General features: G+C 47.4%; 1 protein-coding gene across 3 annotated transcripts; it reads right to left on the bottom strand.

The window, feature by feature from the left end:
* Positions 1-3,775: 3,775 nt before the first annotated feature.
* N (neurogenic locus Notch protein) lies at positions 3,776-90,822 on the bottom strand. Of its 3 annotated transcripts, none has more exons than XM_075879270.1 (20): positions 90,436-90,822; positions 59,706-59,787; positions 34,964-35,241; positions 33,818-34,013; positions 33,593-33,726; positions 32,820-33,515; positions 24,028-24,255; positions 22,592-22,939; positions 21,478-22,209; positions 21,069-21,297; positions 17,910-18,111; positions 17,284-17,437; positions 16,037-17,140; positions 15,780-15,918; positions 15,487-15,646; positions 13,958-14,121; positions 13,489-13,872; positions 11,781-12,043; positions 8,338-8,639; positions 3,776-8,074 (listed from the first exon to the last, which is right to left on the bottom strand). In XM_075879270.1, exons 1-20 carry the CDS (start codon positions 90,512-90,514, stop codon positions 6,671-6,673), a joined length of 7,278 nt encoding a protein of 2,425 aa, XP_075735385.1. In that variant the 5' UTR covers positions 90,515-90,822; the 3' UTR covers positions 3,776-6,670. The 3 variants fall into 3 exon arrangements, with proteins under 3 accessions (XP_075735385.1, XP_037269809.2, XP_075735386.1); XM_037413912.2 differs by having other exon boundaries at positions 3,776-8,077; XM_075879271.1 differs by lacking the exons at positions 32,820-33,515; positions 33,593-33,726; positions 33,818-34,013; ... (1 more) ...; positions 59,706-59,787; positions 90,436-90,822 and adding an exon at positions 24,975-25,190 and having other exon boundaries at positions 3,776-8,077.
* Between the last annotated feature and the right edge of the window lie 53,357 nt (positions 90,823-144,179).

Below are 144,179 nucleotides of genomic sequence, written 5' to 3' on the forward strand. Positions count from 1 at the left end.
TGAAGTTTATAAATTGCTTTGTACAAGCATTTACACAAAATTACACATAAGAAACAGTGTACGGAAAAGCCACTGAATATGCATTGTACTTGTAGTGCAAGTATACTGGGGATGGTAGATAACAATGTGCAACTATTTTGATCAAAAACTTGCTATGCCAGGTATTATGCATGATGCATAGATTGCTGCTGACAGGACCTATTGGACAGAAGCTGCGCTTTGACTCGTACAAGAATTCACAGAAAAATGAAATAACTGAAAGAAGACTAACCAGCCTCACTATGTCAATCGGCATGTCAGTTTCATGACAGCGAACAGTGAAGCACTAAGAGACTGCATCTGCGACAATTTAATGTTCATTTTCTCTCTTTGTCTCTCTCTTTTATGCTGCATCAGAAGATGCGTCAATTCAGAAAGAACCACGCAGAGTACCTTCAAATAATGGGCTGGTAGGGGAACTGAACCAGCATTGAGCACTTTGAAAAAAACCTGACTGGGTTGGTGAAAAACTGGCCAGGCACATTTCATTATTTTTTTACATTTCATACTGTCACTTTTCGTTTTAATTACATAGCCCTGTACCATTCTGTAATTGCTAAAAATGGGTTACATATGTACCATTCATGTTTGTGGCCCTTTCAGAACAGCGGTATCCAAATGGAAAATTTACTTATGAACAACTTATGGGCACCTTGATGATAGTATAACTGATGAACTATCATGGGCTCAGGGACATATTAGCTCTGCTGTTATCGAATCTAGGACTGTCAGAAGATATGGCTGCAGCTGCATTCAAGACAATCAAGACAAGAACATTGCGATATAAATGAGCATTTTATCAACCTTTTTAGCCTCAACACATATATATTCCTTCTTTTCAAGAACTATTACCAAATGGAACGTTCAACTACTGAATTATTCTCTCTTCTCTAATGCTCGACTGGTGATACTTATGTTCATATTGTACTAAATTTGTCTTGTTTTCTGCAGTTCATAAATTTTTCTTTTATGCTCATAAACTCATCTCTTAGGAAGTTGAGAAGATTTTCGTGCATGTTCATTGTTATGTACAGTTGTGTAACCAACCTTGTTTTTGATGGATCTTTCCGGCAACTATTCTTTGTACTGGAATGAAGTGCTGAGCGCTTTATTCGAGTGTTATGAAACCTCATTGTTAAAATAGCACCTTCCGTCACACACATATTAGCGTTGCAGTCATCATCTGCCTTCAGTGGACAGAAAGAATGCTGCCACCCTACTACCCTTTCTGTTATGTTGTGCCGGTAAATAGGTACGTATTCTTGCTCACTAGACACTTCATAGCAATCATATTTTAATGTTCCTCCAAATCCCAATTTCACTCTATGTTGCTAGCTGATATGTCATAATCATCATTGCCAGAATAAGCCATTATTCGATGTCAATCGTAGTATGAAGGCCTCTTCCAATGATTTTCTACTTAATTTGTTTTTCGCATGCCAATTTGATTTTATTCCGTAAAATATGCTCATGTGTATGTGCAATGAAGTTGCCACATCTGTCTGGAGGTATGGAATCAAACCCCAGTTCTAAGGAGGGTGCCAGCCAAAAATATCTCCATCCTTGTATCTAAGGATATTATTTTGTCAGGGGGGTCTGGCAGATATTTTCGGGAGTGTTTACAGGTGCATGTACAATACAAAATAAAATTTCAGGGGGAGAACTGAACACCCCTAACCACCCTTGCTGTGCTTACATTCTCTGCGATAGCTTTCCTATCAGCTGAATTGGGTGCTTGCCATGCTGAGCTGGTAAATTTGCTCACTTTGTAAGAACTAACCAACAGTAACAGGAACAAAAATAATTCAATTTGGTTATCCATCTTACTACCATTGAGTCTATCAGCATAACTTTTGACAAACCCTAAAATTTTGCAGAATCTTGAAAGAATTATTAACGAAGTCATAAAAGATCAAGCGTCTACTTAAATGACCCATCCAAAATGTGGGCACAGTCTGCATCACATTCTATCTAGAACTTCGGAACTTAGTTTGTCTGATTGAAATATCTCCCATGCTTACATAATAGGTCAGTGCAGTACAAAAAGAAAAGAAAAAAGATTGAACAATATAATTTCTCAGCATTTTAAATCCATGACACAAGTTTATAATTAAAAAAAATTTTTTTACACAACACATCAATTGCACGAAGGACTTGAATTTATGAAGGCTAGCAGGCAACAATTGAAGCTGCACTTCAATAAAATTCTACATTAACAGGAAGTACTTTTCATACTGTCATGTTGCATGCCAAGTCCATAAATTATTTGTAATTAATTATAAGCCCATATAGTAACTAGCACATCCTGTAAGGCCATAAAATGTGCCATTTGTTTACATTTTATTTTTTAAATATTAAACTCGTTTTTAACAATCTGCCAGCATAGCTGCAAGATTTTTTTTTTATTTCACTGCTTCTGGCTTGTACAAATTATTTTCTTAATACTGACAATTCATAATGAACTAATTTTAGTATATAGATTCTACATACAGCAGTCTATCAGTAAAAGGAAATTTAATAATCGAAACTGCTGCCTAAACAGGTGCTGACACAAAAGTTTTCAGTTGTTTTCCTGTGACAGAGAAAAGGTCAAGCCTTTGAAAGCCTAGAAAATGTACTGCTAACCGAAAGTTCACCCTAAATTTAAATGAAACAATTGCCTCCAGCATAATTGGTTTTATACTTGGATTCTCCACCCTTGTTCGTCCTTCAGTAAACAGAACTCTTGTTAAACAGAACACATTTTCTTGGTTTTTTCAGGTTCCGTTTAAGACAAGTCTGCTGTACTAAAATTTTATGAAGACTTTGTTAAGTCGCCACAAATTGCTGTTCTTCACCTTGATACCAATGGCTTGTAGCACTGGATTGAATGCTTCCTTTCTCATCTTTTCCAATTTTATTTGCAGAGTTCAGTTTTATTTCACTTTACCATGGCAAACTAACTTAGTAAATAAAAAGATATATGTAAAGTCTTCAGTGTACTTAAAAGAGCACTGATACAAGTATTTTGCACTTTTTTCTTTTTTTTTTTGCGATAGGTAGATTATGATTCCCTTATCACGGCTGGAAACTTCATTTGCACGTGTGTGCAATGGTCATTTATTTAGGGACGTACTTAGAGTTGCCAGCCGCAGTATCGTTTTCAAAGGGCTCCGAGCCGGGCAGTAGTAGTTCCATTTGCAAGGTAAACACAACTGGCCACATGGCCGCCCTAAATTGTGACATGGGCGCCGCACCAAAGTCGCAGACACGGAAAGAAAAATCGTTGGTAGCACAAGCACAAGGTGCGTGCCAAGCAAACAGCTAACACAAACTTCTGACACAAGTTTGCTTACACTCCTGCCGCATTAATATCAGTTAATATCAGTGTTTGGAGGGGCTTCCCACCTCACTCAGTTGCACGGCATATACTTGAAAATTGATTTTAAATATGTTCTAGGCTATATTTGCCCTTAATATTTCATAGATGTTTATATCTCTAGAAAAATAAGTTTCTCTCATTATCTTGCCTTCGAAATTTTGTGTCAGTGCTTCTTTATTGATCACGTGTTCATAACTCCAGATCGAAGAAATGTTTCATGTTGTGCTCGGTTGTTCTTGCCATGCCATGCCATGTCAGGGTTTCTTTTCAGGTAGTTCACATCTACAAAGCTTTTGCACCTGCAGTATATAGACAACAGCTGGTGGTGAATTGAGATCACCTCAGTTAGAAAAGCTAAGCAGCAATGACATGATATATTCAAAGAACTGTCTTTATTGTGCATGTTTCTGTTGAACAATATGAAAATGACCAACCAGAAATCTTTATGAACACAAATTTTTTTTTTCTGGCATTGGCAATGAAGGGAATTGGGCATACGCATTATTTGGCAGGATTGCATGTACATGCACTGCTAAGTTTCCACCTTGTTCTGAATGCTCTTGCACTCTTGGACTTTGTACATATGTATACATCTTATATATATAATATATATATATATATATATATTTGCATAGTCCCACATCACATATTGTACAGTGCATTCGATGTTCCTCATGCCCAGCCTGCTTTTCACACTGCGGAAAAACACTTTCAGCATTTTCAATGAGTGGTAACAAACTCTCTGGATTAGAATGAGCTTTACGATGAGCCAAATGCATACAATAAGGCAGAGGCACTGCAAGGAAAAAAAACTATTTACAAGTACACATAAGACTACATTATTTGCCGAGTTTCCTGCTGCATCCTAAAAATAAGTGCAGCCTCTCACAAGCCTACAGAGCAATCAGCGTTGCCAGTTAGTAGTGAGAATTGTAGCGTCAAGAGTGCAAAATCTTTTGGCCCCATCTTGTGAAATAACTATGCGGCACTGATAAACAAAATTGGAGTACTTAATCTGACAAAACTGTAGTATACCGGCAGGTCTCCGGGATTGAGCAAGATTCAGCACATGCAGAAGATACTTAAAAGGCTGGAAGAGACATTTCTTTTTTTAACAATTCTCGGTACGTTTAAGTGTCTGCTACACTTGTGTGTGCGCTGACCAGGGTGAGCTGTTAAAAGTTTGAATACTGATTCACTGCTTATTGTTAGTCACAAAGAGTAGCTGAAATGCTGTAACCAGTTATTATCACAATCTTATTTACAAATAATAACAATAAAACGAAAAAAAAAACCTAAGCTACACTTTTGTCAATACAGCACATTCTTACAATCTTGAGTAACTGTGAGCAAATTGGCATATGCTTGCCAGAGCAAGTACAATATGAATGTATGTAAAACCAATGTTTACTTAAAAGTATGCTTAATACTTTTTGTCCTAAAGTCTCCAGTTGAAATCTGCAATGTCACAGATGGGTTTTATTTTAACACGATAGCTGCCACTTCACAAAATGCAGAGCTTTTATTTTTTTCTGACTTTTAGATTTTCCAGAGTTTGATTATGTGACAGCACTGGACTTAGATAACAGAGCTGAAGTTGTTAAAAAAAGAACTATACATAAGGGGAAAAAAACGCCTAGCCATTTGAACCTAGATTATGTTTTGAAACCAACTGTCATCTGATGGACAATTATCTGCTACTTTGCCAATGGTCAGTGTACTCATATCTGTTAATAAAGTGAAGAATATAGATGGGTGTACCAAATGCATTACAGCTGAATTAAAATAACAAAAACGACATAGCTGTGACTTCGGCAGTCAGAAGTGTGCCTGATTATCATGCTCTGGAAAGCAAAGATGAATGTTCCTAGAAGCCATGCTCAGTGAAAAGTAGAAGCTTTAAAGGGACCACAAGAATCCACCACTATTAGCCACGGTACTCTTTTCTATTTAGGTATTGTACAAAAGCAGCACTTTTGAACATTCTTTGCACAGACTATTGTGTACAACATTAAAAGACAGTGCCAAACCTGTCTGAGAGTTGAAGCAAATCTTGAGTAGTTCAGTAGTAGTTCAAGAGACAAGCAGATGTGAAATGAGAGCACACAGCATGCAACATGGGAAATTCCTTCAGAAAGGGCTTAATATTGGCCACCACCACGAGCTACATATAACTCATTTTAAGGACTTTTTGTTCAATCATCAGTAATGTAAAAAATATTGATAGAACTGAAGAATTGGGAGGATTTTTCAAGGTTTCTGCATAATAAAAAATTAACAATATTGATGGGGTGAGCTTATGAGGCATTATAAGACCAGCATTGCTTTATACATGGGTAAAGGTAACTTTAACGAGTGTTTTTCTTTCTTTTTTTTCTACGAGGAAAGGAAATGTTTGCTCAAACAAGGATACTGCAATGTATCTGTGGAATGACAGAGAAAGCAAAGTGACTTATATCCGAGTATTGTTAATAAAGCAGCAGGCTAGAGGAATAGAGCAGCAAGGGAGCGTTAAAAGTTGTAGCAATCTCATAAGAAGGGTGATTAAAAGAGTTTGGCTGTTTAGTGAGCTAAAGTTAAATTGGCAAGAATGTCAGAAAGGTCAACTCTGGTGGCAAAATATTATTGATGAGCCCTGAAAGACTAAGAAGCTGGTGTAAAAGTAGATGACTGGTAGGACAAACTCTAGTAAAGCATGGACAGGCCTTTTAAAGATGAAACAGTTGGGCAAAGCATCAGAACAGATTTATCATAAATAATGCTTTATGCTGCTAGACAGAAACCTGCCTATGAGCTTTACTCCTAAGCAATAATCCATTGGTATAAAAATAACATTCTGGTCTCAAATTGAGCCGTTTCATGGAACACTTAGAACTTGAGTGCATGATCGCAACACATATGTTGGAGGCTGACTATATTAAAATGTACTGGGACAGAGCTACCTCATGTCCATGGCACTCGCTGCCTGAAGCCTGCTTTTGACTTTTATTAAATCAATCACCAAGCAAGAGCATTCCTCCAACATATGGAGTGACACCACTGGGCATTTCTATACATAGCGAATCTATAAACCTACAAAAATAAAAAAATAAAACATGTGTACATAAAATCTTTGTGAGTGTCTACATGTAGTCCATCACAAAGATAATCAGCGAATCAGTCTTTCACTGAAGAGCACAACACACACTGTTCTTGGGAAGCTCAGTAGAGTAGTCCACCTCCCAGAATATATATATATATTGTTTCTTTCAGTCTGCACTGCACAATGGCTTAGATAAATACAGAGTCAGTGTGAGTAAGTCCTGGCTGCTGCATCGTCTGCTGCTTCGAGTCAGCTGATCCACCCAGTGCTTGTCCCAAAGGACTGGAAATGCCTTCTGACCAGTCGGACTGTGCTGAATGGGGAGAAGAACTGGACCACTGTCCTGGCGACTCTGGTGATGGCGTCAGGTAGGTCTCGCCCGGATGAAGATAGTGCTGAGGTGTGACCTCAGCCCCACTGCCATGGCTGTGCTGAGATGGAGGTGTAGGGTAGTGGTAGTAGGCGGGCTGTACTGGGTAGTCATATGTTGGGCCCCCTTGCTGCAACTTGTGCTGATGTGCAGCTCGCATGGCAGCCATATGAGTAGGCGATGTTGGAAGCGAGGGTCTCTGCTTGGCAGGTGAAGAGGCCATGCCATAGCTGCTCATACTGGAAGGAACAGAGGTCTGGCGTTGATGCTGCTGCTGCTGCTGTTGCTGCTGCTGCTGTTGCTGCTGCTGTTGCTGCTGCTGCTGTTGCTGCTGCTGCTGTTGCTTCTGCTGCTGCTGCTGCTGCTGCTGCTGCTGCTGCTGTGAAATGGCAGCAGGACCTGTGTTAGCATAGGCTTGCAGATCGTACACTCCAGCATAGACAGGCCCCACACAATCCTCATAGCACGGTGGTTGCTTAGTAAAACTTGCCACCGCCTCTTGTGGCATAAACAGGGGTCCCCCTGGTGACTCATGAGGTGAGTCAAGCGAGTGTGCAACGTCTGGTAGTGGTGGTGGATCTCTAGACTTTTTAATAGATGGTGTCCTCCTCTTCAGAATAGTAACTGCAGCAGCATCAGTTTTTGGTGATGTTGCTGACATGTCAAGCTGCTGCAGGGCACTGTTTGCACCATTCTTGACCAGTGGCTGTCGTCGCTTGCCCTTGGCAGATTTAGTAGACCCAATGACTGTTGGGCTTGACAGGAGCATTGGTGGGCTGGACAGCCCTGAAATATGGGGGCTTGGCACATACTTGTCCAACAGTTCGACGATATCAAGGTGCATGCGATCACGAGCAACATCACGTGGCCGCCTGTCCATGTGATTGGTGATGTCTCGATTAGCTGCATGGTCAAGCAATGCCTGCACCGCTTGCAAGCTTCCTTCACGTGCCGCAAGAAACAGAGGGGTCTCTTCATGCACATCTTGAGCATCACGATTGGCACCATGAGCCAAAAGCATACGCACTGAAGCAACATCATTGACAGCAGCCGCCCAGTGAAGTGGTGTACGCGAGTCAGAGTCTGCAGCATTGACATCTGCTTCTGCATTGATGAGGTCTTCGGCCATACCCTCCATAGCAAGGCGAATTGAAAGGATGAGTGGAGTCATCCCGTTGTTCATCTTGGCATTTAAATTTGTGGCACGACTTCGCAGAAGGATCTGCTGGTAAAGAAAAAGGGAAAGACAAATATATATAAGGCAAGTTTCACCAACCTTATGCCAACTACCACTTTTGAGTCTGTCTCAGTGTAACTATGTATTTCCTGTTGCCAAGCATGAGGATGACAACCACTAGTATATCTTGCTCACAAAGAGCACCATGTGACAATATAATTCACATCTGTAATAACATTTTGATCAAGTATCCTGCATTAAAAATTGGACCAAAAGAACAGAACTGTGTTGTGTCAAAAAATGGTTACCTGAAACACTCCTACAGCATCCGCTGCTATAGCTGCGTGAAGTGGTGTCCTCCCAGAGCTGTCCTGTGCATTGGCATCAGCTCCAGCATCAAGAAGTCGTTTAGCAGCATCAGCCCGGGCATAGCGAGCAGCAAGGTGCAATGATGTTTCGCCAGTCTTCTCAGTAGTGCTGCCAAGCTGGGCACCTTGCATTAGCAGGTCTTGAATCATGCTAGCAGATCCAGTGTCCTCTTCTCCGGGCTCCTCCCCAGTATCCACACCACCACCACGAAATGATGCAAGCATCAAAGGTGTCAGACCACCTGCAAGCGGCACAATTCGTGTCAACTCATCTTAAACGAAGCTCTAAATTTCATAATGTGCACACATGTCATGCAGTTATTATTATTATTATTACTGTGCAGTAATATTTGTGTGAAAAGCATGACAACAATGATTATGGGAGAGGATTAGGAGATGAATGAAATAGGTATCTTGCAGTTTTTTTTTTCCCAACATAATTACTAACACTTTAGAAATACTCTCTTGTCACTTTGGCAGTTTATCATGTAGTAATACAACTTTCATATAGAAATATTCTACAACTATCAAATCATCCACTGAGCTCAATTATGATGCCTTTCACTCTATCACAAATCTCCACTGACGCCAACAGGGATGTAGTGAATGAATGTTTGAAACATTGCACAGATTCTCGAGTGTAATTAGAAGATATTGTGAACTTTTGTGATGTATTAACCCTTGGGATGTTAACTGTTAAACACAAACTGAAAGGCTTGCAAATTTCAGATCCTGTTATACAAACATTATAGGCAAACTTTGTTCGCACTGCTAAAATATACTGAGAACCTCAAGTCTTGTCAATGATAATTAGGTATGCTTGCTCGTGACCATGTGACATAGTTTTCTTAAAAGACTCCTGACAGCAAAAGTTTTGTTTGTGACTTTTTTGCAGTGATTTGTATCTTTGTGTATGGCAATGCCGAAATTGAATCGTAAATGCTCCAACACATTGTATAATTTATGCTAACATCGTTAATTTTGTAGGATTTTGTGTCAGTGCAAAACGCCCGCCTAAATACTTTAAAAAACTAGCGCCCCAGAGAGAGACAGTGCCCGAGACTACGTGCCCTCAAGCTTTGGTTACGCTGAACGCCCTGTTTTCAAATAATGGGACCTGCGAGTGGTAAAGGTCCTCGCTTCTGTGGCATATACAGAATTCACGACGTACATAAAAATATGCATCAAAGTTGCATTTTATATAATTTAACTGCAAAAATCATAGAAAGGTCACTATTTAAAGCTGGAAAATGAAAATAATTTTCGTTTTGGTCAGCAGCTTCATAATTCAGGATTTGAAGGGTAAAATGAAACACATTTTTTTGGACCCTTCAGAACGATTCTGTTTAACAAGAGTCTACTGTACAATGTGAACCTTTTCTTGCAACACGAGTTGATAAGCTGCTCCAAGTCATATTCATGAGAGCTTCTATAACTGAAATAAAACTTAGGGTCACCTTGAGTTCTGAGTTATCAAGAGCCCCATGCATGTCTGCAACATCTAAGAGGTCAGAAACATCAACCATTCATCAACGTATGATTCACATTTTTTATGCGCCCGTGGTGTCTGTATCTTTTTGTCCATGTGTATGTTGTACACAAAAAAAGCCATGTATGTAATACATTTGATCTATTTTATAACCTCTCTATTGGTGTTTCCAGCTGAGCCAGCATTGCATGTTTATTTTACTGCATGACATGAATATTGCAATCAATGTACGCACATTTTTTCTGGAAAAATCGGAGCAAAGTTGTGGATGTCCTTATTATGCGGGGCAAATTTTATGAAAACTTTTCTGCCATAAGCGGAAAATGCAGAAATAAAAAAAAAGTTAGGTCCCTCAGCCTTTCGCTGTTTGCATACGCTGAGAGTGTTTTGAAACAGCTTCTTTGCTGCACTTCACTCATCTTTGGTGGTTGACGGCACTATCTTCAGCAAGCTGCCCCCCACCCACCCACCTACTCCGCACGCCATAAAAGCGTTTTGTGGCTATTTTTTCTCGCAATCGTCTGACCACAACTATAGGCACTATATCGCAACAGTGGTATCTGCTGTAATCTCGAGGGGCGCCCAGAAGCGTGTGCTACGACGCACTTTGCCAACTTTGCGGCTACCCTTCACAAAGACCGCAACGACGCCATTGACATTGCATCAAGTAACCAATATTGCAGAAAGCGACCACCGAAGCATTAAAACAAGCCATCGATAACAAGATTGATGACAAAATACGGCCACCACCTCGCTATCCACATGAGAAGTTACTGTAGAAAAGGTAGCCTATATCTTGCATTCCTTGAAGTACGCACGGATAACTACATAGCATGAAGAGCAAATTGTTGTGGAAATAGTCAAGATCTTTTCTGGGGGACAAGAAATTTTCTTCTAGTTTTCCAAAAACCTGTGATGCGATGGCGACGAATGGCCCTTCGCGACAGCCATGACGACAGGAAATCCTGTCGACGTTGCTCGAAAGTTGCGTGCATGTGCTTGAGCCTTAAAGTTTCGTATTTGCAGGAAGCGAGCGTCGGTTGGCACGGGCAGTTTTGTGACCTTCGCTCGCTGTGTGCGGGTCAGCTGCGATGTCTCTACAATCGCACAGTTCGTGAACACCATTATGGTGCATAGATAATTAAAAAAGACTGGGGACGTGCTGCACACAGCTAGGAGAATAATACTGTGCAGGACAGAGGGTGAAGGGAGGAGGAAGCGAGTCGAGGTGGCCGAGGGGGTCGGCATAATAATAAAAGGCAGGAGAGATCTAACAGGCTAGGAGGGGCCAGGTGTTGGTTAGCGTGACTGCAGCGGATGAAGGTAAGGGATGCATTTATTACTCAGTGGAAAAAAAAATCCAAATTTTGACGACTAAAGTTCAGGGTGTGCTTATTATGCGAGTGTGTTCGTTGTGAAAGTAAATACGGTAGTACCAATGGTAGCCTCGGCACCACAAGAAAGAAAAAAATTGTCACGTGATAAGGAAAAGAGGAAGACATGAGCTTTCCTTATCGTAGATCATCCTTTATGCTAGCTTTCAACAGCACTTTCACATATGCGTCCCATCACTGGCAGTCCACTATTTTACAATGAAAGGCACAATTAGGCTCACACATAATTATTGAGAATATGAGTCCCATAACTGGCAGTCCACTATTTTGCAACCAAAGGCACAATTAGGCTCACATATATTTACTGAGAATGTGCAGGATTGAAAAGCAATGGTCTGGAGAATACCTAAAACAGAGCTGCTCAACTACTGCTTACAAACCAATGCTGTAATGTTTTTTTCTTTTTTTTTAAGTTTTCAAAACACTTTGTTTTCTTATTCTGTTCATGAGGTTTGAGCTTAGTACTGTCTCAATAAAGAGGAGCTTTGAAGCATACACACCTGGTCCTCTTACGTCAACATTATGGTCAAGATCACTTCCTTGTGGTGGGGTGAGTGCCTGCAGCACTTCAGGCAGACGGACGTCGGCAGCATCCAAATGTTGCTGGGTCCATGGTCGTGGGTCCCGTTCATCTTCATAGTCTGAGACAACTGTATCCCCACATCCCGAGTCTGGTGAGCTGCGTGCACGCTTCGCTGGAGGTCGCTCCCCCTCATCATCACTCCATGCCTCTGGTGATCCATCACCGTTTGCTTGAGCAACTCTGCAATGTAGTGTGAATAAGTTGTGAATGTGAAAGCAGTAGCACTTCTGCAATTTACCAGTGAAAAGTTACCAACTAGTCAGTCTTACCACTAGCATCTATTAAGCAGCTACGATTAAGAGCCCAATTTCAGCCTCCTCGAGAATTCAAAGACAAGACTAACAGGCAGCTGAGCTAGCTGGAACGTATTCATTCGAAAACAGTGAGCATGCAAACACGAATACAAGAGAATCGTTGAATGAAGAAACGCGTCTAATGATTGAGGCATGGTGGCGTGTCAGTAATAGTGGTAGCACATGCGTGAACCAAACATTGATTAACTTGCAAAAAGAAGAAGTCAAATGCTTTAGCAGGTTATCTCTCACTATGACCCCAACGTGTGCTGGATAAATATACATAGACTATTGCCTGAAAATGTGCAGACAAGTTTTCATGCCTACTTTCTTTTCTACTATGTGCCTTCTCAGTTGTTAGTCAGCATTCGTGGTATCGACTTTTAGCATAAATTAGAGGACAGTTTAGCAGAATCAGTGAATACAAAAATAAATATTAACTCATAGGGAGTTTAACATGAACAGCACCGATAAGAACGCATAGAATATATGGCACAATATGTCTAAAACCAATCAGCATCTTGCATCAATCAGCATCTTGCTAGTAAACAACCTCACATGCATGAGCAGGCATACATACATGCATGCAAACACACAAGCAGCCATTTCTCTGCAGGCTTGAGGATTAAAGGGTCTGACGACCATCCAAAACGTGCAAGTGAAAAAACTGAATTATGATGACAGAATCGAGCATTCTGTGAAAAGCCACAAACATCGCGTTGCCTGGTGACAAGCCTTGGTACTGCACCATAATGAGTTTTTCTCATTGCTGTATGTAGTCTCCTGTTGTGTAAGTTTACCACATTTCACGAATAAAATGAGTAACTTTTAAAATTAAATTAGGCATGCCTACTTTACCCTATGTTTATTACAAAGTAAGGGAAGTTTACTCTGAGAAGCGGGGCTGACTTCGAGGCAACAAGTGGAACCATGTTGAATTGTGGCATATTCGCAGTGAACTGCAGCGTAAAAACCACAGCATATTAACAGGAACAGCTATCATGTTCACCTACGACTGTTTGGAGCATATATTGTGTGCACAACTTTGTGGGTGCTGTAAATCGAAACAGTCTGATAAAAAGTGTTTCACAATGTTTTTTGCATTACCACTCTATGATTAGGCAGAAGTTTAGAATAGGTAAAAATTCAATAGGTAAAATTCAATAGGTACTTCAATAGGTAAAAATTTGTGAACACGGGGCTTGAGCTCCAGTGACACCCCATGTTCCAATTTTTCATCACTCCATAATTAGACACTTTCAGTGGTAAGGTTTCTGTTGCATTAAAGAAAGCAGAAAATTGTACGTCAATTTCTTTAAACTTGTGACTTGCCTCATTTCCTGTCCATCGGGACCCTTACGTCTCGAGCGGCGTCTCTGGCCATTGCTCGTGCTCAGAAATCCCTCTGGAAACCATGTGATGCCTCGAGCACGTTTCTTCTGGGTGGTGAAGAGGACACCAATAAAAAGTCCAGCTAATAGTACACCGATAAGACCGATGACAATGTTCAGTGCACTAGTACGGCTGCCTTCGCCTCCACCACCGCCCTCCTCGCTACCAGAGCCAAGTACTTCTTGAATATGAAAAGGTGTTTCCAAGGCATGTCTGGCCTGTGCTGCTGCCAAAAATTCAGCTGCCTTGGCAGCAGACTGAAAGCATTCACTTCCCTGGGACTTGAGGCAGCGGCGATTGTCAATTTCAAGGTGCACAAGCGTTCTGAAAAACCAGATAAAACTTGGCTCAGCATTTGTGCATTAACATTCCAGTGGTGGCAGAAACATCACAGGTCATCAATGCTTACCCAGTGCGTGGTACTGGAAGGACAGAGTGGTTGGGCATCTGACCTTCAGTTGCTTTCCATGGGTAAATCATAGCCTGACCGTTAGGGTCCTTTTTGAAGAGTACATTCGTGCGCAGTGCATGCCCAATGTCACGAAGGAATGCGACAGTGTTGTTCTTGAAAACCTATAAGATGAAATGCAACTGTGTGGTAATGACCTCACTGAAGCTATGAGGATGTTTTAGAATTTTAGAACTAGTGTTCATTTTCACATTTACAGCAGTAGTGGTTGATGAGTTTTCCCCCAAAATTGAAATGATGTTATTTCGAGACTGTGCCAGTATCACCAAATGCATGAAAAAGACCTTCCTAACATAAACCTAGACAGTACACATGGGTGCACACAATCCTGGTTAATGGGAACATGTCACTACATTAACAGTGCTTTGCAGAGTTTAACTGTTAAGTCCTGGTATCACCCCAGTTTGCTACAAAATTATTAAGCATACACAAAACCCTGATGAAGCTCCACCTCAGTTGTTGCTGTGAGTGCATTGCGGTTTGATAAATATATCTGAAGAAGCCTGCTTCTTTGGTTTCACATTTTGCTCTGACAGATAGCTCATTTAACTGTCTTTTTTGAAGGAGAGATGTGAATCGGAAAACACAATTTGTTTCCAAAATTACATATTTTCATTTTTATTTGCTTTCACAAGTATAGTTTCTCTACTTTCAAGACAAAAAACTGAAGATTTCAAGTAAACTCGAAGTGCCATTAAAATCAATTTTAAAGAGCACAATGTGGCTACTAAAAGCTAGAAGAAGCTAAGTTTCTGAAGCGCCCTGGAAATTGTCACCTTACTTGCCAATGCATTTCACATGCATTGCCAAGGTATCATGATAGAAGAAATCACATTAAAAACATACCTTTTCTGCATATATGACCTTTCACTTATGCGTTTAAAATGCAATTTTCTCAAGACCCATTTTAGGGCAACTTCTTGAGTTTACACTTTATGTTTTTGGTAGTTATGATAGCCTGATCGAATTGAATTTTTGCCCACCTATTCCTTACCTTTTGAAGGATGCAAGTATATTTTTTAAATCTTGATAGCACCTGTATAATTATTGCAAACCTAAAATGAACAGTTAGTAGGGGCTGAGGATTCTAAGCATTTTCAAATTACAATTTTTATTGTCCAATAAAATGTCTTATACACACTCTCTTGACTATTATTTGCATTCTACAGTTAATGTACAGAATGAGTGAAAACTGTAAATGTTTTGTGGCACAAAAAACTTGTTCAAAACTAACTAGTATACATTACACAATGTCATGACACAAAGCTAAACAGCAAAGTGAACTATAAAACTAATTATATAATTGAAATCAGCATAAAATCCAATATATACAGCGAAAATTTTCTTGCCCTGGGCTATAGAATACTTCCAACTTTTTTTCCGAATGGCATCTCCCCTTAATATGTTATATATGTTACATGTAATTTACTATGCTACTAAATATTGTGCAATAAAAACAAGGAACAAACCTCTGGTTCAATAGAAAGCATGATGACAATGGAACCTTCAGCAAGGTATGGGGGTCCTTTTTCACAGTCTAAGCCATCCCAGTTGCATTCTTCGTTGTTGCAGCCTTGATCACAATATCCATTACCATAGTTCCTCATGCAGTAAGTGTCATAGTGTTCACTACAAAACAAACAATAATACAACACTGTCAGTCATATGTTAACTTTGCTAAGACTTCTATAAGACACAAGTATTTTAAATTTTCACTCGGGTATCCTTTGCATTGCTACTGTAGTAAACAAAGCATGCTTACTTGCAACGTTGAAGGTTTTTCTGACAATCAAAACCGTCAAAGAGGCAGTCAATATTGTTGCATTCCATGTTGCATTTACCATCCCTAAACACATCCCAGCATTTTATGGCAGCAGTGCAGTTTATCCAGGGGTTGATACCTAGTTAGTAAAAAAAAAAAATCAGTGTCAGTGCAGAAGAATCAAAGTGCACAGAAAATTTTTTTTTGTGACTCCTTGACGCTAGTGTAACAAATGGCCTCATGAAGCCTGAAATTACCTAATGAACAGTCTCCACCATCAAAGTCACAGGCATATGTGTTGCACTCTTCATCACAATGACGGTTGCCTGCCTTCTTCTCACACCGACGCATTGTGCACTGCTTCTTTTCTTCTTCAAGGGACTTCAAAAATAGGTCATAGAAGCCTTCTACAGGTGATGGCAGACTTCCTCTGTAGCCGCCATCATACTCTTCACAGCGAGGTCCTTTCCACCTGGCAGGGCAATCGCACTCTATCCTGCCACCTGCGACTTCTCTGCAAACGCCTCCATTTCGACAGGCCCCTAGTGTGCATGCACTCTTACTGAGTTCCTCTTCAATGATTTCACATAGGCTTCCAGACGTTCGATGGGGGCAGACACAGGAGTGTCCCCGACATTGACCTCCATTACGGCATGGCCACTTGTCAGTGCAGCTCTGGTTGGCACAAGTCTCACCACGGAAACCTTCTTGGCAGATGCAGATTGGTCCACGAGGTCCAGCAGCACAAATACCACCATTCAAACAAGGGTTTGATGAACATGGATCCATTTTTAGCTCACAGTGCCTACCAGCATGCCCAGGGCGACAGTCACAACGGTAATCATCAATTAGCTGGACACAGTCCAGTGTGCCCACAGGATCACACGGCTTCGAGAGACACTCATTGACGTCTCCTTCACACCGTGGTCCCACATATCCTGGCCTGCATTCACATTCATAGCCATTCACTCTATCAAGGCAAGTTCCACCATGATGGCAAGCCCCTTCAAAGCATTCATTGACGTTGTGTTCACACAAAATGCCTACTGTCCCGTGACGGCAAGAGCAGGCAAATTTGTTGACAAGGTCGTGGCAAGTGCCTCCATTGTGACATGGATTAGGGTCACAGTCATTGATATTGTATTCACAGTTGAGTCCTTGGAAACCTTCTGGACAGTCACATTTGTACTGGCCTATTAGGTTTTGGCAGGTGGCTCCATTTTGACAAGGGTTGCTAAGGCATTCATTGACTTCACGTTGGCAATAGCTGCCTTCATAGCTTTCAGGACAGATGCAGCGATGGCTGTTCCCAACATCTTCACATGTGCCGCCATGCTCACACAGGTCTGTTACTTTGATACCTGCACACAAATAGCACTTTTCAGGTCATTTCCATATTTATAAAAAAAGGGGGGATTTTGCAACAGCTGGAACAACTGCAGAGACTGATGTTTATTTAATCATTTTGTTCTTGGGTATTGCAGTTTTATAAATTCAGACCAACCTTTTTGGGATGCAGCATCTTCACATGAGACCATCGATACGTCACAAAGCAGACCAGTCCAGCCAGGTTTGCAGATGCACCGATATGTGTTATTGGACTGCTTGCAAGTAGCTCCATTGAGACAAGGTGTTTTTGCACACCAATCGACCAGCATCTGCAACATAAAAAAAAATGCGGTCAGGATTACATTGACCTGACCAACCGCTTCATTTTGTTAAAAGAAAAGAAAAAGAAGGAAGCTATTAAAACTAAAATAGCAATCTGTAGTACTATAGTGACATCTATAATAAAAGAATATATTTCCTTTGCACTACAGTAGTGCCAAAATTCGGCACTCTCCTCCAGCCAATAAAACACTTCATTATACTCTGTAAATGAGTTGGCAAAGTTTTTCATATATTAACTGCATGCCATAAAAGTGAATAATATCCAGAGTAACAAACAATTTATCTGAAGAATAACTGGCATTATTGTACACAATGTACACAAGCTCTTACTACTACAGTGTGTCACTTACACAATCAAAAACAGTCTCGGCTACTGAAAAACATTAGTCCAATATGTTGTAGCTCAGTAGTTCACGTTTAGCATGAAATTCAAGAAAACAGTGACGTGTCATCACCCACCTCACAACGAGGTCCTGTGTAGCCAAAGGGACAGTGACAGGTGTGGTATCCGATGTGATTGACACAAGTGGCTCCATGCGCACAGGGCTGGGAGTCGCATTCATTGATGTGGTACTGGCAGTTTGAGCCTGTGTAGCCTGGACTGCACTGGCAGGTATAGTTGTTCACACCATCGACACAGGTTCCACCATTCATACATGAACTGCACAAGAGAAAGCAAGGTACATAAATATTCTTGGCAGTACCATTCTTCAGGTGCAGTAAGATTTTGTCAATTTAAGCTCCGTTACAGATTACCTTTCTGAATGAATTTTTTAAAATTAATAACTAAAGTTTCACATGAACAGCACGCTAGATGAAATTGGCCTGCATGAATGCATACCCGATTGTCTAAACCCCTCATTCACATCAGCCATTTCTCTCCCCCCCCCCCCCCCCAAACCATGCTACCCTACCCTATGACAAAGTGACAATACAAAATTTTGAGCTGCAGCCCCCACTATCATAGCTTCTAAGCTTTGCTTACTCTGTCTAAATAGATCAAATTAACTTGTAGCTTGTACAGCTTTAACAAATACCATAGCTCAGACACTATTAGTACATATTACGAGCTCAATTCTGAATTTAATTTTGCAATTTCAAGCCTCTCTTCACACTGCATTATTATGTGCATGACGTTTCATCACAAAGAGCTGCACTTTGAAGCCATTTGCTCACTTGGGCAACTCCTATTGCAAGCTTGTGAATGTTTCCAGCCATCTACTTTGTATCTCAAGCAAGTGCCCCCCAACCCCAAGGGTAAAAGATAATCGAACAAGATTTGAAGGCTTCCCCCTTGCTAGATCGCCAACCAAAATTTAATATAGTGGTAGAAAATTCTCTAAGAAGAATGCACACCTGTGCTTATAATAAAATGTTTTATTGCACACGCATGTATTTACTATTTTTTACTGAAGTAATAAGTGTCATAGTGTGAAATTTTATGTGTTATCACTGGGTCAGGAAAAAAATCAGTATTAAGGATATCATAGTTGAAATCAAAAAGAAATGGGCATCCGCCAGGCACGTGCGTAGCGTGTAGGCAGGATAACCGCTCGTCATCTTAAGGGTACCTGACTGGATTCCCAGAGAAGGCAAATGCACGAGGGGGAGATAGAAACTTAGGTGGGCTGATGAGATGAAAAATTCGTATAATGTGGCAGCAGAAAGCACAAGACCGGGTTGAGTAGCAGATCATGGGAGAGGCCTTAGCCATGCAGTAGGCGTAGTCAGGCTGATCATGATGATGAAAAGGCGGAAGAGCATTCTTCAAATGTTCCGACAATATGTTACCAGTCAGAATGCAGCCCCGAGGCACCACACTGTAAAAGCACTAAGAAATCGTGCACATGTCTAAACTCTCTGAACTTATGTTCCTAGGAATCACTGCTGCGAAATTCTGTTGTGCAGAACAGGTTGAAAACATGGTGGGAGTGAAGGGGAGCGCTTGCTCGTTTATTGGTACATATTTCAAATCGTCCGACAAAGGGAAGGGGCACTTGCTCAGGCAGGTGCTCTTGCTTGGGATTTTGCGGTGCTGTACTTTTCATTAGTCTGTCATTATCTAATTGCTATTGAGTTATGTGGCAGTGCGTACAAAATATATATGGCATTATTTAATAAATTATGTTTTCAGAAATAAGTGGCATATAAGTGCTCAGCTGAAGATAGCTGATGATTTCAAAATAATAGGATGTAATGAGCCCACAACATTCAATAAATTGAACCTTCATGTAACAGGTGGGCGTAACGAACAATTGCCTTAACATATTATCCACTAAAAAAAAAAAACATGTGGGCAAAGTCTACTTTAGTCTACCAGTGCTCTCATCTGAAGCACAATACTCAATGATGTTAAATTAACAAGTATTTGGATTACTTCTGAAGCCAATGTTTCAAAATAAGCACAGACTGTCCAGGTACCCTTCATATCTAGTTGATATGTCAAAAACGAGCAGGTTCTCAATGTTGGCTTCTGAATGATGTGCATTCTCTCTCTATTTGTTTGAGATTATTTGGTTAGTCATGCTCGTGTGAAGAAGAATCAAACAAGCATTACTAAATTTTGTCAGAACATTATGTAAGCTAGAACTTCTTTTTGTTTCTCTGATCATGATTTTTTTTTTTTCAAAACCTCTTTAGCACCCCGAGCAGAGGCTAATGAAATATAATTTGATAAGCTTAAAATTATGGTATTAATATACACACACAGTAGCTGTTAAGAGTATGTTAATTAAAAGATTTTTTTTCTCTATAAGAAACCTAAATTATATATACACACACTATGGTCAGGTACCACTTATTGTAAGTACAAATGAACATTTTTGCCACACACATTTGGTTGAGGTTTATCACAACCACAAAGTGTGAATGTATGTGCCATCCTCATCCTAAACCAAGTATGTACTATCCTCAACCAAGTGCACGCAGCAAAAATGTTTGTTTGTTTACAGAACAGCTATATATTCTTGGCCCATATCTGAATTTTGCATGCAGAATACCTATGCAAATAGCACTCTATAACTGGTAGCATTATTACTAATGAAACTTAAGAGCTTTATATGTTAACTTCAGACTCATGCCCACAGAAAAATCTTTCTGCTGGAAGTAGTAGTATGTAAGCATGTGAAAAGTTTTAAATACCTAATCTAAAAGGAAAATTTGTCATTGGGCCAGCTAGTTTTATGCATACATTTTTGCATAAAATTATGAAGTGAGACTGAAGCAAGTATGCAAGCACAAAACGTGAAGTGTCTGCCCTATGTCTAAAAAGCCACTCTGTTGTTAGTCAAGCAAAACAAATATGTATTCAAAGCACTAAGAGTAAGCGAGTCTCAGTATGCATCTCTTGAACTAAATCGTGCCCTAGTCAACCTTTCTGTGAACTTGTGGCATTGAAGCTGGCATTTATCAAAGGCTGTCATGATTAATAGTGCAATTGTGGCAGAAATCAAGTGTTTTTAAAGCCTTCTTTTTCTCCTAAACAACTAAATTTATATTAAGAACAACCAACATTTGTATTTTACAGTGATGCATAAATCAGGTTTAATATAAATTGTGCTCAAAGAATTCGCACCCCATTTATACGCTCTAGTGCATATGAGAGAATTAAAGGCTTACCTTGACGTGCAGTCTTGGTCATTTGTTTGACAATTTGTGCCACTGAAGCCAGGCAGACATGCACAGGCATAGCTGTTGACGTAGTCATTGCATGTAGCACCATTGAGGCAAGGGTTGCTGGCACATTCATCGATGTCTTCTGAACAGTGCTTGCCACCAAAGCCGTCCACACAAAGGCAGTTGTACTCTCCTATTCCATCTAGACAAGTGCCTCCATTCTGGCAGGGATCTGTTCAAAGTGCAGGTAGCAAAGGTATCAAAAACTGTTAGAAAACATACTACAGTAGCCCTGTAGAAAGCCACATTAAGAACAATAATAATAATTTTTTAGCTAATCAGTATAATTTGTTTGCATAAATTGAGCTTATATTGCCATCTACAATGACAAATTTACTAGAAAACAACTCACAGGATGCACAGTCATCAGTGTTGATCAGGCAATCCCTCCCTTCATATCCTTTGGTGCAGGCACATTCGTAGGAGCCATTCGTGTTGATGCATGTGGCTTCATTGCGGCACGGTGATGACACGGCGCACTCATCAATGTCCTCATCACAAAGCCTGCCAGTAAAACCAAGCTTGCAAGAGCAGGCAAAATCTAGATAGTTTGAAGATGGCGAACACTGTGCCCCATTTCGGCACTTGTTTGGTGAACAGGGATTCAGTTCAACCTCGCATGTTGGGCCAGTGAAAGGCACTTCACACACGCAGCGGAATGTGCCCACTAAGTCAATGCAACTTCCTCCATTGCGACAAGGGTTCGGACTGCAGTCATCCAGGTTGGTTTCGCAGTTGCGCCCAGAGTAGCCTTCTATGCAGGCACATGAGTAATTATTCAGTGCATCATGGCAGCTCCCTCCGTGCTGGCATGGGTTAGACTGACACTCATCAATGTCTTGTTCACAGCGATGGCCCCCATAGCCAGGAGGGCAGTGACAGACAAAATGATTGACTTCATCTTCACAGGTACCACCATGCTGGCATGGGTTGCTTGCACATTCGTTCACATTGGACAGGCACCGAGCATCAAAGTAGCCACGAGGGCAGTTGCACTTGAAGCCGTTGATGAGATCAATGCAAACACCTCCATTTGCACAGGGGTTGCTGGCACATTCATTGATGTCTGTTTCACAATGAATACCTGAAAACAGACAAAATATCAATCATCACTCTTACTTTCTGTAGTAAGCTCTCATATGGGCATTATAAGTATATCAAGTTGGTTGTCAAAATTCTGATTCATGCATTAAGCTGCATATTTGGTTAAAATATGTTGACAAGTATGTTATTAGAAAAATTAATGCTGCACCAGTGGATGCATCTTATGTAAAGCAGAGTACAGCACAAAGTTAAACACTAAATACAAGTAGTGAGTATCAGAAAACTATAAACGAACACAAAGAATGATACTCGAAGCCATCTTGCACATAGGCATTCTTAACTTATCTTGCAGTCCTATGCTGCACACATTTATTCTTTTTCTTCTGTTAGAGAAACACATGCAATCTTTATATGGTACATACCTGTGTATCCTGGAAGGCACTCGCAAATATAAGAGTCGATTCCATCCACACATTTTGCACCATTTCGGCATGGGTTGGAAAAGCATTCGTTGACATTGAATTGGCAGTCTGGACCAGATGTACCACGACGACAACGGCACTGGTAGCCATTGACAAGGTCTTCACAAGTGCCACCATGCTGACATGGGCTGCTCAAGCACTCATTGATCTGGTTCTGACAGAGAAGGCCTGTATATCCAGGGTGGCAATTGCACGTGAAGGCGTTTGTGCCATCTATGCACTCTCCATGATGGCATGGAGAGGATTGGCAGTCATCCATATTTGTTTCACAATTACTTCCAGTAAAACCTGCAAGAAATAAATAAACCTGTCTAATAATGTTCAGATGGCTTCTATACAGTGCCTCTTTCTAGTTAATAACCAGTGCCAGTGTGCACTTCTTATAGATATTTGACATGGGTTAAGGCTGAGCACCTCTCTAAGTTCTCTTCCCAACATGGGCTGTAGTAATCTTGCATCTTAACTCATTCTATTCAGCATTTTGTGCATGCATATTTACAGTGTGATATGTTTAAGTTTAAGAATCTTTGCATGTTTGTGATATGACCAGCAGTATTATATGGCTGTTCCGAGCACTTTCAGTAATTGTGCAAAAAAATAAGCTTGACTGTGTATCTTCATTTGCACTAACATCTGTCATCACATCACTACCCTCAGTCAGTGCCACATTAGATTATGAACCTGACCACTTTATCCCTGAACACTAACAACATGTATGGGTCATGCGAGAGACAGAATATTAACTAAAGTCTAGAGTATTCAACAACCTGTATGACATTTTGAGTCTGCAGTGAACACATCTACCTAGTAGTGTAGAGTGCACTAACCTTATAAACCTTGCTTTCATCTCAATAAAAGCTCATGTAAGAAACATTCTGGACACATTTTTATGCTATCTTCACATCAAAAGGTGTATGAGTGCATGAGTTTCAGTGCTACCAGCTCAGTGCAATCACATCAACATTGTTAGACTGCTTGCTCAATAATTGCTTACCAACAATGTGATACAATCATACACACACTATAGCTCGTAGGTGTTTCTACTGTTAGTTTTTGTTGTTAAAATCACATACCACTATATCTGGCTCATGAAAGCTGCTTCACAGCCATTAAAACTGTGGCCCTTAATCTTTGCGACATGTACACATTCAGTACATGAAATAAGCAATTGCTCAATGAGGGCTCATTGCATTTGAAGACATTATAATTAATAAAAATGGCAATAACCATCTGTATCAGTCAGCATGCACCCTTTGAGCTCTGGATTAATTTTGTGGAACACTTAAAACTTGATGACAACTGACAAAAAAACAACAAAAGAAACAGTAAATTACTGCTTTTAAAGCTGAAAAGCTGGCCTAAAATAGGAAACATACCAGGTGGGCAGTGGCAGGTGTAGCTGGCGATTCCGTCATGGCATGATCCTCCATTACGACATGGAAATGAGGAACAGTCATCTTCGTTGGTCTCACATTTTTTGCCAGAGAACCCTACTGGGCACAGGCACTGAAAGCCATTAATGCGATCACTGCATATTCCTCCATTCAGGCATGGGTTCGGCAGGCACTCATCTATGTCCACTTCACAGTGCACCCCTCGGTAGCCTGCATTCAAACACAACGTGCATACATACTTATTAAAAGGAAGAGCCACACTTGCTTCGATAGTCGAGTTTTCCATTTACAGAAATACACAGTATACAGAAATACAGAGTATTCAAAGACCAATGACTGTCTGCACTAATATCGTTGCACTTTCAGTGTCAATCTTTTTCCAGATACAAATTCACATAAATAAAGTATCATATTGAACACACCGACTGCCACCTTCTACAACTTCACAATCATGTGACAATGTGGCGAGAAATTTCTGTATGGCAATTTTATTAGCATATATCCGGTGTTTTCCTAAAGCAAGTACAAGTGCAGGGGGGGGGGGGGGGGGGCTCAAAAGTGCCTAAGCCACGCTACCATAGAAATACATGGGATAGTGGCCTGGGGAATTTTGACCAGCCCTGTACATGTATGTGCTTGTCAGTCAAAAGCATCTTCTCAATGCTAGTGTGCCAGCTCTCACAGAACTAAACTAGATATATTCCTAAAAAGATGTATTTTTTGGCTAGATACAGTGTGGCCCATCGTCACAGTAAAGGGCCCACACATTTAATCTACCCCTTATACCAAAATTTTTAACTTGAAATGTTGGTGTTGTTCCATTCTCCTGCATACATAGAAACCCCTGACTAAGTATCAGTGGCGAATGCAGGCTTGAACATTTATACTGTTTGAAAGTAAGCGCATGCATCAGGCGCTGTTGGCAGCACCTTGCGACATTGTCATCAATATAACTCTTTAGAGTGGCTGCTGTGACACCTTGCGGCGTTTCGCTTGTTCCACAAGTATTGATGTTACGAAAAACACATTTGCGGTACGCCAACTACTCTGCTGACGGCACACGACGGGGGCCTATCTTCCAAGAGCTTGTTTGGTATGTCACATCACAACACCGCAGCTGAAACATCGTGTCATTATCATCTACTTTCAACGCCGCGGAAGTTCGTGTGCACGTGATAGTATGTCGCTCCGTCATCTGGGGGCGCTAGTTACTACAAATATATATATATTTTTTTCGGCGGGTGTTTTCAGGTCTTGCCAAAATTGATGAAAATTAACGACGCTACAAGTGATTATGCGCTACATTAAAATGCTTTAGATATTATTGCGTGACCATCGATGACCAGTATAAAAGTCACAAACAATAATTTGGCTGTCAGTGGTCTTTTAAAACAAGCTGTCGTCGTGTGTTTTTCAGAGAGAACCTGACGTTTGTGTTCGCGAAGGCCCAAGTAGTGTTCATAAAAAGATCACATCAACATAAGTGCGCTGCAAGAAGTGTGATTTCGTAAAATCACGCTCAATGCATTATGAGGAGCTTGACCGCTTATCATTTTTTCAAATATGACAACTCAAGTATTCGTAACGCAATGGTGCCAGTTCTTGTACGCTGAAAACACATTGAGCTTGCTCTCAAATATGAGATGAGACAAAGTGGTATATACATTTTTTTCATGGAACTACACTCTTTCATTGTTGATAATGCACTCAAATGATGGTTGTGCTTATCAATCATAAAGACAAAAGGTAGGTAAGGGTCATTTAGTGGCACCTTTTATTTGTGATAAGTATATCATTTACATTACATTTAAACACTACTGCCAGTTTGCTTGCGGTGCATTATCTTATCTTTAATTAAGAATCAGTCGGGTGTGTACTAGACACAACACTGCAAGCCCCTCTTCTGCGATCGTGTTATGAATGAAATAGCCACCATGGGAAAACAGGAAATAGGTGTCTGTATTAAAACGCGGTTCAGCCAGTGTTCCACGGCTCCACGTGTTTGAGTGGTCGGACGCTGGACTGCCCGTCTCACGCCGGGTCGCGTACGCAAGTGCCCGTATCAGCATCATCTCCATTCTCACGAAAATGCTTGCCGCTGCGGCCTCCTTGTCTTGCGCGAGACTTTCTCACTCGCTTCTTGCGAGGGAAAGGCATAGGCGGGACCGCTCCGATACCTTTGCGTTTTTTACACACGCTACCCCGTTGCGCTGGCTCAGAGTAGACCTCTCTCGCCGCAGTCGGTGTACACGCGTTGGTCGGCGCGCTCTAATCCACCTCAATCGGGAAATTATCGAGCCGGACTTGTTTGTTATGCGCTTCTTTTTCCTCAAGAGTGTCCCTCCTCTCCATCGAAGAGACACAGCAGCCGCCGCCAAGGGTCATGGGAGTGGTCTTTCCCCGGCGGGCCTTGCTCGCTCAGCCCCACTTGGGGGCTGGGAACGCCGCAGCCCAGTTGCTGCCGCTGCTCGGAGGCACACTGCCGCCGCAGCATCCATCTTCAGCATTGCGCCCAACTCTCCTCCTCCGCATCTTTTGCCCTTGCTCACGCACGTGATCACTCCGCACACCCTTACCCTCTTCTTTTTCACACAGCCGCCGCGTAACATAACCGAGGAAGCAATGGAGAGAGAGCGCCGCGGCAGAAAAAAAGGGAGAAGGCGGCCTCAGGTAGAACGGCGCCAAGCAACCACCGCGGCCCCGTCCAAAAACGAAAAACCAGTTCCGTGCCTCTCTTTCTTGGGCATCTCGCGCGCGTGCAATTTTTCTTCGAAGCTACTGCCGCGGTATTGAGTGGCTGCTCTTGGCACGCAACATTCGTACTGGCTGCTCTAACGTTCACTTTTCTCGGTGATTAAACTAGGCCGACCGCTTGTGCCGCACACACTGAACAGACCAGAAAGCTCAGCCGAGGCATAGGTCTCATAGAATGTTTTGCTACCTTTCGAAAATCAGACGGGAAATCAAGTGAAACCGATTTTTCAATGCACGTAAGGAACACAATGTAGACGGTTCTAGTTGCTGCCTCACTGAGGGCGCGCCTAAACAGTACCGACGTTTGGTGTTCAAGTAACCAACAAGATAATAAAAAAATGTACCCTCGATAGAAATGTACGTCATGATTGCTTCGACAATTGCTTGTCAGCGGTTACCTTGACTCGCTCTGCGGTGCGTTAGCTGCATCCCGTGAACACTCAGTTCAACTAAGCTGATGGTTTTTGCGCTGGCTATCACGGAATACTGACACTGAGAGGCTTCTAATGGCATATCTGGTACTTTATAGGCAGAGAAAAGTGTGCTCGAAGATCGCGCGTGTGGTCGTTCACCTCGATCGTAGCGCACCATGCCGTCATGCGGTGCCGACCACGTTGGTGCGACCAACGCAATGCAGGCCCGAGGTCATGAATTACGACGGAGCGCGGAAAACATCTGCACTGCGGTCCGTGCACGGGGGCCTCTTGCGCGAGACATCTGCGCCCGAAGGAGGAGGCTACCGCCAGTGGTGCCGGCACTTCCGGTCGGTTCTGGCAGGAATGAAAGGCCGCCCGGAGAGGAGGTGCAGATCCCTCGTCGTTTTCCCATGCCCACGGGAGCTTCGGCCAGGTGCACGGGGCCTTTTTCAAAGAGAGGCGCCGCTCGCTTTCTGTCGACTCACGATTGCGCCGCCCGCTTCCTTCGTCTTCGGGAACACTAGAGCAACCCTCCCCCCACCTTGTAGATGCACGCTCGCAGGGCCTGTAGTTTCCGGTATTTACCAGTCATAAACGCTCACATGTCGATTGCAATATATTAGAAATTTTGTTTATGCCGAAGACAGCGCTACACGGTGGTCGCGGCAGTGGAAGGCAAGCAGCTGGTCGGTGCATTGGCTGCAGCCGCTCGATAGCAGGCTAAATGCTAAGCATTGCCGAATGTTGGGCAAGCATACTTAGCGCCAACGGACGGAAGACATAAGGGCTCCCAAACATATCGGGGACTGTTGTCGGGGGATATAATTGCTGAATTTAGCGCATTGTGTTGTCACAGTCTACCTTATGTCTTCGCCCTTTGGCGCTAAATATATTTTCCGAGCTTAAAGGGGCTCAAACACTTGGACTCATTGTAGCCTGCTGAAACAGTCTCTGAAAACCTACATGCTTTTTAATTTAATGAAGAGACTCATTAAGCGAAAAAAAAACCAAGGTTGAATGATAATTTTGCTCCCATACCTCGGTACGATGTCAGTGATCTTTTTTTTTTTTCATTTGACCTGTCCTGGCGTCCTCGGAGGAATATTGACCCTCTTAGAACAAACAGTATGATGTCCTTGATTTCTGACAAAACCTAACTAGGCCCCAACAAACAGCATCGCAATAAATATGACCTCCCGGTAAGCTGGTGGATATTGCGATCCATCTTTTTCTCTTGCGCCAGTCTGGACTAGGCACGGTAGCTAAGTGCGCAAGTCAGTCCGCCTGCATCTTCAGTCGCAGCACGAACTATAGAACAAGGACCATGCACGGTGAAGGCATGTGCTTATTTTCATTGGTATATATCGGATAATCATAATTAAGCCTTACCGCTCAAGTAGGGGTGCAGCCAAGATTTCATTTCGGGAAGGGTCCAACCCCTCTACACGAATGCACGTGTGCTTCCATCTCTTTCTTTGGCTGCGCCTGTGAGCTCAAGCGATGTGCTCTTTACTGTACCTTCAATGCTGCAAACACACGAACCAATCTCCTCATAAAATTGCTGTGCGCAATTAACCTCCAGCATACGAGGTCAAGAGTTTAAAATTGCGTTCGTACTTTTGCCCCCTGCTCCGAACTCCTCCTGGTGGTTTTCATAACGCATACTGGGACCGATGGATCTGCTTATATTATTGCTACGTGCCAGTGAATGGAGACCAGTGGATATTAACCAGTGGACAGGGGCAGGTGGGAAACGGATCGCCAAGAAAAAAATAATAATTAGGGGCCGAGTTCACAAAACTTTTCTATCGTAAGTCCGTACGCACGTACACATCCGACATCGTGATTGTCTGAAATATTCTATGGCGTTTTTTTTTTAAGCGTGAGACGTTTTTGTTAATACGGGCCCGGCTGCTGAGCACGTGCAAGTTACTTGTAAGAAAATACTTTAATAAGCACGTCGATTCCTGATATATAAAATATCAGAAAATCCGGATGTTAACCTGAGCGCATTCGCGACAAAGTGGCAAAGAAGTTACTTGCACGAACGCAGCTGCACACTTGACAGCTTCTACCGCAACGCACGAGCGCTGGATTGCACGAGTTTTCCAACACTGAGTGAATAAGCTCCTGTGCTACATATGCTTTTTACACGACATTAAATACTTCAGGCAAAAAAAGCGAATCTGTGAATTGAAATAATGATTTCTGGGGTTCTCCGTGAATAAACCAGTATGATTTCCAGGCTGCGGTGATTACCTTTTACCACCTGGGATTTACCACCTGGGCAGGCGATTTCTGCATTTGACCCCCATTGAAATGCGGTCGCCGTGGATGGAAATCGAACGCGCACCCTGATGCTTAAGAAAGTGACGTCATACTTAGCGGCTAAGCCACCATGGAGGACGTATTAGCTCCAGCAAGCTGCAGCGCTTTCTTAGATATGCTGATTTCGGCGCTCAACAAGGTTGCGGTTTCAAGCACAGAAAGAGCTCAGCCGGCTGCACGACAGCGTTCGTTCGAACGAAGTGTTCTTGCGTAAGCACAACTCTGCGAGGTTGGGTCAGAACGGGCGCTCACAAAGCTGTTCGTACGCAAACGCGATTCGGGCCAGAATTCACAGCCTGTCCAAGTTTCCTTTAAGCAGGTGACAACGTGGGCAGTACAGTGGAACTGCGCTCACGTGCAGCGGCACCGCCGGAATTACAAGGTGATGATGCGCATGCGCGACTGGGCGTACGCTCCGTGGCCCGCGGTGCTTCAGCGCCAGCGAGCAAGAACTGCCCATGGCCGTACTACTATGGCGGTACCTTTCTCACGTCCTCCCTGCGCCGCAGCGTCTTCTAGTTTTCCCGATGCTCCTCGTTTTCTCACAGCGTGCGCACTCGACTTGAAAGAAGAGCTTGCATCTTTTTTTGTTTTGTTATTTTCTTTCTTTCCTTCGGCAAGTGTGTTCATACACATGCGTCGGCGCGCCGTAATCGCATTTGCGCCGCGGCTTCAGGCAGAGTGACGCGAAGTGGCGAAGGAACGATTATTTCTTCGCGTGCTCTCGACGTGGGAAGACTGCTCTGGGAACGACTCGGGAGAGAGCTCACGCTGCGGTGCGGTAGTCCGCGCTGTTTTGCTCCCAAAATTTTACTGGATCTACGACGTGCGCGTTTGTTTAGCGCGTAAGGCTTGGCCGTATCTGGCTGCGTGTCGCGCTCAGAACAGGGCGCGACGCGTGCATGCGTTCCCTTATCTTCTGAAGTCGACGATCTCTTACGCGTCTCATGATCAGAGTGTGTAAACGATTTTTGTTTCATGAAGGAAAGAGTACGGTGAGAAAATTTTTGGATTCAGCTTTATTGTACGGCGAAGTCCCTGAACAGTGCCTTGAAATTACCTTAATCACACGTTAGCTGCGCGGGACGTCTCGGACGCTTGCTTTTAGGCGTAAAGTTATGCATTTGAGTACTAATTCTGCACTTGCTGTGTGTATTGGTGTGATTCCATTGCATTACACTCCGTCGAAGAAAACTGCCAGTCCGGCCTCCCCTTATCTGCAACGTACTTCAGGCCAGTTTTTTGTAATCCAGAAGAGGGTGACACCCGTTATTTTATTTTTTGAAAGAATTATACTTCCTTAGTGTACAGGGCACGTTTCAGAAGGAAGACAGATATGATGTATATTTCTTTCAGCGATAGCAACCAGCCCAAGTAGCCATTCTTTTACCCGTTCTTACGCAGCTGATCGACTCATCCTCAAGCAGTGCGTGCTGCCTTCGGTGGCAAGCTGTCGGTAGTAGCCCTCGCACGATACTCGTCTTGAACCTTCTTCATTTACGTCCACCTAATAGACGGCGTGGCCCGTTTCCAGCTTGGCCGTCCGAGTTCGACCATTATAAGAGGTCCGATTGACAGGGCGCAGCCTCCGGTGCCTTCGCCGAATAACGGAACCTTCCCTTCCGGGCCGTTGCGTATATACAAAAACCTTTCGTGGTTTTTAGTCACTCAGCTGTGAACTTGTGCTCGCGATAGGCGAAGCCACCGTTTGGCTTTACCTATGGTGTGTGCCTATGAAATTTTCGTACGTGAGTCGCCTCGCACACTACTGCAGCTGTTGAAGCATCTATTCCGCCGTCCCCACCTTCATGATTGCCCCGCCGCGGCAGTCTAGTGGCTGAGGTGCTCGGCTACTGACCCGCAGGTCGCGGGATCAAATCCCGGCTTCGGCGGCTGCATTTTCAGAGGAGGCAAAAATGCCGTAGGCCCGTGTGCTCAGATTTGGATGCACGTTAAAGAACCCCAGGAGGTCGAACTTTCCGAAGCCCTCCACTACGGCATCTCTCATAGTCATATCGTGGTTTTGGGGCGTTAAACCCCACATATCAATAAATCAATTACCTTGATGATTGATGCGGCAGAAATAAGTAAATAAATAAATCGCAGAAATTTACATGCCGAAACCTCATGTGGTTATGATGAATATGGATAATTTCAAACCACTCAGTACTACCGATTTCTAGGCTTGCGAGAAGTTTTATTTTCAGTCATTTTCACGAATCATCCTCCTACAAAGAAAAAACGCAGACACCGAGCAAGGAGAGTAGCTAACGAGGAGTGAGGCAGATCTTTGAACCAGGGCGAATGAAAATCAACAACTACAAGCAGAAGTGCCTCCTTCCGTAAGTTATTCACATTCATGCAACTGTTTACAGCTGCAAACAGAAGAGAAAAGTACCACGAAATAATTTTGCACCAGTCCATCTTCTATACTCCAACTGCAGTTATCATTATTATTATTATTATTATTATTATTATTATTATTATTAATTATGATGTTCTATTTTCATTCTTTCCATCTTGCATTGATTTCTTTTTGTCTGTGCATTTTCGGTTTCTTTATTTAATTTCTTTTCTGAAGACAACCTGTATTGTACTGTTTATTTTTATTGTTTTATTTTGCTTGCGCCTACACAAAGACCTTATGGTTGTTCCTGGGCAGTCAGATAAATGAATAATTATTATTATTATTACTATAGACGTTCTTTTTATTATTTTTTCAACATGCACACGATATCATTTTAAAGAGAAAGCGTCCACGTTCTGCTTTCATTACCTATAAAGGAACCTCAACGTATTTTACGAAAGCAGCAGTGAACTAGCTTTTTCTGTGACTCGAGGATAGCAAACAAAGTTGTTAACAGCTTCTGTGAATGACAGTTGTTCAAGCATATATGCAAGTTTTCCTTTTATTCATAACGAGGCATAGTATTTGCTTTAGGCTACATATACGGTATCATTTTGTGTGGGCCGTCCAAAAGTGAATGATGGCAAGGGCACTGTATCCAGCATTCCATGTCTGGAAGCTGAATACATGACCCTTACCATCGTTCGCTCTTGGCCCATATAAACTACATGAGCTTTGTTTTCCATGAAAGCTAGCTGCTCGCTATATCTAATGCAAACATCAACACTGTCCAAACACCAGATGAGATGCTGACGTCGTCATAATGGCTGAGCAGGGACAAGGTCTGTTCCTGCTGAGACCGATGTAGATGACATAAGCACTCGCAGCACGAGCAACAGAGGCCACTCGCAACCCTGGGGCGTACTCACCGGGCATACAGACGCAGCGGAAGCCGCCGCGCTCGTCCAGGCAGGTGCCCTCGTTCTGGCAGGGGTTCGAGTCGCATTCATTGATGTTCACCTCACATCTGGGCCCGGCGAAACCACGGGTGCAATTGCAACGGAACGAGCCAGGCGTGTTGACGCAGAGACCCTGGTGTTCACAAGGGAAGCCCTGGGCGCACTCGTCCACGTCTTCTGTGCAGTCGACGCCCTGGAAGCCGTTGGGGCATGAACAGAGGTACGTGCCGTCGATGGGGCTTGTGTCGCAGATGGCACCCGCGTGGCACGGATTGCTGGCACACGCGTCGTCCAAATGACACAGCAGTCCCGTCTTGCCGGGGGCGCACTGGCAGTAGAAGGAGCCGACTCGGTCGTGGCATGTGGCACCGTTGAAGCACGCAGCCACAGCGCAATCGTCGATGTTTTCTGAGCAGTCCGCGCCCGTCCAGCCGTTCACACAAATGCATGAGTAGCCACCTATTGTGTTGGTACACGTGGCGCCATTCTTGCACACGCTGGGCCGCAGAGCACATTCATCCACGTCCTTGGTGCAGTACGGCCCCGTGTACGTGGGCGGGCAGTGGCACGTGTACGAGTTGACGCCGTCCAGACAGGTGGCGCCGTTCTGGCACAGGTTTCCCGGACAGTCGTCCACGTTCGTCTCGCAGTTAGTGCCTGTGAAGCCTGCGCCAGAAAAAAAAAACTTGTAAGCGAGGTCCGTATCGCGACGAGAATAGTGTTCTAATTGAGCGACTTCTTACCGGGAGGGCAGGAACACTGGTAGTTGAGCGAGTCGATGGCCCGACACGTTCCGCCATTCATGCAGGGACTGGGCTCACACGGGATATACTGAGATTCGCAAAACTGTCCTGTGTACCCGGCTTCACAAACGCAACTGCGACAAGAAAAGAAACCATGCAGAATTAAGAACCGTGCCTCCTGGAAGCTTTACACAAACGCACGTGCCGCATCATACCGAGACCTACCTGAAGGAACCCTGGGTGTTGAGGCATGTTCCATGCATACACGGTCTCGTCTGGCACTCATCCACGTCGACCGCGCACGAGGCTCCGCTGTACCCCGGAGCACAGATGCACGAATACGAGTCCTCCTTGGACTGACAGCTACCGTAATTCAGACACGGCTGCGAGGCACAGTGGTCGACCTTGTCGCAGTACTTGCCTGCATCAACGGGTAAGCCCAGATCAGATTCACTGATGTCCAGTCCACACTTAGATCAGACTCACTGATGTGCAGTACACAATTACTTGCTGTATGTAATTTCCTAAATGGCCTGACAACCGGCCAAATTGTGCCGCAAAACATTTGTTGAAGTAAAAATATCGTGAGTTATAGAATTGAGCAAGGAGTTTCCATTGTACGGTCGTTGGGGGCCAAGAGCAGACGGCCACGTCAAGCTATTACGGGGCTGCCGATATGATGATGGCAGGGAAACGAACACAGTGACTGCGCGAGATGTCTGAGCAAGAAAATTACCAGGAGACGATCGGTGTCGTCTGTCGCACAAACAGTTAAATAACGAAGGCAACCAACATAGTTTTCTTGTGGGAGCATTTACAGAGACCTCAAACCAGCACTGCTTCTAATGCTATCCAGTAGGTAAGAGCCCGATTCCGTGCGTGAGCGCGGCATAGATGTCCGTCAAAATGAATCTATGGTCGTGACAAGAGCAGCTATGTGTTTTATGGCAAACTTGTAAAAGCTCGCTCGAAGATAAACCAGCATCCCTGAAAGTTAGAAAGAAACCGTCAGTTTTTGACGCATTTATTTTAGAAAAAACTTCGTTATGTGAAATTTTAGGCGGTTCAGTTTCTTGATTGAAGACAACACTGAAACTTACAGGTACCTGACACGGAATGGAAATTTTGTTCTTATATCCACAAAATTTGGTTGTTCCTTTATGTTTAGGAGAAGATGGAAGCTTAAAAGTGATGAGAAATCTTTATACAGGTAGTCTTGCTGAAGGCAACGTCGAGACTTGAAGACTTGTATTCACAAGGTCAACGGCTGCCTCTCTTAGCAGCCCCGACGAAGGCCTTTTCTCAAAACGTTTCCTCTAGCGACATTCCCTAGTAAAGCTATTTTCTAACGACGACTTTGTCGCCACTCACCTCGGAAGCCGTTGGCGCACACGCAAGTGTAGTTCTGCAGTGTGAGCAGCTGGCACGTGGCCCCGTTGTGACAGGGCTGCGAGTCGCAGGCGTTGGGCACCTTGATCTCGCACATGGTAGCCGAATAGCCCACGGGGCATCTACACGAGAACTTGGGTCCATTTGTGACACTCATCTCCACGTTGCACGTACCGCCGTTCTGGCAGCGGAAACCCGGGCCGCCGGTGTGGCACGGATTGGCGTGCTGGCAGTACTCGCCCACGTAGAGAGGAGGACAGCTGCGAGACAAGAGAAATGTGGCATCGATTAATATCATGGGCTTCCACTAAGTTCGCTGTTTGTGCTTACAAAGAACGTGGCATGGCCAGGCAACTTCTACCGACGGCGCTACATGCCGCGAGAAACGTGACAAACAGACATGGTGCCCTTGCCATTCCCGCCCTGCACTCGGGGAGAAAAATTCGATCTGCTTATTTCACCTCGAAGCAATTAGGAAGTACCCTGACCTTCTTCTTTCCTAAATGGTATTCAGGTGGCCACGTACAGAAGGTGCAATCCGAATTGAGATTTTTGGAATGTTCTCAACTGCCCTCCTACGGATTCGACAGAAGATTATTTCTGTCGCGTTTGCAGACAATGCTCAACGCTTCCAGCGCCCCTAAGTATAGACAAGTTGTTGAGCACTGCGAATTTGTGCACGTTTCGCGGCGGCGGCGACTGGCAAGGACGAAAAGCGTAATGGGGGCTTTTCCGTTCATCGGCGACGCGATCAACAGACTCCCGCTGCATGCCTTGTCGGCTCACGAACAACGAGCCCACGGTTGTGCACCCACGGGGACCGAACCCCGCGAAAGTCACCGCCATGTCGATTCCATAAACCGCCACCACCCCAGCTTTCATGCTCGCGTTTCGCTCAGCAAGTCGGCTGCGGGACCTTGCGATGCTCGCAAAATCACAATAGATGCAGCGGGCCGGTGAGAGAGAATGTGTGGGGGGAAGGGGCCCGACAAGTTCAAAAGGCTCGGGCGGAGTTGTTCGCTTTGGTACTGGACCCCGCTTACCTCTCGCCGATGCTTCGCTTTTCCTTTTACTTATTTTGTCTGCAGCGAAGGTTCCGTCGGCGTGCACGACACTGCAGAGAGTTGCTGCATGCCAGTGAACAAAACTTATCACTATCGCGAGTTTTGCCGACTTGTCTTGTTTCTTCATTTGGCAGTGAACCTGACGGCTTTACTAACGCCATATTTCATACAAGACAAACCACAATGCGTTCATACAGCAGGTAGCAGACGTGTACAGCATTGTGGACCGTCATTTTATAGATGATTTTAACAACAGTAATAAGACTGAGGTGAATACTATTAGCGCTCACGCCGCCTGAGTTGGTACTGCAACACGACGAAACCGGTTGGTTGCTCGTGTGCCGCGACGTCGGTTGTTTCGACTATGCAATGCGAAGACGGCGCGCAACGATTGACTAATCAGCGTCTGGCTAGCGGCTAGGTAAGGACTCGTGGCGCCTACTGGGTGTCCTTTGTGCAGAGCCTAAAAATATATATATATATATATATTCGTTTCGATGATCGAGCGAGCGCTAAGTCGCCTCGGACAGGGCGGCCCCCAGCTGCCGTCGTGGCGCGTCTGCCGAGTAACGATGCGGTGTGGGGAAAGGAGGGCGGATTTCTCGTCGAGCTCACTGCGGGGGACCCCCGGCGCCACTTGCTTAATCCGGCCAGGAATCCTCGACCATCCCCGAAAATAAATGGATATTTGCCAGGGGATTAGATCAGTTCACCGGTAGCCGTGACGGGGGCTGCTGCAGCGGAGGCCAATCGACCATGTTGTTCTCGGGCGTCTTCGAGGCACGTGCGGCCCAGCACTGCCCTTTCGCGGTCTTCGTCTGAGGAGACCTCACCCCGCTGCCTCGAAAAGGCGCGGGTCGCTTGAGTGAATACGGCGAGGAAAAGGCGCTACTGTAGCAGCCCCGGTAAAGACAACTGTAGAGAAAAAACGTCTATTAGCAGCTGCCGTTCGGCCAGCCGCCACGCTCTCTCGATCCGCTGTCACTTGCAGTTATCAGCGCCATTGATTTTAGCCTTTATTAAAAAATGAAAGCGCAAATTGAAAGAAGGCCTACATTACATTATATAGGTTAAATCAAGGTACAAGTTGTGATGCGTTGATTGATTCGAGCAGTTCTTGCGGTTAAGTGTATCGGGAGATTAGAGCGCGCGTAAAATGGTGGAAGAAGCCCAGACGATTATAAGTAGTCAGAACAAGGAGCACTCGTATGATTGGTGCACCAGAATCGTTCTAAAGAGAAAACGTCAACCAATCGTAATGTAGGGCATACCATTAGCGAAGAGAGAGAGAGAGAGGCCCGACCAATGGGCGATTCACACTTACAACAAAATCTCTTTCTTTGTGTGTGCGTTTCAGAAAGAGAGAGATCCGCGATGAAAGCAACACGCGCACTTCGGTCTCTTTCTGACAAAAAGAAATCAGTATTCTAGAATTTCTGTGCAACTAAATATCAGTCTATCCTAATCCGAGCACATGTCAATAGCGAAGCCAGCCAGCCAATAGCAAGCAACAATGGCTCCTGGTTTTCAGCAGTGACTGTATACCAGCAGAGCAACAGCGCTGCTCTTAAAAATGTTCTGATTGGGCATTTATGCAACAGCTGTGAACCACTCGAATAACTCACTTCAGGTCCGGAGGACAAGGAGCAAAAGAGCTTCTTGAAATATTGATGCGCGTACAGTTGCAGTTGAAGTTGCATACGCCCTCAGGCAAGTGCGACACAATCGGTTCTTATTTTGTTTGTTTGTTTGTATCCTCTAATCCATGGCTCGTACCCACTCTGGGGGATTGGCCAAGAGAACATATAGTCTCATATGGACGATAACTGCATTATTGCTTACAACGAAAAAAAAAGGGCCGGGGGTTGTATAGTGAAGACAGTATGTTAAAAAAAAGAAAGAAACCAAAGATTTAGATAGTGAGAAAAAAGAATCAACAACAAAGTAGACACTAATAGCTACAACTTGATTTTGGGAGCCGACCAGACAGCTGGTTTTGCCAAACCCGATTAATTTGGTATGTCACGGAATTATCCAGAATTGAAAATTACTTTTTGACCCGTTTTTTTGAGTATCTGTTAACGTGGGCTTTATGTTGCAAAACGTTTAGAGTCTTGAATAAAATTACACACCGCATCGAATGCATCTTTGTGGCAATTTCCCAAAACAGAGGCACCAAAACTTAGAACATTTTCTGTGGTTAAATTTAAACCTAGCTTCGCAAATGGAATATCGGTTCTGAGACTGAGACACTTCAACCTCTTCTATGGCTAGAAGCGTCTTCTAGTCAACACTGGCACCAACACCTACGTAGCCCCTTCGCGCAGCTCGCATCATCTACACGGTACTGCGCTAGCGTCTTATCTACTGACAAAAACGGTCACTAGTAATAAGTGGATGGATGAAACGGCGGATGACCAAGAGGAAATTTTCGTGCGGATATCTTGTTGACGAAAAAGTAATGTTGGTACATTGGAATCAGTTTGTAGTTGATAAATCCACACGTGCGTTGCGTAATGCTGAACCTTTTTTCAGAAACAAGAAAGCAACGACGCTGAGCTGCACTTCAAAGCTGTTGATATCCCATGTAAGCCTCGTCGCACAGACGACGTCACTTCCACATCAATCTCCTGTGATTGCGAAAGATGCCAGCAGGTGTCTCGCTTTCTCGTAAGAAATGTCATCGAGTGTCACCACCCATTCAATTTGTTTTTGCTCGCCGAAGCTTCGACGTCAGTGTGCGTAGAGCAGGTGCGCGCAGTTGGATCTTAGGCGTCATCGCTTCTTCGTGGCCGATGCGAGAGCTTTTTTGTTTTGTTTTCTTCTTTTTTTATCTGTGCACGCGAGTGTAAGCGACTATTGATATTTCGGATATACGGTAGGTCCACAGAGTAGAAAGTTGGGCAAATTAATTGGCCAAGATGGACCACAGCGTTTCAAGCAACCATGACCGTGCCATGATTGTGGCATCTTGTTCGGTTCAAAACATTGCTGAGCTGACCGGACGACGTCGGGCGTGAAAAGGGGACAGCAGAAGGCCTGTTATCTGCGTTCCTCACAACGGCGCTGTATAAACGGGTTAGCTTAAGCGCTTGAGCGACGAAGCTGCGCATTAGCTGCACCTGTAAACTATATCCTTGCCACGTACTAAATGCCCAAGTTCATCTTTCCCTCTTTCTTTCTCTACACTATCAGCCAATGCTCAGTGTTAAATGTAGTTTATTTTCAAGAAGAAGAAATGCAAGAAGTAATGCTGTATGTTCGAAGTATAAAAGACAGGCTTAACGATATGCGCTTGCAGATGCAGCAACTGGTGTGAATGTGTATGTCTCGAAGTAGCACGCCGACATTCTTGTCCCGGAAAGAACAGCATCCCCACTTAAGGTAGCCGCCTGCCAATGCTGCGTACAAGTTGCGGGCGTTGGGGTCCCATGAATGGGGCTCTAGATTGCTGCCTATTCGGTGCGCGGACAGGGGGGAAAAATGCAACGCCGGAATCCCGCAGAGCCTGTGCACACACACTGAAACGAGGCGCTCGTCGACACCGCGCCCCCACGTAGAGCAGTGGGAGGAAGGTTGGGGTGTAGGAAAACAATTTGGGAGCAGTGCGGATGCTCGGGAAGAAACGCTTTCTAGCCGCTACCCTCGGGCGACAGCGGTCGAGGGGAGCACCCACGTCCGGGAAGTGAGTGCTCGCCGACAGAGCGAAGAGGACGGGGGAGCTGGTCGCCTTTCTTTCCTGGGGTACATCCGAACGACTCAAGAGAGTTCAGTTTCTTTCGACGAAGAAAATGCTCGGGCTTACCGCCAAGAGCTGTGCACTTTTGAAAATGACGGGAAACGAGCTGCTTCCCCGCTTACAAGAGCGCTATTCCGCCCTGGGCGATGGTACAATACATGACACAACAAAAGCTAGCCAGGCGAACTGCAAGTGCTAACGCGCTGCTTGACTACATCACATTTAATGTAAGGCATAACGAAGGCGGTGGTGCTTCGGTGTGTTGTGATGTACCCGCGTTGCCATTACAGCCAACGTACTCAATGCCATTTGAACTCTGAACCTTTCTAAGCCGACGGAAAAGGAAAAACACGCATATCTGTCGCTTCTATGTGTGTGTGTGTGTGTGTGTGTGTGTGTGTGTGTGTGTGTGTGTGTGTGTGTGTGTGTGTGTGTGTGTGTGTGTGTGTGTGTGTGTGTGAGAGGAGCGAAAACAGGTGCCCAACGGAAACAAACACCCATATACTTCTGAATTTTTCGAAACGCTGGAACACCGCTACCGCTGGCTGTCCTTGTCGCACTGTAGCTTGAGCCAGTCTTTACACCCACTTATTCGTATACGACTGACAGTGCACTAGCACTGTGCTGCTACATGAATATTTCTCGGCTACACATAAAACTTATCTTCAAAAAGGTGGCTATAAAAAAAAGCAATGAACGCGCGTGCCCAAATGCCACTCTGTGTAGAAATTCCCTTGGGAAGGCAGCTGCGTACGGCAAAGTTTCTTTCGACGCTTCCACTGCTTCATCACAAAGCATGTACTATACGTTCTGCGTCGCTCCATTTTCATCTGTAGTATACGGTCATTGCATCGGCCGCGAGACCTTTGCTGCCCTCTCATCTACCTGTCAAGCCAATGCTGTTCCCACGCATTAAGAATAATTTTCCACTGCATGCATCCTTGCTGTAAGTGGGCGCTTCAGTTCGCGTGACGTATGGTCACCTGGTCGCAATGTGCCCTCGTGACCCGCCTTGAGCGTGCGCCGATTCTCTCACGCGCCGCGCGTCCTCGGCCGAGATGCGACCAGGCGCCCGAGCCATGCGGCCAGGCTCTCAGCCTTGAAGTCGTCGAAGAAGCGACCAGTCGTCCTTGCCGGCAACGCTATCCAGTATCGCGCTCATGCAACACCATCCGGGTCCCTATTCGTTCTTGACCCCGATGATATCGAAGACGCCACCATGGAGAGACTTGCTTTCGAGCGAGGTTACCATGCTGTCGTCAAGCTGCAGATGTTTTTTCAGTGGTCTTCACAGATGAATTGTAGGTGATAGCCGAGCAAGTTCAGTGGCCTGATCTCGCCACGGCATGAGCCCGTGGCTTATTGTGCGAAAGGTGCTTGGGGACATTGCAAGAACAGCATTGCCTGGAGTGCGCAATGACCGCGCCAAGCTCTCGGCCACCGACGGCTGTCGGTCGTTAAAGAATCTCCTGCCCGAGCCTCTGGCGACCGCGCCTGCTGGGCGTGCATGCTATTCGCAGGCGGACACCTTGCCAACGCGTGCCCCACCCGAACATTCACCGCGCCGGCCAGGGCGCGGCCGTGCGTTACCCGGCCGGCGGGGGTCAAGGGATGGGTATACGAATTCACCAAGTGGCATGCCTCGCTGTGCCACTCGAGAAGCATGCTGATGGCTCACTCGAATAGTACTCCGCCTATGTGTGTAAGGCAGCGGCGACACAGTCGGTGTGCTGTCCCCCCTTGGACGTAAATTAAAGAAACCTTGGAGACCGGTTTATTTCTGAGCCACGAGTAGCGTGCGCTCAGGCGCAGGCCTGCTCTGATGGCGAGCGAGCAGAGATTTGAAAGCGCGATGCTCTCGGCGGCCTCGCACAGGGCAGACCCGAGTTATGGCTGCTGAGGCCCGTCCCAGGGCGTGCACAGCGAGGCGAGTGTGGTCTACCGGTCGGACGGGTTCTTCGCCGCAGAAGAGGAGCGACGCCCATCCAGGCATGTTTGCCGCCGCTGCCCTGCTCGCCGAGGTCGACGAATCCACGCGGCCAGCAGACTTGCCTGCTCGTTCGATTGCTTCCACGGCGGCGGCACCGTTTATTCCGGCCTGAGCTGCACGGTGCCGCCGAGGCGCGCCCAGCGATGGCCGCGTCCCTTTTCATTTTGCTCATCCCCCTTTCGCCAGTCGTCCAGAGCGCTCCTTTTTCTCCCCCCCCCCCCCCGCCTCGTCTGTGCGCGCATAATAAAACGAGCGAAGCTCCCTCCGTCACCGTCCGCCAAAAGACGCTTCGTCGTATCTGGCTGCCCTTTCTTCTGCGCCATCTGTCAGCCCTGACGGAAGGAATGCCTTCTGTCGTTGTGCGCTTTTGTTTGTTCCGTTAGGTTTCTGACTCGGTGTGTGTGCCCCGCGCACTCCGGATCCCCATTATTGTCGGCGAAGCGATGTTGCGTGCGTCGCGCCGTTGCAATTTCGCAGGCGGACACCGCTGTGGCCGCAATTTTTCAGCGCCAATTTAGAGCGTGCACGCGCGCTTGGTGCTGCAGCATTTCTCTCTCCCCTCCCCACACTCGCCATCAGGCAGCAAGTTTACTCCACCACAAAGCCCGCATCTTTTTATATCACGCGGGCAGTGAGCCCTCCTCAGCGCGATTGTAAAGCCACACTCCGATTTCTAGTCGCAGCTGGGACTGGCACAACCAATCGGCGATGAGGGCAACGGGAACGCAGAGACGGGTTGAAAAGACAACAGAAACAGTTGGAGCCGCCACTCGACATCGATGTCACTCAAACGGCTCACGCACGTCAGCGTACTGGCCGCGGGCGTTCGTTGCCCGTGCATGACCTCTTTGTGACCGCGTCGGTGCATGTCTGCTTGGGGCTCTGGTGCGGACCCTTACTTTTGTGAGCATCGCGACAACCGACGAGAAAAAAAAAAATGGCTGATGTCTCGCAGGCGACCTTCTGTGTGGGATACCTGCGTTGAACGCTTCTCGCACTCTTCTGTTTTAGGAGACAATAAGGTGGCAGCACGAAAGACAGCTACTGACAAAGCAAGCGACGAAAAGCTTGGGAACTGTGCACAGACGCAGTGCACAGTCAGGAACCTGCGCGGCCGAGCATCTCTGGAGAAGGCGAAGTGGCAAGAGAAGCGTGAGAAATTTCACGCCCTGCCGGTCAAATCGCACATTTGCAGCAGCCCTTGTCTTTGCATACCGCTGCCACGTTTGCTGCCCACAAAGAGCGAGAGAAAAAGTGTCCGAGAGGGGCATCGCGTTCGCGTTAAGTACCTTTGAAGACACCGTCCTGACTCACGACACGCACGAAGGAGGTCGCGAAGCAACTGACAAAAACACCAGCTCAGTGCCACCGAATGCCCCGCAGTCAAAACAAAGAGCGTCCCTGAACTTTCACGAACGCTGCCACCGATAAATTTCAAAGAGAGAGACAATTTCTTCGGCGAGAAACGAGTCATAAGGTGGGAGGCGACGAGAGGCAATCAGGAAGGCGGAAAGCGGGCGGCTTTCTTTGTGCTGGGGGCCCTTTTCTGCATTTTTATTTTTATTTTTTGAAGTGGGTGGAAAGTGAGCAGCGTTCGGACGGGAACGCGTGGGATGGCAGTCGAAGGGCCATTTGCGAGTCCCGAACACTCCGCTCCCACTGGTAGCGCACAAAGCGCTGGGAACAAGAGCTTGTCTTCTTGTCTTGAGTGAAGAGCAAGCATTCCCGGAGGCACATTTTGGCGTATGCCTTGCGTGCGACGTATGAAGAGCAACGTTCGACTTGAAGCGAACGCTAGCAGCGGCGTTTCGGCCATGGACAGAAGTAATATGCGACAGTCCGAAATGAAGCACCGCTACATAGAGGAACGGGTGAAACAGGAGCGTAGCTTTACGGGGGGGTCAAACGTGCGTTTGTATGTGTGCATGTACATATACGCAAGCAAAGTTTAAAAATCCCCCTCTCCCCGGCTACGCGCATGAGGTATAAGGAAGACGATGCAGGCCATCCTCAATGCTTTTGTTCTTCTTTAACGTCGTTTGTATTGGGAGCCTTGACACGGCATATGCGTCGTACCAGTAATATAAAGGCGTATATATGCCAAGGTGCATTCATCCTCATAGTTACGGGTTAGCCTTTTACAAAAAAATAAAGGTGCCCTCTCACCCTTTCTGTTAGCAAGGTACGAAGCCCATGCGAGGCTAGCAGCATCCTAATGTATGCTAGGCGACAAGAGGTCTTCGCCATAACGGCACAGGTTGTACGCTCACTTGCCGCTGGCGCAGCCATGTGTATGAAAGCTTCGAGCATCACAGGAAGCTTCATAGAGTGCACTGAATCGGGCCCGCGCACCGCGTCATGCGGCCCCGATCAGGCACTGCAATTTCGCGGCGCCGAGGCGGCATGCATCGCCAAATCCCGTCGAGCGCCATCTTGGCGCTACCGCGCTCCACTGAGCACGCATCTACCGAACGAGGAGTGGCATGGGTCAGCATCGAAAAACAGCCGAGGGGGAACGGTGGCTTGGCCGCAGGGGCAGGGCCCAGGGGAGGCGCATTCCAGCAGCACTCGCATGCCGGCGGCTAACTAACCGGGAGCCGTAAAGATGCCAGCATCCTCCAGCAAATGAACATGACCGGGAGGCCGCTGCGGGCGAAGCTAATGACAGGCCTTCGGGCGGCCGCTGCCTCCTCTTGGCCACCGGGCGGCACGGCTGTGGAGGGAGAGGGAACACATGTATAACTGGCAAGGCGGCGGCCTTGGCGCAGCTCCGGCTCGCGTCGAGCTCGCTGCTGCCCACGTCATGCACAGAGATGATGCCAGGCTCGAAGCATGCCCACCGAGTCGAGGGGGGCGGCCGTTTCGTGCTTCGCCATCCCTGGGGCGCATCTTCAGGTGTGCTTCGTCGTGCGCGGAAGAGCGCTCGGCTGATCACTTTCCGATTGCAATCTCCGGGCGCGCACGCAACGTGCAGTACGGCTCGAAAATCGACAAGATAGTCGCTGCCCCCAGATCACTCTCCGTGGTGTGCTTCGTGGTGGCGAGGCCCAACACAACCACGACTTGCTCTCGTTCCCCGTGTGCCTCTTGCAGCGTTTTCATTAAATCTCGAAATGAATCAGACGGATACTGCTAAGGCGACATACTTATGATTGACGGTCGACCTATACACGTATTAGTGAATGCATTAGCCTAGTCAGTGTAGAGGAGGTTGCATCTGAAAGTGCTTACAAACGCACTCTTCATGTCTTGCTTTTATTTTTCATTTTGAGCCTACCAGCGCATCAGTTTGACAACTTTGCGTAACTAATTTCCTTCTCGCAGCAGATTATGCGGCGAACTTGAAATATAACCTCCATTCGCTCGGCTGATAAGAACGCGAATGTGAGAAACGAAACCTCGGTCGATTTCGATGGTTTCTAGGCGTAACTATTCTTTGCGAGAGACCAGCCCCAACCTTCACTGACAGGTTCGTCATCAGGTTAGGCTCAAGGAGCGAATACGGACGGCACTGTAGGATACCGAAAACGTCCATCGAATACCGAGATTTTCTTATGGGAATTGCTCTTTTATGCAGCAGCTCCAATGCTCTGTTTGTGGTCTGTGTTGTCTTCGAACACTTTTGAGAACTGATGCGTCACAACCATAAAATGCGGCTTCGATGCGAGCTCTCCATTCCTCCGACGTTGGCATGCTAGAATAGACCATGCGTGGAAGCATGGAGCTCGGGCTGAAACGCGGGCGATGTGCGCCCACGGCTTCTGGATGCCAGAGTACTGCTCATTGGCTGCCACCGGTCAAGAGCTGCGCGTTAGGCGTGCCAGAAGAGTGGGCCGGCCGACCTCGCATTGCGAGCCAGCTAGCGCCGCCAAACGCGTGCGCGCTGGCACGCTGCTGTGTGCGAAATTATGGGCGGTGTTTCCGCTCCCGCAGGCCGAGCGTGCCAATTCTGCAATGCCGTTGAGAGCCGCAAGTAGATGTTATTTACTGCATGCATGTAACGGCGGAACATTTCTGAGCATCGCGTGCGTGCTGTCTTGAGATATACTAAGCATATGGACACGCGCTATCCGGGGCCGAATGAGCAACTCCGACGTTTTGCAAATACGTTAGAGTGCTTTCATCTCGGCTGGATGTTTCTGCAGTCTAATGGAGTGGGCGGAATTCAAGAGCACCGATGATAGCCGCTGATGCTGAGACGGCGCAGACGTCGAACCAACAATCTGCATCCGCGTGCCTAGTCGAGCTACTGGATGGACGGGCGGCTTAATGCGCTTGTGGTGGTCGTTTCTGGCTGAGTTGTCCGCACAATGACCGCAGAGCACTTGCGCGGCCGCCTCGGTGGTTCCGCAAACAAAGCGACTTCGCAGAGACGCCGCATGGGCGGAACACCGCTGAGCCGCCGGTTTCTTTTAGTTCCCATTGTCCTGGAATCCTCCCGTGGTCAGCCACGGGGACGCATTAGGCTCACCTGGGACCGCGCCTAACACGACGATCGACCAGAACGGCCGAGACAGGGTCTGCAGGAGCTTGAATCATGCCGAAGGGACCATTTGGTCGGACTCCGATGTATAACGACCCGATTTCAACCGAGGCGGTCGCTCATTGTTTCCCAGGAACTGCTCGCAGGGATGACCCCAGCAGTGGTGCATGTCGGCGCAAGGCTCAGAAGCCGGAAAGCACAAGTGCCGCTTCGCACGCGACTACTGAAATTCTCCGCGAGGCGGAGGAGGCGCGACATGTTTGCTCAACTTGCTTTGCTCTCCCGCAGCGGAGGATTGCGTAAGAAGTGTTCGCAGCGACAATGCATAGATAAACACGCGCCGCCAAAAGATTGGGGTGGCGGCCGACTTGCTCGCAGTTCGCTCGACGGCCCTCGCGCAAGCGCGCCAGAGGGCCATCAGTGACGAGGTGGCTGCTGATGCTCTACCAAACGGCGGTGCGCACTCGCACAGGGCGTGGGCAGGGAGTCGTGCAGAAGGACCGTCGCAAGCGCGACGGCGGAAGATTGGGAACGGCGGCCCACCACGAGGACACCGATCCCGTCGCCGCAACGCGTGCGAAATCCGCGCGCGCCCCAAATAGGCGTCGCCTCGGTTGGGATGCGGCGCACGTCGACGGCACCCCCGGCCGCCGAAGGGCGCGATTGCATGCAGCCACCTCGAACCGACTGAACAGCGGCGGAGATAAGACCCTCTCTCACGCTGGTGAAGAAGAAAACAGGCTGCGGCTCCTCTCGCGAGGAAGAAACTCGCTGGGGGAGACGACCGCAGCGTCCATCCCGGCCCAGGGCGCGCGTGATCGCCATGCAGAGACGGCGATGCCGGTCAGCGGGAGTGCGCCTCGCCAACCGGTCCGCGCGGCTCCATGCCGCTGGAATGCCGCGGTGCATCTGTCTTCAGTGGCAACAAAGATAGAGAGGGGTCGCCGATCAGACGAATTCGAACAGAAAGGCCGCTGACACTGCAAGTGTCTGCACTCTTCATCTTCGGAAACGGTTACACAAGCACACTGCATTTCGCTCGGCGCATTTATGGCTTGCCACAAGCTTCACTACGAATAGGAAACGGCGCGATAAGAGAACTGGCGTACACTCATCGAACTTCGTTATAACGAAACTGAGGGCAAAGTAGGCACACTTTTGTTGTACAAACACTGGACGGACACGAAACAACAGTTTCGTTATACCCGTCATTTCGATATATGCGGTGAATTCGCATCCGTGTAGACGTTGCGCAGTTTAAGGCATAGTTTTAGCGTGTGGCAGCTTGGGATAGTTGGTATGAAATGACAATACTTACAGCGCGAGAGCAGAATGACGACACAGAGACAAGAAGCGCTCGTGTCCTTCGTGTCCTTCTTGTCTCTGTGTCGTCGTTCTGTTCTCGCGCTATAACTATCGTCATAGTTTTAGCATTTGAGTCAGACCTGAATTTTGGTATGATCACTTGACAGCGGACTGTCTAACATGTATTTGGCTTACTCGGGGTGCATATATGTCATATAGCAACCTAATCCCACTATAGTTTTGATTTCTTTGTGTTCAAGATATGCTTTGGTATGACGCCGCTCCGCGTTCGCTCGCCAAAAAGTGTGTATCACAAGGGAAAAAAATAAAATACTGGAAAGCGGAGTTGTGAAGATACCTCCCGAATTTCTATTGGAGCATCCAGCGTAACAAAGATCCAGGGTGGAGAGCACGCAAGTTGACGTGCGCTACGTCAACTTGGCGGAGCGCCGTGTGAGCTTGTACTGCCATAGAAGGCGCACTTCTGCTTTCTTCGAACGGGCAATGAAGGCTGTCCAGCACATCTGAATTCGTGCCCGCCTTTCCCACAGCCCTGCCGTACGTCGATGCCTGTTCACAAACACACACACAGAGAGAAAGAAACACCTTTCTGTAGTCGAGGCCCATATGTCTGCAGGCAGCTGTCAGCAAGCGCGCTTCCGCACCAACAAGCGAGCAAGAAACACTGTCGTAAATATTATATTGTCTTTGAAACGCTTTTCTGTTCCAAGAAAAGGCTGCGGTGAATAAGCGTGTGGATAGTCAGTGAGCTAGAGGGCAGCGCATAACAAAGCACGCTTGTGCGTGCGCGTCTCTGTTGTGTAAGAGAAAGCCGTATATTTTGTGCGTAATCTTCCGTACGACGCCAGTTTTTCCTCGGATTAACCAGCAATGACAACTGATCGGCGGTGAAAGAAATGTGAACGCGCGGCATGGTCGTCAAGGGGCTACAGTTTTGAGCTTCAGGGTCCAACGCCACAAATGCTAGCGCATTCACTTTCTCATCTCTTCCATGTCGATCGGCTGGCTTGCGGAGGTCTTCGTCACCGCCGGACGTGGGCAAGCAGCCTCCTTTCCCGGAATGCTGCCCATCAGCCGGGCCACGTGACCCCGCCGTCGCTGGTCCCGTATAATTTCGTTCTCGGCGTGCGGTGCGCGGCCCCTCCTCGGAGGCTGCTGTCCCGCTGTAGCGGCGGGGGCCGCACCGAATCCGGTTCGTGACCCACCCCGGTGAACCGCGAAGGCCTGTGTGCGTCGTCGGACGGCCGCTCACGAGCGCGCGTTGTGGCCGATTACCACACGACGCGCGTGCGGTCGGCGCCTTCGAAGAAGCTCTCACGTGACCGGAAGAAAGTAACTCGCGAGCCCGGAAGTGCGAGCTTTCAAAGCCGTGCCTTATTGCACGCGACGCGTTTTCACGAGTCACGATGCCCCATAACGAGTTTTCAGCAGACGCCAGTCACGTAACGAATTTCTCAAATCTTATTCGTGTTTTTTTTTTCTTCTGGTGATTGTCCGAACGATGAAAGATGAGCATGGTGCATGTTGAAGTCCCGGTCAAGTGCTTACGACAACGTCACCGCACAAGCTCTGGTAGCTGTACGAGTGCCTTGTAAGGCAGTAGGGCCAGACATGGGATATATTTCGTTCAGCGCATCAAAGAACCCGCACCGTGGCATTGCAGCGAACCTTCATACGGCAAAGAGGTGTCATGGCCTCACAGTCGCATTCAGAAGTACTGTGTCTCGATAGCACGAGAAGGCACTTTATTTTGTACCGATATGTATAATGCGCTTCACACGAACGCTTCATCGGCCAACTCAAGCCTGCGCGGCTCTGAACAACAGCCACTTGTTCGATGCTCAGAAGTCATCCGAGATCAAAAGAACGGGTCAGGACTGTGGCTCAGGGCTGGCGAGGTCACCGCGGCGAGGCCGTCCGACCGCCGAGCGCTGTTTCGCCATGGCATCTCGATGCACACCGAGGAACCGCAAGCTGCGCGCGGCCGCGGTAGCCGGCGAGCGGAACGACCTCGCGGACCGCATGCAAATGGATGGCGCCGAGGAGCGCATCGGTGGCCGTTCCCACCGGTGGCGACGATCAGCGCCGATAGCTGCTTCCCGCCGCTGCTAATGAGACGCGCTCCGGGCAGCGCAAGATGTAAACGGGGTGAGCTGCTCATGAGAAGCAGAACCATCTTTGCTCCACTTTCCAAGCCCGCTTTTTCTTTCTTGTTATGCGCGGCATCTGCAACACGTAACGCAGCCTGATTTCGCTCAACGACGTGCACCGATTGGATCATACGCGCATCGTGTTAGAAATGCACGCCCCGTTGAACACGCTCAAGACCATGCATCGACTCAGACGCATTCCTTAGAAGCGCTACATTGCCTTTGTACGGATAGCTCTCTCGCGACGATGAGAGTTGATTGTGTGCATTTATTTATTTATTTATTTATTTATTTATTTATTTATTTATTTATTTGCAAATGTACTTCTCTCTCATTCTCTAAGGCGACAGCGCCAGCCATGTAGAACACTTGTTGACCATTTTATACCACGCGTCGAACACAAACGATGTTTTTTTCTCGCCCCGGGGGCGTAAAGTAGTTCTGCCTGTCGTTCCGTCGGCTGCCTCACCCGATGTCCTTGCGAGAGCACACCAAGCACGTGTCCTTGCACGAGAATCGGTCGAAACGGCCGTACGCACAGAGAACAGTCATCACGCCCAGCAGGACTCCCGATGGAGCAACAGCACTGGAACACAAGGCAGTTCAGATGCCTTTTTTTTTTCCCTTCCTCTTCTGCAAATGGAGGCGGAAATGTTGTAGGCCCGTGTGCTCAGATTTGGGTGCACGTTAAAGAACCCCAGGTGGTCTAAATTTCCGGAGCCCTCCACTACGGCGTCTCTCATAATCATATGGTGGTTTTGGGACGTTAAACCCCACATATAAATCATATCCTCTTCTGCAAGCAAATCGCGCAGTGCAATGCACAGGAATGGATGCAGCACTGTTTTGCGGCGGCGGCGGCTCTTTCAGTCTGCTACGCTGTTATCTATTTCTTGGTTGCCGTTTGGTTCTTCTCAATGCGTATAGCGATTCCTGTGCCTAACTGTAAGCACGTGAACCCACCTCGCGATCTGGCCTGCACGCCACATCCTCCCTTTAGTCAGTTTGTACAGCAGTGCGAGACAAAGAGGAGCCGGCTACGAGGCTGTCTTATCATCAAGGGTTACGTTCCCATACGGCAGCTGCTTTCCATGGGCGCACGGCAGATGTCGAGATGGCTCCCTTCGAAGCGCCACACACTACGTTTCTCTAGCGAACTAAATGTTTATCCCGCGCTTCGTAAGGAATATTCCGCGTATACCTATTTTTGTCCCGTTGTTTTAGGGGCGCCGTGTACGTGAGCGCCATCCTTGCTCAATGTCGACAACAAACCGCTTCGCGGGCGAGTCGGGTCACAGGACTCATTTTAAATCTCGTAGTGAATCGCAATGCACCGTGAGGACTGCGCTGCTACGCGACAAGATGGAACGGCCGATAGCCAGCAACACACGCGGTGGTTTCAAGACACGACGTTCGCTAACCGCGTCGTTGAGAGGCAAATTAGCAGTTCGATCACGTCTTCCTTCCGGCTTGAGAGCGCGCGCGGATCCGGTTGGTTTTTTCGACAAGAAGCAATGCAAGCAGCCAAGCCGCGTACGACCACTGGTGTCCCATGTCGCACTCTCCAGTTTTTCTCACGGTGCGACGACTCGGCGCAAGCGCACCTTTCTTCTTTTTTCTTCGATTGGCAGCGAGAAAGCGATTGGCTGGCGTCAGGGCGCTCCATTTCCGTTTTCCCATATCTCGGGCTTCTTCGCTGTTCCCGTGTCCCACAGGACGACGCTAATCTGTCTTCGTTCGTCGGCGCTAGTCGGTGTGCGCGCCGAATCTCCGCCTGCACCGCCCTGCATTCTATGTCGCATCTGCACGCACTGCCGCGAAGCGCGCGGTTTGCGTCTCCCATTGTCAAAACAAGATAGTGCTCTAGAAACTGAGCTGCAAAAAGAAAGAAAGAAAGAAAGAAAGAAAGAAAGAAAAAAAGCGACGAAAGCACACAGGCCAATGTAAAGAGTTAGGCCGATATAACCATCATTTTCTCCCTTTTGGTTTAGCCGGTCGTTCAAAGGCTTCGTGCTTGCATGCCAAGCCACAAGAATAACTAACAGTTACGAATAATAATTAAAAAAAAAACACTCGCGAGTTCATGATGTGGGGTCGTGCACGAGGGATACGCAGCTTGGCGAAACACAAAAAATAAAGGGGCGGCGCGCCGAATGGCCGTCCGTCCTTGTTTGCGCCTAATTGGCGCCTTCCTGCGTCGCCCCGGAACATCAGCGACGGCCGCTCTTTCTCTCCTTCATATATAGCCGTGTCACGCCGTCCCCCCCTCTTCCCATCCTGTCCGCACTGCCGACGCTCGGGTGGGCCATCCCGGTCCAGTTTGCTCGTTTCGCTCGTCTCCTCACCCTCTAGACCTTGTTTTCGCTCTTCCGTCTACTGCGTCCCCCCTCCCGTTTTCCTAACTTTGCCGGCCTCATCAACGCTGCACTACGCCGTGGTCGCAGCCCGTCGGCTTCCGCAGAGACCGAGGAGGACGCTTCATTTCCGTCACACAGACCGTACAAAAAAATAAGATCATCGTCAAGGGGCCAACGAAAGCTGTAACGCAGCGAGCGACACTGTTTGTCTCAATGAGGATGATGGGTGGTGTCATATCTGCGGAAGTGTAGGCGCGCGCTAATAAAGAAACCGCACGGTCCACTGGGGAGTGTGGCGCAAAGAGGGGCGATCTGCTGACGGCGTAAAAGCTTTTTAACGCGGCACTTGTAGGGGTAGCGAAATAATTTGTTTAATGTAGAAAGGTAACCATCTAATACTCAAACGACCTCGTTGAGGCTAGTATTCGCCAGCGTACCGTTAGTGATGCCACCAAGCCTGCGATGCGATTGTTTCGACATAGTTTCACTCCGACGTTTACTTGAGAATGTACGACGAACGCGCCACGCATCTCTTTAGGCACGCGCTATCGCCCCATCGAGCCCATGCACGGCGACGAGCCGAAGGCTAGCTACGTAACTCATCATGCGATGCATCCAAGACTGTGCGCAACCAGGCACCCACTGTAAGAGTCACCCCACATGCGCGGCGCTTTCTCAATAGCGTGGCGTCGCGGGTGGCTTTAGACCCGTGAATCGCTCGCCTCTGGACTCAGCTGTGCGGAGGAGGCCAACTTTCGAGGCGCGCGCTTCCTCGCCGCCGAGCTTCCTGGAGATGCTTCTCAAACAATGGAGACCGAAACGAAGAGAGCGCCGAAATGTGCGATCAGGGTACGGCTACCCCTCGCCGAGCAGCGCCGACCGGGCGGTGCCGTCAAGGGAGACCGGAAAAGTGGACGACAACGGCCCGGATGGAGGAAACGGGCTTTCGCAGTGGAGTCGCGCGAGAAACCCATGGTTCAGGGTACATGTCAGCTGTCGACTAGCATTAATGACGAGAAAAACAATCAGTGAGGGCCAGGGCTATTATCTATCTAATTAAGTACAATAATCTGCTGTTATTAGTAATGTATAGCGTAACCAATGGGCTACAGTACATGTAAATAAATGAATAAGTGATCTAACTTTTGTGCGTTTTCAATGCCACTACCAACTTCATCTCACGCGCTGAACCGAAAGCTTATAACTGTTGACTAATTCTCACAACGATAAAGTGTCAACCATTGTTAGAGTTACAAATTTTATTATTATAGCAGAACTCCGGGTTCTGTGAAGATTGTTCTGAACTAGCTCCGCTACAACGGATTTTTTCGTTTGCTTACTTGACTTTGCGTGAGTACTTTCTCTTTTAGCCCAATGGTCTCATAGCCGGGAAACTTGAGGCGGTAGGGATGAAGTCGCAACTGCGTGCGGATCCAAGCACTGAATACAAGCTGCGTGGAGCCCCCCATTCCCAAGGCCGAAGGCCCAAGTCAACCAAGCAAAACGGTCTTGAGTGCGAGCTGTCTGCTATTCCCTCTGCCGTCTCCTCGCATGGGACATGCTCTCTTCACAATCGCACTGTGCCCACTCGGTTCCCAAGGCCGTGACTCCGGAGGTGCGACCGCGGGAAGAGGGGAGCTTTGGCTCGACACTATAGCACGCACGCGCATTTCAAAACGCGAACAGAGGGATTCGTTTCCGAAAGCGCCGTTCCGTTTGCCGGCGACGATTGTGGTGGGGTGTACGCGTAAGGCCGAGCGGGATGCTCGAAAAACTGTCGATACCTGCGCGGAACAGTTCCTGCAGTGGGGCGACCCCCGGCGGCAAAATGAAAGGTGGTTGGGCTCAACTGGCACCGGGGTTCCCAGGGTTTCGCCTCTGTGAGCACCACGTTCTTCGTAGACAATATCACAATAGTCTACTAACGGCAGTTTCTGACTTCGCCTAAGAGAGGCCGAAGCGTCAAGCAACGCTGATTCTGCACGATTCCAGCGCGTGACGTGGACGAGAAAGTGCAATGGCGCCAGTTGAACCGTTCAAGTTCTGTATAACTTTTTCGGACGCGTATGATTTGATACGAAAAGCGCGTCGGCGGGCTCCTGCGAGGTAAAGGAGCGCAGGGATGTGCAAGTTGACCATTCCGGACGAAGAAGAATGCGAGAGTGGGCCTTCTCGGTCGCCATCGTTGCAGCAGCGAGCGCTCATCGAAGGGACGGCCATCCGTGCTTTCCGCTGGGCACCGTTGGCTCGCGGCCTGACCTCGGTCGACTCTAGCAGCGCATTTACTTTCCGCAGCGCGCGGCCGGTTCGCGGCACTAATTGGGTCAGCCTGCGCCGGTGTGTCCTTGCGCGGAACGCCAAAGACCGGACCATCGTGGCGCCTTCCCGCGATGCTCGCAGACTCGTTCCGTCGGGCCTACGTAGCAAGCGATGCTTCGGCCGCGTTGAGCTCAAATGTTACGCTCTCTTGTGGCGTGGGTAGGCCGTCTGTTCCGCGCCGCGCAGGGGGTCACGCGCGGGTCAATGTGGACTGCCCCGTCGTGTTTTCTTAACAGTGGTTGATCGCTCGCGAAATATCAGTGACGCAAGCCCATGCCTCGGTCGCGCTTCCGCCAACGCGACTCCTAATTTCTGGTCGGGGAAAACGTAGTCGCAACGTCTTCGAACATTGTCCACGATCAGGCGCAAATTTTCGCACTACGCCACATCGTAACGCGACGTAACGTAACGTAACGAACCAGAGCAGTCAGCGCATAGCGGGTGGGGTGCAACGTAAATGTGAGATTGAATATATTATGCGAAGCGCGTCAAGAGTTAGTTTATCGCGGTTGTGAGATAGATAGATAGATAGATAGATAGATCGATAGATAGATAGATAGATAGATAGATAGATAGATAGATAGATAGATAGATAGATAGATAGATAGATCTACTTGAAGACGGATAGTGAGAAGCTAAAACGGCACTCCCTTGTCAGAGAACTATACGGCACTGTGCTACTATATATATGGTACTATATAGAACTATAGTGCACTGTTCGATGCGACCGAACTAACAGCCCTAGCGTGAAAACTCTGCGCGTGTGTGAGAAAGAACAAAAAGTGATGAAAGAAGCGCTATAAACGTTTGCTAAATTAAACTTAGTTGCCTCATCTTATGTCTTATAGTAAAATAACTTGCGCACCCTGCATGCTGGCACAGAATAAGTGAGCTTCCAACTTCGCCTCCGTTTATTTTCGACACAAAACGCTGTTTCGCGTATACAAACAGAAAAAAAAAAACTAGCAGTTGTTCCGTGCACGAATACAATTGATGAGCGCAGCTCCTTGAAAATGGGACGCGGTTAAGGCACGATGAGCGCGGAGCTACAACTTCTACGCCCGACAGGATCCTGCCGTACGTGCTAGAGCGGCCGAATCTTAGCGCCGACGCTGTATCTATGTTGCATGGAGCTTCGATGGCGGTGACGGCGGGGTGACGGTTTAAGGAGCTGTGCGCGTAAAAAGATATAGCTATTGATGTCATGCTACTTGAATATGGACCCTTCCTTTTTTGTGTTTAGTAACGTTTAAAAGTGTTTAGTAACGTTTATTAAATTCTTTTTGTGAATTTTTTTTCATCAACCACAGAGTGGCCGATCCTTCCCGTGGCAAAAACACCTCCGGACAGCGTTGTCCCGCTTCATGTGTTATTGCGGCATAATCAGTCGCCCCTGGTCGACCGTTTGCTTGAGATGCGGGATTTTCCAGCAAGCAGCAATTTCGGGTACTTTAAACGTTCGAGTAATCAGCAAATATCTGCGCAACCTTGCCGAGGGAAAAAAAAGGGGGAAGGGGGAGCACTCGGAAAATGTTGCACGTCCTAATGCATGGAGATGTCGACAGTAATTTGACTGCCGCAAGGCGCTATTTACGTCTTCCGCGACGCCCCACCGCAAGCAGATAGGGGAAAAAAATAAATCTAGTCGCGGTCCTATTCTACCATGGTCGCCCATCGAACACAGCGTGGCCTTCTTTCTCGTCCCTTCACGCAAGTCGTTCGAGCGGCGGCAGCGCACTTAAACAGCGCAATTGTTGAACACGGACCGTCTCATGGGCTAGCGTACGTTCGTTTAACCAGAAGGCAATAATTACCGTGTCTTCTTCCACGTGCGAGGCGTCCCACGGAGCTTTCACGTCGAGACGCACGAAACGTGGAGCAGTTCCACGTGTGGGAGCAACCGCTGCAGTCAAAGCAGCATTACTGAAAATTACAATGCCTGATGTAGATCCAATGCCTGATGATTACAATGCCTGATGTAGATGACCGTCAGCCACGCTTGTCGAAGCGATATGGTTAATGCAGTATAAGCTGGGGCCGTCGCAAACGATAATAGCATCCAATGCTTCCAGCGCTTTCAAATGACAGAAGAAAGGAGAACAGTGCAGCGTTCTTCCCTTTCTTGTCCATCTTTGTAGATATCTCTCGAAATGAATGTTCATGTAATGTCGCGGCATCGTTCGTTTTACATAGACCCCGACTCGGTACCGCGGTGGCGTCCCGGTTTTTAAATGTTCATTGTCCAGACCCTTAGTCGGCGCTACCCTATTGGTCGCCGGTGCACAGTGTCGAGACCCGCGGATCAAATACGGTATCTGCGAAAGGCGCTGCGGCCCAGGGCACGACGGCGATCGTTGTTAACGGCATGGCGCGTTGCGCGACGTCTAATGGCGGCCGCCACGCAACCGACATTCCCCGCCTGCCAGCCGAATTTGGGGAGCAGCAGCACTGCGAGGGGAAAATAAGGGTATCCAATAAAGGGTCGCTCCCCGCCGCCAACGGTCGGCCGTGAAAGGAGGATCTCCCTCGGTCGGCAGCCGGCAGACTCCAACCGCCACCGCCGCGCAACACACCTGCCCTGTCACGTGACCGCTAACGGCATTGCGCCTCGAGCGAGTGACAGATGTTCACCGAGCGCGATGCGCCAACGCCAGCCAGTGCGTCCTTTAACCATTAAATGTCTCCCCGCTCGCTCGTATCCGCGAGGCTCGTGCGCCGGCGGCGCTTGTATCATACCAGGTGCCAGCGCGGTCCCGTCGACCGCGCTCTGTTGTATAATTCGACGCGGCTTCGGAAGGCGCCATCTCGCCAGTGCAGCCGAGAGTTTGTCCTAGAGGGAGCACGTATTTTAAACTGCCGGCCAGGGACTGCGTCACACGGGGCTCGGCGGGATAGCCGCGAATGCACGAGCAGATTTTAGATGGTATACTGTAAAGCACTCCCTCAATGAAAACTGGGGAATTGTTTGTTAGTACCTCAATTATGTTCAGTACCTACCTACCTGCCTGGTGCAGTTGCACTGATTATCGAGACGACACGACCCGTGTTGTGTATGACACCATGCTGCCGAAATCAACCAACTAACTGTTGTGCCATTAGTCAAAGGTAATAAGACCACATCAATAAATCTGCACTAACTTCAACCGCTCAGCTATGAGCTATGCGTACGCCTCGGTTGAACCCGAAACACCATGTTCCCGAGTTCCCTTACCCTTCTACAAGCCGAAGACGACACAGGAACATAATTACTTTTCCAAGTGACTTCTCATTACTGACGTGTGTTACAAACATGGCAAACACGACAACCGGGCCTTAAGGGCACATCTGCATCGCAATACAAAAATAAAAAAAAAACAAGGAACGTAGTTATCAGATGCTCATCGTTATTTGTGTACGGTTAAAAAGCATATAGATGAAAGTATTTTTTTGCAAAAAAAAGGACGGGCAATAAGTCTTGTTAAATCACTCGCAAGTATTGGTAATAATGGGTTGTTTTTTTTAAAGATGATTGAAACAGATTCTCTCTCACCGCAGCGTAAATTTTTACTATCTGCCCGCTTTCTCAACACTGCTTATCATGCGGAGACAATGTTTCAGAATGGAATGCTTTTCTTATGCAAAACATTCTTCTACCGCGCACTCGCCGAATTTCCGTAGCAACTTGTGAATTTGACGTCCTACGCCATGCGTTGTACGCTTATCCAATCTCGTTCTTTCTTTTTAATTTTTTGTATCAGCCTCTTCTTCTTGCAGCATTCTGTGCCGTGTTTGATGCATCTCGCTCAAAACTGAGACAAAAATATTATTTTTTCCGAGTTTCTACAATTCTGTGAGACATGTTGTTGGCCCCATACATCGACCACAACGCCGATTTCTGCTTAAGTAGCACTTCTAATCCTGAGAACGGCCAGGCCCTTTGACGCCGGTGACACCCATCTGTCGCGGACGCGTCGCGTTCAGTAAGTCGAGACAACCGCGGCAGTTCAGCGTGCCGTTGCGGAACCATGAAGCGGGAAGTGGTGCAACCGCTGTTTCCTATAGCCTCACCTGCGCGGCGCCGCCGCCGTAGTCAGGATTCGGTTGCTGCCCACGCCCTCTCCACGGGACGTGGCGTGTAGTACATGCACATACTTACGGGTCTGCGTTGACATCGCACCATTCCGTTTGGTTCGCAAGCGACGTAACTTAACATTGACGAAACTCTTGAGTTGCGGTATACGTGGGAGACATTCAGCGGGAGTTGCTTCAACCGAAGTTGCTAGTCTGTTGCTCACTCGGGAAATGTAGCGGCACCGGCTGTATCTACGCCATGTAAAACGTAAGGTTAGCTAAACCACAAGACAGTTGAGAGCATGAAAAATAAATAAAATACAAACAAGCAAGTGATACGTACGAACTTCGCCTCATTCATTTTTCTCGTTTGTCATTCGTTTAGTTAAGTCCTCATACACGCTCTCACTCTACTACGACTTCTTTTTTCCCCCAGCTTTCCCATACATTACCAAACTTCTCGCCCTCTGCAAGTTAGTAACACACGTCTGGATGCTGCGAGAAGCGTGCCATGTGGTACCTTCGACAAGCTGTAAACATCAACGCACAACAAAAACCAAGTCGCTGAAAGCATTCATAAGTTCACTGCCTCTTAAAATCCTAGAGCATACATGCGAAGGTTCTTTAAAAGAACTCAAAGCAACAACCAAATCTCAACGCTCTTCCTCAGGGCGTTCAGACTTCGTTACAGCTTTCGCCAACACTAGGTGGCGAGCTCATGACAAAAGCGAACGATGCGGTTGACTATTCTCCTCCCCCTCCCTTTTTTGTGTATGTCTTCGTTTCACTAACTACGTTCGGAGGAACAATGGTGTATTCGTTTTTGCTACGCATGAGTTGGAACTTAGCCCGTGACCTTTTAACTTTAATGACGCTATCAAGCACCCGAATTGTAGCCCGCGTAAGTGATCATGACGCGACCTTGGTCCTGTCATCCATATATGCAAAGTTAGCCATCGCAAAAGTTGTTTTCTTTTTTCTACTGTTTTACGCCCTTGCTGGTATCTTTAGAAAACGTCAAAACATATATGAAAGTCGCGGCTTTTTTTTGTTTTTAACTGGCATTTCCGCGTCACAGTTACCAGACAGCAGCGTAACCAGTATCGAGCCTTCTGCTACCCCGCTGGTCCCTATCGTTATTTGATGCGTATTTGATACTCAAGCAGGGCAAGCCATGCTACGCACTTCATGCCTGCGATGCTGAAACACCTTTTGCGCACACGAAACGTCTTTTGCATGTACTCACTTGCAATGAGACTCGCCGCTTGGGTTGGACGACACGCAGGAGGCTCCATTCTTGCACGGATTGGGCGAGCAGGACACGAAAGCTGCGACAGAGGAGGCACGAAAAAACAACAATGGTGTTAGTTGTCCTGCATACAACAGGAGACTAGTAACATACACTGAACAGAGAGAATTGTGGGAAGCGTAGTATGCGCACTCGAATATCGACACCCGAGAGTCCACAGACGTGTCCGACGGTCACGCGCAAAGTTGCCTCCCGCATGCTCGAATGTCAACCCCGGCCGAAAGTTGCGTAAATTTGAATAAACTTAATTATTTGCGGCTGTACGCAATACAACCGTGCTTAAGACCAGATACGTAGTCTATTTAGATCTCGTAAGGTTGAAATTTTTGTTGCTTGTTTTTCTTTTTTTTTTCCTTGTTGCGGTGTTGTAATGAGTCGGCGTCAAGGTCAAACACTCTGGAATGATACGAAATATTCTAGGGCCTTTCGGCATTGAACCGGGTATGAGGTGAGAATGCGAGACGAAAAACGAGAGAAGGAAACCACGCGTTCGTTTTGCGCATTTGCTTCAGGCATTTCGGTCCCTACCAGTGGGAGGCACAATTCGCCCGCTCGGAGACCCAGGAGTGCAAGTCGCGCGGCTAGATCAAGTCCGGAGGGTGCCTAAGGCTACTGGAGCTCTGGACTTGGGGCCTCGGCCGTAAAGACACCAACAAGCTTTTGTCCTCGAATAACGTTACACAAATAATTTGTACCGCGCCGTTACATGAAAGTTACTTTCCAGATGACAGGCGTCATTACCTTCACAGGCATGCGCCCCGGGTTCGAACAGGAAGGGGGGGGGGGGGGCTTTCTATGAACATTCGACCCTTTTAAGGTGAACCCTGCGAACGCGTATGATTAGTTTTGTCCGCGGCCCGTTGCTTTCGGTTCTCATTGTTCGCTTATAATAAAGGCAAACGATGACTTCTTCAATGCCGACGAATAATGGTATAACAAACAGTCGCAGCTGCCCGGTTCACAGTATATGTCACGAGGCGGATGATTGACGTTGTACTATGATTGTGCGTAAAAACTGTCAGCATGTGCTCCTGCGAGTATTGATTGATTTGTGAGATTTAACATCCCAAAACCACCATATGATTATCAGAGACGCCGTAGTGGAGGGCTCCGGAAATTTCGACCACCTGGGGTTCTTTAACGTGCAACCAAAGCTGAGCACACTGGCCTACAGCATTTTCGCCTCCATAGAAAATGCAGCCGGGATTCGATCCCGCGACCTGCGGGTCAGCAGCCGAGTACCTTAGCCACTAGATCACCGCAGCGTGGCAGTACTGAATATTTAATAAGAGAGTATGAATAAGCGTCGGTGGCGGCTCCTGGGCAGCTTTCGATCATGGTCCGAATAGATAAGTGATTTTCCAGAACAAAAGCTGGATGGAGGAACAAAGGTTTTGAGAAGAAAGACGGTCGTTCGCGTTAAGACATTAGATATGCGATCGCGCTTTTTTTGTTACTTTCAGGAATTATAGGCCCATATTTCAAAAGGAACCTCCTCGCCTGTTATGACCTCTCTCCGCGCACACACAGAGACGCCCATATACTGCGACTCCGCAAGGGCCCTAAAACGCTCTACTTTATGAGTACGGCCTTCAGCTCCTTTTTTCTTTCGATCGCCTGCTGCGTGCCGCGCGAGCTTGCTCCGTGCCTTAGAAGTTTTGTCGTTGCGTATTTTCGTTCTCCTCACTTCTGCATGCGAGTCACTCTCATACGAGGGGACGACGCTTATTATTGTTATTTTTTTCTCTCCTTCGTGTTGCCTCCCTGTCAAGGCTCGCTCCCTGAGTCTTGTTTCCACGAAGCAGCAACTCGGCGAGCTCGAAACAAAGTGCCAGTCACCAGGCGGGGGCACGCACTCACGGGGCTGCGTGCGACAGGGCAAGACGCGAAGACGTCCGGCTGACAGAAAGCAGGCCCCAGAGTGAAGCAGTGCCGGTGGGAGCGAGCGCCCCGGCACAGAAACGCGTCATCCCCAAGCCAGGCGTCGCCGAGGGGGAGCGCTGTTGCGTCCCACACGACAACGGGGCGTTTCGCTTTTCCGCAGGCTTCCGCTAGATTCGCTTCCACGTTGTTCTTTTCGTCATTAAATGAAGTTTAAATGAACCTTCTCCGAGCGGTTCCGTATGGACTTGACAGAAAGTGGCGATGCCGCCGGCGCATAGCAGTTCGACCCAAACTTTTTGTTTGATTTTTTAAGGAAAAAAAATAAATAATAAAATGCCACGATATAAGCACGTACGTCTGCACAGCGAACGCCGGTGTTCTCGCCCGCAAACACACGTATGCGGAGCTATGAAGTTCTTGCCTTAGCGCGACTTAGTTCGGGCACGCAGTTGTTGACATAGCTCTAGGGACAACAAAGGGACAAAGTAATAAGAGCGCTTAGCTTTCAACGATTGGTACGCGGTCTTGACACCGCTAATTAAAATCGACGCACTACGTGTCGCATCTGAAGCGTACCGTTGCCGCCACGCGCTTGTATACACGCAGGTGAGGCAAAGGCAGAGCGTCGGTCCATTGTTCGGCTTTTCGGTCGCCAGTGCATAGGAGGAGAGCCCCCCCGCCGGCGGGGCAGTCTCGTCGGTGGGCCGTCGCCGCGGTCCTCTTTCCCTCCATTCCGGTTCCTGGGCCTGCTCTGCCTCAGACCGAGCACAGGCCCGACTACTACCGGTTCCCTCTCTATGCCCGGTCTATGAAACCATCTGTTTTTTTTTTGTTCACTCTTTTTTTACTGCTGTGCGCACTCTTCGAGTATCAGCGTGACAGGCACATCAAACCACACTTCACGTGTAAAACCGCTACGTTCTGAAGAGGTTAACATTTCTAACAACAGCACAAGGAAACAAGTGCGGGGTGGTGTTTTGGTGGGCCTTCCTATTAAACACCGTGGGCGACTACCAAACGTCTTATTTGACTTATTATTCCCACCTTCTGTAATAATAATAATAATAATAATAATAATAATAATAATAATAATAATAATAATAATAATAATAATAATAATAATCTCTGGGGTTTAACGTACCAAAACCACCATATGATTATGAGAGACGCCGTAGCGCAGGGCTCCAGAAATTTCGACCATCTCGTGTTATCTAACGTGCACTAATATCCCACAGTACTCGGGCCTCTACCATTTCACCTGCATCGAAAAGTGACCGCCGCGGCCGGAATCGAACCCACGACCTTCGAGGCAGCAGCCGAGCACCCTAGCCACTGTTCCACGGAGGTGGAATTTCCCCACCTTCTTTACTTATTTCAATTCAAGATAGACAAGCGATAGTCAGTTAGAGAGCGATTGAATGAATGGCAAGAGATGGAAAACATAACCGGAAGAGGGTTAGATGGAGTGACGAAAACGGTAATTTAACAGACATAGAATGGAAACAGCTCGCACATGACAAGGTAGGGTAAATTGGTTATCGTGGGGAGAGGTCTTCGTCCAGGAGCGGACATAGAATGAGCTGAAAATGAAGATCTCTCACATCGCGAACTGTTCCCGAATTTTTGCCTCAGCTTTCTGCGTGCAAGAGACAATTTGCCAGAAAAAAAAAAAACGGTACTAGGTATGCGCGAGACGGTATATTTTCTAACCGAATAACATCGACAATAGCCCCGCCACGGTAGTCTAGTAGCTAAGGTACTCGGCTACTGACCCGCAGGTCGCGGGATCGAATCCCGGCTGCGGCGGCTGCATTTCCGATGAAGGCGAAAATGTTGTAGGCCCGCGTGCTCAGATTTGGGTGCACGTTAAAGAACCCCAGGTGGTCGAAATTTCCGGAGCCCTCCACTACGGCGTCTCTCATAATCATATGGTGGTTTTGGGACGTTAAACCCTGAAAATCAATCAAATCAACAACATCGACAATAGTCTACCAGAAAGATCCTTCAAACGCTCATCCCCGCATTTTCTTCGCACAAAAGAAACACAAAGGTACAACTTGGTCACAGCGATACCTCTGGCCCATATGTGTGTTATGATGGATGACCAACATTCGCAAGCCCACGTTCTTCCTCCTCCCTTTCTCCTGGTAGACCGGGAGAGCTTATCATGAGGCGGATATTCGAGCAGTAATTAAAACAATTCGTATCTTCGGCCACTTTCGATGGAACGTGGAGGGGCGAATACACTTAGAGTGAAAACAAAAATCTCTGAACGCGAGTGTTCGGTTGGAGAGCGTCCCTGTAGGAAAGCCCATCTTGCGAAATTTATAGAAACAGTCAATTCCAATTTGGAAACGAAACAAATTACGCGACATTCAACCATTCTAGGCCGCGTAATGTATTAGCACATGCCTTTGCGATATTCTTCGAAGCCGAACGAGCACCGAGTACTCGTAGTGTAATGTGGGAAAAAAGGACGGCGATTGACGCGATATCGGTGACTCACCGATGGACACGTTTAATTTGCCTCGCATTCTCTCTTACTCAATTTTTTTTAAGCCGGCACGAAAGCCGGCGCCCATTTGGCAGCAGGGAGTCGCGCTTTGCACAAGGTCGACAACTTGATGAGTTCGATCGGAGCTCAAGAGTGTGCGCTTACACTTTTTTTCCCACGAAACAGGACACTTTTTCTTCTTCTTACTCGTGGCGAGGGATTTCCTTCACAGCGTTCCCACGACGTGAGACTCTCGGTGCCAGCCCGTGCAACGTAGCACGTATCGCGAGATGTGCGCTTTATTCAGTTTACGGAGCACCAATGTGTCTCGGCCACGTGTCCAGGGTAGCGGTCGGAACGCGTGAAAACGAAGGGGAAAATGATGAGTGTCAATGGCAACTGCGTCTAAGAGTATCAGTCAAACTGGCAAAACAAAAATGTTAAGCTCCCTCCCCCGAGTTTTTGAAATTTTTTTGACGTGGCATACAGAGTACAAAATGGCACTCGACCCAATCTTCCTACCCGGCCCCCTCTGCAAAGAGTAATTACAGAAAAGGAGAGAGACGCGCGCACACAACAGTTCCATTATGTGGGATACTGCCAGCAACACCGCAACCAGTCACCCGATTCTCACCATACCGATTGCCGCCCGCATCGCTAATTGTTGATGATAATGATGATTCAGTCACTGGTCAAGTCGAGGTGAGAAACAATCGGAACGTTTCGGGACGGTCCCGCACGGGAACGGCGACTTGCCGCTATTTGGTCATTACTTTCAGCGCACCGACGGCGAAATGAAGCGCAGTCGCGATATGGCGCGGTTTGTCAGGCTAAACAGAAATACTTGGAAAAAGGCTGCGACAGCACATTTTATTCATAAACCGTACGTTAACAGATGCTACGCACAATTCACACTATATAGCTTGCGCACGGTCGCTGTTACTTGGAGACGCTTCACGCCCCTTCAGCATAGGAGTGCACACGAGTGGGGCAGGGGGGGGGGGGGGGGCAGCCGCCACTACCCCTAGTCACTTAAGAGGGGGGGCAAAATCTGCTCGATACACTGACCAGGGGGTAGGGCACCCTCCTAAGGGGGGGGGGGGGAAACGTAAAATCTGCCCCATACATTGTTTGCTGGGGCGATGCGATGAACCATCATTCCGCTCCCCACCCCCTCTTCAGCAAACGCAAACAGCTTTCGTGCCTTATATTAACGGGGCTCAAGTACATCGCGTAAAGCAAAGAATCTGAAGTCGGCTTAAGTTTTGCTACAGCTCAAGCATCTGGCCTGTCCTAACAATGCGCAATCCAGTTGTGTGTCAGGCTCATTAGGCGTTTAAGACTAAGCTTCCCTCTGTATGGCCAGAATGCATTGCTGCCGGAAGCACTTTCCTGCAGCTCACGTAGCGGCAAGAAACAGTGCTTCAAGATCGCCCAAAACACACAGACAGTGGCGACTACCCTGCGTCGGCGCCAGGAAACACTGAAGATGCACGCATGCAAGGACGACCGTGGGAGTGTTCCGGGCCCCTTTTGGCACAATCACCGACGCGACCGGCGTTGACCTCGATCGGGAACCAAAAGCGGCTACCAGCAGGTTAGCCCTCTCAGCAAAGTGGCCCCAGAATTGTGCACTGCCCGAATTTTACCGCGCGCTCATGCGTGCCCCAGCTTGCGCGCGCGTCAACGGGGCAGCTCCTTCCTTGGTCCGCGGATCTGCATTCTTTTGCGCCGCTCTAATCCGAACGCGACTGCTGTTCAGACTATGAGGTGCACTGGGGCGCGACTCCCCTGGTTCGATAACAAAGCGCTATATTTTTTTCTTGGGGGGGGGGGGGGGGGGGTGACCTGCGACAAGGTGCTGCCACGCAGCGTCACGCGCAACATGAGTCAACTGTGCAGGCCACCCGTTAAAGGTGCGGGATTTCACCACGCTAGCTTCAGGGTCGGGTCATTCGACGCGAGGCGTTCGCTATAATAGCTGCAATCCAGTTCAGGTGAGAACTTGACCTCATACGGTCGCAGGTATATTCGATAAAATTGTCCTACACAGAAAAGTGCTACGATGGGCGCCTTTTCCTCGTAGCTGGCATGTTTGTAGTTGAGTCCTCTGAATAAATAGCTCTCGTGCAAAGCGTCCAATCGGTTTGAACGAAGAGCTCGGTGGAAGTAAATCAAGAAGAATTTGATAGGCGCCACAATGAAATGTGACAAGTAGTTAAGAACCACGTAACGTGCGATAGAACAAAAAATAAGACGTACACGGTTAAGAGACAGGAAGGCAACATAGCGGACAAGGTAACGAACAAGGATAGGTGACATTCTCGTTGATGAGGTGAAATCTGGAACTGGGTATGTTACGTATTGCCAAGGAGAGATAACTGATGATAGGTCGGAGCGACGGAATGGAGAAAAGTCCTAGCAGAAGACGGCATATGGTTAGAAGGCATAGAGTGACGGAGTTAGGATGTCCGCCGATCTAAAATGCAATCAGATCGCACAAGAGGAGACGAAAAGTAGGGTCGTCAACCAGGCAAGCAGCAGATTTGCTGTCCTACGCTGCGGGTGCTCGATGTATAGATGAGTCAAAAGTATTTAGCGTTTTATGGAGAGCGTAAATGCATCCTTCGCATTCTTCGGAAGCCGGTGACCTTGTCCCTGCTAACCACCAGCACACAGGCGCAGTCGCCTTGCGTGTGTAAACTCATGCGTGCGTACGGGAGCTTGGGGTCTCCGCCCCACCAGCAAACCTGCTTTCTAGCCGCGCCCTGCAGGTCGACCGAGTGGACGAAGAGGCCGCAGCGAGCAATGAGGGCAACGGCACAGCACCACTGTGCAGGTGCAGGCCTGCTGGCTGCAGGGCATCGCGGGCGGCCATTTCGGCCGCCCGTAATGACGGCCGCCAATGCGAGGAGAGGAGGCGGTCGCATCTCGCTTCCTTCCCCGCCGGCTAATTTCTCACGCGGTGCAGGGGACGAGCTCATCCCGTGTGTCCTTCTGCGCGTGACATGGTTCCCATGACTGCTTCGCGGTGGCGTATCTTGCTTGCTTCTTCTCGCCCGCGCTCTGCGACCACCGGTCGGCTGTCCCTTTTCGCAGGGGCTGCAGCGCTGCGTACGCCACGCCTGCTGGTCGGTGGGATCATAGGGCTGCGACTGATCGAGGAAAGTGAGGCTGAGAAACCTCCGGAGGCCAATACCCAGGCATGTCGAAGGCATGGCGCGAAAGGCCCTTGTAAGTGTCGCTACCGGCAGCCAAACGAGCGTCGTACAACGCCTTCCAGGTTGCAACGGTGTTCCGTGCCCAGTCAGCGTCGAAACGGCCACTTCGTTGCGCCCCATAACGATGTTTTTCTTCGCGGCCTGCAAGCGATTAGGCCAATTCGCTTCTCCCATGTACTGTGTAAATGTCAGGCTACTGCGCACGTATTGTACACCACACATGCCTTCAAAAAAAGAATACGAGGGCTCCGCGCGAGCGAACACAGCTTTGGGACTGTTCATCAGTGATATAGCCTTCTTGGGAGTTTTCACAACGCTTACCAATGCGAACACAGCGACGTCATCTACCGTACTCTTGCGGTAATCATCGCGCACGCGCCATTGTGGGGCAGCGGCAGCGCTAGATGAGTTCGCAAAACCGTTCTCATTTGCCGAGTTCCTCCCCACAGTGTGAAAGATGAGGCCCCAGAGGTCGTTTGTTTACTTGGCATTTTCGTCTTGAATTTTTAAACTCTCGACGCGCGGACATTACAAAAAAACGGCTCTTTGTACCCGTAATGTCGTCATTAGTTTACAGCCTCCTTCAAACAAACGCTCCAAGCTTCGCTTAAGCGGCTACGTGAAACGCGGTGAAACAAACCGACACTGGAGTGAAAGCCTCAAAGCCGTATAATGGTCAAACATTGGCGTCAGTGCCCGCACGCTCGGTCGCGTTGAGAGCGGCGCGAAAAGATTTAAAAAAGAAAAAAGAAGCAACGAGTGAGCAGTGTGTGTGTGTGTGTGTGTGTGTGTGTGTGTGTGTGTGTGTGTGTGTGTGTGTGTGTGTGTGTGTGTGTGTGTGTGTGTGTGTGTGTGTGTGTGTGTGTGTGTGTGTGTGTGTACTTCCTAGCGAGTAAAAGGAGAAGAAGAAAGGCTCCGCCATGAAACAGCGGACGGTCAGTTTGCGCGCGGTCCACAAAGGAGGCGTGTTCGCAAAACCCGTTCTTCGGCGAGCCCGCACGGCGGGCCTGAACAGGAGACGGCGTTAAATAAGCGCGAGAATGCTCGGCGCCCGGGCGCATGCAAATTGTCGTCCCAGCATTGTGTTCCGGTGATATGACGAGCGGCGGCGACAGCGGACAAGCTGTACGCCCAGGAGTCTTCTTCCCACCCCGTCTTGGAGACAAAAGATCGCCTCATCGACTACTTCTGCTAAAACAAAAGAAGACAGTGCTCCTCCTGCGGAGGCGACGCAAAAGCGAGGTGAAGCTGTTCCCACGCAACGAATGAGAGACGGTTTCTTGTTCGTCAACCCCGCTTAATTATTTTGTACGCTTTTTCTCCTGTCACGACTTAGTTTCGCCGGTGCGTTGCGCATAGTTTCGAAATCAACCAGGTCTATTCGTTACGGCTTAAAAAAAAAGTAGGAGAAAGACAGCGCCGCATGCGGACGTTTGGTCGACACGCGAACACTACTACACGTCGGGCAGTCGACACGTCAATATACTTGCCTGTTCATGACCTCAAGTTCCAACCTACGAGAAACGAGAGCAAACACGAGAGTAGCGTATAGGTCACATCGTGCAGTGCATGCGCTTAAGTTAAGGCACAGTTCGGGTTTTCAAGTTGACACGTAGCGTTCGGACCTCCACATCTACAGCTCGTGGGCCCGTTCACACCTTATTACAGATTTTCCAAGGGCGTAGCGAAACGGTGTAGCCGTCAGCCTTGAAGGCTCTCTCTCCTTCGCTAGGCCGACTATGTTTCTTTGCTGTTTTTGCATCCTCCTCCTCACGTATTACTAAACTATCGCAACTACAGCGCGCCAAACAACTTAGCGTATATCCAAGCTTTTGGCCATCATGGCCACGTTATTTTATTCTTGTAAGCGTACCGCCATGCGGCCAATAAGATATTCCCATGAGGCAAGTTCGCTGGTCTTGACGTTCCTCGACAACGACGCTTGTGCAACACCTACCTTTCTGGTTAACGGATATTCCCACGCTGACCGAGCTACGGGTTTTTCTTTTCCTTCCCCCCCCCCCTCTCAAATCGAGCAGCCGCGCGACAAACAGTTCCATCGATTTCTGTTTTTTTTGCCTCTGACACAACTATGAGAACGGCTTTTCGTTATTTTTCATTCACCGTTCATTAAATTCTCCTTTCGTTGCAAACGAAGGTGAAGTTATCACGTCTCAACCCAGCTGACGTATATTCGCGCAATGTCGCTGGAAAGCAAGGCCGAACCGATCCCATGCGAAGAAGCGCGCGAAGATTCTCGTTATCGGGCATCGATGGCCTCTCGTGGGAAGCGCGCGCGTTTTTTTTTTGTTTTTTTTTTCTTGGCAGCGTCGCGTTTCTCGATCGGGTGCTCTCCTCCTCTCGAGGAGATCGGGCGACGAGAGCGCGCTACGGAGATATTCTTTTTGCTTTTCATTTCCCAGGATTGAATTTCTGTGTCCTTGGCATCTGCCAATCCGCGCGCACACCAGCACACGCACGCACGCTGTTCTACGCGGTCTGTGTATACAGAAGTTTGCCACCGTGCGTCAACCGTTTCCTTCCCACGCCGACAGCGGCTACGGGCCCTAATTACGGCTTCCCAGGAGCGCGCGTTTGGCTCGGAGACTGCGCTCTCTCCAAAGGAGCCCGAACAAAACGAAAGCGAGCTCTTCCACGCACCGTCGTTTATTTAGCTACTCAAGCTAATGTGACATAAGAAGGAGAAAAAATAAGTAAAACAAATATGTGGGTGGGTTTGGGACGCACGCTCCACGGTAGCTCTTGCAACAGTTTTATAGTCGTGCTTCTTGCTCTGTCAACTCTCCACGCCCCCCCCCCCCCGCTCTCTCTCGTCTAATGCCACTGCCGCACACGGTGGAGGCCAGGACCACTGGCAGCAGCGACGGGAGGGTCCCAACGCGACGCAAGATGTTTCCGCCCGATGCGGTGTTCCGTTTCGTGACGGCCGGCGGGCTCTGGCGCAGATGGGAAGAGCGCGCCGCCGAGTGGCGACCACATGTGTGCTCGCGTCGTGTGTCGCGCCTTGGAAGGAACACCACCAGCCTCGCAATGCGGCTCCCTCGTCAACTGTCGGCCCGCACATTGCCTGCCGGGGTTTAGACTCGTCTGCCTGCTACTTCCTTCGACAGCGGAGATGAAAAGGGAGAGGGGGGGCTTACATCTGCGCGCGTTTCTGTCGGGTGCTGCGCTTCCGTATTTGCGGAGCGAGAATCTCACGACCGCGTAATTTAGCCACGGAGAAAAAAAGAACTGCACAGACGGATGGTGGCGGTTCCTGGGCAGATGAAAGTTTTCATTAAGTACATACACACATAACAGGAGCAACATCTTGGGGATGAGTGGGGTCTCGGGAGGAAAACAAAAAAGTGGAATGAACAAGTCGGTCCAGAAGAGCTGAGCAGCCGAGGTGCCCGCGCCAGCCGAGTGTGCATTCGGAGGCCGCACGCGAAGGCGCCACTGAGGGTAACGTGGGAAAAGTGGGCCTCGAATGGCGCATCTGGCGACGACCGCGAAACGTAAGATGCCGACGGAACTGCAGCGCGCGCGTCAAGGCGTTGTCGGGGAGAAATCCGGGCGCATCGAGGAGCCTTTCCGACGCGCTTGGGAATCGGCGATGACGCAAAGCGCCTGCTCTACTCAACGAGACTGCCGAGCGTTCGAAAAGAAATGAAGAGAAAAAGAAAGAATGTAGAGCGCCTCAACAGATGCGCAACAGATGCGCACTGTGCGGGAAGTTTCAAGTGTATGATTTGCGCACGCTAATTAGCTGGCTGTGATCAAACAACCGGGCAAACCGACGGCCAATGACAACAAATGCGTTAAGCAACGAGAAAAGTTTTCGCAATGTTCAGCTAAACCAAGTTATTACGAAAATCGGCTACCACTCGACCCGTAGCATAACCTTTACACCATCTGAAGAAAGCCGACGAGGCACGAATGAACTGACTTAATTTTATTCGCCTGGGAGTTGTTTATTTACATGCGCTTAAGTTATGTACACGTGCGTTTCAGCTTTTAGTCCTCATCTAAATGAGGCTGTCTTGTCCGAAAATCGAAGCCCTGCTCCTGAGGCTAGAGCCAAGGTTTCGAGAATGGAGCTTCTTTGGGGGCTGTAGTAAGAGACTGGAAAACCCCCTTGTGACCTCAGGATTGAAGGCGGCGTGCTTACAGAATCGTTCATGAATTCATCATAAAGAGTAATTACAAGAACGAATTTACCCGTGAATCGGTTATTTATTGTGGTCTGGGCTTGTTACAAGCTCGACGCGAGCGCTGATAAGACCGGTGGATGCAGACCAGAAATGGCCACAGAGCCGTGACAGGCGCTGCTCGCTCTGGAAGTGATAAGCTGATAAGCGGGATACTATGGATAGATAAGGCAAGGATAACGCAATTCGCGGGCGCATCAGGGCTTTTCCTCGCCGGATGGAGAGACGTCTCGGCGTTTCACTTCCTCATCGGCAACGACCTCCCCAGCCACTTCCGTGGTTTCAGTGGCGAAGCGATAAGCAGCCCGCAACTGATACGCGAGGAATCACACTCTCAAAGCGTGTGAGCTTCGCAGTTTTTCTACACACGCTGTGAATGGCGGCGCGCAGGGCCTGTAGCTAGAATTTTTTTCGGGAAGGAGTGGGGGGGGGGGAGGGGTGTTAAACCACACTTCATGTAAGTTCTCGCGTGCGTTTGTATGAGTGCGTATACACACGTAGGCAAGCAAAAGTGAAAATTTTGGTAGGGGGGGGGGGGAGGTGGAGTTGAACCCCCTGACCCCCGCTCATGGCTACGCCGCTGGCGGCGCGTATGTCGACTGAATGGAGCCTGTCAAAGCTCGCACGCTGCTGTCAAGTGGGACGCGCACATCGTTCTTGTGGCGACGTGCTCCTTCCGTACCTCGTGTCGCTTGTGCCGATGCTGAGAACATTTCACAGGCGACGCGAGGTTCAATCTAACGAAATGTCCAGCAAAGTATGAGCCACATTTCGTCCAAGTAATGTAACTTGACAAATTCATACCGCGCGGCACGTTTGCCGTAGTAAAGTATTCACTATGACAACGTAGTATTGAACTGACGCGATGACCCATGCACACAACGCGGCGCATATCCGAATTTCCACCGGTGCAAAAGTAGTCGGAAAGCGCACTAAACCTGGACGTAAACGCAAAGAATAGCGTATAAAGACGAGGGCAGAATGAGAATCGAACCCAAGCCCTCTGTGTGGCAACGCAGTACTTTACCGATAAGCTACGCCGGTGCTTGAGACCTCGGCTGACTCCATGCAGTCTTCATGTCGAGTAAAGAATGGCATTAACTCGTGTATAAAGAGCTTTAGAACAGTAACGCAACAACCAGGCTAATTGCGTGTCGAGTTCGTCGTTGAATGCTACCACCCGTTAGAAAAATCTCAGGCAGAATTCTTCCTCGTCGTCAGCCACAGCGTCAACAAATGCACATACAAGTGTGTAGCGGGTACCACTCAGAAAAATAGAATTAGGACATAGTGGACGCTTCCACACTACACAAAAATTATGATATATGGTGTAGTGGGTGCGATGCAAGTATTTGCCCCAAGAGCGTTCAAAAAATGCTCTAGAAAAGTCACTCCTACATGCGACTGTGCTGCGTCTTCAGCGCATGCTCGGTGGTTTCGCGGCGAAATTCTGTTAGTGCCAAGGGCGCGAAACTGGGGTCCACGGGGAACCTATATCCCTCAAAGAGAACCTCGCTCGCACCTATCCCACGTAACGAACCGTCCGAACGCCGCCGCGGAGGTGCGATATGCGCGGATGACGACGGCGGTCGACAGGTGCGCTCAAACAGCGCTGTGGTGCGCCGCCGAAAATTATCCGAAGCACGGCCGTGGAACAACGGAAGCGCGTGCGTACACATACGGCGGGGGAAGACGTGGAGCGTGGCTCCGGGACGGCCCGTCGAAAGCAAACGCCGAGCTCTGTGGGCGCAAAGTTCGCTTTCATTGAAGAAAAGCTGGCCGCTCCACGGCGCCCGTCGATGCGAGACCGCGATTCGGGCCGCACAGGTGTGTGCGCTGACACTCTACTGCACGCCTCGAAGGCGCCGCTCGTCACTGTTGGCTGGGCCGAGGCAGTGCAGCCAAATTCGCGGTTCGCGCACGCCTTCGCCGACTGTACGCTGTGGGGCTCGTTTCTTTCGGTGTAGCTAGCGTCGCCCGTCAATAGCCACGCGTTGGGTCGGCGGACAGAGTGGGTATATATTCGGGCAGGACGATCGTACGTCTTGCTCACGTCTAACATTTACTAACAGGTGCCGGCATCCATTATGGAGAGAGCGCAGTTACTGGTACCTGCCCTGGTGATGTTTAGCACGAAGTCTGTGAATCCTTAGGCTGACTCCTGTCAACGTACACTTACGACAGGCTAGCATTTCTGTGCTCTGGATAACGCAGTTGTATGCCGACCTCGGACATCCGCACGGGCGCAACACGTGCATTGCTGACTGGTCCCGTTATGATACTGCCGGCAGCCAGGTGCGCGCTCTTATATATCACAGTTTTCAGCGGCCCGTCGTATAACTCAGCCTACAATGTGCGCGGACAAAGCACCGAAACGCTGTTTCCGGGAAACCGACGCCAGGGGGCGCAGTACGAGCCTCGGTGCCCCGGTTCCACGGGCCGCACGGACAAAGAAGGGGGCTTCCTGTCCGGCACTGCTTTTGACGAGACTTTTCTGCTCAATCCGGCGCTTGCTTTCTTCCTCAGCACTAACCTGCGCGTGGTGCCTTGCACAGTGTAATCCGCGCTTTGTTGCTTCAAGTGGGTACTAGTTACTATAGCAGACACCTTCGGACGGGCTTTTTCGAGACAATTCGTTGAGGGCTGTAACAGCCACACTATCAGGGATTTGTTGTTTTGGCCGTTACGTTACTGCGCGAAACCGCTTGCTGCACTATACTGTCCATCCATCGCGATAGCGTGCACATTCGCCTCACCGCATAGTGTAAAAGCAAGGTTATACGTGATGCGAGTCCTTGAGTCACGTCCACGCGCTAAGCTTCTTTGCAGTAATTGCACTTTAGAAACTTCAGATCTGCATTCACTTCGTACGACGTTGCCCTAGGGCAGTTTCAATGATAAAGAAAAATAACGAAATAAAACAGCTAGTGAAATGCGCCATAGCTGCGTGCAGTAGCTCTGGTACACTGCAGTGAGTATGAGGTGATAATTGAGCATCATGCAGATGAATTCCAAAAGCATGTAAGCAGGTTTTCCTGCAAGCTTTTTTTTTTTTGTAACTGAAAAATTTCGTTCACGAAATTGTGCTAAGTTTCTCTCCACAACTCTGTTCGCCACTGGCCATTCCAGTATAGGCGCACGAGTAGCACAAAGGCTTTTCAAAAAAAAAAAAAAAATATGTTGCGAACATGTTACGCCTCATAATTCTCTTACACAAAAGAAACGAAAGGAAGGAAGGAACTAGTGTTTATCAGAAACGGTAATTAGTTCTGGAAACAGTCATTAGTCGAGTTTATTTGGTTAGAAAACATCCTTTCTCGCACGTGCCCAATAACATTGAAAAACATTAATTACAGAGCTAAGGTGAAAGAAGTCAAGTGAAACCGCCTTTAAGAACTCAAGCGAAAAAAGTGAGAAAGTAGAGACGAAACCTGCGGTTGTTCAATGCAGAGTGCTGGTGACTTCACGGGAGGAAGTGGGCTGACCAACGTCTTATGTATTAGAAAAAAAAATCACGTCAAATAAGGCTAGCAGCTTACCCCTTCAAGAAACGTGGCCGCTGCGGCTATAGCGAAGAGACCTTCTTGACGTATATGACTTCATCGCAAAGTTGGCGATGAGATCACATGCACTACGAAATTACAAGGCCGATATCTGCTGATCTCCTCTAAAGACACGGTTCAGTGTCCACGCCTGGCCAATGAAAGCGCGCACTTCCCGCCGGATCCGCACAGCGCTGCTTCCTTCTCAATGCGCCTCAATCTGAATGCGCCTTTCACGCCGCAGAGTGGCGTTCGTCGGCAACGCTCCCGTGCTTTCACTCGTACAAAGAACATACAACACACCGGGCTATGTTATCGACTTGGAATTTTTATGGAACATCACGGCGACGGCGAAAATGAGCTTGGGGTATCCAGATAATTGCTGTCGTAGTAAAAAAAGTGTTTACTTTCGCGTTCAGTGAACCAAACGCAAATCCTAGAAATTGAGCATTTCGTAGAATTATTTGATTGCAGAAACTTAGTGCGTATGCACTTCCGGCCAGGTCTGCGAACGTGCCATGCCCGCCCCCTCACGGATCGCTTGTTCAAGTCCTTGTTGAAGTCCGGAATTAGAGCTCTGCGCCGCAGTGGGCGCGCCGAGAGCGAATCTGCGATGTCGTTGATCTAAGTTTCCTGGTCGCGCCCTGATAACGTGAGTCTGTGCGATTTTATGTTGCCGCACCAGAAGTAACACTGCTGTCTTGGGACTCAGGTAACGTACAGAACATATACATATATAAGCTGTAATGTTTACCAAGTGCAAAAACGGGGTAGCTTGAACGCACAATGTTGTCGAGGAAAAAAAAACGGTTGTTGCTTTTGGCTAGCCGCGAAAATACGAAATAATAGCCTGAAGATATATGACTTCTTCCTAGATGTAAGCAAAACACTGAAGGCTGGTAATATATCAAAAAGACGCCATTGCGACAGAGAGTCCGAAGACGCTACGCCGAAGGATGCTGCGGAACTGTTGCGATGCTAACCTCGAGGAGGCGTGTTCGATTCCAGGTCACGGCAGCCGTCCTTTGATAGAAGAGAAACGCGAAAATTCCCGAGCATGTACCTATGTTTATAGCTGCCCCATAGGAACCCCGGATATTCCAATGCATTCTGGAGTTAACCACTACGGCGTGCGCCTTCGTGTATTTGGCACGTCAAACCCAAGACTCTTTTTTTTTCTTTGACAGGACACAGTCATATCACCTCAGACCATCTACGCAGGCGAAGATCGCCTCTACGTTGGAAAAACACCACATAAAGAATTTTCCGATGGGTGTTGGAGCACAAGGAGGCCCTTTACGGAATAAGCATCGTACCGCTTTTATTTCGCTCTTCTAAGGTGACCACTAGGGCTGTCTCCGCATAAAATTAGCCATTGTCGTCGAATCTGTTCAGCCGAGCAAGCGGCTACAATGGGAGTGTAATGGGGCTGCACATACTTTCTCCGTAACGTCTTTAGCACCGCCGTGGGGGTGAACCTGCAGAACTGTTCGATTCCACAGTTTTTTTTCTTTAAACCCGTTTTTCACTCGCCTCTTTACCCACAGGGCTGTAGGTTATCACAACAAAAACTACCCTAATAAATGCACGCCGTGTTTCTCGTCTCGTATTCTACCATAATGGTTACACGCATTGCCCCCGTCCATTATTGAAAGCCTCAATTTTTTTCTGCTTTTCTGAACACATAAACACGCTAACCCATCTGGGACCGACTAGCTCATTTCCAGCTACCACTGTTGCGTCGAAACATACGGTAAGCACGAAAGATCGTCCTTGTACTTATGCATTCACGGAAATCTTTGGAGAGTGCTCGTGCCTCATGAAAGGCTGTCCATTTTACGAAGTAGGAGCACCTTACGATTAGTAAACCAAAGCTATAGCAGAACGCCGCGAGCACCTGACTTGAAGTTCTTTAAATTTTACAAACACACTCGCGAATCAATGGTGGCGCATGTCATTTTTTTCAAAAAAAAAGTACATATATACCACGAACCCATTTATTTCGAAGGAAAGTGGATCACATCGAGACTTTTCCCCACCGTGGATACACCCTGACTGTCTCAAAACGCATATGTGGCGCCACGCTCGACACTGAAATGATGGTGACGTCATGATGTCGATAGTGCGCCGCGGAGGTTTCATTTCACTACGGCAGAAATCTCTTACGTCAAGAAGAAAGAAAGAGAATACATCGCAGGGCGATTCTCCAACGAAGAATGCGCAATGCTGGATTTAGCTCTGTCCGGCGGCCAGGTTTGCACGCGCGCTCCCCATCCGCTCGCTCGTGTTTGCACCGCGGCGCTGTAGACCCCATTTCCCACCGTCACGCTCGCGTACCGTGCGGCCGTTTCCCACGGGCAGCCTCGTCACCATGGCGGCCACGTATGACGTCACGAATTTGAACACGTGGCTTTATTTTGAAGAAACACCAAGCGGAACGTTTACTTTGTTTGTCTGTTTTCAACTTCAACCAACGTGGCGCCACGTCCGCATGAAGATGCTTTCTTGAGAATAGGGAAACAAACGTGATTTGATAATGTGCTGTTTCGATTAAATACCTATGTCAAAAAAGACACGTTTGCCCGAAACACAGTCTGTGCTGCAACGCTAGCATCGTTGCAGGTTTTCACACATTTAACGGAAACGAACGACAGGAAAACGCTCCCAGTGCCGTGTACGAGTTTACGTCAAAAAGAACGGAAGTAAGACCAGCGTGAACCTGTGGTATACGCCTCCGCCTGTTTTTTTTTTTAATTCGGCGAATCAAGCGTCATTTGAGCTCCATCGTCTAGCGCAGGCGAAACCAAAGCATTTCCCCTGACGAGTGAAACCGTGATCAAGAAGAACACGATGCGGAAAAAAAAACTCTCGTCCAAACTCCTCTACAAAATGTAATGAACCCCAACTGGACCAAGGTGACGCGCCTTCTTGTATCATCTCTTCTGCACCTTTTTACGTCAACAATATAGCCCAACTGCACTAAAAACATTTCCATAGCGTTGATCTAAACACGACGTTACCCCTGCTCTCACTGACCATTATCATAACGCTTTCGTAAATGCTCACACACTGTCGCGAAATATATCTTACGTTTCGTGTACAGGCGAAAACACCGCAATAATCAGTGCAAAAAAAAAAAAAAAAAGGCTGGCCCTGCGCACCATATCTCAAGTATCAATATCTTCCTAGTTGTGGAAGGGGGAAAACAAAGTATATCTGCTGAAGCCAGTAAGTCACAGCACGCGGAAGCGTTCGGGTAGAGCTGACGCCTACGTCAATCGTGCGGCTAGAGGCCTTCTGCGGCTCGGATAGCACGTCGGTAGGGCTGCAATGCCGCGCGCGCCTCCGGCGATGCTCGGAGCGGACAGAACAAAGGCGCGAATAAGCGAGAGCCGGCGGCAGAAAAGGCGCGCTCGGAGAAAGCCGGGGGCTTGTGCTTAGAAGGCGCATTAGCGTCGGGACCTCTTCGCGAGACGTGCGTCTAATGAGAGAGCCCGCGCCGAGACAAAAGGCGAATCCGTGCGCGGCTTTGTGGCCGCCGCTTGTGTGCTCTGGCCGCGCTCCGCTGCGCCACTGAGCCACTCCGCGCGCGTGTCTGTGCGACGATGACGCTATACTTGGACGCCGTCGAGATGGGTGAGTATGCAACTTAACACTCGGGACGGGGATCAATACTGGTGTGGGTGTGAATGACCAGCAGCAGGGGGGGGGGGGGGAGATGCTCTCTAGAAAGCCGGACATGTGGCGACGGCCGAGTGACTCGCTGACACCGTGACATAATGCAGCGTCGCTTCCCGGCTATGCACACGCCAAGCATAAATCGTGCGAACCCCAATTGGTGGGCTTTTGATGGCGCAAATAGCTCTTCGCCGTGTTACCAGCTGCCATATGCGGTTATTTCGCTCTAAGATGCATAGCCGTGAGGGTTGTATTCTTTTTCCTCAATGTTTTTTTTTGTTCCCCGCTTTGAACATGTTTTGGTTTTATAAGACATTGTTCTTAGCTGCGTCATATCCCGAAAACACTCGTCATTTTGCATGTGGACAGAGAAAACGCGCATTTTTTAAACGGCTTCCCGTTTTGTATAGTTCTAAAAGCGCATCTCTCTGTGCGATCGAAAAATGTGTTGCACAACGTCCACTGCCTCGTGTTAGGTCAGAATGAACACGAGCCAGCGATATGCCAACGTTTTCTCTTTTGTTTACCCGAATACGCAACGCCAGTGTGACAGCTTGGCTGACCAAATTGCAGCAACGAGAGAATTGAGTTTCATAAATAGATAACGTAAGGGCACTGTGAGCACCACTAGAGGAGTCCGTCTTAGCACGCCGCAAAAAACGTCGCAGCCAACATTCCGCTTGCGTTGCACTACGTCGACACTTATACATGCAAAGCATCGTTCTGAATCTTCCAACCCGCTACTTCAAAGGCTCGCTTATTATGCCACTAGGCACCGTACTTTCTAATGACTCAGTCCCGTTTCTATTTCGTCCTTTCTTATCCGTCGAGTTGGTTGGTGGATACAGGCGATAACGTACTGTTCAGAGCCAATAACGAAACCAGTGCTCAAGCAAGAAACTGAAATTAACATTTACGATATACGGCTCCATGACCTTCGACCTACATATCGCTGACAGGGAAGGCTGGTGAGGGGGGGGGGGGGGTGATGTGGAGCTAGGTTCTGCTGTTTGAACGAACGAGTTCACAATGAAGAAACGCAAAAAGCGCAAGCGCTCGTGCCATGTGTCCCTTCCTGGCTTTTTTTGTCGAAGCCATTGTTGAACAAAAATTCTACTAATAAAGTGGCGTCGTCATCTTAAGATGCGCAGGGAGCCGCAGATGTCACGGTTACTACAAGACCGCTAAAGAAAGGAAGGAGAGGGTTGAGGAGCTGCGTACTTCGATACGAAAGAAAGTAGGGGGGTAATAATGATTATTTTGCGTCAGGCCCTCTCAAAAACTCGTGACGTCAAGTTTTTGCCTTGATGTCGCGCGTGAGGGCCCAGGCGACTCCGCCCTGGTTGCGTCGTTGGCAAGATGGGGCCGGGAGAACAAGGAGAGAGGAGCAGCTCGGGCCGGCGCACGCATAGTTCACACGGTCTGGGCCATCTGCCGTGCCCGCGGGCCCCCGTTCTCCTCCCCGGCTGGAGCAGCTGCTCGGAGGGGGTGACTCCCCTTCCGCCGCCGCGTCTGTGACTGAGCGCACCTGCGCGCCATCTCGCCTGGCCCCCGAGGCCCGAACCCGGCAACTTCCTCCTACGGGACAACCGTGCCACTCTCTCGATACCCCACCCTAAAACTGGGACAATTTTGGAGTAAACTGGTCGCTCGAGTACATGGCTTCCCGATACCTCATTAGCGTTATGCAAACCGCAACCTGAACATTTCAATTTAATCGAAAACCAACATGGCGTGCGTAACGTAAACAAATATGATATACAAGATGGTTTAAAGGGGCCTTCGGTCAAAATGGAAACGTAATCACTACCGAAATGTTTATTGTTTCGCAATGTACAACGTCTCTCAAAATTTAGACGAGAGGAAAAAAAAGTATCATTCAAGATGACTTGCGTCACTGAAGCAGCCATGTTTGGGGCACTAACATGGTGGGACGTGTGCTCTGTGATGTCACGTTAGCATCGTCAGTACATCACGTGCTGGCTCTTTCGCGATTCATGCACCGAGGCCCAATAACATTTGTTAGGACCGGCGCCAGGTCTGACAATGGATCGGCGGTCCTTTTGATGTTCCTTTTGGGTCGCCAAACGGGTTGGCGGCCTGTGTCCGCCATGTATTGTTCCCACCTGGCCGGAGGGTGCGGCGTCCTGCCGCCGCGGCGCCGTGAGCAGTTCGAGAGACCACCGGTGCAGCTTCTTCTTTGGAAGATGACGGCGGCGGCGGCGGCCGGGAATCGTCCCGCTAATTGAACGAATCGTTCGGCACCATTTGAAGCTTGTTTACGGCGGCCCTTTCGATGGATGCAGTCATCAACTTCAGACCCCTCGCCCAGCGACACACCTTGACGGGGGGGGAGCCGCGTTCGTGCCACATGGCCGTGCGGTGACCACGCTTCAGTTTTGAACGTTCGCGTGGACCGTGCGTGCTCGTCACCCTCGCGGGTAATGTGTGGTCCGTGATTGGACGGTGCCCTCTGTACGCGGTCCCCGATCTAGGGATCTGGGGAGGACAGACCCTTTATAATGAGCCCCCACGGCTCATTCGGTGTGCTTTTTCGAGTGGAGAGCTCGCCATGTACGAAGAACGCCACTATGTATCTAAATTTTCTTATTGACCTCTCTCTAATGTAAATAAACGTCTGTTCTCTGTTTTCCCATATAAGCATTGCTTCTCGCTATAAGGGACGAGTCCGATGGGAGCCAGCTACCAACGACGAGACCCACAGGACTCAGGTCCCAACAACTGGATGGCAGCGGTGGGATCGAGCTCATCGACCAGGAGGCAATGCTGAGACCTGCTGTCTGGAGGACCTAGAGTCGGACAAAACTGCTTCGTGGCATCACTGACAACACTGGAAGGAACGCGTCCGAATTCATGACTGCATAGGGTGAGTGCACTGCTTTTCTTTGCTGAGATATCACCAGGCTTTGCGTAGGATTGTAAACAAAGCAGTGATTTGGTAACGGTGGACGGAAGTATTGATAGTACGTCAAAGTTGTTTAGTTAAAAGAGTTAGCAGCACCAAGGACCGCCATGAATTTGAAGGGACTAAAAAAGCCAGAGTTGTTAGAGTTGGCCCGAGAGCTGGGCCAGGTAATTGCCGAGACGAAAAGAAAGCAGGAGATCATTGACGCCATCGAGAAGATCGGGGCAGATGACGAGGAGCTGAGCGAATGCTTGGAGGCTATTACGCAAAGGAAAGAGGAGCAGAGGCTCCGTGAGGAAAAAGAGGAGCAGAGGCTCCGTGAGGAAAAAGAGGAACAGAGACGTCGTGAGGAAAAAGAGGAACAGAGACGTCATGAGGAAAAAGAGGAAAGGGAAAGAGAACGTATCGATCGTATGGAAATGAAACGCCTAGAAATTGAACTAGCAAAGGCTCAATCAATGAACGGAGCTAGCGCAGTGGCACGAGAAAGAGAGCGCCGAATGACAGATTTGATGCCATCCTACGCGGTAGGAGGGGACATGGGTCTTTTTCTGGTGCACTTTGAGCGCACGTGCGAGAGGGAAAATTTTGCTAAAAACACGTGGCCCCAGCGCTTGCTTACGCTGCTGCCGTGTGAAGTAGCTGACATTATAGCCCGTATGGGTAAAGAAGACGCAGACGACTATGACAGAGTCAAAGCGAGTCTGCTCAAAAAGTACAGACTGTCAGCGGAGGCGTTCAGGCGAAAATTTCGTGAGATCGAGAAAGCCAAAGACGAGTCATACCCAGAGTTTGCGTACACCTTAAAGGTAAATCTGGAGGAATGGCTTAGAGAGGAGGGTGCGCTTGGCGACGCGGAAAAGACTCTGCAGTGTTTTGCGTTGGAACAATTCTTTCGGCGTCTACCTGAAAACATTAGGTACTGGGTTCAGGATAGACAAGGAGTAGATACTATCACGAGAGCGGCAGAGCTCGCAGAGGAGTACGTAAATCGCCGTGCCCTCGAAGGCGAGGATGTCCCTAGGAGGGAGATTAGTAAATATCGGGCCGACAAGCCTCCGCGATGGACAAAGTCGGGTCGGTATATGCCGAAGGAGGGTTTAGACTCCAAAGGAAGCGGTGATGAGAAAAACAAGAGAAAGGAAGAAGCACCCGAGAAAAGGGCGGAAAGGCAACAGAAAAAGGCGTTCGAGGCCAAGAAGCCGATAGTTTGCTATAACTGCCAACAGACGGGGCATATTTCTTTGGGTTGTAAGAACCCGAAAGTTGTGTTAATGTCACTCTGTAGTAATGACGAAAACATGAAATTGCTAGAGCCATACATCCGAGACCTAGTCGTGAACGGCCAACCGTGCCGCGTGCTCCGCGATTCGGCCGCCACTATGGATGTAGTGCACCCGTCCTATGTCGAGGAGAGTCAGTTTACAGGAGAATGCGCATGGATAAGACAAGCAGTAGAGACAAACAGTGCATGTCTCCCAGTAGCAAGAGTCCGCATCGAAGGCCCTTTCGGTGTTCTAGACACTGAAGCTGCCGTTTCGGCACATCTCCCAGTGCAATACCCGTATTTGTTCTCAAATAAATCAGAGTACTTGCTGCGACAAAAAGGAATTGGGTTCAGTGAGGGTATCGTACAGGCCTTAACTCGATCCAAAGCAAGGGAGCTCGCCGCTCAGACAGTTTATAAAGATCCGGTGGCAGACGAAACAGCTTCAGCGGCAGAGCCTTCTTTACCTGGCACGAAACTGGACCACCCTATAATGGAGCCTCAAAACACAATATCTAAAGAAAGATGTAAGAAACCGGATGAATCCGAGGCATCTCGAGAAGTAGAATGCACTATAAAGCTGTTAAATGTAAGTCCTACAGAACTGATAGTGGAACAGGAAAATGACTCCACTCTCCGTAACCTAACGCCAGACGCGAAGGAAGGGGTGGCTAAGCAAAACATTCAGTTCACCAAGAAGGGGGGCGTCTTGTACAGAAAGTACACGAGTCGAAAAGGAGTTCGGTTTAATCAGCTAGTCGTACCGTATCCTTTCCGCAAGGAGCTGCTGCACCTGGTCCACGGAGGTTTGTGGTCAGGGCATCTCGGCATCAAAAAAACAAAAGAATGTTTGTTACGGGAGTTTTACTGGCCCGGCTGCTTTCGGGAGGTGGAGGCATTTGTAAGAAGCTGCGACACGTGCCAACGCGTTGGCAAGCCAGGGGATAAGGCTAAAGCACCTATGAAGCTGGTCCCCATTATCACAGAACCGTTTCGCAGGCTAGTTATAGACACAGTGGGTCCACTTCCTGTAACGCAGTCCGGGTACCGGCACATACTCACAGTGCTCTGCCCGGCCACGAAATTCCCGGAAGCAGTACCGTTAAAGGAGCTCAGCTCGGAAGAGGTAGTTAAAGCGCTTTTATCTATCTTTGCACGTGTAGGCTTCCCTGCAGAAATTCAGTCCGACCAGGGATCTGTTTTTACAAGTGCACTAACCTCGACATTTCTAGAAAAGTGTGGTGTTAAAATCATCCACAGTTCAGTGTACCACCCTCAGTCAAATGCTGTAGAAAAGGTACATTCAGTCATGAAACGGCTGCTACGCGCCCTTTGTTATGAGCAAAAAGAGGAGTGGGAGGCTTGCTTGCCCGCAGCTATGTTCGCGCTTCGGGTCGCTCCTCACGAATCAACAGGGTTTTCGCCTGCGGAGCTTGTTTACGGACGTGCTCTTCGCTCCCCACTTCGCATTGTTCGGGAATCTTGGGAGGGCCGGGCGGACGACCCTTCGGTAGTAGCATACGTACTTGAGCTGTTGGACCGACTTCACGCAGCTCAAGAACTAGCGGAGCAGGAAATGCGCAGAGCTCAAAACAACGCTAAGCGCTATTATGACAAGACAGCCCGGACGCGAAGCTTTCGAGTGGGGGAAAAAGTGATGATACTGAAACCCTCACTGAAGAATAAACTTCAGGTCCAGTGGGAGGGACCTGTTGAGGTAGTTCAGAAATTGTCAGACACAAATTACTTGGTTACTGGACTGGGAAGGCGTAAAACGCAACAGGTGTACCACACTAATCTGCTCAAACCGTACCAGCAGAGGCATGCCGTTGTAAACATGTCGCTCAATCAACCGGAAGAAATGCCTATTGATTTCCCGGAGTTAACAACAGAAAACAAAGACATTGGCGAGACTATTAGTAACCTGGTAGAACAGGCGGAGTTGGAGCCAGATCAGAAAGCGGAACTGAAGGAACTATTGTTTGACTTTAAAGAAACATTTTCAGACACACCTGGCAGAACCAAAGCCCTAGTTCATGATATTGAGCTGACATCTTCGGAACCAATTCGTTCTAAAGCTTACCGCGTTTCCCCGAGGCAACGGGAAATAATGGCCGCGGAGATAAACCGAATGCTCGAGCTAGGAGTGATCGAGCCAGGAGAGAGTGATTACACCTCGCCTCTGATCTTGGTTGAGGTCCCAGGGAAAGAGCCGCGACCGTGTATTGACTATCGGAGGCTCAACTCGATTACAAAGGACCAAACTTATCCAATTCCGCATATTGAGGAAAGACTTGAGCAAGTCAGCAGTGCCAATTTCATCTCGACTTTGGATTTAGTCAGGGGATACTGGCAGGTGCCTCTAACTGAAAGGGCTAGTAGGCTTGCGGCGTTTATTTCCCCGATGGGAACATTTCGGCCGAAGGTCCTTAGTTTTGGATTAAAGAATGCCCCTTATTGCTTTTCTGGCCTAATGGACAAAGTGTTACAGGGTATGGAGGACTTTGCCCTCCCGTACCTAGATGATATTGCTATTTTTTCTTCTTCCTGGATAGACCACATGAAACACTTGCGAGCTGTGCTATGTCGTCTGCGTGAGGCCGGCTTAACAGTGAAGGTTGCGAAATGCCAATTGGGGCGCGCTGAGGTAGCTTATCTAGGGCATGTAATAGGCCAAGGCTACCGCCGGCCGTCAGAAGTAAAGCTGGCCGCAATAGACAACTTTCCCCAACCACGAACCAAGAAAGACATTCGGTCGTTTCTTGGATTGGCCGGTTATTATCAAAGGTATATCCCGCGTTACTCTGACATTGCAGGTTCCTTGACAGACGCTCTTAGAAAGACTGAACCCCAGACCGTAAAATGGGATGGGGCCAAGGAACATGCATTTTCTACGCTAAAGAAGGCACTAAAAAGTCAGCCAGTGTTGAGCGCGCCTGACTACTCTAAGCCGTTCATTCTTCAGTGTGACGCCAGCGACCGGGGTATGGGTGTCGTGCTTTGTCAGAGGGGAGAGAACGACCAGGAACACCCTGTACTGTATGCCAGTAGAAAGCTTTCTGTTCGTGAGGAAGCATACAGTGCCTCAGAAAAGGAATGTGCCTGCGTTGTTTGGGCTGTGCAGAAGCTAGCTTGTTACATCGCCGGTTCTAGGTTCACAATAGAGACTGACCACTGTCCCCTCACATGGCTACAGTCCATGTCATCGAAAAACGGCCGTCTTTTGCGCTGGAGCTTAGCTCTTCAACAATACACCTTTGATATCCATTACAAGAAGGGTAAACTCAACAGCAACGCAGATGGTCTGAGTCGTTGTCCCTAGTACCCCGAGGGCTTCAAAACGATTTTCTGCTTTCTATCCTCGATTTGAGGCCCACTAGTTTTCTGTATTTATCCAATCATGTGTCAAGTGTTTTGTTTAATGTCTTCAAAAGTGGCTGATGTGGTGTTGCGACTCGGCGGGGGCCACAGGAATAAAGTTGAGGTAGAAGGAAATGACTTCCACAGGTGAATCTCAGTCTGGTGATTCTGAGTAGAGAATTGCCGTGTGCTTGCTTGTGTGTGGGTGTGCTTTCGGCGCAGTTTCCGCAGTTCCTCGTTTGTGGTGGGCGGAGAATATGGTGGAGGGGTTCACCTCATCCCTGCGAGCAACGCCCTCTTGGTCGATGATCATCGGATCCAGTGTTCGGGACCAAAGTAATAGAGGAAGAGCCGACAAGCTGCAATACAGATCCCGCTGCACAGTACCTGCTGGCCACTGCACCTCGGGATCTTCTTTCCCCGGCGGAGAGGCTGTTAGGACCGGCGCCAGGTCTGACAATGGATCGGCGGTCCTTTTGATGTTCCTTTTGGGTCGCCAAACGGGTTGGCGGCCTGTGTCCGCCATGTATTGTTCCCACCTGGCCGGAGGGTGCGGCGTCCTGCCGCCGCGGCGCCGTGAGCAGTTCGAGAGACCACCGGTGCAGCTTCTTCTTTGGAAGATGACGGCGGCGGCGGCGGCCGGGAATCGTCCCGCTAATTGAACGAATCGTTCGGCACCATTTGAAGCTTGTTTACGGCGGCCCTTTCGATGGATGCAGTCATCAACTTCAGACCCCTCGCCCAGCGACACACCTTGACGGGGGGGGAGCCGCGTTCGTGCCACATGGCCGTGCGGTGACCACGCTTCAGTTTTGAACGTTCGCGTGGACCGTGCGTGCTCGTCACCCTCGCGGGTAATGTGTGGTCCGTGATTGGACGGTGCCCTCTGTACGCGGTCCCCGATCTAGGGATCTGGGGAGGACAGACCCTTTATAATGAGCCCCCACGGCTCATTCGGTGTGCTTTTTCGAGTGGAGAGCTCGCCATGTACGAAGAACGCCACTATGTATCTAAATTTTCTTATTGACCTCTCTCTAATGTAAATAAACGTCTGTTCTCTGTTTTCCCATATAAGCATTGCTTCTCGCTATAAGGGACGAGTCCGATGGGAGCCAGCTACCAACGACGAGACCCACAGGACTCAGGTCCCAACACATTGCAGCTATGTCGCTACCACACTGAAGCGGTTTAATCGCCGCATGATTACACTGCATTAACGTCATCTAGGCCGCCATTATTAGGCTTCGTATGAGGCCCGTTTAGCTGCGGTAACTTGAGCATATGTTGTATTGTAGCTCTACCAGCTCGAATACAAGTGAAATGGTTCTGCTGAACAAGATCAACCCTGTACCGACGTTATTGCAACCTGCAGGTCATCCTACCACAAGGTGGTGAAGAGTAGTGCCAGCACTAAGTGGTCGAAGGAGAGGTGCCTAAGAGGGCAGAAAGCAAAGCACAAGTCTATTTATTGCTCATGCGATCAAACGTCTACTAGAGTTTATGGGACATCTCTGAAGATAACGCGGCCGCGTTAATGAGCTCTTCCGCGTTGAATAAGGTGGCTGTTAAGGGTCCATCTGAAAAATTTGTGCCCCTTAAAGATGCCCGAAATGACCATGACTTACCTGTGTTAAGGGTCTGATAAAAGGTATTCAAACATCTTCAAAGAAAAGCGAAGCTTCGCAGGTGCGCACTCGAAAGTTTGGCGAAAGAAATGTTCTCCGTTTAATGGACATTCCCATGGGTTAAAATTCCCCAGGGGACTTTAGCAGAACAGCCAAACCCAAGATCAGCTCCTGTACCAAGCGGCATGTATGTTATGCTCGTTAGAGCAGGCGAGGGGCTGAGAAACCCAAACTGTTGCGCGGCGCTGACAGAAATTTTGAACTTTGCGGGAAGCTGCTGAATAGTCAGTCATTCATTCAAAAGGGCATAAACGACATGCCCGGTACTATTGGTCATGCAGGAAGAAAAAGCCTACCCCCGTCTTCTTGACGAGTGTAACCATTTACAACCTAGCATGCCAGAGAACTGGATAGATTTTGCGGTACCATCAGAAAATTGATGTTAGCGTCCGTTCCTTGTGGTCAAGTTAGCATTGTCACGTAAATGGGAGATCGAGTGTTAACACTGTGAGAAAATAGGAATGCAACGTCGACAAGCGCTGAAAGCGCGGCAGTAAAGAATGCGCCAGGTCTGAAACAATGCAATGAATCTTTATTTTTTACACCAGTTGTTCATGCTGTTTAAATGCGCCGAATTAAAAACAAGAAAATGTGCGTTTTATTAGGCCCTCAACGCGGGTAATTAGTGGCATTTTTGGGCATCTTGAAGGCGCACAGAATATAGATAGGCCCTTAACAGCTTACCTTATTCAACGCGGAAAGCTTCACTAACGCGGCCGTGTTATCTTCACAGATGTTCAATAAGCTTAAGTCATCCACCAAGAGCACACGCCCCTACTTCCATGCACCACTTGTTTAATTTGATAAGCGTCGAAAACTATCAAGCCCGTCCAGAAATATGTTAGTAGTAATCATAAGATGATTACTAAGATATTTTCCCGTTTTCTTTCACAATATAATGCTCTAAAGATCGGAGTACCAAATTAAGCAATGAATAAATCAGCACAGGTCATCAAGCGCCGTTTATGCGCCTCGTTGCAGGCACCATAAAGAACTACTTAACCTTCTAAATAAGTGACAAAGTCATTAAACAAACTTAAGGCCGGCTATAAACCCGACAGCTTGAGCGCGCTGAGCGGTTTCCGATCGGAAAACGTCCGTCTTTTGTCAACGAACCACTGACTGCCCAAATGGAGTTAGGCTTAACCACGGCAAGGGGGGGGGGGGGGGGTGAGCGTCTCGGGGGAGAGCGCGACGCCTTTCAGGTAAACAGCTTTCTCCGCTAGAGCAATGATACACCATCAAGCCCCATCACCCATTTTACAGCGGCGTTTATCCCGTCGCAAAGTAACTCCGAGGGCTCATTTTCAGCGCGCGCCCGAACAATGCCCTCCCGCTCGGCTTGCTCCTTCCTCCGCTGCTAGCGGAGCAGCAGACGACGACTAGGCCTAATCACACCAGTGGTGACCCTCGTGGGTCCGATTCGAAAAGCGTGGACAAAAATAAACACGCGTCCACGCGGAAGGGGTAGAGAGCGGCGACGGCAGCGTTTAGCGCAATGCGACCACTTTGTTCCTTTTCCCTTTCGATGAACTCGCTCGCGTAAAAAAGCAGGCACAGAATGGCACAAGAGCGCGCTCCACCGCAAGGTTCGCCAGATGGTGGAGCACACTTGTAGGAATACATGGAGTCCATCGAAGAGCAGCGCGCTTTCGGTCAGAATACTCGCATGTTGCACGTACAGTGCTCTCGACGATAGGCGCAATCTTTCGAGTAGTGAGCTTTATCTGGAGGCCCTAGAAGGGGGAAAGAGGCGAGAGGCAGGAACAAGAGAGCCGCGCCGATTTCTAGCGCTGCCGTAGCCAGACGACTATAATCGCGCCTTTATCCTGCACCTCTCGAAACGCCGACAGGCTGAACCTGACCTTTTTGTGGCATTATTATTTACCGGCAAATGAGCGGGCTTGATAACCCAGAGGTGGTCGAAAGTGAGGCATTGACAATACGACGTCGAAGTCGCGTGACGACCACGCGTTCTGAATACCGTCAAAAATTCGCATGCGGCAGATCGCTTGAACCATGACATGCATATAGTACGTGCGAGGGGATACCTTCAACACTGCATATTGAGTGGCAAAATCATGGCCCCACAACAGATCGCGTGCGTACAATTACCGTTTCATGTCGTCAGCACTTGCGGCCATTTCCGACCGACAGGTAGTGGGAAATGACCACAATGCTGTTAGAAAAATCAAAAGACGTGTCAAAGTTGGAAACCTCTGTTTTCTGACGAAGTGACTATTACATATGAAAGATCCACTCAGTGCCTACCGAAAAGCAAGTGTTAGGTGCTGAGTGAGTTCAAGAAGAAACGACGCAGCAGCACCCCCGTGATGTTGTCGCACAGTGGCGAGCATCATCACAACGGGCTTCCAAAAAGTGGTAATACAATTGCTCACCTTGCACAGTGGCTGGTATTGTAGCAGCAACCAGTGCGAGCCACAAGACGAGGGTCACCCCGGTTTTCCGAGGCTTCATTTTCGGTAGCGTCCGTCCGTTAATCCGAATCGCAAGGTTCTCTCTGCTGAGCTGTTCGCTGTCACCGCCAGCGGCCTGTCATTGTTTGCCGGGTGCGCGCTGCCACAGTAATCCAGCAGCACGTAATCCACAGCACGCCGGCACGCATCAACTCTTCCCCTTACACGCGCACAGTCTCAGTGGTCCACTGACTGACACTTTCCGTTCACTCAAACCACCATCGTTCACTCAACAAACTCGGATGCGAACACAATCGTGCCGCACCGCAGCACCACCGACACAGCACTGAAAGCGGACGCGGACCTGTTCGAAAACCCCTCTCGGCAGTGTTCCTCCTCTCCTGCTCCTCCTTTTCCGCGCCCCATCCGCGAACGTCCCGTCTGGGAACCACCTCCGCAAGAAGGTTTTTGAACTCCTCCCTTTGTGTCTGAAACTTTACACGCTGTGGCCAAGTTGCTTTAAGTCTCACAAAGTGTGAGCATCTTTGTTCGCTAAAAAATTGGCACTTTCGATAGGTTTTTTCCTCGGCCGAAAACAACTTTTTCGAACGCAAATCGCGCGCACTACTTTCCCACGCGCACACTGCGCTAAAGCGAGGAGCGGTTGTCACGTGACTCGGCGGAGGAATGTTGCCTGCCAGGTGGTTCTCTCTGCATCGCGTCTCCTCCTTTCCACCGTCTTGCGTCCGGCTCCGCACTGCTGGGAGAGGGAGAGCGCCTCCACCGCTTCTTTCCACTGCGGGCTCTTGCCTTCGGGCTTTGCTTTTGTCGACCCCTCCTTGCTCGACGTCCCGTCTTTACTTTTCAGCGCTCGAAGGCCTTTTCTCCGCGAAGCCTCCCCCGGTTCTCTGATTATGCTTTTGACGCGCTTGTCCAGTGTGGGATTGACTTTCTTTGCGCGCGTGTACATATCTTGTTTTCAAAAGCTCCCGACGGGGGGAACGACTCGCGATCCCTCGTTGTCATTAGCGCGACCAGTTTTTCTGTAATCGACAGGCCGTCTGATAGCCCATAGTTATGAATGGCGCAAGAAAACACGCGGGACACAGATGAAGAAAAACCACACAGACACGGGCGCCTGAGTCTGATGGCCGTCTTTTTTGGAAACGTGAGATGCAGGGGTAGCCTGCGTACTTCGAAAAGTTGTGCTCACGGCGGGCTCCTTCCGTTTTGGCAGCGCTGTGTTCAGGAGTGTAGGCAGTATTTTCCGGGGAGGAGGGGATGCCGCTCTATTATGTACGTTCGTGCTTGTGTTCATATGCCCACCAATCGTAAAAATTTCGCGAGGGGAGAACGTAACTGCGTTTGCCCACCTGTGATTTCTTTTGCTTCGACTCGATCGAGGAGTCCCAAACCTGCGGATACTTTCTCTCTTCTCTAAACTCTCTAACAAATAATAAAACAATCATTCTGCCATACCAACTGATTAAACATACAACAAAAAATAAATAAGTAATACATATTCTTCGCGTCTTGCTTTGCAATTATATTCTGTTTGGTTATTATTTCTCGTAATGTCCTAATCCTAATCACACTGTGCGGGGTGGCACTTCGTACCTGAGTCCCCGGTAGAACTCCCTACAGGTCCTTTATTCGTTCTCATTATTCTCATTGACAGTTCACTTCTGAATTACATCGCTTATGCATCGTATTTCAAAAGAATGGTTTACTGAGCTGTAGAGAACCGAGCTGTTGAAGAGAGGCAATCTCGATCGATGTAAACAGAGATTATAGAAGAAAAAAAAAACAGTTTAGTGCGCGTTCGCACCAGTGACACACAAATTTATTCTGAGGACTTCGGCACGAGAAGATATATTGCCCCGCCACGGTGATCTAGTGGCTGAGGTACTCGGCTGCTGACCCGCAGGTCGCGGGATCGAATCCCGGCTGCAGCGGCTGCATTTCCGATGGAGGCGGAAATGTTGTAGGCCCGTGTGCTCAGATTTGGGTGCACGTTAAAGAACCCCAGGTGGTCGAAATTTCCAGAGCCCTCCAGTACGGCGTCTCTCATAATCATATGGTGGTTTTGGGACGTTAAACCCCACATATAAATCAATCAATCAATCAATCAATCAATCAATCAATCAATCAATCAAAAGAGAAGATATCTTTTTAAAATGTAAGGGGACAGGAACTACGCACTTGCAAGCTGCTGCTTGTCTTTAAACATGTTAGTCTACTCAAGCAGTCGTTCACTAGTCAATCATCACTACGAGCAGTCAGCGAGCTGAAAATTCTTTCTATGGTGCGATTAGAGTAAAGTGACATCGATCTACGGAAAGCAGTCAAGCTGGGCTGCAGTTTGCTCTGTCGTGCTACGGAAAACAGGAGTAACTATGATAAGATGGTGTAAAGTTGCTGCTTCTCTATAGTGAGGCGCGGTTGCTTATCTCTTGCCTTCACGGTTGCGATGTTTGGGTTGGACTAATTCCCGAAACAAGCTTACCAGATGGTAATATCTCATCTACGTGTGTAGTGGAAGAGATTGGTTGATGTTATTTCCTGTACGACATTATAATTGCAAGTATGCAGTTAGAAAACTTAAGTTGAGGGGGGTGGGGAGTGACAGACGCGAGCATCCGCAGTGGGGGTGTTTTTCTGTTTCACATATCTTTGCTAAGAAAAGGCGCGTGACGTAGTGGCATTTATGAAATGTCTAGGCAATTTCGGACACACATAATTACTGACTTCACATTCTAAATTACTGATTCAATTACTGGCAGTTAATCTTGTTCGAGTTGAGGCATGTTACCACAAACACATGTGTGCTTATAATAGACAAGTATGCGTTATTAACTGACAGTACTCTAACTACTGTGATTACTATTACTGTCGGGTTTCCTCGTTTTGCCCCGCCGCGGTGGTCTAGTGGCTATGGTACTCGGCTGCTGACCCGCAGGGCGCGGGTTCGAATCCCGGCTGCGGCGGCTGCATTTCCGATGGAGGCGGAAATGTTGTAGGCCCGTGTGCTCAGATTTGGGTGCACGTTAAAGAACCCCAGGTGGTCTAAATTTCCGGAGCCCTCCACTACGGCGTCTCTCATAATCATATGGTGGTTTTGGGACGTTAAACCCCACATATCAATCAATTACTATTACTGTCGGTACTCTTCGATAGAAAAATAAGGGGGGAAACGGGAGGGAGAAGTGACAAAGTTATTTCCGCTCAACAACGTGGGGTTGCACTCCGTGCAATAGTGACATTTGCTAAACAGTGATGATAAAACAAAGCCTGCGCCATAGACGAACTGATATTACAAACGCGAACGTTGAAGAATGTTATTTCACTGTATGAACTGCGCACCGCCAGATACGCAGCGCTGAGCGGATTGCTATTGTGATGCCCTTTGGTACCGACAGCTGATTTTACAACGTCCCGATGCGCGTATCAAATGTGTGTTGTTCGATTTGCTCGTAACTCCATTGGTAGTCTATACTTGTTAACGTGAATTTCGGTTTGTATACGCTCATAAGTTTACGACAAGTTCGCCGATTGAGAAACATTATAGTCCGCTTTTTTTATTGGAGAGCCTCAAAATGCGTGAAAATTGAATGTAAGGTATATTTGTATTGTTATTGTTGTTTTTTTTTTGGTCTATCCCCCCCCCCCTCCCTCACTTTTTTTTTCGATCAGAGTGCTGGAACAGGGTGGCAGCATATTTGTCGTCCTTGACTTCGATTATTCCACGCAGCGGACACTATTCAGCGAAAAAAAAAATGAAACGCATAGTTTACTCATTAACTAAAATAAGTAATTAACGTTAACGCGTTCCACTATTATAGTTATTGCTGTTGACATATCGAAGCCGCTGACCCTGAAAATCCAGTCTACTTGAAGCCTGATCGAGGCACACATGCATATTAAAGTACGTGCTATGAACCCCACTTTTCAAATGGGTCCCGTGAATTGACATCGTTTTATCTAATCCTTCCTGCTTCTTCCTTCGCCACACACTCACTACAAAACGACCGTGTGTAAAAATAATGTTTATCAAATTGCATGCCCATTGAGGCACATAATTAATGATTATGCATCTATACTATCGACTGATCCTGTTCATTCATTATTTATGGCATCCGACCTCTTCCACAAAAGTACGTATCTATAGCACACGCACCCTGACCGTCTCTTTGTCACCTGCGTCCTATATATTAACAAGCAACGCGGTTGATGAGCAACATGCAATGGACGTTCAGCGCGATTCAGTTCAGACGCCTTGCGTAAGGAAGACCGTGAAAACGCCGGACATCCTTCAGCGTTTCTCTCTTTCGACGCGAACCTCCATTTCGAACACGGCTTCGCTCACTTGGCCGCTGTAGTGTATTGTCCCATAAAGCAGGGGCACGAGCGCTTCGGGGCGAAGCTTGGTACTGAAGCGAGTCGACATATAGTATACAGTCAACCAACCATACGTGACTGTCACTCGATCGCGTCTTGTATTTCTCTCAACGCCTATCTTCTCTCGACGAGCGTCGGATGTGGCCACCGTCACGGTTCCGTCACTGCGTCGAGCGCCGCCATGCGTTTCGGTACAGCTTGTGAACCGTGCAAGCCTCATGAATTACGTGACACTGCGTTGATCAGAACTAGCTCATAACAATGCCAGGGGAAAGCATGGGGATTGTTGTTAGAAGTATAATTGTAACGTAAATGTGAAGAAATAAGAGTGGGCGAACAGATAACTTGCCGCCGGCAAGGTCCGAACCGGCGACCTACGAATAACGCATCCATTTATTTTAAAACATCTAAATAACGGATTGTCGAAAGCTGCCCATTACATAAAAACTACAACACGCATGTATCGGCATATTGTTTCTTCTTTTTCTAAATTCACTGTAAACTGTTGCACCAATTTTATAGCCCTCCCTGCTTGGAGTACGTATCCGTAGTGTTTTATAAATGAATAAATAAATAAATAAATAAATAAATGAATAAAAATAAATAAATAAATAAATAAATAAATTTCATCATATGTGTTTTTATTAATATGAACTCGACGTGAATATAAGTCCATACGTGGTCTCTCCATATCGGAACTGCTTACACAAAACTTTGCATTTTGAATGATGTATGTGTAATCTAACTCCTCCACAGTAAGGTGTCCACGACGGCAGAGGACATTGATCATCTTTTGCTCGGTTGTCATTGGCGCGTCACACGTAGACACTGACTTGAACAGGAGGCTCCGTTTACTAGCTGGTTGCAGCAGCTACTCATTTGCCAACACACGAGGCCCATAGCCATCAAAAACGAAGTGAAATCACTTAAGCGCAGTCTTTTTCTTTTGTTGGCTTTTTTGATGAGTTCATTGATTCGACTATTCATCGTATTGATGCGTCGTATTTACGTGGCCTGAAACATTCGCGAACTTTGTTGCAGCGAGAACTTGTGAAGAACGACTATGGCTTATCAACCGCACAGATTTGGTGTTTTTATTTTTGAATTATAGTAACTAATCAAAAATAAAGGGCAGCCGTTTCTAGCCAATCAGTTACTATATGGCTGATTAATGAACAATTCAATATAACTAACAATATTACGGTAGTTATTTAGGACAGATGCTTTACACATTCAGAGAACGTTCGCGTCCCGCATTTATGCTTTTTACGCGTACAGATGTTTATTCGATACAATCAAGAGTTGGAAGAAAAACGTGTGCCGCGACTCAGGTCACAGTAAATATCACCAAGTCATCACCATGAATCCAGAGTCTCCCGGTTCGGCATCCCACATAATCATGGTGTAGTTTTGGCGCGCAAAACGCCAGATTTTTTTGTATACTATACTTCTTCGTTGACGTGCCAACAATTCCAGCAAGTTAACTCATCGCCTGCCGAGAACCTAAGAGGCCTGCGTGCATACCATGGGAGCTCTGACCGGCGCTTGCGGAAAACTTTGTGCTTCGTATAGTGATCTGCAAACAAGTGCGTGTATTTATGCAGATATTAGCGTTTGTCATGCACGGAAAAACAAGGAAGTCAGTGCCCAGCACAATCGCACCAAGACGCGTGCATAAGAACGAAAGGGAAGAACGAGGACATGGGAAGTACGTGACAATCTCTGTATATTCTCATTCGTCTGTTGCTTCTTCCTTATCAGCCGTTTTCTTTTCCTCCTGATACTGAAATTTATCTTTGACGACAAAGGGTGTCTTGCACCCGAAAAGTTATCCACGCATGTACACACGTGAACGTATGATGATAACTCACTCACTCACTCACTCACTCACTCACTCACTCACTCACTCACTCACTCACTCACTCACTCACTCACTCACTCACTAACCGCAACGCTCGACGCTTGGCGCCGCTGGATATATCATGATTGTATAGAGATACTGTATATATACAGTATCTATATACTGTATACTAGAGTGTATACTATATAGAGTGTAAGTTGAATTAGGCACAAGGAAAACGAAAATGCATTTAGTTGTAGAAGTACAGTGCTCGCGGATCAAAACGCGAAAATTTAGGGCAATAGGTAAAGCACGTACTTTAGTTTACAGCGTCTACAGTTCTTGTCATATCGGCTTCATTTCGACTTGAACGCTTACATCGCGTTCAACATTACCTTTATCTGCCACGTTTGCAGCGACTCGCGACGTGATGCTGTCGAGCAATTGCTCATGACAATATTTACGCTTGAAAAAAATCACAGCATATACTCGAGTGAATGATGAGGAGTGGGGCGACGCATCCATCAGTCCGTCCATCCGTCCGTCCATTCATTCTTGCTTCCGTCCGTCTGTGTGTCTATCCATGCGTCCATCTGTCTGTTCGTGCGTCCATCAGTGCGTCAGTCCACCCGTCTGTGCATCCATCCGTCCGTCCGTGCGTCCATTCATCCGTCCGTTTGCTTGTCTGTCTGTCCATCTATGCGTCCGTCTGGCCGTCCATCTAGCGAACACTCCTAGTACCACCGTCTCGCATCACATGAGGTGGCATCACATAAACCCCACTGCATATGTAAACCAATGTCCGTGCAATGTGCGAGTCGAGACCGACGTTGCAACACGTCACATGGGACTTCCGGAGCGAGCATATGGAGGTACAGTCACCTCTGATACTCACGCTACTGGGGGAGCCTTGTGAGGCCGTCTTCGCCCAACCTGACCTCAAGACTCAAAGGGATCTCCTGAATCAAGCCGGGCGAGCTGCATCGGCCACTGGTGTCCTGGAACGGGGAAACCACCCTTGACATTCGCACCTCCTGTTCCTTTTTCTTTTTGATAAATGAAATGTTGCATCATCGCATCTTTTCATTGCGATCGTAGTCGCACGATCATCTCTTTCCTTCCCCTGTGGCACATACCCGCTCTCGGGTATGTGCCACCGGTGGTTACAAACGATAACGGGAGACGAACGGGTGATGCCATGAGGAGCTTCGCCCCTGAAAAAAAAAAAAAAAGCGTGATCACGTGTTTATCGCTGCGTGGCCTCTTCTCTGTGGCGACAGAGAAAGCGAGTCTCTCGAAAATTTCTCTGAAGACTTCGTGCAGCATTTGTCTACGCAAAACAGCCGATAAAAGTGGACGTGAGTTTATAAGGCCCCAAGCGCAGTAATATTTCATCCACGTCGCAAAGACAGCGTATACCATCCTGTCATGCAACCTGATGCACAAATGCTTGAATTTCGTTGCACGCCTACTTGACAGCAGCGCTGGTATACGAGTGATTGATTGAATTGTTCTGTTACAATTTTTATGCATTTCACACAGCGGGACGAATGGTGCAGTCACAGATAATTTCTGAAGTTTATAAATTTAAGTTTTTTTTTCGATTTGAAAGTGGGTTTAAGAAATCATATTAAAATCTGTAGTTTAACGTGCTAAAATCACCCTGATGATTATGAGACACGCCGTAGTGGAGGGCCCCGAAAATTTTGACCATCTGGTGTTATTTATTGTCCACTTCAATCTTAGCACACGGGTCTGAAACCTTTTCACCTCCATTGAAAATGCAGCCGGGATTCAATCCCGCGACCTTCTGGCCGGGGGTTTAAAAAATAAGAAAACCGAAAATAAGGCCTAACCTATTGTAAAATAAATACAGTCGCATATACCAAACCACTCACAAAGCAGAACAACGGTATAGTATGTAAAACGTCGCCCTGCTTACGGAAAACAAACGATTCGGTATCAGCTATCGTCACTATGAAAGCTCTCTGTACACTAAAATAACTCCGCTTATACAGTTATCGCTGCAAGAGTTTCGTGTTTTGTTTTCTGTGAATTATCGTGTTAGTTTTGGTGATTACTATGTGATCATATTGCGTTTTACATGTTTTAATTAATTGTTTCACATACGCAAGCTCGCAGCATTACCACATTATTATTTATACGGAATCTGTTCCAAGTGGATAACAAATTCTTGTACACTAAAGTGAGACATTAACTAAATTTAGGCAGATAACGTATTCTTTCCGAACGCTATTGTCAATAATTTCGCTGCCATGGGGTAATTATCAGAAGAAAAAACTGTCAAAGTTGCGTTTTTGAATTCCACGCTGAAACTTGAGCTCGTATGTCACCTTGGTGTCGCGAGTTTTAATGTCTTTTTCACGTAGTCCGTGCCACGTTGGTTTAGTGATGCCTTCTTCTTTTTAAACCTGGTTCTAAAGAACCCAAATACAACGTAAACAAGATTTACCGATGGTTAAAAAGTAAAATAATATGCCCCCCCCCCTCCAAAAAAAAAACACTGTAGAAGTAAGGGAATAGAGAGAATAGAGAGAAGAAAATATAGAGAATAAAATGAGGGATAGGCAGGGACATTTACCAGAAATTGGAGCATCCGGTTTGCTACCCTGTACTAAGGGAAGGGAGAATGGGGAATAAAGATGGGAAAGAAAGCGAAGAGTGATATAGACGCGCGAAAAACAAAAAAAAAGCTATATGGTGCTATAGCCTATTAGCCTAAACAGTATATAGCCTATAGCCTAAACAGTTCAATAATGCCCCTGAACGGTATAGCCGAAACGTCTGTTACTTTCAAAGTGCTTTTGTTTTTTGATCGACGTCTTCCTTTTACCATTTGAACAAGAATATTACGGACCAGACAAGTTTTCTTCGAGCTCTAAATTGATTTCAGTATTTCTCGATTTGTGATTACGTAAGTACTAGCCGGCGGCCGTCAAAATCTGTGACGTCACGGCTAGCTGGTGTGGGAACTTCAAGGTTGCGTCACCACCTGTATTTTCCTTTTGCGCGTCTTCTCGCTTACCAAGTGCCTTCTCGAGGTAGGAGGGGTGCTTTTGGTATTGCGAAACACGAGTGTACTCTCCATTACGGGAGGCGAAGTTTCACTTAGCCATTATCGTGCATGACAACCTTATATAGAAAAAAATATTATGCCGTTCTCGTAGGATGCAATGTAGTGTTGCTCTTCAATCACCTCCCGGCGGGCGTACTGCTATCAGAGTATAGTAGGTCGCGGCCGAGCACGCACCTTGCGGGAACTGGCTGTTAATCTGTAACACACGCCACAAAAGCTTTTTGTATGATGGAAACTGCCTGTGAATACGGCGGTGTGACAGTACGCAATGACAGTGGCCTAGCGGACTATATGTAGCATGAAGTAGCTGAGGAAACGACGTGGCACGTGGCGTGACGTGTACAGTTTATTTTTGTTTAATATTCAGGAAACGTTAGTTTCTGGATGCCATTATGTCGTGGGAAATTGCAAATCAATGATGAGCGGAGTGCCCCTGAATGTATTCGGGAATTGCCTCATGAGCATCATTTTGTATGCTGATTACACAAAGAAGTAGTCATTTGTTTATTTACAACAAACAAAAATACTATACATTAAGCTGTGCCCCCACCCCATTTTTGTCCATAGTACAGTCAAGTTTGGTATGAATGTCCATTAGTTGCTTGAGATTCATATGTAGGGTTTAACGTCCCTAAGCCACCATGTCATTATGAGAGACACCGTAGTGGCAGGCTGCGGAAATTTAGACCACCTGGGGTTCTTTAACGTGCACCCACATCTGTTCATACGGACATACAGCTTTTTTGCCTTCATCGAAAATGCAACTGCCGCAGCCGGGCTTCGATCCCGCGACCTGCGGGTCAGCATCCGAGTACCTATAGCCACTAGACCACCGCACCGGGGACATAAGTTCATTGTAACAAGAGGTCATAGCGTATACGGTGAGTGCGTTGGCTTCCTCCAAACGCTGGTGTAGCTCTTCCTTTTATTTCTGTTCTGGAACAAAGCTCGTTTTCAGTTGTTTTGTCGATCATATTTTTGGTTGTTTAAGTGTATAGGGCCTGTGGTGACCAATATAATTTCATTTTTTTTTCTTTACATAAAGGCGCACGTAAGCATATTTAAATATGTCTACGGGGCACGCGCGTAATCGGGCTCCAGCAAGCGCCGTACAGCTGAACTGTGACGCCGTAAGCGCAAGCTGGATGGAACTGGACCGTGAATGAAGCTAAATTTTCGGTTGACGGTGCACGTGGTGGTTGCGCACACATATGTATATGTATATGCCTGCTCCGCAGCTTAGACACGCATCACGACACTTCGTAGAGCCGGTTGCCCCCGACATTAGTACTGCGCGCCAAGCTACCATGCCGGGATTCGTAGAGCTTCGCGTATGCAAAGATGGTGGGCTCGTAAAAAAAGAAAACGGGCGGTAGAAGTTCGTGATAGCCGAAGAAGGCAACCATCGATGAACAACAAGCGGTGCTTGTGAGACGAAAGCTGTTTGTGCAGAGCCTGGCCTTGAAACCGCGGCTTTTATTGCACCTGTCACTGCTTTGTTTGCGAGGTTTTAAGCTTCGGGACGCACACACACACACACACACACACACACACACACACACACACACACACACACACACACACACACACACACACACACACACACACACACACACACACACACACACACACACACACGCGCACGCACGCACGCATCAGGCGTCTCTTTTTTTCTTCGTACAGCTTGAAAAACTGCTGATGCGCCTCTCCGCGATGTATCGCCGCCACACTTCGCTGTTGTGAAATGCGGTATGATGCGTGCGTCTCTATATATTATATCCGTACAATGACGCTTAATTGAGTACGTTTCGAATTATGAAGCACATACATGGTCAACAAAGGATGTCGTACGCAATAAAGGTTTTGTTAATAATTCAAACCATCCGGGGTAACATTTCATTACTATACTTAAAAGTCATAAAGATTTCGTATTGGTTCTCTGCGCAAGAACGCGAGCCCGACTGGCCACAGTGAAGGGTCTCATTTCCTTGGGGGTGAAATGCTAAGCACCCTGTGTGATTTAGATGCGTGTTAACTATGTCTAGGTTGTATTTCCATGCGTGTTTGAGCCCTTGCTGTAAGTAGCAAATGAATGCAATGACTTCGTACTATTTAGGGATCATTCAGTAATGATTCGCCTTGGATTTCAGAGAGCATTCAGGGAGCGTAGACGTACGCCAAGCTCCCTACGCTGATCCTCCGAGAGAATTAAATTTCGGCGCTTTGATTCAAAAACCAGGCTGAGCGACGCACATCCAAAAAAGGTCAGAAGCAAAGTTTTTTAGGGGCGAAGCTTTTTAAAGCGGCACCCGTTCGTCCCTCGTCGTAGTACGTAACATGTATTACGCTTTGACCTGCAAGGTGGTGCCGGTGGAAGATTTCTCCTGTGCGTTGTTGAACAATGAGAAATTCGCAGCGTGCGTGTTAACTAAAAGCCGAATTCTCCTGTCTCTCATTCTCCATTAGCAGCCATTGACATGTACATTGAGCACTATCTGACAAGAAAGGGTTGCTACGTTATACTCGCTGGGCGTAACCTCTTTGGTTTTAGAAAGGTTTAGCGAGTGTTGGGCCGCAGTGCCATGAATACAGTGAACTATAGTATATACCATGAACACGAGGTGGTTAAAGGTGGGAAGTAGACACGAAGCGCAAGCCGTAAGAAAGTGTGCGTGTGGAACCTCTCGTTTAGTCCGTGGAATGTCCGCTGGATGGCGGTGCTTTTATATGCGGAATATATGATGAAAAGATGCGAGATGGTGGTACTTGGAGTGTTGACTAGATGGACGAATGGACTCACTGACATATGCATGGACGGACGCATGGATGGCCACACGGACGGATGGACGCATGGACGGACGCAGGGGCGGATGCATGGACGAACACAGCTAGGGACGGACGCATGGATGGACGTGTGGACACACGAACAGACGCACGCACGGGCGGGTGGATGGACGCACGGATGGTCACACAGAGGGACACATGGACGGACGGAAGCAAGAACGAATGGACGGACGGATGCTTCGCCCCACTCTCCATCATTCACCCCGTGGATGTGCTGCCATTTTTTTTTCTTTTTTTACCCTACTTTACGCGAAGAACGCATCCGTGTTTCGAAGAACAGTCCGCGTTTCTGGTGAAACATGCTACGTTCCCTCCTACAACTGCAAGGGTCTAACTTCCCCTGCCGTTCTACTGGGATGGTCCGACAAGCAGAAGGGATCAATATATGCACGCAATGCCTTACAGACTAACAAAGGACCACCACGTCTATACCCTGCTAGTTTTGACACCTGAACGCCGTCAAAATCCTTGTAACTTCTTGTCCCGCCAATGCGCGCTGTTGCACGTTCAGTATGTACTGTTGTGACTCGCGTCTGTGGGCGCCATGCTGGCCATGAGAAGCATAACCGGGAAGCATTCCCACGTCCAGAACACCAGTTCTCTCGGAACGAGCGTCCAGCGGCGGGAAGCGACGAAGGGATGAGAATGTGGTAACTTCCGACTGTTTGTGAGCCAATATCCCTACGGGCACTTCCTCCTGATGGCTTGTTAGGCGAGACGGTGAAGCAGACCGACCACGCAGGTCGTGTCAAGCGATTAAAGTCTCTACTCAATGGATGCCCTTCCACGGAAAAAAAGCACCACTAATCTAACCTTCGCCTTGTTCCGGGAAGGAATCCATTTCCCTTCTCCTTATTGGAACTCGGACCGGAGGAGCATTGCGTCAGGAGATGCGACCCCTATTCGACGACCGTGTGTTATTGACTTATGCCCTGGATGGTGGTATCTCGTGTGTGATTGGTGCTTCAATCAAGGAGTAGGAGCCCGACAGGGCTTAAAACGACGTTTGAAGGTGCTGCGTTGCTCTGAATCATAGTTTGACGGTTCATCCACCACGCTTGTGGTTTGCGGAACTCCTAACCTCTATTCTAGAAATGGTAGTTAACAGTGTCATAAACCTGTTTGTTTTTCGTTCCCCAACTTGTCAGCATCGTTTCCTCCACCCGAAGTTGCGCCACACTACCACAGGAGTCCCGATTCGACGTAACCCTGACATCTCGGCCACTCACGTCAGCGGGGAAGCGTTGGGTAGACACCGGTTCACAACAGTACAAACTGGCCCGCCAACAAACTTGTGTTGCGACTCGACGCGTTGACGTTCCCACACTCTCAGAGGTATTACTTGTGAAAAAGATGGGGGAGGGGTGGCAAAGATGAGCTTACCTCTTTTCCCGCGCTCTCCAGAACTCTTCCAAAGGGCAAGGGGGATCTCGTCCTCGCGAGACGCATGCCTAAAATCATTTTATTCTCCACACGAGCCTTTTAAGCGCTGCGCCGTGCTCCATACCGGGCTACGCCTTCTTCTGCTTTTTCTAACCGCTACCACCGCCACAGGAGCCTTGCGCGAACAAGCTTCCAGGTTTTTGTGACAGCGAGGACAGGTTTACCTCGAGTGCTACACTCAATGCATAGATTCTATTTAAAGTTGAAGTTCTGGGGAAAAAAGCATGTGTTATATGCGATGTCAGTGCACTTTGAAGAACACATATCTCCCTCCATTGTTTTCATTTTGATACGTTTGCTCATCAAATAATTCCCTCGGCGTTTTTATTTTTATTTATTCAAGTTTATTCATTTTTTGAAGAACGGAAAGATAAGAGCTGTCACAAAAATCTACTACAGTGAGTAGCTTGACAAAGTGACAGCCCCTCCTGGGTAGGACAGCAGCAGGCAGTGAGTAGGACAAATGATAATAACATCGAACAGATTGCAATTTTAAATCGTTCACAGACAAATCAGCTGTGACACTTCGGCGTCTGTGCTTCTTCTCTGGCGGAAGAGTGAGATTTCCGTTCTAGGAGTTTTATGCGTCTCCAAAATAGCCTTGGCGCGGCCTTCTCATGAATTTGTGTCATCCATTGATCCCTTCATCTTCAATATTTCTTTCGACCTGTATCTGTAAACCTACTAGTGTTTTCACTATAGATATGATTCCCATCTTTCGTCGTCTTCGTTCTGCGCACACTAGCTTCACATCTTTTGGCTGTCTATGCTCCCTTGATGCTTTATGATGTTCCTCGAGGACTTCCCGAATTCGCGAAAGTCTGAAAGCTTTCAGACTTTCGCTTGCCTTTTACAGCAGATCATTTGTTTCTCTTGCCTTATTCATGTCGTCATAAGATGTATGTAAGAGCTTATACTGTGCCACCAGTCCATGCCCGTTATCTTGCTTACTCTCCATGAGTGGCATTAAGAGTTTGCCTTGGGGAAGAAGGGGGGGGGGGGGCATTTGTTTTTTAACTCAGCTTGGAGAGGGGGTGAGCGTTGGTTTAGCTTGGGTGAGAGCAAGTGTCGCCTTTTGAGTACACCGACCTTGCACTAGGTTGTTTATGGTTACTAATCTCGAAGGGTAGCCACGCAAGGTTCAATGAAGGCTCCTAGGTGCAGCTTAACCCTCATAGCCTTGGCGAAATTGTTGATCATTTGCCGCTGCTGTGGGAAAGGTACCTACTGGTTAAATAGGTACACACGCATTTCCGGCCTGGTGCTTGGCAGAACGAAGTTCATAGTCGCTTGGGAGGGCACCCACCATGTGGGAAATTTTTGGCGTGTGACCGCCAGTCCTAAAATTGAGGTGATCTTTTCTCTCTCTTTCTCTCTGAGCAGACCTGAAGGCCAGTGAATACTGATAAGATACTTCATTTTGACACTATGAAGACAATTTTTTTCATGGTAGACTCACTGACATTGACACTATAGAATCCTGTGTCAATTCTGGTGACTTCATGCACCAGTATGGGTAGTTGTGATGGCGTCGGGCAACTTGTAATGGCATCGTACCAAAACAAGTCTACAGTGTGGCCAGCGCGCCTGTGTGACGGAAGTCAAAACAGCACTTTAATTTAGATCTGAATAAACCGCGTAGAAACGGGACACAGATTAAACCACACGATACAGGCTCTAAGTATGTGTACGCACCAACAAGCCCGCTTGATCATCATTTCACAGTTTTTATAATTATACGTACGATTGGGAATGTTTTCGTGATTAGACTCTAAATCTTGGATGCCGATGTCGGCGCAACAGCGTCCTGGCCGGGCCCCTTGCAGCTTCTGTCCAAAGATCGTAGAATTAACGCGTGCCACTATATTCAGAAATATCCTGCTTTTCCCAAAGACAGGGGGGTTACAGCTTGAAAAAAAAAAAGGTCTGCGTTAAAAAAAGCTTTCGTCAGACACGGCCACAACTCTCTCTCTGTCGAACTCTCTAAGAACGTTTTACGTTTATGGAGTTTAACGGAATCCGCTTGTGACTATGTGGCAGGGATAGCACGACTGCTCATCGGCTGCTGCAACTTGTATTGCTCTGCACCGCTATAAACTGTACTAGAATATAACTACACTGTAGCACCACATCCGACAAAAGGAAAATAATAATTTAGTACGTCGTAATAGTACAAAGTTTTAACCAGGACGCTTATCTGTGCTTGCGGAGGGAGAAGTTCAACTCCCTCCCCCATCTCTTTTTCAAATTTGTACACTTTTAATGTGTACATTTACGCACAAACGCGCAATTGCAAGCACGACCATGATAGCGGTCCGACACAACTCCTTCTCAAATCCCTGAAAAAAAATTCAGTTACGCCCATGGCATCGGCGAGAACAATAAAATCTGGGGTTTTACATCCCGAAATCACGGTGTGATTATGGGGGACGCCGTAGTGGAGGGATCCGGAAATTTCGACCATTTGAGGTTTATATTAACGAGCAGATAAACCTAAGTACACGGGTTTCTACCATCTTCGCCTCCACCAAAAATGTGACTGCAGCTGCCGGAATCGAACCGACAACCTTCGCGTCAGCAGCCGAGCACTGCAATCTCTGATACACTGTGGCGGACATCAACGAGCGTTTAATCGCGGGAAGTTAATTATTGTCATCGAAAGGCATCGTTTTCTTTTGAAATGCAATCGTTCTTTCGCATTGAACTTTATGTACTTTGCAAGAATTGAAGGCAGCTGCAGATTTATCAGAGCGGCACCTTTCTAAAGAGAATGAAACAGCTCTGATTATAGAGTTTCAAGGGACAAGTGTGCTCGCTTAAGAGTTGTTTCTATGCGATCGACGTGCAAGTAATACAATAATTATTTGTGTCTTCGAATGACTGTATTTTGTGCGAAATATAATGTTAAGTTGTTTTGGTTTGCACCAGTTTGAGTTCTCTGACTGAATAAGAGCTTGATTGAAGGGGGCTACAGGCGGTTGCAATTATTCCCGGTTGACGCCCTTCTATCACACGAAAACTCGTCAGCGTCTTCTAGGAGTTTACGAGATAAAGAAACATGAGACTGGACCGCTAAAGCAACAAATTCTCCGTGCGATTCCAGCCGTTGCACACCAACTTTACAACAGCCGTGCTCGCGTCCAGCTGCGTCTTCTCTAAAGGGCAAAAGCTGCACGCTGTCACCACAGCGGGGACAGGCCAAGGCATCTACGCCGCAGACGTCACTCACGTCACCTATTGGCTTCAACCACGTCTGGCTGCTGAGAACATGCAGACAACATCTGCTGGTGACTGTCAACGCTCTTCGACGAGCAGACCCTGCCCCTCGTAAAATTTTACAGATTTGAGAATGTCGTAAGGGCCAAGTTAAGAGAAAGAGGAAAACTTTCCATTTGCACAGTAATAAGTTAGCCGTCGACAAAAGCAGAACAGGTCACTTTTATCGTGAGAACGAAGAGCGTTGGCAAGCATACTTGAAAGAGGGGGAAAAAGAAAAAAAAAAGAAAGAAAGGTATGGCGGCGCGGCCTTGAAAAAGCTCCCGCACAAACTTGTGATGACGTAGTAGGTATGCACAACGTCTTTACGTCAATTCTATTTATTTATTTTATTTTATTTATTTATTGAATACTGTAGACCAAGAACTGGTCCAAGTAGGACAGGTACAAGAGGCAGAATATAAATACTAAAACACATGTGATAACATAAGAATATATCACGACAAATAGAATAAAAAAAACTTGTACTATTGGAACGCATAAAAGTTAACATGGCAAGGTATTACATAAAAAATAGAAACAGAACACAAATTGACAGTGCCTATGTTAGCTCTAAACAACAGAAAGTTGGCCGAGATCAGCCAAGCAGTTTCACTCTGACACAGTACGCGAAAAAAAAAAGAAAATATAAATGCCTTGGTTTTTGGTAAAATACGGGGTTAAAAAATGGGCGTGATGATAACGTGTATGCATGCCTAGCGGACAGAGGAGATACATATACACTCGGGTCAAGGGCTAACTTTTGATTAACTAGCAGATATAGGAAGCTAAGGCGGTTTCTTTTTCGTCGCAATGAAAGTGTTTCTATGTTGTTAGCAGTCATGAGTTCAGTCGGCGAGTCCGTAAGTTTGAAATAGGAATAAGCAAACCTAATAGCCTTCCTTTGTACTGCTGCGAATTTCTTAACGTTTGATTGAGTAAAAGGGTCCCATACAACACATGAGTATTCTAGTTTTGGTCTTATGTGAGTATAATAACTAAGTAGTTTTATGTTAGAAGGATTTATATGTGGGGTTTAACGTCCCAAAACCACTATATGATTATGAGAGACGCCGTAGTGGAGGGCTCCGGAAATTTCGACCACCTGGGGTTCTTTAACGTGCACCCAAATCTGAGCACACGGGCCTAGAACATTTCCGCCTCCATCGGAAATGCAGCCGCCGCAGCCGGGATTTGAACCCGCGCCCTGCGGGTCAGCAGCCGAGTGCCTTAGCCACTAGACCACCGCGGCGGTGCTATGTTAGAAGGAGAATTTCTCAGTTTATGTTTTAGAAAACACAGCTTACAGAACGCAGAAGAACATACGTTGTCTATGTTAGTGTTCCAAGACAGGTCATTATTGTCACGCCTAGATATTTGTAGTTTTTTACCTGTTGTAGTGAGGATGAGCCGATTTTATAAGTAAAGTGAAGGGGTGTTTTTGAACGAGTAATGAAAAGATAATTTTTTTGTGTGTTCAGTACCTTATTGTCACTACACCAGACTAGTATTTCATTAAGACACACGTTCAGGTGTCTTGATCATTAGGACAAGTAATATCCCGAAAGAGCACACAATCATCCGCGAATAATCGGATTTGAGTTTCTGGTAATACTGTGTTTGCAATGTCCGTTTACATAAATTAAAAGTAACAGCGGTCCCAGGAAACTACCTGCTTTGAAGTAAGCTGGCAGTCCTTTGGTGGTGCTGCGCAGCATTCCACGTGCAGTGACGTATAGAGCGATGATCCGGTCGTTCCCACGGCGTCCAGTTGAGACTGTGGAGCACGTACCGATCGACTCTGTCTACGCAGATGAAGCGTTCCAGTAGCAGCCACGAGCGGTTCCAAGCACCATGACACTGGATCTTGCAGAAGGCAGATGATCTGCCCAATGAAGACAAGCGGGTTTAGAGCGATCCGCATGTTTTCGACGCCGCCATGCCCTGAACCCTTATAGCCGTAAATATGGGTCGTACGAAGTGCGTCTGTTTCAGAACGGTGGGATATTAGGCTTGTTAAGATCCGACAAATCGCGTGAAGCATACATGACCAAAATAATATAAGGCAACGAAATAAAGGAATAATACGTGCGTGCTCCACATTCGCGTACCGGCGTTAGAATTCACGCGAAACCAGCAATGAAATTATGATCGACCTTGCTGATATTCTAACATCAGCCTCGTGCCCCGAAGTTAATGCAAGAGAGTAATTTTTGAGGTTATTCTTTATAAGTTTACACTGATTTAGTGCTCCTCTTTATCGTCCCTTTACTTCAGTCCGCCCTCGCGATGTGGACGCCTCCCGGCTTTTACTCCGAGATGCGCAGCAAGAATTTCAAAGAACGTAATTACGACCGTAAATACTTTTAGCGGTCGATGTCGATTTGAAGCGTTTTCGATCACTGCTGCAAGCGCCTTGAATTGTGGTTTGAAAAGCGCCGCCATTCCTGAAAACTTTTGGATTATATACAGACGGCTGACAGAGCTCAAGATTAGCTCGCAAGTGGGGGATAATTGCTAAATCACTTGCTAATGAGTCAATAAAAGGTGATAAGATTCTCACAAAAATCAAAATTTACTATATATTCATTAAAATAATAGTATGAAAACCATATAAAGTTATTATATACAAATTAATATGTAGTATGAAAATTAACGGATTCCTGCGCAGGGTTACAGGCCTAAATGATGGTCTGTGATTTACATTTTGTGATATAGTGAATCAGTAGCGTATACCCAGGGGGTTCCCTCCCTCAAACGCCGAAATTTTTGTTTGCCATTGCATACAGAGCACAAATGACACTCTGCCACATCTGCCTCGCCGGCCCCCTTTCAGGTCAGGGTAATAAACATTGCTGCCTATACGCCCCTGTAGTTAAAATTTTAGTACGTGTAGTACCTTGTTTCAAGCCTGTCATTCTCCCCTGAACAGAGCGATTTTATGCAACCCTTGCAGGAGTGTGACGCCAGCAACTCGTAATACGTCTGGGTGCCACCCACGCACTTCAAACTGCACCCCCTGCATACCCGCCTTTCCACATCATCGTGGGTATTAGAAAAAATGCCTCGTCTAGAAGTATTCATGAGAGCTAACACACTGCCTAATAATCTGCAACAGTTGTCTGTAACAGTTGTCTGTTCTCATTAATATTCTTTCCAACAAAGAAAACGAGTCCTTAAATTTACATAGTCTAGAAGTAGAACGATACAGCATGCGCGCTCACTAACAGCTGGTTTCATTACACATTCGAACACATTTATTCACCAACTGCGCATGTCAAAACGATTGTCATGTCGATAAGCTGCCATTGTTATTGTAGAAGTGGTTATGAATTCGATGAGGCGTAAAAAGCGCTTGATTCTCTGTGTGGTGATTTTCAGTGTCTAAAGAACCTTTGAACAATCATGCCTTTTCCTACCAAAGGGTAGGGTGTGTGTGTTTGTGTGTGTGTGCGCGTGCGTGTGTGTGTGTGCACACTCACTCACTCACACGCATAGAAAGAAAGAAAGAATGAAAGAAAGAAGGAAATAAGGAAACAAACGAGGAAAGAAAGGAAGAAAGAAAAAAGGAAATAAATAAATAAATTAGGATAGAAAGAAAGAAAAAGAAAGAAAGAGAAAAAGAAAGAAAAAAGAGAAAGAAAGAAGGAAAGAAAGAGAGAGAAAGAAAGTAAGTAAGTTTACAGCCTTCAGTAGAAAAGCTCGAAGAAGGTGGGAAGAATTTTCTTGCTAAACCAACCTATGACACCTGAACGGTCAACAAGGGGATATGCTACAGCATGTCTTTACTGATTGGTCAATTTGAACAATAAACTACTTAATCGAATGCTTTCTCTCTGTCTTTATAGAATCGTGTTTTATAAGGTGAAGTGTAATTATAGAACTTTGTAATGATACAATTTGAGAGTTTAAAAACTGTTCGACAATCATGCTGATAGGCACCCTGCATCCGTCAACAGCCTCTAACATCCAGTCATCCGCAGTGCGTCGTGCGCTGAGGGCGAACATCGGCCAAAAATGAGAGCAACAGGAGGTAATTAAATCTGCACCCCCTCCGCTCCCCCTGAAAATTGAAGACTCTACGGCTATGTCTCAAGATAGCATTAAAACTTCTTTAACATATGGTGTCGTACAAAAAGCTTGGAGTTCCTACTTTATTATTTATTTTTCATTCTTTAAAATGTAGCCAATGTGGTAAAAATGAGTACATTAGTGCAGCCTTTGTGTTTAATAATTCTAAGGTGTAGAGAGATGGTTCGGGGATGGTAGTACAAATTTGTCGCTATGACTTAGTGGACCCGGGAACAATCGTTGTAGGCTCAAGATAACAGCGTTGTGGCGTCCTTGTGGAATGTAGCTGTCAAAGCCAGCTCAAGGCCGGTTGAGCTAAACAAATAAGTGAAACAAAGGGAATGCAATGAAGCTATGCAACCCTCGAACTTAACGTAACACAGTAAACATAACGTAACGAAGTAAAGCAAATAAAAACAACAAATCGAGAGATTCTGTTTCTTATTTTTATGTGAAAAACGTAGGGAAGTGAAACGCCAGTTTATATTTCGGAATAAACATAGCATTCCGGGTCATATAGCTTTACTAGATTCTTCTTGAACATTGTATAGTCGGGTGCAATCTTTAAGGAGGCCTAGCCGCGGTGGTCTAGTGGCTAAGGTACTCGGCTGCTGACCCGCATGTCGCGGGTTCGTATGCAGGCTGCGGCTGCATTTCCGATGGAGGTGGAAATGTTGTAGGCCCGTGTGCTCAGATTTAGGTGCACGTTAAAGAACCCCAGTTGGTCGAAATTTCCGGAGCCCTCCACTACGGCGTCTCTCATAATCATATAGTGGTTTTGGGACGTTAAACGCCACATATCAATCAATTTTAAATAGAAAGGACACACCAGTTTTTATCGTGTTTTTTCTATTGCAGTAATTAGCTAACAACCCACTTTTCGAGGCTGGAAAGCTCATTTGCTCGAGCGCACAACTCGAGTGCGCAACGGTTAATTATTTGGCGACGGTTTTGTAGCACCCAGTCGCAGTTTTGGTTTCAGTGAGCGTGGAGTAGACGGTACACATGAGTTGTTTTTGAAAGATACGTAACGACTAAAGGTAAAGGTGATGCAGTTGTAATGAAAACTAGTGCTCCATGGAATTACAATACGTATGACGTTGTGAGAGGGATTTGCAAAGGGGCCAAGGTTCTCGCTCTGACGATCGGCAACAATGTCTTGTGCATGCCATCACATGTTCAAGCAAGATTAGAAATCAAGCAGTGTGGCATATGTAGGCTTGCTTTGGGAGCACACGGGAATAGCACAAATTAAGGGGCCACGTGGTGAGACGGGATGGACATCGTTCGAGGGCAGGTAACCTAGTTGCAGGATAGAATCCGAGAAGCGATCGAGAAAAAAACGGAAAGGAGCGTTGTGTCATGAATGTTTTAGCTACTTGTATACGAGGAATGTCGATACAAAATGAAGGAAGTGAACCAGAAAAGTGCCAATCACATATTTAAACAACAGCAGGATGCCAAAAGGAAACGTCGGGAAGCAGGTGGGGGAAATGGAGAGGGGCATGTGGAAAATGGGGACGCTTACAAAATCGCCACTGGGGACCTACCAAACTCTCAGGTATGAAATTGCAAGAGAAAAGATCTACGATAATTCTCGGGGTATAGTTATCTGCAGTTTACAGCCAGGATATAGCCAGTACGGTAGTACTGCACAGCAAGACGTACCGAGCCAAATACCAAGGCATAGACAGGTTATGTAGTACTTATGGAAGAGGAGGAGGAAACGGCTGAGCATTTAATGATGCTTTGTAAAGGGCTTTGCGGTTTTAGGACACTGAAGGCATACTAGACTTTAGGCCGGTAGAACTGACCAGGAGAATGTTGTCGGATCGGTGGCTACAGAATGTGTGGAGGGCTAGGATGCCCACCTAGCTGCACCACAAGTGTATCGCAGGCTGGGCTACAATCAAGGCGCGAGTGAAATTTAATCCTTCATTACATACTGATAGTGCTTAACTTCACTATGTAATATGGCTAGGCCACGTGAGCCGCCGCCCGATCTAAAGGGTACAGCCTTCACCATCCATCCATTCTTCGTGTAAACATAGCTGACTGCGCAAGCACAAAAAAACTGCGTGCATATGGTCACCGCGTTGACGACTCCTTTCAACACTAAGTATGAGTCACCCCCCCCCCCCCCCCCCACCCCCGCCAAAAAACAAAATGCACCGCTGAGTCAAGAACGTGTGCCCGTGTACTTCCGCACTCAGGCACTGCGCCGTGCTCCCGACCGGGCTGCAGAAATTAGGTGCCTTTCTCCTCTTCTAACCACTACCACCACCTTTCTGTTGAAAAGCTCTGCTTAGGGGACAGCGCTCGCCAGGATCGCGACAGCCAACACAAACTCGTGACGCAGGTGGCGGTTGGTTAACACAAAAACCAAAGGTCTGTTTCGCGTGCAGTGGCATGACACACACTTTAAAATTGATTTAAAACATGGTCTGTATCCACCGTACTATCCATTGATATTTCGTAGATGATGCCTGTGTCCGTTCTTTAAGCCCGGACGCTCATGTGACCAAAGCGTGGCAGCCGATCACTTGTGCGACTAAATAAACGCACTCGGTTCATGAACTCGGCAGTGTTCTCCGAAGGTGGGCTATTGGGGAAGACATTCCGCGGACTTCGAAGACAGCATGTTTGTTCGGACGACACGATTGTCATACCGTTTGGCTTGCTGGATTCCGTGCCGACCGGTTGTGCGCCCGCGCGCTTGCGATCTTCGGCGTCAGCGTAGCTATGGCCGACTGGGCTCGCCCTACGTCACCTCCTGCCGCCGACGACCTTCGACCACAGTGTAGCTCTGACTTACTGGACCTGTTCTACGCCATCTACAGACGCCGACAACATCTCTCGCAAGTGTACCCCGTCCTTGGACTCCAGTGACCGTGCTTCCATCTTTCCTGTCTCTCCTATCCCCTCAGTTTGTTGTCGCTTCTTCTTCCTCTTTTCTACACCTTTACTCCTACCCTTTTATCCCCCCTCACCCCCATTCCTTGTGAGCTACTGTGGCGGTGTCGCTCATCGAAGCAGACAATAACGGGGCTCACTTTTCTCTTCCTTTCTCTTTCTTAAGAATCACTCACACATACCGTTTCATTAGAGTCTTTTAGCAAGTTACAGAGATACGACGAGGAGCGGTATCGTTTGACGGTACCACTCCTCTTTTCCCGGTCGTTGTGGGCCAGCGAATGCACCCCAACCCCACAAATGTTTTTCCAAGAATCGCTGCGGGGTTGTCACGCCTCATTTTTGACCGTGAGCCTAGGCATTGTTAACGAAAAACCTGCGGTTGGGTGGACGCACTCTCATTGGGACTTGGAACGGCAAAAGCACAACAAGAGACAGAGGAGGAGCGTTGTATTTCCGCGACTTGCCGAAAGACTCTATTTACCGAACTGGTTTGTGGACAGATCAAGTACTGCGATACATGCAGTTAGACATACGATATAACGAAGTATTTCATTTTCTCAACCTTATATCCATAGAACACCATGCATTTTAAACATCAATATAACAAATCTTGTATAACCTGAAGCGAATTCACTGGTATTGCGTTTTTTTTTTTTTTCGGATTCACGCGTGATGTTTGGTGGAAAGGGTTTGCTCGCCGGCACAGTGTGAAGCCGCCGTCGCCGAACCTCAGATTCAGGAATGCGGCTTTTTTTTTTTTCACTTTCATGAAACTAATATTCTTTTTTGTGTTGCTTTATTGCCAAACATTCTTCCATTCTTCGCCACTATACATCACCTAAAAAGACCGAAGTTTCTGTACAACGAAGTGAATTGCTGATTTCACCGGCTTGGTTATATCGAGGTTTAATCGTTTTTATTTTTCCGGGGCTGAACTAGAGCACGAACCGAACCCGTATCTTTTACTCGATTCGACATTCTCGTTAAAATGACTTCATATAATAATTACCCTCATGCTCGCTTGTGAAACGAAAAAAAAAACGCATTACAGTCCGCAACGCCTTTTGAAACAACCACCCGTTTACAATAAATCTGCTCATTTTCCCAAGAGTGAGTGCCTGATGAACTGACGATGTTAAGACTTTCATTTACAAATAAATATTATTGCCTGTGGTGACCAATGTACATTACAGCCCCACAGAGCGAAGGGAAATGATGTGCAAGTTGATGACAACGGAAACGAAAATGGCGAACAGCTTCGTACATACTCCAAAAAAGGTTTTCTGTTTCAAGGATTGAATGAGGTACCGTTATGCGAGATAAAACAAAAAAATTCTTAGTCACAGTTTCATACTTTCATTTAATGTTTGCCAGAGGGCAGCTGTGTGTGAAAAATAATTACCCACAGCTTCACGTCGTTTAAGAAGGGTCATTTATGGTCACGTTTAAGAAGGGTTACGGTCATTAATTTTGCATGTTGTAACTCACATGACCTTCGATGTTGCTGTTGATGTGTATACTTCTGTAAAATGTGCACGAATAAAGACTAACTGTGGCTATTAACCCAACATATTTTCGTGCTTGATTCGTACGCACACATGAAAGTAAGAAAAAAAATGAAAATAAATTCATAAGTACAAAAGGGACCCAAAGATAAAAATGAAAAAGGGGTGGGGATTAGTAGAGACCGATCAAGAGAGCAGTAAACTGAATAACATTCAAATTACGTAGCGTGCGTAATATTTCCCGCAGTCTCTTTCTTTCTTTCTTTCTTTCTTTCTTTCTTTCTTTCTTTCTTTCTTTCTTTCTTTCTTTCTTTCTTTCTTTCTTTCTTTCTTTCTTTCTTTCTTTCTTTCTTTCTTTCTTTCTTTCTTTCTTTCTTTCCCTCCTTCTTTCTTTCTTTCTTTCTTGCTTGCTTGCTTTCTTTCCTTCTTTCTTTCCTTCTTTCTTTCTTTCTTTTGACAACACATACCTTTTATCGCAATTCAATGTCAGTCAGGTACCTTTCGTATTTGCGAATGAACTGTATGCCTTGGTCAAGCTTTACACAGCACATTTCTAATTCGTCTGAAACACCGCACAGGATTGTGCGGACATAATAGCCACTTCAGCAGTGCGTGCAATGTAAGATAAGATACAGCGCACTTGTAATTAAAGCCTCCTTACACTGTATACATGAACGTTCGATCGCGACATGGGCTTGGACCTTGAAATGATCTTGCTAAAATTTGCGTTCACGGGATGCGTGCATGTGAAGCGCGGAACTTGATCGCTTATGGGCTTTACATTCCAAATTGAAGTAACAAACGATGTGTCGTTTAATATTATTGAATGAGCGAAGAACTGTTGTAACGCAAGCGTGTACTTAGATTTAGGTGCACTTTGAAGGACACCAGATGGCTATAATTCCGGAGCCCTCCACAACGGCGTCTCTCATATAGCTATATTGTCGTTTTGGGACGTAAAACCTAAACAATTATTAATTATGATTACTTATAACACGCGAACACTTATATGAGTGGATACTTACTTTTTACATCATTGCGTTTCACATGTGCACGAAGAGACGTTCGTATTTACCACAACTTTACTTACCATACCTCTTCTTTTTATCTTGCGTGGTATAATATCACAATAGCCAGTGATGAGTCTTTCAGATGATCGTTCGCTGAATGGATGCATTCATTGCTTTTCTTTGCGTGACTTCCTGGTCCCTTCAAGTTATTTATGACAGCCTTTTACCTGGAGGACCCCCACTTTGTAACATTGGTACTCAAGTGTCGTAAGTTGAATTTGAATTCCTGCCGAAATGCGGTAACCACGGTTGGCTCTTGAGCCATGACCCACCATTCAGCTTCGCAAATGAAAAGAAAGAAGAAAAAAGTTGGCAACAAAGACGCCTGTATCTATACGAGACAGGTAAGCTGTCAAAAGCACGCAATCAAATTCGAGCTTTCTATACACGTGCAGTTGCTCTACTATAATACTATGCACGTATTTGTAAGCCGTTGTGTACTGTCGGGTTTTAGGAGATGACGAGCACTTCTCCGTGCACGCCTCGGTGGTTACCGGAATGTTTATACAATGCCTCCCGTAGAGTCGCTGTAGCGTGCCCAGAAGATGCTGAAGCACAATAAGAGAAGATTAACTTTGTTTGTTGTTCCACATATTTACGGGTATTAGGCAGAAGAAGCAATACGTTGCTCACGGAAGAGCAATCTAGCCAGAGAGAGAAAGAGAGAGAAAGTCACAGTCACCGCTGAGGCGTACTACACGCACAATATAAATATGTGGGAGTGATTCTAACAGAAAATCTTTCCTGGACTAGCCGAATCGAATACATCAGCGGGAAAGCTCTAAAAAATTAGGTTATTTGCGCCGTACTTTAGCCGACTCTCCCCGGGATACCAAACTACTTCGGTATAAAACATTTATTAGGCCTGTTTTAGAATATACATCTGTAGTTTGCTACCCTCACAAGCAATGTGACCTCAAAATACTTCACAGCGTCCAAAGTGAAGCCATCCGCTTCATATGCCGAAAATATATACAGCCACAACTTCTCACCATAACAGGCCCTACAATCACTAAACATTGTATCGTTGCATTCTGGTTACCGAATTGAATCTTTAGAACTATTATATACAGTTGTCAACTCCTCCGCTGGCATCCTTGGCGGTAACAACATAGTATTTATGAACGAAACTTGCACCCACAGCTCCCACAACTTGAAGATCAAGCCTTTATTTGCTCATACAAACACATTCAAGTTTCGTTTTTTTTTTCGTGTACTATAGAGCTTTGGAATTCCCTACCGGGGATGATTCGCTCAGCTACCATCAAAATATTTCCCTTATGCCGCTACTAACCATTTCAAACATATGTAAGTTCTTGTTTGTAATATGCAAAGTGTTGTTTTCTCGCGTATTGCTGTAATGTATTTTAGTTTTATACTGTTTTTTTTTCTCTGTTGCTTTGGTCCTGTATTACTCACCCGCTCCTGCTATAGCCCCGTATTTGGGCTGCAGTGTATTCAAATAAATAAATAAATAAATAAATACGAACGCACAAAAATAACATACATTAATCATGGTTTAACCGTACAGGCCTTCCAGAAATTATTTATGAATACGCCTTTGTGCCAGTAACAGGACAAAATTCCTGTATTTCATGTACAGCTATGCGTAACTCACTGGTGCAACCGGAGAACAAGAACGATGGTACCCTCGACAGCGAAGAAACACTGCTATGGGACCAAATTAGATGTGAGCGCTCGGCTTCACCGCATACCTCCTGTTTACGAATTTTCATCACAAGCTTCCGTCCTGCCCTGACAGTAATAATGACAAAAACTTTTATTGAAATCTCTCTTGAGGAACATGATCAAGGTTAGCCATGGGCTTCCCAATAAGTCTTATATGAGGGTTAACCGCTACTGAATGACGCCAACGGAACATATCTGCTTGCCGTCATGTGGCGCTGGTTGGGATATTCTTGATACTGAATGCGCTCAGTTGGTTAATTACATAATATCAATTGCGCATAGCTTTCAATCATGTACTTTCGTGCCAAGTACATTTCGTTGCGTAATGGAAGGAACCCGAGACGACATATTCAATTTTGTGTGTAAACACATGATGCGTGTTGTGCCACTACCGGCAATCGTCGTTCTACGTAAATCGACATTCCGAAGTGGCGCCAACACAGTATAAGTATTATACAGTATTATAGTTGTACGGCGAATTCTACGGGGCCGTTGGCTCGCTCGCCAAAAACCTTTTTAGGTGCACGCCTGACCGACAGACTGCCCCTATTGCAGTATATAAGCTGTCATCCCCTCTGCGTTGCTTGAATCGTCAAACACATCGGCGAATGAACCGAGCATATGGGTTCAGTCTACGAGAACGTTTCGCACATTCCTTGGTGGATTCGTGTTTTCGCGGCCGGCCCGGCAACCCTGAACCCTAGCACACCGATGGGTCGACTGCGCGTGGGATTCCACGTCATCGCACTGTGCTATAGTTGTGCCGGCACTGCCGTGCTGTCACGTAGTGTGTTGTGTGTATTTCTCCCTCACCCTGCGATGCACTGGGTTTGTCTTTTCCCCTTTCCTAGGTTCAGACGGAGGCGGCGGAGAGGAAGATGACGATCTCGTTGGAGTGTCCTGGAGGGCTCGAGGTTGATAGCTGGCTCCCCGCCGTCGTCCTCATAGCCGATCTTTGACAGTTAGGAGACGCGTTCTTCGAGATGGAACGAAGGTTTATTTACATGATGGAAGAGAAAATACTGTACATTAATTCAGCAATTATTTATGAAATGTCTTCGGCTTTTATAGCCCGTCGATTCCTTAGACGGCAGTCCGAAGAAGGTGGTGACCACTGTTGCCACGAATCAGGTGACGTTAAGTCTCAGTGATCCACCCACCAGAAAGGGTGCAGATATTAGACCACTCGGCTGATGAGGAACACGGGCGCAAATGTCCAATGGATAACACGGGCGCACCACACAATGACGCATCCGGCCAATGCCTTGAAGGCTTCGCAGGGCGAGGGGGTAGAGTCCGGTGGAGAGGGAAGTCGAGCTCCCCTGGGGATAAGATGGCCGCTGACACGATCATCAGCAGTGGTCCATGGCCACGTTCTGCTACAATGTACCAGACGTTTCTCAAACACGGCAGTCTAGGTGCACGATTCCTGAGAACTGCTACTGTGACGTCTTACGCTTCCGAACTGTCAGTCCTTTGTCACGACCTCGCGTAGGCGACAATGACTGTGTGGAGAGGTTAACTTCATGAGAACTGCAACAGTGGCGCCGTCTCATGCTGTTCGACCCCACCGTCAACGAAGGGTTGTTCGCAAAGCTTCGTCGAGTACCTCGTCACCCGGCCACAGCAAACTGCCTGTCCCATCAGCAGGACAGCATCGTGCTTTTCGCTTCCGACTAGGCGCCGATATCGGGGTGAAAGCCTTCTCGCAGAGCGGCTCACGCACAATGGCATCTTCTAAGACGAACTGCCAGGCCAAATGTAACAGGACCCAATTGTTTTCTCTTGCAAGGAATCTTGGGAAGACCGAGGATATAAAACGCCAGCGCAGAGACGATCGTGTGTACTTCATGATTTCATGTTGTACCACGCTGCCATAAACATCTAAATACTGTATATAAACGTTCTTACTACCAACTCTGGCTCCTGTACTCGTCTTTTCCTGAGATCCGGATGGCCCCGGTCAGGACCGCGCTACCCAAAGTCGCCGTAGTAGTGGACTTGGTGGGATGTCTTGACACCTCGTTCCTATCAGTAGTTGACTTTTGCGGCGTACAAAGAAAGGCCGCGGAATTTTAAATAAAATCCCGTGACCTCCCAGCACTCTCAACCGTGCTTTGAGCAAAACAACCAGCGCGGGCCGTGAATTGACCTATCACTTATCAATAAAACAATGAACCATCTCCCAGAAGGGAACCCTGGTGGGATACGAAACAGCAGTGGTCCGCATGGCGTTGACCCGATTGAAATGGGCGTCGACGTGGGTGCTGGAAGAACGGTTTGAAGAGAAACTCGGGTTAAACCCCATAAACGCGAAAATGCATGCGACAGCGATGAGCAATGTTATGAGCTACAAAACAGGGCGTTTGCGCGATGTGTCGCGTGGTACTTCTCGCGCGATTTCTTGGTCCTCCAGATTTTGAAACCGTCGCCCATCACCCGGAAGTGCTGTGCCAAAAGCACCGGAACAGGGTGTACTTGACTGAAGTACCGCCAGTTCTCTTCATGCGCCGAGAAACCACCACCTCCTCTCATGCATCTCTCCGCCCTAGTCACGTGTGCACAACAAAGAAATAACGTAATGTTTATGCACCTTGATATAATATAAGTGCTACAAGGTAATAATAAACCCATTCCGTTTCATTATACAACAACACATTTTATTTTTGTATTGCATATTGCCAACTACGCGTAATTTTTTGTGCGAGTAGACGGCCTCATGCCAGCAACAGTTGAGTTCGCTCGTCGAAGCCGTCGCGTGAATCAGGTTTGCCTGCGCAAACGACTGTTCGCGCGAAGGCGATCTACGTCGCGTCGCTCGTCGCTGTTGCGAGCATTTTCGCGGTTATGGGGTTTGGCCCTTCTCAAGTAAACGTTTGTTTAAAACGCAAAGACACGGGAGTCGGGACGCGTTGACGACGCTTGCGCTCGGCTTCTTTGGCTTGCGTTTCGTCTGTGTTACCCACAGGCCATCTGTATTCTCGAGCGCTATTGGTGTTCTTGACTCGCACATCGTCGGTGGCGCTGGTCTTCCACTGCCGACACTCGCGTTCGGCTTCCGTGGCTCACGCCTAGCTGGTGTTGACGTCGCCATTCGCGAACGCGATCGGCTTCGCTAACCCTCGCGATGCCAGCGACAGCCGGGAAATGTACGCGCACATTAGCGGGAAGCATGCCGGCGCGATCACGCGGCAAGCAGCGGCGGGCTGTCCACATTGTCGGCGTATACGCCACATTGTCCACATACGCCACATCGTCCACATTGTCCACATACGCCACATCGTCCACATTGTCGGCGTATACGCCGAGGCGTATACGCGCGCGTATACGCCTCGAGAAGACGCCGCGAGCCGGCGAATGCACGCTATATAGCGCGCATCCGCCAGCTCGTGGCTTCTTTTCGCCAACAGATGGAGAGAGGTGGCATGGGTGAGATGAAGCCCACGGGAGGAGTGGGCTCGAGCGTTGCAAGCGCTGGAGAGGGCGAAGCGAGAGAGAGCGAAAACGCGGCGAGCGCTTGGCAGGAGAGGGAGAGAAACGTTACCGCGCACTACTAGGAGGGCATGAGCTACTTGTCACCGTTCCAAGACCTGCGGCGAGGGGAGCGGTGCGGACGGAGGGACAGCGTTACACAGGCCAGCCAAGAACTGCTTAGCATCTAAGATATGGGATTTTACGAGCCAAGACCAAGACATGGCTATGAGAAATGCCGTAGTGAAGGGCTCTGGAAATTTCGACTACATGGCGCTCTTAACATTGTGTCGAAGAGAATAAACGCGGGACCTCGCAAAGCAGTGTGCAGTGACCGTCAATGCTGCAACAAGAAATATTCCTCAAAATTGGTTTTATCTCTCATTTGCAGTTCCGATGTGAGGGAAACAAATCACAGTACCACCGGAAAGTATTTTTTTTTCATAGAGTTTCCTACAGTAATACCTAGAGCGAATCTGGCGCTAGTGTCTACGTGGGCTCCTTCAGCAGCGCGTGTACCCTCATGGGAATGATGGGAAGTGCAGGCTTCGGATCTGCTATGGATGGATTACGTTCTTGAGAGTCACTACGCTTGTTTGCTGATCATAAAACAAAGTGATATGAAATTATATCCAACTGAAACTTGCTTCAATTTTGTGTACGCAAAATTTTCGCAAAAGGTTTCTGTAACCTAGTGGTAGAAGTGAAACCTGGAGAAATTGAATCACCAGGTTTGCGTCGCTCTGCCATTGCGTTCCAGATTTGGCATAAAAAATAAAATATTAAAAAAAACCCTGACAACAAACATGCTTGTATTTCGCTCGAAAGTATGCCTTTTAATTTATGAAAATAACAGTGCATTGTCAAGTGAGAACCACGTAGCGTTTCGTCTGCTGCGATGCCAGGTGCGTCTGTCCAAGTGATTTGCTCCCAACGCACATCCCATTGTGTTCTGAAGTCGAGTCGGAGGAGCATGACGGTGCGTCTAGTTAGCTTCGCCATCGTTTAGCAGTCAATACGATTTAGTTTAGTCAAGATGCGCTCGTGAAAAAAAAATCATGAACTTGATGCGATATCCTGCTCTGACATGAGACGCTACACATATATGCACAGCGGTTAATGGGCGACGCTTCATTCGAACTGTCAGATACGACTCGTAAAGCTTTGAAGCCGCAGCAAATCTCAGACATAGTGGTCTTCAGCCTCTTCGAACAACAAAGGCACTGTTTCAGCCCTTTTCACCACACCCTATATACTACCCGCGCAACATGAAGAACGAAACTGAAGCTCAAAAAAAAAAAAAAAATCTGTAGACAGTTCATTAGCTAACGCTATCCAATCCGAAGCCTGTAATTCCGATAATTCTCATGAGGGTACACGGTCGCAGCGCCAGATTCCTCTCTAAGTATTATTGTATGAAGGTCTATCTTTTTTTTTAATTTTTAGTGCCAGCTGTTGAGAATAAGAAAAACCAGAAACTCGCAGTATACGGCTCCTGAGCTTGGAAGTTGCTGTACTTTTTTGAGGCCCAGTATTCACTGAATACTGGGCCTCACTCTATACCGATAGACTTGAGTATGGCACTCGAAAACGGTTCGAATAAATCCCAAGCGCTTCCTATCGTACGTTACTTCTCGGGAACAAGCTAAGTCAAACACAAGCAACAGTTGAGAATTTTCGGGTCACACAGGACACATTGAGGACTTAATCGATCCGAGGTGGGCGGCAGATATTTTGACAGCAGCGACGATGCTGTTACGTAGCAGAAGTCGCTTACAGCCGTGCCCTGATTGGTTCTCTATCCATCGACTCGCTTCCGCGGCGTCGACGCCGACGTTGCGGATATCTGAATCGTCCAGAAGTGGACGTTTCGGCCATCGTCTCCGGCAGCGTCGAGGCCGAGTGACACCGGCGTACGAAACGCCGGCAAAACGCTGTATATAGTTCGGCCTTTTAACGTGCACTGACATCGCGAAATAAACAGACCTCTACCATTTCGCCTGCATCCAAATGCCTCGGCCGGGATCGAACCAGCGACCTTCGGGTCAGCAGCTGAGCTCCGTAGCTGGACGACTTATAGCGTTTTTTAGAGACGACGGTGCCAGGGCCCAGAAATTCCGACAAGCAGCTGTGAAAGCGGTTGCAAGAAAGATGGGCAAAATTAGACGAAGTTAAGGAAGACACAGAGGTACACCGGGAACGACTGTTTCATTTAATTATTGCAATGGTTGAGAACTTCCTTTATAAGTTGTTAGAAAAAAAGTGAAAGCGTCCCTCCGCCGTGGGAGAAAGAGTGCGTTTGTGCTATCTTCGTAGGTTGTACAAGGTACGTGAAAGAGGATGAAGCGAAAAAATAAAGTAAAATGGGAAAAACAGTCACTGTGTACACACGCGAAGGACAGCCCACCGAACGTGTTTCGCCAACACACGTGCATGCACTCAGGCGCGAGACATTGAAGCTTTGTCTAATTTGCGGCCATGGTACACAGCCTCTTTGACTACATCATGGTGCCCAGGGTACTTTACGCAATGACAGCGAATAACGCAAAACCTGCCACCCCACATGAACCGCAGAAAAAGAAAGGTAAAGAAATGAACAGGCAAGCGGGCAAGAAGGCTATAACACACGTCAAACTCTCGTGTTTTGCAGACACGTAGCGCCACCTATCGGCGCAGTTTTGGGTAGTGCAAAGCCAGACGCCCCTGCAGTTTGCTGCGCAACCAGGTGCCCAAAGCGCGTGCCAAACACGAATTGAGCTAAATATTATGTTTGCGCATTCAACACCCGGAAAAAGATAAACGAATTTCTCTCCTTTAGTCGGGTGCATCACCGAACCGTCATGAAGTGCTTGCTGGAATTTACTCGCCAGAGCGACGGCGAAAAGAAGAGGAGACGCAACAGCTTCGCACTTTACGAAGAAAGACCTCAGTCGACGCTGCTGTTGCGTTGTGAATCGCCACGGACGTAAAGGACTTCAGTTTTACCGATTTCTCGCGAAGCAGAACGGTGAGAGTGCTGGATACGCGGGACGTTGCGAACGTGTGCGAATTACTCGCGTTCTCCACAGCCGTGGTCGCGCATGAGAAAGTGCGATAATGTTGATCTACTGGTATTATTATTGATATGAAAGTGAATCAACTGAAACTGAACTTATTATTATTATTATTATTATTATTATTATTATTATTATTATTATTATTATTATTATTATTATTATTATTATTATTATTATTATTATTATTATTACTAGTTGTAGTAGTAGTAGTGAGACAATATGGGTATATATAGCTCCCCTTATGCGGCGCTGACGCGCGACTTGCCCCCGATTTGCTGCAGTATTCAATCGATCACTATGCTATAGCAGTGACTAGAATTTCCTTGCTGATTGTGAAGCTGACGACGTCTACTTTTCAGGGCAGATGCACCGGGCCTTCGGCGTTGTACGCCCCGGCTGTCGTATAGATGTTGCATGGTTGCAAAAAAAAAAAAACAACAACAACATGCGTTCCTGAGAGACTTCTTGCGCTTCGTGGGAGAGCACTGCCGTCCGCGCAAGTCGCACACTCGCGGAAGTGAATGCCTGCGAAACAAACGCACGATAACGTATCATTATAAGATTTCAGTTTTTTTTTTCGGCTGCTACATGTAAAGAAGCGTCTACGCGGATATCGCCTACTTGGAGCCTTCTATCTAGCTGCGTTTGACTGTCTTGTCGTGTTTCGAGTGTATATACCGCGGCCTGATCACTTTCGGGTAAAACTTATTTTTCCCCTGTACGATATCTCGCCAGTTATCGGTTGTACACACTTGTGGTGCATGGGGACCATTATGCACATTTGACTATTCACCTATGCAAATGTAGCATCAATCTGATCAAATAGTAATAACTTCCGGAATTTTATGTACCTAAATGTATATAGCCGTCAATTGCTACCACCGTATCCGCAGCTCTGCCGCGTTTTGTATGTGACCTTTTGAAGTATATGCGATTGTACTTCGGGTATATTTTTGAAGTGCCTCATAATATTAACAATTTTCGGAGCCAGGCCCTTGGCCAGGAGGGGGGGGGGCTAGGGGTACCCCCCCCCCCCCCCCGAGATTCAAATGGAGTGGGGTGTTTTGCGGAAAATAAAGAATAAAAACTAGGGTTATTTAGGGCCTCAAACAAGTTCCACTTCCCCCTTGGGAAAAAAAAAAAAGAATTCCTGGCTATGGGCCTGGTCGAGGCTTCTCATCCCAAAACCATGCACGTTGATTACTATATGGACGTCGTAGTTAAGTGCTTCGGTAATTTCGACCTCTTGGGGTTCTTTAACGTGTACCTAAATCTAAGCACATGAGCCTCAAGCATTTTCGTCTCCACCGAAAACACGGCCACCGGCGTCGGGATTCGATCTCGCTACCAGCGCGGGCCAGCACCAGACCTACGTGGTGAAATACCATTTGAACGTATCCTTGTTTTGTGTGGGGCTAATTAAAGGTTTCTGCTTTCCCGCTCCGAGTGGCTGCTTCGTGATGCCGCATACGCAGTTTAATCGCACATTGTGTACACGCTAATTTTACGAATTCATGTTTGTTTTGAAATTTTCAAAGACAATACTGAATTTTTGGATATCGTGTTTGGTATGTAGCACAATCGTAGCCGCTGGCCTTGAATATTCCAAAAAGAGGATATAACTTGCCCAAGATATTCATACTCATAAACGACTATTAAGGTACTGACTACTTAACTCTTTCATTATTTATATTATAGTTCATTTCGCAGCTGACGGGCTGAACCATGTTATGAGGCTATTTGATTTGATTGATTGATTTTGTGGGGTTTAACGTCCCAAAACCACTATTTGATTATGAGAGACGCCGTAGTGGAGGGCTCCGGAAATTTTGACCACCTGGGGTTCTTTAACGTGCACCCAAATCTGAGTACACGGGCCTACAACATTTCCGCCTCCATCGGAAATGCAGCCGCCACAGCCGGGATCAATGTTATGAGGCTACAGGCACTAGAAAGAAACATGGGCGCGTGCACTTGCTGCTCCCCCCTCCTCTTTTTTTATTATAACGATATGCTTTAAGATTACTTCGTCTACTCACAAGCCTTCATGTCTTAAAATACGCGGTTATTTTAGCATGCCCTTAAGCAGTCTTGTGCATATAGAGTTCTTATCTCGCTGAGGCAGTCACCACAAAGAATCGTTCGTGCGTTGAAGCTACGGCCAAGTTAACCCGCCTACCATGATGTTTCGGGCAAGATGTATAGTTCACAAGCCACGGGTGACACCCATATTGCACTGCAGCTGTAAGCATACAGTTTCGAGTTAACCGGTTCACCACGCCAAGCGAACTCGTCCACGAGGGGGGATGGGCAAGAAAACTGAAAACTTGCAAGCTGTTTCTGTGTGTGTGTGTGTGTGTGTGTGTGTGTGTGTGTGTGTGTGTGTGTGTGTGTGTGTGTGTGTGTGTGTGTGTGTGTGTGTGTGTGTGTGTGTGTGTGTGTGTGTGTGTGTGTGTGTGTGTGTGTGTGTGTGTGTGTGTGTGTGTGTGTGTGTGTGTGTGTGTGTGTGTGTGTGTGTGTGTGTGTGTGTGTGTGTGTGTGTGTGTGTGTGTGTGTGTGTGTGTGTGTGTGTGTGTGTGTGTGTGTGTGTGTGTGTGTGTGTGTGTGTGTGTGTGTGTGTGTGTGTGTGTGTGTGTGTGTGTGTGTGTGTGTGTGTGTGTGTGTGTGTGTGTGTGTGAGGGGGGGGTATATGACGAAAAGTTTGGTGGGAGGAGGACTCGAGCCCCCCCCCCCCCGTACCTTCTGCTAGTGTCACCCCTGGCTGCTCCGAAGGTCGCGGGATCGAATCCTGGCCATGGTGGCCGCATTTCGACAAACGCCAAACGACAGAGGCCCGACGTACCTGGAGGTGCACGTTAAATAACATGGTAAAAATTTCCGGAGCCCTGATGGTGACTACGGCTTCATTCATACTTATATTGTGGTTTTGGGTCGTAAAACCCCAACAATTTCAGAATATTATGTACTATCAAAATAAAAAAGAACACTAACATGTATTACATGCATCTTGTATCCATCGTATCTGGCAACGTGCAGATAAAAATGCATTTTGTGAATTTATATTACCAAACAACTTGAGGGATAATGTAATCCATTCACACCAATCGAATAGGAGACTGATGCGGCATCTTGCCTTCGCTTTCATTATCGGCTAATGAATCCGATGTCTCCTTAGCATGTGCACGTATATACCCTACGCGATTCGAATGTGATTTTGTCCGGCTCGTGTTTCAGTTGTACTTTCATGCATTACTTTTCTTTGCTCGCCGTCACGACTCTGATCGGGGGTTCCCTATTATTTTGTTCAGTATTTGCCAGCCACATACGTAGTATATTTGTTCGTTTTCCAATAAAGAATTCCGTTGAGCGCCATTCCTATATCCCGCCATGTGTTCATACAGTAATCGTTTTACGTCTTCACACGTAGCTACAATAATGCTACACCAGTAATACTCCAATAACCAACATCCGTCCGCTGTTTCGGTGGAGTGTTCTGTTTCAAGATTCCAACAGCGTTTCTTTTTTTTTAGCGCGTATCGCTCAACGTACAAAGCCAACTGTCCATTTGGCCGATTCTTATTCATGAGCGTTTCGGTGCTTCCCAAGAGAGGTGCCCTAGATTAGCTTTATTCCGGTTATCTTTCGGCGTGAATGAGAGCCGCTGCAGCTACCACCCCCGCGAGGCCGTCAGGTGTCGGCCAGGGGTCGAGGATGACCGCACTGTGTGAGGCCCCGCTTCTCGTCGACCCTGCCGCGAATTCGGCGCGGCCGCTCGCTCGAAGAGGCACCGCAGTCAGCTCTAGAACGCGCGCGCGCGCCAAGGTCCACCGGCGGACCGCGCGCGCCTAGTCAAAACAGGCGACGGAGGAAGGACGGCGCGACAGACGGAGCTGCCATGTGGAGCTGCCATGCGGGCCTGAGAAGGGGAAAGAGGAAGGCTCGCTCCCTCGCTCGTGGCTTCTGCTGCTGCACGTGTTTTAGCGCGTGGGAAAGTCCCGCCAACAATGGTCCCGCGGCGGCCCTCGAAGCGGGCCGCCCCCCTCTCGCCAATGCGCCGCCACTCGCGGCCCAACTGTGCGACGTATGCAACGGAGGGCCCCTGCACGGGCCTCCTGGTTGGCTGGCCGCTGACGTCACCCACGACGAGGTCGGTTTCTCCGCGCCTTTTCAACTCCCCACTTCCGCCCCCCTCGACAAATCTCACTTCTTTATTGAAGTTTTTTTTCTTTTTGCCACCACTACTGCTATTATTATTGTTGTATTGGCTCTTACAGTGCATGGACGCGTGCAGTCTTTATTTCATCAGCCTCGCCTCACTCTTTTCAGCGCGGCTCGCGTGTTGCGTCTCTCGGCGCTGTGGAGCGCACCTCTCTCCACCTGGCGTTGCCGCCTGTTGATTTCGAAAACCGCCGAAGGAGAATTAAAGCGCGCACGGGTGGGAGACGTTCAAGTTCACGACGGGATACGAATCGGTTCTTCGAACGCGGATGTTGCGGCGCGAGGCAACACCACCTAGATGGTGTTGCCTCGCGCAACACCACCTAGATCTAGGTGGTGTTGCGCGAGGCCGCTGTTTAAAAGGAAGCGACGGAGAGGAGGCGACAATCAAAAGCGGTGCCCGAAATTATCGCGCTCAATGAAAACGCGCTGACGTGTTGAGTCGGGGCGCCGAAGGACCAGCAAGGCTGGCTGGGGGCAGGTGGTGGTGGTGGTGCCAGAGCGCGAGGGGCGGTGTGAACGAAACGCGCGTGAGACGAGACGACTTTTGCGCGTGCGTATTGCCGTGATTGCCAATCGCGAGACGCTTAGCGACAAAGGCGTTCGATTAAGTCCGAAACCACCAACAAGAAAAAGAAAAAAAGGAAAGAGTACTTTCTACGTGAACAGTTCGTTGTATCGAAAGCGATCGAAGGGTGCTCTCAGCTAAGATAACTCCTCCCGGTATATGTCGCCAGGAGGCTTCGAATGCGCGGATGTCAAGTGGTGATCAATCAAACTGCAGTTTACTGCACGCTTGGCGCGCGCGCGCGTCTCTTAAACAAAAGCAAACGTCTCGTCGATGAACTGCTGGCCGACCGCAGCACTCGCTTCACACCGTCTTGGCCTGGTTAAGTTTCGCGGCGGTCGGAATAAACGCTGCGAACGTTCGCGCTTTCGTGTCTGCATGCGAACAGTTGCCACGCAGTAAGCCAGTAAAATCGATTGAAGAAACAAACAAACAAGATATATGCTGGGATGCCACGCATCCAGGCATTGTGGCGTGACGGTCCACGAAATTAGCGAGCTCGCGCGGGCGCGTTCTGCTTCTGGGCCGCGCCCGCGATCTTCCCATTTAACGCATCACGATGCGCGATCCTCAACACGCCGGCGCCGTAAACGTGGACACGAAAGGGGCGAGCATGCACGATAAGCGTATTTGCGCATGTTCGCCGGCCGGCCAGCATACCGTCAGCACGACGAACCTGGAGATCGAAGCATCGCGCTCAGGCGGCTTCACCACGTGGAACAGGGGCAGCCGCCGCCTTCGTGCTTCTCTGCGCGTGCGTTTTGCTAAGAAGAAGCGAGCGCCGCGCTATTGCAATAATAGTCTCTTCTACAGCGGCTCAGCTGTTAGAGCTGGCAGTGAGCTCGGTCTTCATCCTCTTCTCCTCCTTCGTCCTCGTCTGCATCATGCTTAGCTCCCAAAACCCGTGTGTCGATTTGTCCGGCGTGGAACGCAAAAAATCTAACAGGCGAGAGAACGACTAAAGAGAGAGAGAGATAAAAAAATTGAAAGAAATGCAGAACAATACAGAAAGACAAAGAAATTAATAGGCACTAAAAAGGAGCAAGGCAGAAATAGACACAAAAAATAGAAAGAAAGAGCAAGAAAAACAGAAATTCGTATAGACAAAAAGAAATAGAAATACCCAGACCCAAAAAAGAGTTAAAGAAAAATGGGCACAGAGAAAAAAAAAGAGAAAAAAATTATGGCTGCTTCGCACTAGCAGTGCTGAACCCGAAGGAAGAACGGAGCATTGGTGGCCGTCATTGTTTCTATTCCTTTTCCCAGTTTTCCTCTGTTTATTGTATGTGTTTTTTGTACGTATAGCTTACAATATTTTTTTGCATTTCTTTCTTAATTTTCTATCTGTTTTTTTTTCGCAATTTGTATCTTTCGCCTTCTTTTCTATCTCTTTATTTGTTTCTCTTTGTCTTGCTCTGATGTTCTGCTATCCCATTCATGTCTGTTTTTTCTCGGTCTTTCTATTGTTCTCTTTCTATCACTTTCTTTCTTTCTTGTTCACGTGCTCCATTGATCGGCGCACAGACTTCGCGTTTATCGCTCGCACTCGCTGTAAAAGCCATAAAACGCGCATGGTTTTCTCCGGACTTGTACCACGCATTATTGCGACAATATTTCATGTTGTATTGCGAAGAATGTATACAGGACGCATGCGTTTGTAAAGCATAAGAGTTACTTTCACTGCATTTTCAAGCAGATGAAGCTATTTTCACTGAGATCATAAGCAGAGTCGTTTGCGTTTCACATGCAACAGGACTGTCGGCGGGTTGCTGGTTATTTTTGAGAAAGAGTCAGCAATGAGTACCAATGTTGACACCGCGGTGTCAACATTGATACATATGTTGGCAGGTACATATGCTGCGATTTCGTGTTGTGTGGAGTGCCGTGGCGAATTATCCACTTGCATGCATTTAATGTGGTTTCAAAGCAGGTTCAGTTATATGAACCGGTGTTAAAGCTAATGAACATGTGAATATTTCACTGTGTTACTGGTCGACTTTACCTGTATATGTGATCTATATAGTGATCACAGCTATCCTAATAGTCACCGAGACAGGAGTGGTGAAGTTATAACTGGTATTGTAATGATGCAGGACTGATTTACATCGGCACATTGGGTCAAGTTACTGCATATACTCAACCTACTTATCTTCATTATTTCTTTCTCGGGAACTTTCATGCAGTACTGAGCCAGTTCGGTTTTCGGATCACTGCATTAGTAAAAAATTAGTGCAAACCACTGAACTCACTTCCGACCACAATGTGCACTTTGGAAGACGAACTCAGACCCCATAAGGTATCAGTAATTCAATAATAGAGTTTAAGGAGTGGTGAGAGATTTTTTTTTTATAAAGGATTACATCTATTCGCTGCTTGGGAGCCATTAAAGCAAGATGCTCGTGCAATAGCCATACAAATCAGATTGGCTAAATCGTACTATCAAAAGAACGAGGAAAAGAGCTTCTTTAAAAGCCCCAGTAACTTTTACGAGATTGAATGTGAAAAACCAGGAGTTAACACTAATGAACTTGAAAACATTAAGTGCCAACTACAAAATTTTGATGCTGCTCGCTATACAGAGGCGGACATGTTCAATCTCGAAACAGCAGGGCTTTGAATTCTGGGGAACCGACATGTCAATCTTTATTTGATGGGCGACATGATCCCATGTCCAAGTTCATTCCTGATCAGCGTTCTAACGGTGCACTTTAAACAACAGACATTATCTGGCACTTCGGAAGGTTCTACAAAGTGTTGTTTAGTGCTCTTCTTGATTACCATGGTGACGAAAGCAAAGCAAATTTTGTGTCTCTGTTAAGCCCATTGACCGAAGGTGATTGTCCAATCATTAGAGGTCCCACTATATACGTTGAAGAAAATTAAGCAGGCAAACTATCTTTGATCAACTACCTTTGTGAGAAACACCTGGTGCTGGTGGTATTCCTGCTCAATTTTACAAATCATTCAAAACGCCTATCAGTTCTATTATATTTAGGAAGAGTTATGACATGAAGACCGTCCCGTGATCTTTTTGCAAAGACCGATACAGTTCTCATTCAGAAAATTACTGAAAAGGAAAAGCTTCGTTCCGTTGAAGGCTACAGGTGAATAGCGCTGTAAAATGTTGACTACAAAAGTTTTGCTAAACTATTATGAAGTCGATTGTAGTTTGTGATGTCAATACTCGTTGGTTCTCACCAGACGGGGGGAATTAGAGGTTGCTACATAAAAACAAACATACACATCACTCGAACACTTTTTCGGTATTGCTACAGTTGTTAAGGACAGCTTGCTACGCTGCAGGTATACACCTTGCCAAAGCTTTTGACCGTGCCAGTCATTACTTTCTCTTTTCCCTTCTGGAGCATGCAAATGTAGGCTCTGTTGTGCTGGAAGGTGTTTAACGTTGTTACAATAATTGTTCAACTCTGCTAATTAATAATGGCTATCTGTCAAAGCTGGTATGTATTCGTTCTTCTGTAAAACAAGGATGCTATGGCATAGTTCGCGAAAAAAATTTCATACACTAAGTGTTTGAAGTACGCCATGAACAGAACATCGCTATCGCGTTCAAATTTTAAAGGCGAAGCTTAAGGGTCCCCCTATTGTTATATTTCTTCTAGATTGATAATAATAAAATATGGTTTTTTAGTCCCGAAACGACGATATCATTATGAGAGACGCCGTAGTGGAGGACTCCGGAAGTTTTTACCACCTGGTGTTTTTTTTTTTTTTCGTGCACTGACATCATACAGCACAGGGACCTATATCACTCCGCTTCGATTAATCGGAATGCCATCGCCGTGGCGGTGATCGAATCCACGACCTTCAGGTTCAGCAGCCGAGCACCATATCTAGCCACTGATCTACTGAGGCGGACTTCTCGCTTGAAACACAAGCGTTATTCCACATCACGGGTCTGACGAAGCTTAACACAGGACAAAAAAAGTTTTCAAGGTCTTTCTACTAAGTCATAACGTTTAACTAACATCAAATTAGACTCAATTCAGCTCCCCGACTCAAAGTTCCACCGGCAAGAGATTTTATTGGGCTGATTATTTTTTTTTGTTGTTGCTTAGTGCTGTTGCTTTGGATGATCTGTTTCTTCACGCAGTTTCATCTGGGCTCCCTGTAGTCTCAGAAGGGCCTTTACGCTTCTCCGCTGACTGGACAGTATAGGACTTGCTTCTCGTCGTAAGCTTTTCCACCGCTGTTCATTTTCATGAAGTCTATTAATGTACCTGCACTTCACGGCATGAGTTTTCGCCCATTTTTATACGTATTGGCAGCGATTGTTCCTTGCAATAAGGTTGGTGTTTTATGATGTCCAACCAAAACCGAAACATGCTGCGAATTCATTTATTGCCAGAACGTATCTTGACCGGAACCTCCTTCTCACACCTGCGATAACCATCACTGATCATCAGGGGTTTCGTTGCGTACTAGCTAACGTTGTACAACGAAGCAATTTGACTTATACGTACCTCTTCTTAATGTCGGGGAAAAAGAAACGTGTTTCACCCCCCTCTTTTCACCATACTTTAGTCTTGGACGGTATTAGTAAACTAACAAATAGGTAAACAAAACCAGCAACAATACTCTACCGGCGATGCTGCTCCGATTTGGCGTTGGCGAGCGAGCGAAGAACATGAACGGCCTGAGCGTGGTGGAGCGAGTTGTCATGTTCCGCCTCATACACGTTGAACTATATTGCGTTCGAGAGCAGGTATACACTATAGTATGTCCGCAGCAGTGATATGGTGCTCTACCGTTGAAGCGAAGGTCACGGGTTCGATCCCTGCCGTGACAGTCGTATTTCTATGGAGGCCTTCATAGATGGAATAATTTGGTTGTTGGGGTTTAGCGTCCCAAAACCGCCATATGATTATGAGAGACGCCGTAGTGGAGGGCTCCGGAAATTTTGACCACCTGGGGTTCTTTAACGTGCACCCAAATCTGAGCACACGAGCCTACAACATTTCCGCCTCCATCGGAAATGCAGCCGCCACAGCCGGGATTCGATCCCGCGACCTGCTGGTCATCAGCCGAGCGTCTTAGCCACTAGACCACCGCGGCGGGGCCCTTCTTAAAAATCGACTGCCGCGTTAAAGAACACGAGATGGTCAAAACTTCCGGAGCCCTCCTCCACGGCGTCAATCATAATCTCCTGATGGTTTTGGAACGTTGAAACAATACTGACTGTTGGCCTAGTTGGTACTTGCTTAATGACATGCTTTGGCCGCGAATAACACCCGCACAAAGTAAAGTGTCGTTGAGTGTTCCTTTACTTTGTGTGTCTGTTATTTGCGGCCAAAGCATGGAACGTTGAAGCCCACATATTTTGTTGCTGCAGTTGTATACCTTTTTCCTCCGTTGAACGTGCGCAGTGAAAGGGTCGTAACAAAGTGCAGGAGCGATGCAATTGAAAGACCGGATCGTTAACCATGGAGCTCTATCGGCTGGTTGCTCTGTGTTGAAGGTGGGGGTTAGATTATGAGATGCTACAAGGAAGGGGGAAAAAGACGTTTATAATACGCGGTGCAGCGCGCGACATCCGTCAAAGTAGGTGCAAGAAGCGCAACAACGCATTCAATACTTCCTGCACTGAAGACACGTTTTGGCCAGCGTACGAGGATTCTTTCTTTCTTTTTCTGTGACACAGGGCTATTGTCAAGTCCGTTGCGAGTTCTTTTCTGGGCTCACTGAAACGAGGACATTCACCAAGATCCATGGGTGGCCGTCTTTTCGTATAGCTACAATCGTCGCGTGTGTATACGGTTGTTGGCCATTATTCCCATGAAAAATTGAGTGGGCATTCGTGAAGGCTCTACGCACAGGCGGCGCAGAATCTTTTCATCGGCTCGACATGTTTGCGGCAAACACGAACCTGCATAGAGCGCTATGCAAATACGCTGATTGAGCTCATATACTACAATGGAAAGATTTCGCCGACTCAGTCAATACTTCAATAATGCCAGCAGACGCTGTCGTATAACATTTCATTAACCCTGTGCTCTGCCTTCCCATATAGCTATCTAACTTGCTATTAAATTAGGACCTTATAACGACATGTGTTCTAAGCATGATACTCCACCGCTCAGCCGGTTTATTTCATGTTGAGTTCCTTCTTCAGCGGGCTGCAAAATGTCTGACCATTCCAACACGCAATAACCCTGATCTCTGTCGGGTACATCCGCAAATCATCACCGAGTCCTCGGTTGCAAAGCTCCAAGCTCGCCACGGTATGCGTACTATACCTGGCACGCAAGCAGTGAAGGAGAATGCCCGAATAACGTGAAAAAGAGTGGAGGCTCACACCGGCACCAAGAGCCAGCCGGTTCCGTTAGGAAAGCTGGCAAACAGAAGGGGGCTCCGGAAGCGCCCAAAGACTGACGTAGCACAGCTCGGCCTATAGGTTGTTGAACTCGCCTTCTGCAAAAAGGGTTGATGTCATCGCTTCAAAGCATCCGCAGCGTGTTGGCGCCCTTGAACACTTACTTCCAAAGTAGCCGGAACTGGTCTTGGAACGGACGTGACGTGGGCAGTAGAGGTTGCTTCCTTCCGCATGTGCAAAAAAAAAAAAAACTTGAATGGAGACGGAAGGAGAGGCGAACGGTGAAGTCAGTCGCATTATTATTGTCCCACCGGAAAAAAAGAAAAACAAAAGGTGACAACGAAGGAAAGAAAATGAAAGACCCCGATTCGCGCGTGTCTGAGAACGTGTTCCTTGTTGACTCCTTCAGTGCGAACATCGACGTCAGTTCAGTTATTACCGCCCAAGGCAAAGTTGAAGATGGAATGACGCAAAACGTAGAAACAGACTTCCGTTCGAGCAACACGTTAAACTTATTTTCGCTACTCCTGTTTTTCATGCGAATAAAAACGGTATCTTATCATGCTGAGCCATGATTTCGCACAACGTCCGTGACGTGTTGCAATGGCTCACAGAACTCTGCGGAGGTCACGTGATATGAAACTATTTTGGTCTCCCCATGATTGATATTTAGGGTTTAACATCGCCAAACCACCATATGATTATGAGAGACGCCGTATAGTAGAGGACTCCGCCAATTTCGACCACCTGGAATTCTTTAACGTGCAGCCAAATCTGACCACACGGGCCTACATGTAATATTTTCGCCTCCATAGAAAATGCAGCCGCCGTAGCCAGGATTCAATACCGCGACCTGCGGGTCAGAAGCCGAGTATACCAGAGCCACTAGACCACCGCGGCGGGGCTTTTGTCTCCCCATGCCTAAGCACTTTTTTTGCTGGGGTGTGCGGATCTTCAACGGAGTAATGTAACAAATTAGGCTAGTTTCAACAACGACACGAACAGCAAACAAGTGCACGACACAAGCACTTCATACGAGTAATTATAGTTGAAGCTGATGCAACCATCTAAGACAACTCGAAGATTTAAAGTCGGTGTATTGATCCTGCCCCTTCACCCTGCGAAAGCTTTCTGGACCTAACGCGGTGCGAAACGTTGCAAGCTATTTGCATCTCACCTGCTTTTTGCAAATGCTTCCGCGATCGGCGCATCTGTGACCAAGCGACGATGTCATGTGATATAGCATCGTTATGCGACGTCACGTGATGAGTCGTCACAGTGACGTAATGGGAACTTGGCACATTTTTGGTGATCTGCGATGCGTCATATACTGGCGTCGTCACGGAATTTTCTTTCACGTCACTCGTGTTGGCGCCGACGCCGCGTGACACAACCGGCAGTCAGTGTTTGCTTTGCATGCGGTGGCTTTCGCCTCAATATGTTTATTCATTATCATAATTATCACCGTTTATCCCCACTGCAGGGCGAATGCCTCTTCCACTAATCTGGCCTGCAGTCCGCCACGGTGGATCAGCGGTTATACAGGGCTCGATTGGTCACTGATCTGAAGGTCGCGCGTTCGAGGTCACATTTCGGTGGAGGCGAAATGGTGTAAAGCCCGCGCACTGTGCTGTGCCAGTGCACACTGAAGAACACCAGATCTCCAAAATTATCGGAGCCCTGCAACGGTGTCCATCATAATCATATCGTGTTTTTTTGGACGTTATACCACATACATTATTATATCCAACAATCTGCAGACACCTCTTTATGCCACTTGCGAATATTATAATTTGAGTAGGTATACAAACTTAGTTGACTATTGCACATCACTGTTCTTTGTCACTAAAGCACATCGTACACATATAGCAACGGAATGCCAAGTGTCATTTCTTCCTGTTAATCGAATCAGAGAGCAAATGAGGATATCTGATTGCGCGTCACCCCAAACGCAATTTTGCTGTCCAATCCGCTTCACTATCTTCATACGTTACGCCTGCATCCTTTTTTGCGCAGCATCGCTCGCTTTGTGGCCTACAGCTTCTTTTGAAGCTTTTTTTGTTGGGTTCCGCTTCTGACGTTTTTAGTATGCTCGCGAGTGAATTAAAGCACCCATACCTGATTCGCTTCTATAGTCGATCACGCCACCTACAGTACGAACGGGCTCCGTGCGGTATACACCGCGGCAACCAGGCGTGACACACACAATTGGCGCCTGACTGCACGGGAACCGTGCGATGGGGATTCGCCGATGTCGTGGCTCCTGTCGGACATCCATGGTTATACGACTGCGCCAAGTTCACGCGGAAGCACTCCACACACGATGACTGACCATCTGAAAACTCGTTCTTCAAAACGGGACCAGATCTAAGAGATACACTTTTTTTTTTTTTTTGCCGCGGCTGTTCCACATTATCGTGTCCACGCAATGTATTGTACTCTGCGGCGTGAATCGCCATTCAGACGGCGGTTCGTGATTGAGAACCACATGCGTCGTATACGACACGTATACGCGCTGGCGGCACATACGAATGGCCGAAGAGGCCAATAGTACCTGCGTAAAGAGTTTCCAGACTTTACCTCGTTTCGTTATATAATTATAAGTCGAACACGCTTAAGACGGGACTGCAGCCAGGAATTGTTATTGGAGCGTCGTCCCTGCCCCTCTCCCACGACCTCCACCCCCTCTTCGCGGGCGCTAATTGTATGAGACCACATTATATGTCGATAAGATCGAACGAAGTCTCATCCTGCTATTGTTCTCATTATATAGTCATAACAAACAAGCAAACAAACAAACAAACAAACAAACAAGCGAACAAACAAACAAACAAACAAACACATTCTTCTACGTTGTAAGAATTATGACGGACCTCGAAAGAAACTTTTACAAAAACTAAATTCTTCGGAGAAGCGACCTCCATTAATTGCAAAAATCTTGAGTCCACGGCCAAAAGTAAAGTTTCAAGTCACTGCAGCGCATGCAGTCGTTCACTTTTTTTTAACTTTATTTCGTAATACCCTCCGGGCCAAATGCATTATGGAGGGGGGCGAAACACAATTTTTTACTCATACAGTTCTCATACTCATACTCATACGATTTACTCATATGATTTTACTCATACTTTCTGGGAGAATCAGAAATATTTCAAAAGTACTAAACGAAAAAAAATGCATTATTGTTCTTATTAATCGGTGTGTTTCATAACAGCATTTGTGTGTTTCACTGCGATATCTTTGAGAAAACCTTTCTCAAAACAGTGCAGTTCTTGAGGGACAAGATCACCTTTGACATTTTATATAACTTTCATATTTTTTGTGGACACTCAAATTGGCGTGATTACTAGTGTCTTTACAAACTCTACGTGGTGTGGACACATTTCTACCTGGTGTGGACACAATTTTGTGTGGTGAGGACACATCTCCGTATTGAAAAAACATGGACTCATTGCTTAAGTGTTGTGATATGTACGTATGTATAGCCTTGTGTTTGCTACAAAATATGCGATGTCAACTTAAGTGAAAGAGGAGTAGCCCGTGTCACGCATTGGCACCGACCTCTCCTTATACGCATTTATTAAAGAAAATATATTATTAGGGAAATCGCGATAAACCAAATTTTCATCCAATTTGGTTTTCCGGACAAATTTGTTTATGTTAGTCTACGCATCAGTGTTGATTGATGACGGGTGATAGCGCGATATTTATTCTACAGTGGCTTCTTTTAAGCAGTTGTCGTGGCCTTAGTGAGAGTGGCTTTCGTTTACGTTGGCTTACATTTGGCACGTGTGACGTGTCGCTAAATTCAAACTGCCGACCGTTCAAAAAGAACAATACTGACAGACGAAGGGGGCAAAAAAGGAAGCGACGAACTTCAGGCAGAGGCTTTGTGCGCCGTCGCGGTGGTCTGGTGGCTATAGCACTCGATCGACTGTGAACCTGAAGGTCGTGGGATCGAATCCCGGAAGCGGTAACTGCATTTTCGATGGAGGTGTTAATGTTTGAGGTCCCCCTACTTAGATGTAGGTGGGCATTAAAGAAGCCCAGGTGGTCGAAATTTCCGGAGCCCTCCACTACGGCGCCTTTCATAATTATATCGTGGTTGGCAGACGTTAAAACCCACATATTTTATTAATATTATTAGTTTATTACAGAGGTTTTAATATATTTCGAGGACGACGAAAACGGTCACATTTAACATCTTGTCGCGTGCGCGTTCGCATTTCTTCGCGGTTGTGTTTCCGTGCTCCATTATGACACCTACAATCGAATTAAGAAAGTAGTGGCACACGTGAGAAAGATATAGAGAGGGGTAGGATGGGGCTTGCGGCATTTCAATAGTCGCTGGAGAGTATACACATGCACACAAAAAAAAAAACATGCATATGTATCGTGATGTGCGCAATATACACGTACAGATTGGTTGCTTTATTTACATCCTCCTTTTTTTGCTGCATATGCTTCTTCACTAGCCGCCAATCGCGTTTTCCGCTACATTTCTCCCCATTTCTATTTCTTCGCCATTGCGGTGCTGAGCCTGCAGCACGGCTACAAGGTTCGTGCTAACTGTGGCGGCACTATTCCGTTGCAGAAAAAAAGTGATAGAAAAAAGAATCGTATACATTGTATTTTCGTTGCGTATCACATAGCTGATGGCGGTAGTAATTAAATAGCCTTACAAGAGAAAACGCAAGCTGCTCGCAGTCATTGACCTCAAGCCTTCTTGTCGGCTGCATGCCATATGGGAAGTATGAGCTGCTGGTGCTGTGCTTGAATCCGTAATCCCTCCACCCCCCTCGAACTTCTTTTAATTCGTAACCCAATCCTCAGCGAGACAGCGTGTGACAATGAGGGCAGAGAGAAACCACGAGTGCTCATTAACAACGGCGCAGGCTTTCTTTTGAGCGACACAATAAATACGTCTATATATAGGGTGAACAGTCGTGTGTATATGCGTCGTTATCTATACTGTTGTCGTGTACCACTGACTACTTTTAGTTTTTTTTTTCATTACTGTATGATAAAGATATAAAGGCTGCTTGAGCTGTGTACGCAACCAATTAGAAGGAAGGACATAGCACTCAAATTTCAACAATGATTACGTTACGACATGATACGTGCGTACAATCGATCAATATGTGGGGTTTAACGTCTCAAAACCACCATATGATTATGAGAGACGCCGTAGTGGAGGGCTCCGGAAATTCTGACCACCTGGGGTTCTTTAACGTGCACCCAAATCCGAGCACACGGGCCTACAACATTTCCGCCTCCATCGGAAATGCAGCCGCCGCAGCCGGGATTCGATCCCGCGACCTGCGGGTCAGCAGCCGAGTACCTTAGCCACTACACCACCGAGGCGGGGCGATATACGCGCGTACACAAGAAAAAAAAAAGAAAGATTGGTGAATCCGGCGGTGAAAAAATTCCTTTAGTTGTTCAATGTCGCTTAAAAGCACCTATAATGTATGCTGTGTTCTTGAAATATAGATTGCTCCGATTAAATAGCCCTTTCTTTTATTGTCGACTGTGGTTGCAATGGCAATATATACCAGGTTTATTTTGCAGAACGTGCATCTGAAAACATCACCTTTGAGTTCCTGTTTGGGACCCATATTTTTGCCAAAAAAAGTTCGCCATATAGTTTGATTTGTTGATTGATATCTCTAGGGTTTAACGCTCCAAAGCCACCATATGATTATGAGAGACGTACGCCGTAGTGGAGGGCTCCGGAAATTTCGACCACCTGGGGTTCGCGATATAGTTTGAAAAAGCCAACGCGCACTGCGTGACTTACCCGCCACCACATGCAGCACTGCGATATTTCAACACGCAGTAATTGAGCTGGTAGGTGTTCTGTGACGAGTTGGACGATCTCGTGGCGTTATATTTTTACCGCAACTGTCGCACCTATTCCGCGGGACGTTTCACCCGGCTGTGGCCGATAAGCTCCTGCTATAAATGCGTCCAACAGTGTGGGATAGCGATGAGCAAATATGAAAAATTCTGTGGTTACCATGAATATCGGCAGAGCCTCGTGACGAACGAACGCTAATGTGACCCTACTGCTGATTCATTCGTTTGGCACACATACCAACAAGCAAGACACTCACGGGCCGTTGTGCGCCTGCTACGCACATACCTTGAGATCAGCGGGACCCCGTAGTGAAATAGCATGTTTGCTGTGTTTTTTCCGCTCTTATATAGTCGACACCTCGATGACCTCCTATACGATGGGACTGTCTCGCATTGCCAAGACATCAGCAGCCAACCATGGACATTTATAATAATAATAATAATAATAATAATAATAATAATAATAATAATAATAATAATAATAATAATAATAATAATAATAATAATAATAATAATAATAATAATAATAATAATAATAATGATAATTGGTGTTTAACGTCCCAAGATCACCATATGATTTTGAGAGACGCCGTATATAGTGGTAGTGGAGGGCTCTGGAGATTTCGACCATCCGGTGTTCACATTCACAAGCCATATAAATCGGACGTTCGATTTTGCGCGCCGCAGTCTTTTTGTGGATTATTCTTTCTTCTTGCGTTTTCGTATATATATTTACGTACACATATACGGTGAACGACGCCAGCGGTGACGTCCAGCCGAGAGTGTCCATATAATTGCTATCGCAAGAAAACGAATAAAACTGCGGCCTCATGTATACACCATGCATGCAAACGCCGATCTTTGCACGCTCCAGAAGAGTTGCCAGACGAAGGATGGCAGCACCCACCGAGCAATATGGCGGCGCCCAATCGCAATTCCATAAAACGCTCTGTGTGCTGGCAACACTGACAAAAAATTACAAAGATGTCTATCCTGAACGGGGTCAATGTGGCACTTTCGCTTGGCGCTGAGCCAAAGTTTGTTGATTGTAGCGTCGGATCGCGTGGCTTCGTGGAAGGCGAAACTGTGCTGGCCGTTGACTGCATTATTATTATCGGTATAAAGTATTTCACTGGCGAAACAGCGGAAATAGTTGCACTCTGCGTTCAAACATCGAGCCCCTTCGGCGAACCGCATCAGATTTACTTCAAGTTGAAGAACCTGTCTAGCGAGCCCGAGGTTGAAGACGACAAATGTCAATGCGTAGCAGGCCTCTCCGCAAAAGTGCTAGCACTTTTGCCCTATAGCTGCGTTGCTACACTGCTACAGGCAAGGCATTGACAGTTTTTGAGGTAACTACGCTGCGACTCGCGCTGCGGATTGCATGTATCCCATTGGGTTCCGTTGTCCCGTCAAAAGCTGAGTACGGATGCCGTTCCCTTGATTACAAAACGCAGCTATGCCTGGGCCAGTATATCTTGAGATAAGGCAAATCGTAGTTTCGATTGCATATTATAGGAGTGCGCCTGTCTTTTCGTTCGCCGATTCATATGTTATTTGATTTCTAACAAATAAGGTCGTGTGCTTCCTAACATTCATTTGTTTGTGTAGGCAGTAGTTGATATTCAAAGTAGATATATACACGCACACTATACGCAAGCTACGAATGCACGAACGTGGTATACACACAGGAACGTGCGACCTTCGTGTATGCGTTTGTGTGCGTTTACATACATACATGCGAAATACAAAAATGACCGCAGCTTAACTTTAGAATTGGTAGCACTACGACTTGCGCAGAAAACAAGCATATACGAAAAATATACACACACACGATACGCAACAAATTTCCTAAAGTGCTCGCTTATATAAACGAACTATATGCTCAGTGCTTAGAGAAGCCCGAATATTGGTAAGAATGTACACATGCAGCGTAGCGGTGTATACTCGCCGAATAGAATTAAGCCGTCGTGAGCGAACTGATTAGAACAAACTACCTTAGTGTTCGTCGCCTGCTTTCCAATGCGTAAGTTCCTGATTTGCGCCGTTCTCCTGTGACGCATCATCTGCAACTTTCGGGAAGTGATAGAACGAC

This window comes from Rhipicephalus microplus, chromosome X (assembly GCF_043290135.1).
Source record: "Rhipicephalus microplus isolate Deutch F79 chromosome X, USDA_Rmic, whole genome shotgun sequence".
NCBI classification, from domain to species: domain Eukaryota; kingdom Metazoa; phylum Arthropoda; class Arachnida; order Ixodida; family Ixodidae; genus Rhipicephalus; species Rhipicephalus microplus.

Coding starts and splice junctions, on each gene's coding strand:
- N (XM_037413912.2), bottom strand. CDS start 90,514: ATGAAGCCTCGGAAAACCGGGGTGACCCTCGTCTTGTGGCTCGCACTG. Junction 15,919..16,036: donor TGGTGGAGACTGTTCATTAG/GTAATTTCAGGC, acceptor TTTACTAACTAG/GTATCAACCCCTGGATAAAC. Junction 8,640..11,780: donor TGTTGACGTAAGAGGACCAG/GTGTGTATGCTT, acceptor TGCCGCTTGCAG/GTGGTCTGACACCTTTGATG.